This window comes from Phyllobates terribilis, unplaced genomic scaffold (genome assembly GCF_046119375.1).
Source record: "Phyllobates terribilis strain yellow unplaced genomic scaffold, ASM4611937v1 Scaffold_12__6_contigs__length_324123572, whole genome shotgun sequence".
Classification (NCBI taxonomy): Eukaryota; Metazoa; Chordata; class Amphibia; order Anura; family Dendrobatidae; genus Phyllobates; species Phyllobates terribilis.
The window spans coordinates 281,335,066-281,478,918 of NW_027362772.1; the positions used below are offsets into that span (position 1 = coordinate 281,335,066).

A 143,853-nucleotide genomic window follows, 5' to 3' on the forward strand; every position below is an offset into this window, starting at 1 on the left:
ATCCACGTCGGCTGCCCTGAGGCCATACCCCTCCCGTTGGGGGTGATACTATCACGCTGCACAATACTACCACCGGCCTCAGCGGTCTGCCCTGCAGCGGCAGCTCCTTCGCTGCATTCAACGGGTGGCGTAGTCGTACAACATCTACCACTAATACAGCGCCACTTAGTCTGACTCCCTGGGCACGGACCGGGTCACCGCCACGAGACTACAACCCTCAACAGATCCGGCTCCGGGTAAGCTCCCGCGTGCGCAACGCTGCGCGACACCGGCCCAGGGGTGCGTCAACTTTTGGCGTAGTCGGCAGGATTTCGTGCCCGCAACCACCGGGTACTGCGTGCCTGAAAAAGACTGTTCAAACTTACCAGTGGTGAAGATTCCCGCCATCCGGCGCCATCTTCAGCCTTCTTCCCGCCATCGGTGAAGATTCCCGCCATCCGGCGCCATTTTCAGCCTTCTTCCCACCTTCCGTGGAGTTTTCCCGCCGTTGGACGCCATCTTGAAGACGCCGCGCGGGAAGAAGAGGGGCGTGGACTCCAAAAGCGCGCGAGAACTGAAGCCCCGCCTCACGTCCAGACGTCGCGCAAGGTCCTGGAAGGAGCCCAGCAGACGCTGACGTCACAGGAGCGCGACGGAAGGTCCTCAACCCTGACGATCCACTGCGGAGCCGCGGCCTACGGAAGAGGATCATCGCAAGGTAGGCCACGGTCCACTAGGGGGGAGAAGGATGTCGGATACGGAGGAGAGCTTCACCGCTTCAACCCCCGCCAGCGCCACCGCCGTTGCGGTCATGCCTTTCACCATGCCCTATATCCCGGGGGCAGCCTGGCTACCCCAGTACTCAGGGGAGTCACATACCCTGCATGACTTTAGAGAAAAGCTGGATAGCCTCTTCCAGGTGTATCCCCTCACAGAGGAGCAAAAAGTGAGCATCCTGGTGGCCCAATTAACCGGGGCAGCCCAAAGGGAGGTAAAGTCCTGGCCACCTGGGAGGAGGACTGTCGCAGAGATACTAACCCGGCTGAGGGACACCTTTGATACCCGCACCTCAGCCGAGATCAAGCTTAGATTCTACGGGTGCAAACAGCGGGCACATGAGAGTATAAGGGACTATGCCCTGAACCTACAAGAGGCCCTGAGAGCCATTAAGCAGGCCGACCCTGACGGCGTGGGAGACGAGGACAGGCTGTTGACTGAACAATTTATAGAGGGGTTATATTGCAATGCCCACCGAACCCAGTTGCGGGCAATGGCCTTACAGGACCCTCATCTGGGATTTGCACAGTTCAAGGACAGAGCCATCCGGGTGCTCCGAGAACCAGCACCAGGTGGCGTTGTGACCCACAGACGCCCCACTACCACTTACCACCAGGAGGCGGCGCCCTTGTCGGCAGGGCCTGTGGGAGCTGATGCGCAGGCTTTGAACAATGACCCGGCTCCAGACCTGCACCATCAGGTCCAAGAGCTAGCTAAAAGCGTTGCTGCGCTAACCCGAACTGTGCAGTCTTTACAGGTTTCCACTCCAGGAAAGATCCAGCTGGCATCCGGACCGGAGGACATCCCGTGGCGTCGACCAAGGAGGACCCCACCGGCCAGAGGAAGACCCAGCGACCGATACAACGAGGACGGACAACCCATCTGCCGCCGCTGCAATCAACCCGGACATATGGCAAGGTACTGTCCTTTAAACTGGCACAACCTGGGGTAGAGGGCCAACCCCCAGGAAAAAGATCATCAGGTCCATCGAACTGGCGCGACAGATATGTGGGAGGACGTCCAGTCTTGCCTGTGGTACTGGATGGCATCCCTATGAGTGCCCTATTGGACACCGGGTCACAGGTCACCACTATCCCGTACGTGCTCTTCAAGCAGTACTGGAATGACTCGGATATCACCCGCTACCCTGACGACGACTTGAGTATCATCGCCAGCAATGGTCAGCCCGTGCCACAGATTGGATTTAAAGAGGTGACCATTAAAATCGGTAGAGTCGAACTGGCAGCACAGGGACTGATCATTGTAGACATTGATAAACACGAGAGTCACCCAAAGATAACTCTAGGAACTAATGTAATTGAAAATTGTCTTGCAGAGGTGATTTTCCTTTTACAACAGGTTGCCAAGAACGCCAGCTCCGGCCAGCAGCGAGTGCTCCAGAAAGAGATCCGGGCACTGATGCGACGGCAACAGATAGAACTCTCCGGTGGTGAGATTGGTAGCGTAAGAATGTGTGACCCTTTCCCTATTGCCATGCCCCCAAAAAGTGAAATGATGATTTGGTGCCGGGCAGCTATTGGTCTGAGAGGTAGAGATTACCAGGCAATGGTAGAACCAGTTTACTCAGACAGTAGGCCCACCATTTTGACAGCACGGGGGGTGGTCAATGTACGCCATGGGAGGGTGCCCGTTCGCATAATAAATATCGGGAAGAGGGAAGTGTACCTGCCCCGGTATGCCACGCTAGCCAAATTGTATACCATCAATCAAAATTCCATACAGTCCGTGGAGCCCTTGCCTCCATCTTCCCCGGAGGAAGGTAACGGCTCTAAGGAATCAATGGAGGACTGGTGTCAGCAACTACATTTGGGTACTGACTCCACTCCCTCACACCAGAAACAGGGAGTCTATCGGGTGGTTCAAGAGTACGAGAGAGTGTTTAGTAAACACCCGTTAGACTTCGGGCGAGTCAAAGGGGTAGAACACCACATCCCCACGGGAGACCATCTTCCCATAAAAGAGAGGTATCGACCCGTACCCCCTGCACACTACCAACACGCCAAGGGGATGCTTAGGGACATGAAGGAGGCTGGGGTGATCAGGGATAGCTGTAGCCCCTGGGCAGCTCCACTAGTCTTAGTCAAAAAGAAAGACAACACCATGAGGATGTGTGTAGATTACCGGAAAATTAACCGTATCACACACAAGGATGCGTACCCCTTACCAAGGATAGAGGAGTCTTTGGCTGCGTTAAGATCTGCTAACTTCTTCTCTACCTTGGATCTCACTAGCGGGTACTGGCAGGTTCCTGTAGCAGAGGCGGACCGGGAGAAGACCGCATTCACCACCCCGATGGGACTTAGCGAGTTTACCTGCATGCCGTTCGGACTCTGCAACGCACCGGGAACCTTCCAACGATTAATGGAGTGCTGTCTGGGCCACAGAAACTTCGAGACGGTCCTGTTGTACCTGGACGATGTCATCGTATATTCCAAGACTTATGAGGACCACCTGAAACACCTGGCGGAAGTGTTCGAAGCTCTGGCAAGCTACGGCTTAAAGGTAAAACCCTCCAAGTGTCACCTCTTGAAACCAAAGGTGCAGTACCTGGGACACGTGGTGAGCGCTGACGGAGTGGCTCCCGACCCTGATAAGATCACCGCAATTAAGGAATGGCCAAGTCCCTCCAGTGTAAAGGAAGTGCGGCAGTTCCTCGGGTTGGTAGGCTATTACCGCAGATTCATCCCCGGTTTCACTAAAAAGGCAGCTCCTATGCAGGACCTCCTGATAGGCCAGTCCCGGAAGGCCAAGAACCAGAAGCCGCCCTTCAAATGGGAGAGGTTAGAAGAAGAGTCCTTCCGCCAGCTGAAGATGGCCCTCACAGGGGATGAAATCCTGGCGTACCCTGATTACAGCCAGCCCTTTATCCTCTACACCGACGCAAGTAACATCGGGCTAGGAGCCGTACTGTCCCAGATCCAGCAGGGGAAAGAACGAGTAATCGCTTACGCTAGCCGAAAACTGCGACCCACCGAAAGAAACCCTGAGAATTACAGCTCATTTAAGCTAGAGTTCCTGGCAGTGGTGTGGGCAGTCACCGAACGCTTTAAGCACTACCTCGCTTCTTCCCGGTTCACCGTATACACGGATAACAACCCGTTGACACACCTGGACATGGCAAGACTCGGTGCCCTAGAGCAGAGATGGATGGCCCGTCTGTCCAACTACGAGTTCACAATCAAATACCGGGCAGGACGCTCCAATACCAACGCGGACGCCCTGTCCAGGATGCCAAACCTACCGGACGTAGGAGAAGATCCAGAGGGACTGGAAGAAGTCGAACTCCCCGCGTTCCACCGTCATGGGACTATCCAGTATTCCCATCGGGTAAGGAGTAAGCAAGCCGCTACGTTTAACCCCTTGCCTCACTACAACTGGGAGGAAACGCAAGACAGTGACCCTGCCGTCCGGCTGGTAAAAGAGATACTGACTCGGCCAGAGGCTCGCCTTGACCCAGACGCTCCTGAGGAAGCCAAGCAACTGTGGGCTGAGAAGAGTCGACTGTTCCTTTACCAGGGGAAGTTGTGCCGCAGAATGGTTAACTCCCGGACGCATGAACTAATCTGGCAAGTAGTGGTGCCACGGAGAGACGCAGCCATGGTGATGGAGGCATACCACGACGGGGCTGGACACTTCGGATGGAAGAAGCTGGAGTTCCTGCTGCGTGGGCGGTTCCACTGGGTAGGCATGAGGGGAACCATCGAGAGGTGGTGCAGAGACTGTGGCCCGTGCAACCTAAGAAGGAAGGACCGTGCCAGCCAGAAGACTCCCCTGCAGTCCATCGTCACCCGGCAGCCGTTGGAACTGGGAGCCTTGGATCATGTAAAACTGACCCCAAGCAGAAGTGGCTACGTCTACGCGTTAACCATTGTGGATCATTACTCCCGGTTCTTGGTTGTCGTCCCCGTTAAGGACTTAACGGCTCAAACAGCAGCTAGAGCCTTCCAGCAGCACTTCTGCCGTCCACACGGGTACCCGGACCAAGTGCTGACGGACCAGGGACCTGCCTTTGAAGCGGAGGTCTTCCAGGAATTCTACAATCTGTATGGCTGCCGGAAGATAAGGACGACACCCTATCATCCGCAAACTAATGGACTTTGTGAGAAAATGAACCAGGTGGTAATGGATCTCCTGAAAACGTTGCCCCTGGAAGAACGCAGTCTGTGGCCTGAGAAGCTGCCCGATCTAGTGGACCTATACAACCACATCCCGGTAGGTTCCACCAACTGTACCCCGGCTTACCTAATGAGGGCGAGACCTGGTAAGTTACCTGTTGACCTGGAAATGGGAGTCCTGACACCCGAGGACACTTCACCAGAAGCAGACTGGGACACAGAGAGGCAGCAGCAGTACCGGAAAGTACAGGAGAGCGTGGAGCGAAGTCTCTGTCAGGCTAGGGAAAGACAAGAGAAAACTTACAACCAGTATGCTCCCGCTGTTCCCCTGGTACCCGGAGAGCAGGTCTTGAAGAGGAAAAGACGGCTCCACAAGTTGGACGACCAGTGGGAGAAGGACCCGTACACCGTACTGCCCTCAAGCCACGAGAACCCGAAAGTCTGTACCATCAGTAAAGACGGAGGGGAGACCATAGCCATTGTATCCAGGGATCACCTGAAGAAGTGTCCTGAACAGCTACGGAACCCTGAAGAGGAACAAGAAGACCATCGACCCGTAGAGGAAAGGGAAGATATGGTTAGTACTGTGCTCGGAGACTTCCCTCGGTCCTGGACTCAAGTCAATGGTGCAGTTGTGGTACCCGTCCTCACGTTCCTCCAACCAGCATCCCAAGTGCCTACGGAGCAACAGGTAGAGCTGGAAGAGCAGCCGGTCCAGGAGGCAGAAGACTCCACACAAGCAGAACAGGAGGATCAACCCTCTGCTTATAGTGAGCCTGCCGTACCCCTAGTGAGCCAAAGAGCCGGTAGACAGCTGCCCAGTTTACCCTTGACAGCTCCTACACCCTGTAGTTCAGGGCTAGACAGTCAGCTCCGTAGGTCCACTAGGGCCACTAGAGGCCAGTTACCCGCACGTTGGAGGATTTGAAGTGTATAAATTGTTTTATTTGTGGTTACCTGTTTTTCTTGTTGCTTGTGTATAATTATGTGTTTCTAGTTATTTATAGGAGTCCTTGGTGGATTTACCGGGAATCCTTGTACATGGTTGGAGCGTAACCTAGGAATGGACTAAAGACTGTTAAGGACTCGGGGCAGGACAGACCCCTACCTGGTTACGTCTCCCTGTTTTGGTGAAATGGACACCTTGCTTTTCTTCAAAAACTGCACCCGGTTGCGGACACGCCGTGACCATCTTTATATGTTTTTCTTATTGTACTATTATTGTTTATACGTTGTTATGTCTAAAAATATGTTTAGTCCCGGAGTACTAAATTTCACTAGGGGAGAATGTGGCACCCCAGGGGTCTGGTTTCCACAGTAACGGCAATGTTATGTCTGAGAGCAGGTGGGAGGTCTCTTGGTCAGGGATCCTGTGCATGCCACACCTCCTGCCCAGTCCTGGGAGGGGAAGAACTTCCCCTATATAAACCTAGGGCTGAGGCAGGGTTAGTGAGTAGAGAAGAAGTAGAGACAGAGAAGAGAAGCAGCATAGGAAGAAACAACAGGAGCTCTGTGGGAGCAGTACTACAAAAGAGTCAGGGGCTGGCAGCTGCAGAGCTCGCCCTGACTGAGAAGCTATCACCGGACCCGGAGTCCGAGGCTGTGGGGACTAACTCCTATCCAGCAGCAGAAACCGACCGGCAGGGGATTTCAGGTCCTCTGGCCAAGAAACCCGAAGGCACGGTCACACGCGTGGGACCAGCACCGCCGTCGTGGAGCGGAAGCTACTAGAAGGCCCCGAGTCACCGGCCATACGGGTGAGCACCACACGGTACACTCAGGGACGTGGGCTACTTATACCCGCCTCTAGCAAGGTAACCAGAAGAGTACAGTTAGTTTGGGAGGCCTACAACTCCGCCTGGCTAGGGGAGATCCCATCTGCTCAAGGACTGACCAGGCCCCAATCGCTAGCCAGTACTCCGGGAGGGTCCATCTTTGTCACCAGTAAAGACCCTGAACTACACCGTACCGTCTCCGAGTGGTTCCTGCTACCCCCATCATCCACGTCGGCTGCCCTGAGGCCATACCCCTCCCGTTGGGGGTGATACTATCACGCTGCACAATACTACCACCGGCCTCAGCGGTCTGCCCTGCAGCGGCAGCTCCTTCGCTGCATTCAACGGGTGGCGTAGTCGTACAACATCTACCACTAATACAGCGCCACTTAGTCTGACTCCCTGGGCACGGACCGGGTCACCGCCACGAGACTACAACCCTCAACAGATCCGGCTCCGGGTAAGCTCCCGCGTGCGCAACGCTGCGCGACACCGGCCCAGGGGTGCGTCAGACACCATTTACCGGGTGACGAACCCTGAGACAACACAGCCCCAACCCCGACATTCAAAGCATCGACCTCCACAATAAAGGGTTGGGAAACACTGGGTTGAATGACCATAGGTGCAGTGGCAAAATGATTCTTTAAGGAAAAAAAAGCCAGGAGGGAAGCATCCGATCACTTGGAAAAATCAGACCCCTTCTTAGTCATGTCAGTAAGAGGTTTCACAATAACAGAGTAATTTTGGATGAATTTACGGTAAAAATTAGTAAAGCCCAGAAAACGTTGTAGAGCCTTCAGGTTCTCGGGACGTTCCCAATCAAGGACTGCACGGATCTTCTCCAGATCCATCCGAAAACCTGAAGACAACAATGACCCCAAAATCTGCACCTCCTGAACAGCGAAAACACATTTTTCCAGTTTGGCATAAATTTTGTTATCTCTTAATTTCTGGAGCACCTGTTTAACATTCCCCCAATATGTCTTAAAATCAGGTGAGTAAACCAAAATATCGTCCGGATAGACCACCACAAACCTCCCCACCAAATGATGGAAAATATCATTTATGAAATGCTGGAATACCGCAAGTGCATTGGTCAAACCAAAAGGCATAACCAGACTCTCAAAATGTCCTTCCGGGGTATTGAACGCTGTCTTCCATTCGTCCCCTTCTCTGATTCTAACCAGATTGTAGGCTCCCCTTAAATCCAACTTGGAGAATACCTTAGCTCCTACAACTTGGCTGAACAAATCTGGAATTAGAGGAAGAGGGTATGGATCACGGATGGTAATTTGATTTAATTCCCGCAAATCTAAACAGGGACGTAGACCGCCATCTTTTTTTCTTCACAAAGAAGAACCCTGCTGCCACGGGCGAAGATGAGGTTCTGATATATCCCTTCTTCCGGCTTTCCGCAATGAAATCCTTCATGGCTTGTCTCTCAGGGCCAGAAAGGTTATAGAGTCTGGACTTTGGTAGTTTTGCTCCAGGGTCAGGTTAATAGGGCAGTCATAAGAACGAAGAGGAGGCAAATCCTGACACCCCCTCTCAGAAAAAAACGTCCTCAAAACCAGACAGAAAAGCAGGTAATATTTCCGTAGAGACAGTAGCAAGGGAAATATCTAAACAGTTCTCATGGCAGTAATCTCCCCATTCAATAATCTCCCCGGCTTGCCAATCCACCAACGGAGTATGTTTAACAAGCCAAGGAATACCCAAAACAATAGGTGTGGGAAGATTGTCCAGGCCATAACAAGGGATTATTTCACAATGAACTGACCCCACCCTTATTTTTACATTACGTACAGTACAGACTAAAAGTTTGGACACACCTTCTCATTTAAAGATTTTTCTGTATTTTCATGACTATGAAAATTGTACATTCACACTGAAGGCATCAAAACTATGAATTAACACATGTGGAATTATATACTTAACAAAAAAGTGTGAAACAACTGAAAATATGTCTTATATTCTAGGTCCTTCAAAGTAGCCACCTTTTGCTTTGATGACTGTTTTGCACACTCTTGGCATTCTCTTGATGAGCTTCAAGAGGTAGTCTCAGAAATGGTTTTCACTTCACAGGTGTACCATGTCAGGTTTAATAAGTGGGATTTCTTGCCTTATAAATGGGGCTGGGACCATCAGTTGTGTTGTGCAGAAGTCTGATGGATACACAGCTGATAGTCCTACTGAATAGACGGTTAGAATTTGTATTATGGCAAGAAAAAAGCAGCTAAGTAAAGAAAAACGAGTGGCCATCATTACTTTAAGAAATGAAGGTCAGTCAGTACGAAAAATTGGGCAAACTTTGAAAGTGTCCCCAAGTGCAGTTGCAAAAACCATCAAGCGCTACAAAGAAACTGGCTCACATGAGGACCGCCCCAGAAAAGGAAGACCAAGAGTCACCTCTGCTTCTGAGGATAAGTTTATCCGAATCACCAGCCTCAGAAATCGCAGGTTAACAGCAGCTCAGATTAGAGACCAGGTCAATGCCACACAGAGTTCTAGCAGCAGACACATCTCTACAACAACTGTTAAGAGGAGACTTTGTGCAGCAGGCCTTCATGGTAAAATAGCTGCTAGGAAACCACTGCTAAGGACAGGCAACAAGCAGAAAAGACTTGTTTGGGCTAAAGAACACAAGGAATGGACATTAGACCAGTGGAAATCTGTGCTTTGGTCTGATGAGTCCAAATTTGAGATCTTTGGTTCCAACCACCGTGTCTTTGTGCGACGCAGAAAAGGTGAACGGATGGACTCTACATGCCTGGTTCCCACTGTGAAGCATGGAGGAGGAGGTGTGATGGTGTGGGGGTGCTTTGCTGGTAACACTGTTGGGGATTTATTCAAAATTGAAGGCATACTGAACCAGCATGGCTACCACAGCGTCTTGCAGCGGCATGCTATTCCATCCGGTTTCCGTTTAGTTGGACCATCATTTATTTTTCAACAGGACAATGACCCCAAACACACCTCCAGGCTGTGTAAGGGCTATTTGACCAAGAAGGAGAGTGATGGGGTGCTACGCCAGATGACCTGGCCTCCACAGTCACCAGACCTGAACCCAATCGAGATGGTTTGGGGTGAGCTGGACTGCAGAGTGAAGGCAAAAGGGCCAACAAGTGCTAAGCATCTCTGGGAACTCCTTCAAGATTGTTGGAAGACCATTTCCGGTGACTACCTCTTGAAGTTCATCAAGAGAATGCCAAGAGTGTGCAAAGCAGTCATCAAAGCAAAAGGTGGCTACTTTGAAGAACCTAAAATATAAGACATATTTTCAGTTGTTTCACACTTTTTTGTTAAGTATATAATTCCACATGTGTTAATTCATAGTTTTGATGCCTTCAGTGTGAATGTACAATTTTCATAGTCATGAAAATACAGAAAAATCTTTAAATGAGAAGGTGTGTCCAAACTTTTGGTCTGTACTGTACAATCTGAGTAAATGCTCAAGTGGTGCCGAGTCGATGGCAAAGATGGAAATAGGTTCAGCTAAAGTTCAGCAAGCAAGACCATGAGTTTTCACAAACTCAGCATCCACAATGCTGACTCTGGCTCCACTGTCAACAAACACAAAAATATTCTCGGTTTTGCTCTCTAGCATCACCTCTGCTGAGTGGACAAAGCGGGAACTGCAGGTTGGTAACAAATGAACTCCTTGTTTATCCAACTCCAGACTACCAAGAGTTAATCGAGTCTCCATTTGTTTAGGAATTGAAGGACAGGTCCCAATAAAGTATCCCTTTGCCCCACAAAAAAAACATACGCCTTTTTTCCTGTGAATCTCCAGGGAGATGTATGATGTAGAGACACCCCCTAACTGCATGGGTTCCTCCACCTACCCTAGTACTGGTTCACCTCCAGACGGCTCTCCTGGCAGAGGTGAACAACTCCGACAAGAAGGCCCTGAAGAAGGTGGTCTCACCCGTCTATCCCGTAGGAGTCTATCAAGACGTATGGCCAAAGACATGGCAGCCTCCAAGGACTGAGGGGTTTCATATACAGCCAAGGCATCTTTCAACCTTTCAGTAAGCCCCTCACAAAATTGACTTTTAAGGGCTGAGTCATTCCATTTGGAATCTGTTGCCCATCTACGGAATTCCGAACTGTACATCCCCACTGATCGAATCCCCTGCTGAAGGCGACGTAGCCTAGACTCAGCCAAGGCTACTCGGTCAGGGTCAGGGTCATCATAGATGAGGGCCAGAGATCCGAAAAACCCCACCACAGATTGGAGACAGAGTCTTGCGGTAAGGAAAACGCCCATGACTGAGGATCGCCCTGCAATAGAGAGATCACAATACGAACCCATTGCTCCTCATTTCCGGAGGAGTAGGGACGAAGTTTAAAATACAATTTGTATGCCTCCTTAAATACAAAAAACTTGTCCCTACCTCCTGAAAATCTGTCCCAGAGGGCAACCTTGGGTTCACGCTGGACAGGCCTACCTGCAGAGACCCCAACATTGGCAACCTGTAACCGCTGATGCTGCTGCTGAACCTCAAAGCGGAGGTCATTCACCTCCAAAGACAGACAGCGGAACTGCTCTGCGAGCTCTGCAACTGAACCCATACCAAAGGGAGAAAGGAAAAAAAAAGGTCCACGCCCAAAAACACACAGAGCAAAAAAACCCCAAAGTGTCAGTTTTTTTATTTCCTTTTCAAAATGTGCTTGGCTGGCGATAATGTCACGTAAGGTGTGGAAAAGAATTAGTGCCACACAAAGGGAAGAGGGAAAGGGAGCCCAGACTCTAAGGAAAGGGGGGAAAGTGGAGACCTCTTAGGTTGATCTAGCGTCACCCTGTCTCCCCTAATGTCCCTGTCTTGGCTCTTAACCAATCGCCGCACGCGTACCTCGCCCTGTCTTTCCCTAGCGTTTGGCTCAAGCTAGGAAGGGAGGAGATGAGCGCTAGTCGATCTCCACTAAACACTATAGAAAACAATGAAGGACAAACAGTGGAAAAGTGCTTAGCTTTAGATGACTCCAGACAAATGCACAAACACGTCCTCAAGCTCCAGAGAGGAAAAGGTACTGCTCTTGCTAAGCCTTCACAAGGAATAATGAATATCGCTGACACCTCCCTCTAGAACACACCAGGTATTTATACACCCAGGCCAGGGAGTTAATTAGCCAGAGGGAGCTAGCCGCTGGGTCCTGGAGACAGCCTCTAAGAAGATGTCTGTACTGCCAAATGTAGAGATATCCTGCAACCAACTGCTGGGCGACTGTCTGTCACCTCTGACACACCCATGACAGATACTCACCTATTCGGTCATGGGGTAAACTTTGGAGCCAAACGTATTTGCTCTCTGCTTCTTTAAAGCCTCTTGTTTTTGGGGGTCTGACAGACTCCCTTTAAGAACTGGAGAGGAAAGCATGCTGTCATGTTTCTGAGACCCCAGATGAATGGTTCCTCGTGTGGCTGAAATTCTACCAATGGGTAATGTCAAGCAAGGTGTGGGAAAGACTAAGTGCAACACGAAGGGAGGAGGGGAAGGGAGCCCAGACGCTAGGGTAAGGGGGAGTGGAGACCTCCTAGCTTTATCTGATATCACCCTGACTCCCTTATCGTCCCTATATTGGTTTCTCACCAATCGCCGCTCAGGAAACTAAGCCCTGTATTTCCCTAGCGCTAGGCCCTGGATAGGGAATGGGGGGTGAGCACTAGTCAGTCCCCACTAGTAACTAAAGACAACAAGGGAGACATAAATGGGGAAAAGTAACTTAGCTTGAGCAGACTTCAGAGAGATTACACCAAACATCCTCCTAGCACCAGGGAGGAAGTAAGCAGATTGCAGAAGCTCCAAGCCTTCACAAGGAAACATGTGAATATCACCGGCCCCTCCCTGCAGCAAGCTGAAAGCTTTTAATCACCCAGGCCTGGATGTCAATTAGCAGGAGGGAGGTAGCCGCTGGGTCCTAGAGTGAGACAGATTCAAGAAGGTGTCTGTAATGCCAAACGAACAGATATTCTGCAACCAACTGCAGGGCGACTGTTTGTCACATCTGACACACCAGTGACAGGTACATAGCTTCCATGAAGGAATGAAACTGGTCAGCTACAATGTTTAGGTAAGCCCTATGGGTCAACATCCATCCACAAATATCAGAGTAACCAAGGTGTGCCAAGAAAATATTCTCCACACCATAAGACCAGGCGGGTTCATTGCTTCATGCGTGCACCAAATTCTGATCCTCCTAACAGCGCGGTGCACCAGCAGTTTAGATTCATTTGACCAACATTTTCCACTGCTCGATGAACCAATGTTGAAGCTCTTTTGGAGTCTTCTTTTTCTGCTTCCAATAAAGAGCCATGGTCCTGGTGGTCTGCAGTTATGGCCTATCGGTGCTAAGAAATGAGGAGTTGTGCATTCGGCTCATTATTTAGAGCACCGGCGTCGTTTTCTGCAGTTTGATTGTGTGCCGCCTATTTGTCAGAATGAATCTTGACATTCTCCTCTCATCCCCTTTGCTGGTAGTTTTATATAGCCCCAGGATTACCTTTCTCAGGATGTTTTACTACTTTTGGTAAACTTTTGGAACTGTTGCTTGAGAAAACACCACAATGTTGGCAGCTTTTTAAATACCCTGACAAGTCTAGCCCCAATAAAGTCTAGCATTTAGTCTATCCTCATTCGAAGTGGTTGTATTTTCTTATTCTTATCTGGATTCACACTGAAACCGATCCATGGAAATCTTGGTCACTTAGAGGGGTTGTCCGAAATTAGGCTACAAGTCTGCAGTCACTCTACGAGACTGCAGACTTGTGAATCCTCACATTGCGTGCACTGCGCACTGTGAGGATTCTCTGGTGCTGGCACCGGGAGTGGGCAGTTATTGCAAACTTTTGGACCCTTCATCCAGAATAGTATTAGTGCGGTCAGACCCTGATGTTGGGGAGAGGCCGGGCTCACAGTCTCCATTCTAATTCTTCCCAAAGATGATGGTTGGGGTTGACGTCTTGGCTCCTCAGCACCAAAATCCCCCAGACATGTTTTTATGGAGCTTGTGCAGTGGGCACAGTCATGGGAAACAGAAAAGGGCCATCAGACGCCAGATAGAGAAGTGTGATCCGTCACTGCACAGAACACGTTTCCTCCAGAGTCCAGTGGTTGCGACTTTCATAGTTTCATAGTTTTAAGGTTGAAGGTAGACTTGACTTACAGTAAGTCCAACAAGATCAACCTATAGCCTAACATGTTGATTGTATAGAGGCAAAACTATGTTCTCATCATGAGCATGTATGCATTTTTAATGCATCCCATTATTTTACTAGCATTGGCAGCAGCTGCCTGGCACTGGTCACTAAAGTGGAGCTTGCCATCGACCCATTCACCCAAGTCTTTTTTACTGACAGTTTTACCCAGTGTTTTACAATTTAGTACTTAATTATACATGTTATTTCCTCTGCCTAAGTGCATGACCTTACATTTATCCCCATTAAAGCTTATTTGCCATTTATCAGCCCAAGCTTCTAGTTTACATAGATCCTCCTGCAATATAAAATTGTCCTCCTCTATGTTAATTACCCTGCAGAGTTTAGTATCATCTGCAAATATTGTAATTCTACTCTGTATGCCCCCTACAAGGTCATTAATAAATATGTTAAAAAGAAGAGGGCCCAATACTGACCCCTGTGATACTATTAATTGTGCCCCTGAGATTTCCATTGATAACCACCCTTTGTTTCCTATTACGAAGTAATTTCTTAACTCAGTTACACATATTATCCCCTAGTCCCATTTTTCTAATTTTATATTTCAACCTTTTGTGTGGCACCGTATCAAACGCCCTTGAAAAGTCCATATAGATAACATGTACCAGGGACAACGGGTCTAAATGAAAAACTTGGATTCATTGATTAAGACGCATGTCCCCATAACCGTAGTGTATGTTATACATTATATATAGTCACAACTATGTAAATACAGTTGGTATAAAAAGTCTACATGCCCTTGTTAAAATGCCAGGTTATTGTCCCGTAAAATAAAATCATAGCAAGAAGAATCATTTTAGAAGTTTTTCCACCTTTAAAGTCGCCCATAATCTGTACAACTTAAGTGAAAAATCCAATAATAAAGCACTAAATAATGTGGTTGCATAAATCTGCACACCCTTAAACTAACACTTTGAATTTCTGGCAGCATTCAGTCCTTTGGGTCAGAGTCTATGAACGCGTCACGTCTAGAATTGGCCATCTTTGTTCTCTCCACATCTGTCAGATTGCTCGGGGTGGGGATCTCCTGTGTACTGTGCCCTCTTCAGGTCACCCGCAGGTTGTCTCATGAATTCAGGTCAGGGATATTCTAAAACTTTGATTTTCTTCTGGCAAAGCCGGTAGCTTTGGGTCATTGTCATCCTGAAAGGTGAAAAAACTGACGGATATTTGGGATTTTTCATAATTCCCTCCATCTTGACTCTTAAAGCCTCAGTTGCATCTGCTGGAAAGCAGCCCCAAAGGAAAATGCTGCCTCCACCATGCCTCACTATGGGGATGGTGTTCTTTTAATGAAGGGCAGTGTTGGCTTTATACCTTTTGGAACAAGTTCCTCCTTGGTCTCATGAATCCATAACACGTTCCCACATGCTTTCAGCAGACATGATGGAGGTTTTGGTGAAGGGGCTTCCGTCTTACCCCCCGACCCCACATGAAATATATGGGAGGCAGTTGTCGCATGCAGGACACAACCAGAAATTCTTGCAGCTCCTCTAAAGTTGCCGTCGGCCTCTTAGCACCCTCCCGGACCAACTGTCTTCTTGTCTTTTCATCAGTTTTTGAGGGACGTCCAGTCCTGGGTAACATCACTTCTTGAAGACGTCTTCACAGTGTTCTTGGACATTGTTTTCTACCCTTCTCCTGACTGATAATTTTCCACTATGAGATCCCTTTGCTGTGTTGTCAGCTGATTACGGACCAGAAAAATGTCAGGAGAATCCTCCTAGAGCAGCGAAACTTTCTATGAGGTTAATCAGAGTCGATGTAAATGATGGCAGCCGTGCAGACTACCAGTAGGGAGAATACAGATGTTAGACCCCAATGCTCGGACTGGTTGCGTCTCTACCGATCCATGGAAATATACGCAGCTGTCGGGAGACCCCCAGCCAGTCCGAGCATTGGGGTCTGATCTGTACGGACGTCCTCTATGTGATTGGTTGATTCTGTACACAGCCACATCACTAATTAAGAGGGTGTCAACACTTATGCAACTACATTATTTTAATTTTATTATATTTTCATTTTCCCCACAGAATGATGTCACTAGGTTTCTCAGTGGATTTGTAGATTGTGGGCGACAAAAAGATTTATTTACATAATAACCACCTGACGTTTCACCAGGGGTGTGCAGACTTTTATAGTCACTATGTAGTGATACACTAGCCCCCCGGTGCACGAAGCCGCCGCGCTCTCCTCCAGTCAGCACTGAGGTGACTGACTCTGGCCGCGCGCCCGCACCGCTCTGGCTCCGCCCCTCCGCGCTCCCAGCCTCGTCAGCAGCCCCCGCCTCCCTCAGTGCTATCGTCAACAAGCCCCGCCCCGTGACGTCAGGCCGCGGTGTCCGCCGGTCAGACCGGGACTCGCTCGCACAAGATGGCGGCTACAGTGCCCGGGGGGACCGGGACCCAGCTCCCGCCGCACCGCTCAGCCCCGGCGAGGATCGGATACTACGAGATAGACAGGACAATCGGCAAGGGCAACTTCGCGGTGGTCAAGCTGGCCACGCACATCGTCACACGGGCAAAGGTAAGCGGGACTGAGCGGAGCCGGGGAGAAGCCTGCAGCCGGGGCGGGAGAGGGCGCTGTTATAGGCCGATTCATCAGGAGCCGGGGGTCCTGAGGGAGGGTGACAGCCTGCGATGAGCCCCCCCCCCCGAGACCGAGCCTGCGAGGAGTCCCCTCCCGAGAACGAGCCTGCGAGGAGTCCCCCCCGAGACCGAGCCTGCGAGGAGTCCCCCCCCCCCCCCGAGAACGAGCCTGCAAGGAGCCCCCCCCCCGAGAACGAGCCTGCGAGGAGTCCCCCCCCCGAGACCGAGCCTGCGAGGAGTCCCCCCCCCGAGACCGAGCCTGCGAGGAGTCCCCCCCCCCCGAGACCGAGCCTGCGAGGAGTCCCCCCCGAGACCGAGCCTGCGAGGAGTCCCCCCCCGAGACCGAGCCTGCGAGGAGTCCCCCCCCGAGACCGAGCCTGCGAGGAGTCCCCCCCCGAGACCGAGCCTGCGAGGAGTCCCCCCCCGAGACCGAGCCTGCGAGGAGTCCCCTCCCGAGACCGAGCCTGCGAGGAGTCCCCTCCCGAGAACGAGCCTGCGAGGAGTCCCCTCCCGAGAACGAGCCTGCGAGGAGTCCCCCCCGAGACCGAGCCTGCGAGGAGTCCCCCCCCCCCCCGAGAACGAGCCTGCAAGGAGCCCCCCCCCCGAGAACGAGCCTGCGAGGAGTCCCCCCCCCGAGACCGAGCCTGCGAGGAGTCCCCCCCCCGAGACCGAGCCTGCGAGGAGTCCCCCCCCCCCGAGACCGAGCCTGCGAGGAGTCCCCCCCGAGACCGAGCCTGCGAGGAGTCCCCCCCCGAGACCGAGCCTGCGAGGAGTCCCCCCCCGAGACCGAGCCTGCGAGGAGTCCCCCCCCGAGACCGAGCCTGCGAGGAGTCCCCCCCCGAGACCGAGCCTGCGAGGAGTCCCCTCCCGAGACCGAGCCTGCGAGGAGTCCCCTCCCGAGAACGAGCCTGCGAGGAGTCCCCTCCCGAGAACGAGCCTGCGAGGAGTCCCCTCCCGAGAACGAGCCTGCGAGGAGTCCCCCCCGAGACCGAGCCTGCGAGGAGTCCCCCCCCCCCCCGAGACCGAGCCTGCGAGGAGTCCCCCCCCCCCCCGAGAACGAGCCTGCAAGGAGCCCCCCCCCCCCCGAGAACGAGCCTGCGAGGAGTCCCCCCCCCCCGAGAACGAGCCTGCGAGGAGTCCCCCCCCCGAGACCGAGCCTGCGAGGAGTCCCCCCCCCCGAGACCGAGCCTGCGAGGAGTCCCCCCCCCGAGACCGAGCCTGCGAGGAGTCCCCCCCCGAGACCGAGCCTGCGAGGAGTCCCCCCCCCGAGACCGAGCCTGCGAGGAGTCCCCCCCCCGAGACCGAGCCTGCGAGGAGTCCCCCCCCCGAGACCGAGCCTGCGAGGAGTCCCCCCCCCGAGACCGAGCCTGCGAGGAGTCCCCCCCCCGAGACCGAGCCTGCGAGGAGTCCCCCCCCCGAGACCGAGCCTGCGAGGAGTCCCCCCCCCGAGACCGAGCCTGCGAGGAGTCCCCCCCCCGAGACCGAGCCTGCGAGGAGTCCCCCCCCCGAGACCGAGCCTGCGAGGAGTCCCCCCCCCGAGACCGAGCCTGCGAGGAGTCCCCCCCCCCGAGACCGAGCCTGCGAGGAGTCCCCCCCCCGAGACCGAGCCTGCGAGGAGTCCCCCCCCCGAGACCGAGCCTGCGAGGAGTCCCCCCCCCGAGACCGAGCCTGCGAGGAGTCCCCCCCCCGAGACCGAGCCTGCGAGGAGTCCCCCCCCCGAGACCGAGCCTGCGAGGAGTCCCCCCCCCGAGACCGAGCCTGCGAGGAGTCCCCCCCCCCGAGACCGAGCCTGCGAGGAGTCCCCCCCCCGAGACCGAGCCTGCGAGGAGTCCCCCCCCCCGAGACCGAGCCTGCGAGGAGTCCCCCCCCCCGAGACCGAGCCTGCGAGGAGTCCCCCCCCCCCCCGAGACCGAGCCTGCGAGGAGTCCCCCCCCCCCGAGACCGAGCCTGCGAGGAGTCCCCCCCCCGAGACCGAGCCTGCGAGGAGTCCCCCCCCCCCGAGACCGAGCCTGCGAGGAGTCCCCCCCCCCCGAGACCGAGCCTGCGAGGAGTCCCCCCCCCCCGAGACCGAGCCTGCGAGGAGTCCCCCCCCCGAGACCGAGCCTGCGAGGAGTCCCCCCCCCCCGAGACCGAGCCTGCGAGGAGTCCCCCCCCCCGAGACCGAGCCTGCGAGGAGTCCCCCCCCCCGAGACCGAGCCTGCGAGGAGTCCCCCCCCGAGACCGAGCCTGCGATGAGCCCCCCCCCCCGAGACCGAGCCTGCGATGAGGAGTCCCCCCCGAGACCGAGCCTGCGAGGAGCCCCCCCTCGAGACCGAGCCTGCGAGGAGCCCCCCCTCGAGACCGAGCCTGCGAGGAGCCCCCCCTCGAGACCGAGCCTGCGAGGAGCCCCCCCTCGAGACCGAGCCTGCGAGGAGCCCCCCCTCGAGACCGAGCCTGCGAGGAGCCCCCCCTCGAGACCGAGCCTGCGAGGAGCCCCCCCTCGAGACCGAGCCTGCGAGGAGCCCCCCCTCGAGACCGAGCCTGCGAGGAGCCCCCGCCCCGAGACCGAGCCTGCGAGGAGCCCCCGCCCCGAGACCGAGCCTGCGAGGAGCCCCCGCCCCGAGACCGAGCCTGCGAGGAGCCCCCGCCCCGAGACCGAGCCTGCGAGGAGCCCCCGCCCCGAGACCGAGCCTGCGAGGAGCCCCCCCCCCCGAGACCGAGCCTGCGAGGAGCCCCCCCCCCCCGAGACCGAGCCTGCGAGGAGGAGCCCCCCCCGAGAACGAGCCTGCGAGGAGGAGCCCCCCCCCCGAGAACGAGCCTGCGAGGAGGAGCCCCCCCCCCCGAGAACGAGCCTGCGAGGAGGAGCCCCCCCCCGAGACCGAGCCTGCGAGGAGGAGCCCCCCCCCCGAGACTGAAAGGAGCCCCCCCCGAGATCGAGCCTGCGAGGAGCAGCCCCCCCCTCCGAGACCGAGCCTGCGAAGCCCCGTGCCACGAAGAACCCCCCAGTCATCGAGGAGACCAACAGCTGGCGAGAAGGCCACCACACCGTCATATGTTCACAGGGAGCTTAGTGTGAGGGGCCCGGTGCTCCCCTGTTATCACCTGGTGGCCCTGCATTATCCACGCCATCACTCCTCTGCCTGGTGGCCCCACACCTGCTGGCTCTGCGTCATCACCCGCCTGATGGCCCTGCATTATCCACGCCATCACCACCATTTGGTGATCCTATGTCATTTGCATCATCACCTGCCTGGTGACCCCGTGTACTCGTGCCTAATCACCTGCCTCGTGGCCCCGAGTCATATGCATCCTCACCCGCCTTTTGGCTCCAGGTTATCCATGCTGTCGCCCTTGTCTGGTCCCCCTAATCTCCATAGTCACTCTCCATTTGATCCTGCACCTGATCTCCCTCCGGGTGGCCCCCGTGTTATCCATGCCTTCACCCCCACCTGGTGGCCCCGCATCATCTGCGTTGTTACTCTTATTTTAGGTAGGAGCAGCAGGTGATTGGCCCAGTGGTGTGATGGTGGGGCTGCTGCTCCCCCCTTTTTACATTTTTGCTGCGTTTTTTTTGTGGTCACCCTCTTCTTCTACATAGGACACTTGGTTACTTTCTAGTATTTGGTGATCAGACACAATGTACTTTATGGGGGGTATACTAGGGACCCTGCTGATTGCAGGGTGAAGGCACCACTTATCAGACCTGCTCCGTGCCCTCCGGTGAGAATTGTCAAGTCTTTGGATTATGAGATCCTTGCTCTTATTTCTTGGAGATGAGGGTACGTTTGGCATATGATGGTGACGCCGCTGTGTGCCCCACCGGGTCATTGCTTTGTGTCTGTGCCGTTTACCGTTGATGTTACCATTCACTTTTGCGGTATCGTGTGTCCCGATGTACAGGAAGCATCAGAGTATTTCTAATTTTGGCTTCTGGACACTTTCTGAGATGTTGGGAGGCGGTACAAGATGTATTTGGGATGAGTTTGGGCCCTTTGTGGAGTAAGTTGAGCTCTTCAGTGACTGTTTTGTGAGGTTCTAGAGTTTTCTGGGTGTAATGAATGGATGAGATTAGACGGTTTCTATTTTGAGGAGCCGTTCTCATTAATTTGTTGCTGCTCCGTTCCTCAAGTATATACAATTGTTCCTCCTCTCTTTTCACATGTAAATGTCCAATTCTGCATCATGTTTCATCTGTTCCAAATATAGGACTCCCAATAAGGGGATATCTGCACCCCTCGCCCAGAAGACCCCAGCAGCCCAACGGGGCTTTTGAGCAAAATGGTTCTCAGGACCTCAATCCCATTTGTCCATAGCCGGACCATGAAAACTTCCTCGGCCGGCATTCGAATGCTTGTTGTGATGTCTAGACTTGGGGCGCACATGGACGCCGGAACAGGGTCCCTGCAAATCTTTTTGATGAACTCTATCCACCACTAAACATTCAAAAAGCATCCGGCATCCTGTAAAATAAGTCACCCTAGCAATTCCCTGCTGGACCCCACGCTTCCTCCTCCGGGTGTCAGTCACTGGCCAGAGCCGTGGCCATGCTCATAGGAGACTGTGTGACTATGAAAATGGAGGCAGGAGTTAGAGTTGATGAATTTACCTTTAGTGTTAAAAAATAAAAAGCGAAAAATTGCAAATATGTTTTGCCCCGAGGTTCTGCCAGGCCCCATAGACCACACGGCATTGGCACATTTTAAGAGTTGTGTGGACGGCCTTTATCTTTTACGGGAACATATCAGTAATGTTTTTTGTTTGCAACTCTTTTAAGGAAACACCAATTGTCTATTTTGCTTCCTGGCGTCCGCCAGCACCGGTTTATCCGACCATGTACCGGTGGTTTATATATAGGAGCTTATTGTACATCCATAACATTTTCAGACGCCTACACTTGCAAATTGTGATTTTGAGACCTGAAACTATATGCGAGCAGTCGGTAGTCTATACATAATGCCGATGAGTGTGCACGGTAAGGCCAGGTTCACACCTCCATATAAAAAATCAGCAGAAAATTCAGGGTTGTTTTTTTTTTCTCACTTGTCATCCGTATACAGTCCATTTTTTTTTTCAGAAGCAGCTCTTAAAGAAGTTGTAGACTAATTTTTCATTGATGCCCTATCTATAGGATAGGGCATCAATGTTTGATTGGCCGGGGTCCCGCATCCTGCACCCCCGCCCAATAGCTGTTATCGGTGCTGGCGGCCGCAGCCGACGGCCGGAAGCACTTACTTGCGGTGCTTAGCCGGCCATCTGTAGTGGCTGCCACGGGGTACTGCACATCCACCTCCTGTTCAATTCAGTGGGAGGCGGATGTGTAGTACCCCGCTGCACCCACTACAGCTGGGCGGCTAAGCACCACAAATAAGTACTGCCGGCACCGATAACAGCTTATCGGCGGGGGCGCCAAGTGCGGGACCCCAGCCGATCAAACTTTGATGCCCCATCCTATGGATAGGACATCAATGAAAAAGGAAAAAGTAATGGACAAAGTTATTTAATCATTTACAGGACTATTAACAGTTTCCTGAATTGCAATGTATCTGTAAAAAATCAGAAGTTCTACTATGGCTCCGAACGGCGTCCATTTTATTTTTTTTTTTTTGGCGCACCCATAGACTTGAATGAAACTAGAACAGGTGACGATTTTTTTTTTCACATGCAAATTCGGTCAATAAAACAAAAAAAAGTGCATTGCCCAATTGAATAACATTGGTCCGAGTTTGATCCTTTTTTTTTTTACGTTCAAGCGGTCGCGTGAACGAGACCTAACTGTAAGGAAACAAAACGATCAACTAGCTTCATCATCGATCGGTGCTTGTCACAGGTCATATCCACAACCCTGGTCCAATATTCATTTACTTCCCATGGCTACGAATGGCGATGCTTGTCAGTACCGTCAGCTTTATGCTGAAATGACACTTTCCTGAATGCATCGCACAGATCTGTGATGATTTTACAAACGGAATGTCTGTGATGTCACCAGAGACAATGTTGCATAACTGCTTATGAAATCTTAAAGGGAATCTTTTAGCAGGTTTTTGCTATGTAATCTGAGAGCGGCATAATGTAGTGGCAGAGACACTGATTTCAGCGATGTGACTTATTACGCTGTGTTTTGCTGTTTCAATGCTATCAGTGTTTTATCAGCAGATTATCACTACAGGATTAGTGTGGGCGGGGTTATACAGGGCTCGGCATTCTGAGCTGTGCTACATCTGCAGCAGAGAAAACAGGGATTGTATCAAAATGACAGAAAGCAGGCCAGAAAGTGACACATCGCTGGAATCAGGGTCTCTGCCCCTACATCATGCTTCTCTTAGATTCCATAGCAAAACCTGCTGACAGATTCCCTTTAAAACCTGGACGCTTTTTCTTAAGTGAGTTAGTTACGTGTGAAAAATGCGAAATGTGTTACAGTAGTAGCATTGTGGCTTGGAGTTTGCCAAGCTTCATCCACACACAGCATAAAAAGTTTACAGCTCTGATATTCAATCCGCAGATTATCACAGCTGAATTTTTATAAAGCACAGGCTCAAATTGTGCCGCAAGCGCCCAGCATGTGCTCCAAAAAATCTGCAAAGAAGGCCGCACCTTTTAGGCTATGTTCAGATGCAGCTTTATTTCTTTTCTGCAGCCAAAACCTCCACTTTTGTCAGGGAAAGAGCTTTCCTGTTTTTCAGTATTTTCATTGCGATTTCGCTGCTTTTTTTTTTAAGCGTTTTTTTTTTTTGGTGCATTGTTTAGGTGCGAATTATATATGTGCTTGGTCTACAGTATATTTCTAGTAAAGTTAGCTATATTGATAGAAAAAACACTTTAAACAGTGAAAATGCAATTAAAAATGCTGTTGCGTTTTTTGCAGCATCTTTTCCCTTTCTCGTTGCGTTCTATGGGTGAAAAAAAGTGCTGCAGACGCGCTGCCGGGGCTGGAGCGCTGCCGGGGCTGGAGCGCTGCCGGGGCTGGAGCGCTGCCGGGGCTGGAGCGCTGCCGGGGCTGGAGCGCTGCCGGGGCTGGAGCGCTGCCGGGGCTGGCGCGCTGCCGGTGCCCCCCCTATTAGACTCATATGGACACAACCTTTAAGTTTGATCCCAGAAAACCCCTTTATTTTGTGCCTTTGAAGCTTCTGATCATTTTCATCACTGAGACCTGGAGTTCTTCCCACCACCTGTTTCTTTCCGGCCGGGTTTCTAGGATCACGTTCAGATCCTCTGCTTTTTAGGCAGCCGGCGACATAGATCCAGTAGCTCCATGATCAGGTTGCAGGACGGGATCCTGACATGTATATTTGTCATCTGATTCCTTCCCAAATATTTCCGAGTTGTAAACACTGTACCGCACCTCCGGCATTTTTCTGTCCTGGAGCTTGTAGCGCTCGGCGTTTGCTTTCTAAGTACACCCGGTGATGTGCCGCGTAGACTCTTATTCTCCTCGGCTTGAATAGCCTTTTTGGCTTGGAGCTGGACTTGTGGTTAATGTTCTTGTATCGTGTCCTCAGGTTTTTAGTGCCGGATCTTACAAGTCGCAGTACAGCAATGAAAATAGATGACAAACAATGACACTTATTTTTCTACAGCATTTTTTTTATTTTTTTTTATATACCCCACTTAATCTCCGGAGAACAATTAGGCCTTTGCTAGTGGAATTTTTGGGAAGTAAATGGAAAACAGTTTATTCCTAAGAGGAAGTGTCACTCAGCGAGCGTTTTGAAGAAGCAAAAGTCGCCCCGGTTTTAGATGTTGTTACTTGCAGAAATCGAGCTTTAATTTCAGCTCACTTCAGTCGATGTCGACTGGTCAGAATTTTAACAAGGTTGCACAACAGCTTTGGGGACTTGATAACTCAGGGCATCCATTTGGCATGGGACTGCAGCAAGTCACATATTGCATTGCTTTACTGCAGAGAGAAACTACAACTGCATCTAATGTGCTCCTATTGAATCTATAGACCCCCATACATGTTCGAGGGGTTATCCGGGCATCTAATATTGTATAGCTATCCTTTGGCTAGGTCATGAATATCTGATCGGTTGGGGTCCTATTTTTCTTGAATGTTAGCTGATGTTTTCAGAGCGAATAACTGCTGATTGGTGGGGTGTCAGGGGTCCACCGATCGGATACTGATGACCTATTCCAAGGACTCAACCATATTATCAGTCCGAGAGCGATCCAACAAAACATGGAATTACATTTGGACCAATGTTAATCTATGGGACCTTGCATATGTCCGATTTTTTTTTTTTTTTTTTCCCTTGGACCGTGTCTGTCCAAGAAAAAAAATCGCAGCATGCAGATTTACAACCAATATTTGTCCATGCAAGTCAATGAGTGCACCGAAAACATCGGACCACACTGGGATGACATCTGAGTGCTGTCCAATTCTCACGGACTGACAGAATGGAGAAATCTGTCCTCGCTCTGTCCTCGCTCTGTCCTCGCTCTGTCCTCGCTCTGTCCTCGCTCTGTCCTCGCTCTGTCCTCGCTCTGTCCTCGCTCTGTCCGTCTAGTCCTAGATTAAGAATAGGCCATGAATATTAAATATCTGGTCCCTGACCCTTTAAGTGCGCAGAAGCTCACACATATCCAGTGTGTATGTTGGCCTCGACTCTTTCCCAACATCATCTGTGAAGAGTTGCCTGTGCTATTGATATGGCCTTTTGATAGGTCGTTAATATCAGATCAGTGGGGTCCAACACCTGACACCCCCATCACTCAGCTGTCGAATGTGAACAGCGCAGGAATAGCACGTCGTGGCCGTTGGCGGAGATCTGCACTTCCGCTCCCATTCAGCTGAGGATAGGTCATCAGTAGAGGTGATCGGATGGATTCGCAGGACTCTGGTCCAGGTCAGTGCTACCTGCTGACTAGACGGGAGTCCTGCGAATCGTTTACCATCGACGTCACCAGCGCAGCACTTGATGTGTCAGGGCTGGCGAAACGTTGTGTGTGACATAACGCACAGAGGATGTCACCACTGATCTGGACTTTGGACCGGAGTCCCGCGTATCGTTTTGCTCATCTCTAGTCATGGGAATCCTAAGGCTGGAAAACCCTTTTTTAAAGGTTTTTTTTTCCATCACTGGGATAACCCCGCCTTGAATGCATTAATGCTGCAGAAAAAAAACAAAAAAACATTATGCTTGTCTCTTGCTCTGACACCGTTCCAGCGATGTAGGCATTAGGTTTTTCGGCACTCGCGTGACATTGTTATACCACGTGAGCACTGCAGCCGATCAGTGGCCGCTCATGTGCTCGCAATCTCCCCTGCAAGAAGCTCAAGAGTCCGGGAGAGGTGTGAGAGCTGCAGCCAGTTTGCATTATTGCTGTTTTTAAACTGGTGAACACAGTATTTAAGAAGGGGTTGTACAAGTAGTGGAGGACTTCTTTGAAGCATCTTGGCTCTGCAGGGCATTTTTGGAACGTCAGGGTTTCCGTGAATTGGATTCTCGCTTCTCATAAAGAGATGACAGAAGGAGGCTGGCTTAGCTGCTACAATGAGCTTGACAGCCAGCTCCACGCCACCGAGACAGAACAGGAAACGCTCCCCCTTGTAGAAAAGGAGCTGGAAGGTGGGATTATGGGAGGCTTGCTTTGGGTCTTCAAATGCTTTAAGGGGGGTGTTCCAGAGAATTAAAAATTTTGATTAAAAAAAAATGACTCGTCCTGCCCAATCCTCTGCAGGTCCTGCCCATCCTGCCCACTGCTTACTCCATGCTCATTAGTCTTTGATTCCTGGTCCCGTACCAGAAATGGTGGTAATGCCCCCTTAACCAGTCTCTGTCTGAGGTGGGTCACTGCTGCAGACAATCATTAACTTTGCAGGAATTTGTGGACATTTACACGTTGCAGTATTTTTTAAGCACTTTTTACAGTAAGTAAATGTTTTGTCCAATCTTTATGTACTTTTTAACCACTGTAATTGCCTGTAGATCGGTGGGGGTCCGAGTCCTGAGATCCCTGCCAATTGCTCAAAAAATTACCAGCAAATGCTCTTTCACATGTTACTTTTTTTCTCATACGAGTGCTATGTATTTTTCACGGTTGTCACTCGTACCCATTTTTTTTGTGCACAGAGTGGTTACCGCAATATTGCGGAAACATGTCCGATCTTCATCTTAGTGTTGGCTCAAAATTGACAATGCAAGTCTATAGGCCCGTGAAAAAAGTGGACAACTCTCAGATGCCATCCAAGTGCTGTCTGTTTATTGATGGACGCTAGACAGAAGATAAACCGATGAAACTTTGACTAAACTCTGATAGTAAAAACTGACACTGACCACTCTGATCAAAAAACACTGATAAAACGCCGACTGATTTTCTTGTGTGATAAAATCACTTGCGTCTAAATAAGGGCTCGTACACACTTTAGATTTTCTCATACGAATGCTATCTGCGGTTTTCATGGACAGCACTCATACCTATTATATTTTGTAGGGCTGTGCACATGTCCGATTTTTTTTATTTTTTTTTTCCTTTGGACCTGCGGAAAATATTGGTGACGTGACCGATTTTGGTTCGAGCGTCGGATCAAAATCTGCAATGGAAGGCTATTTGACCATGAAATAATCGGTCCGCACTCTGACTTTTATGGGCTGTCAGAATGGAGAAGGTGGAGAATTTTTTTTGTTCCCACTCTGTTCCCACTCTGTTCCCACTCTGTTCCCACTCTGTTCCCACTCTGTTCCCACTCTGTTCCCACTCTGTTCCCACTCTGATCCCACTCTGATCCCACTCTGATCCCACTCTGATCCCACTCTGATCCCACTCTGTTCCGACTTTCGTACGTGGAATAATTGGACTTCTGAGTGAGACACTCGGCTCAAACTCTAAAGCGATCGTGAGCCGAATGTCATGCTGCTGTGATCCGATCCTCCTGCATGCAAGAATTAGATAACAGGTGAGGAGGAGAGATTAATCTCTCCATCGCCGATCTCACTGTATATCGGACTGCACTCGGATGACATCCAAGTGCAGTCCGATGTTTTACGCACACTTTGACCTGTGCTGTGCGAGATTTGTTGGCAATCGCTGCATGCTATGATTTTTATTCTCATGAAAAGAAAAGTCGCAGATCTGCTCTGCCTCTGGTCACTCTGGTCAGAGTGCAGTGTGCGATTTTCTCGCATTGCACTCCTCCGTATTATACGCCAGTGTGAACGAGCCCTGAGATAGGAGTACGGATTAATAAGAAAGCTGAAGGCATCCGTACTCCTGAGCTGGACACTTCTTGTGATCTTCTCAGCACTGGATCAGGGCCTCAGACCTGCACCCCCACAAATCTACGGGTAATTAAAAAGTCTGAATAATACAAAATAAAGATAATGTAAAGGTTTCCTTTCTCTGTATCTCCTGGACTTCGGCTGCTCAGGCTTCTGTCTCTTCCCTGCGCCGCGGCGCTCTTTGCTCGTTCTGCCACTACTTGTCTGGTGTGACAGACAGGTTGTTGTGACTGTTGGCAGCGGTGAGGTGCCATGTTATCATGCACATGGTTAGCCATGCCTCAGGGTATTTTTTTTTATATCTTTTTGCACAAGTGCCTTTTGTTGGAGCAGAGCTCGGTGTAATGAGATGTGACCCCTCGGATCAGGTGGGAGCGCTGGCAGCACTGTGCCCGCTTTGTGCCCTGTTACGTGTCTGTTTTCCGCCTCTGGCCGCGGCGGTGGAAGCCATAAGCTTGTTTTCCTGTTTGCCAGGGGTTGACTTCAGCAGCGGTGCAGCGCGCTCGGATGAGAGCTTCCCAGTCATTGTCTTCACAGACCATGCCAGACTAAAGAAAACAAGGGAGGCATTGACTGGAATTCATCTCCTGGAGTGTGCACAAGGCCGGCCATTATGCCAGCTTCCTGCAGCACAGAAATATTAGGTGGAGATTTGTCTGCGAGACCCCCGTTCTCTTGGTCAGTCTCCCCTCTCACCTCTTCCACCTTCACGTTGTTATGAAAGCCGGGAATCGCTGACGTAAAGCTCTAGTGTTTGCAACTAAACCAATTTGCTGATTTTTGACATTGCTTTGTGAGTATTCACACTTGGCAGTGGTTCAACGAGCTTAAAGGGGTTGTCCATCCACCTTCCTTTAAAAACCTACTTTAAAATGATAGCAAGAAGTAATTCCCCACCTTTCCCGCCATCACTGCCCCTCTAACTCTTCCCTGGTCCCTCTTTTTCATGCTCCAGCAATGCTGTGTCCGTACGATCATGTGACCTCCCTCCAGCCAATCACTGCAGCGCTGATGTCATCACCACTGAGGTCAAATGTCGGCTGGAGCGAACCCAAATATCCATTTGTCAGTCATGTATGGATGTGAGGAAGGCATCCCACCGATCTGACCCAGGGTAATGAGGACGGAGCGGGCCTGACGCCGCAGCTGTTGCCTTTGGCTGTGTAGGAACCATGAGACGCTGTCAGCTGACGGCTCACATAGGCTCGGTTGTGGCCGGCCTTCTGTGGTTGTCTGTGAACTTGGAATATCATTGATGGGGAGAAATCTGAGGCATACCAATGATCTCATGGGTGGAAGACCTTGCATTCCTCTTAAATACAAAGCAGGGTTTCTTGCAGTGACTGCTGTCTTGTTTTTCTTGATAAGTGTGTTTAACCAGGCGATTGGTGCCGGCCCCTTCCTACAGAGCCCTTCCTAGTGTGACTAGACCTAGAGTGAAATGACGGGGGGCCGGTTTCCCCTGCCGGGGCGGCGTCTGGGGGGCCGGTTTCCCCTGCCGGGGGGCACTTGACTGTATTAATAAAGTTTTGTCAACGTCAAATACCAGGAACTATAAAAATAAAGCTTCATTTTAAGCATGACATACCAAGAAAAGACAACCGCAGCGATAATAACGTAATGGATAAAAAAAACCTGGATAAATTGCAGCAAGAAAATTCTCGGGTGTTTGCTAACTGCACCTTTTATGCAGCCTAAAAAGAGATCAGTTATTGTCCGGTCACCCCCTTGTGTAAGAGTGTCTGAGGACGGATCCATTGTAGGAACGATTGACGGTCCCGTACAGTTTGCATCGGCTCCTTGCGTTCAGTCTCAGTCTGGTGGCCGTGTTATATCGTGGGTCGGCGCTAGTTATTACCAGCAATCTGCCCTGGAATCGGCAGGAGGAGCCCGGCCTTCCTCGCTTCCTTCCACTCGATGTGGCTCAGAGCAGTGAATTTCTTAACAAATAGTCTTCTCGTTATAAATAACAGTTTCTGACACAGAAGGTGAAATCTCATGGATCGCGGTCTCTGGAGATGACATTAGGTGTCTCGGGGGATCACTATGGATCGGGCAGGTGCTGGAGTAATTATCCTTCTGCCGCAGTATAAATAAGCGTTACTTAGAAAGGAGCTTTAACCTTCAAGGAAATGTTTTCTACCTCTAGGTTTGGGGGCCACCAAACCACCAGCAACTGGAGATCTAGGGTCCCAAATGTGCCCGTGGTACAACCGGTTTGACTTATCTGGTAGAAAAAGGAGTCCATCAGCAGCGGGCCGAGGATAGGATACTTTAATGCATACAAAATAGTATTGATATTACAATATTTGGGACAACCATTATAAGTGCATTTACATCCATCCGTGTTTTTTTTTTTTTTTCCAGAGCACATTCGATAATCACATTGGAGGGATTTGCACGGCAAGTTCCTACTGTCCTACACTGTAGAGACCTATGGGTGATAGATTATTGTAGGTGCAGCATTACAGCTCCGTACAGATCTGAATAAAGCCGTAATACGGCAAGGCTGACTGTCATAGGCACATACATTGACAGCTATGCTTCTAAGGGGGGATGCTCTCAGAATATAGAAGGTGAACAAGCCTATAGGCCGACATTGTGCCTGTGTGCTGTCAGTAATATGAACCGAAAATACCTTAAGATCAACCAGCCTGTCGAGCCCGCCGTCGGCCGGGCCTGTCGAGCCCACCAAAATAGACGGGCTCGGCCAACGGTCTAATTTCTGATGGTCGGGTGGAGATGTTGATTGGGCATGTCTGATGTCAGACGGTCGCATTGTTCTCCCTGGCTTTCTCATAGAGAACACATGGGCGCTCGGCCGAGAGTTGGCCAAAATGGCTGTCAAACTAACGATCGGCCGAAGCGTTGTTCTATCGACAGTCATCTGTTGTGTTATGGATGGCCGTAGGTGTAAATAATCATCCTAAATAGCCAATTTCCACAGGACTAGCTGACCATCTAATGTGTATGGGGTCTTACCTCGATGACGAATGTTGTGGAGATTTAGATTGGGTAGTTTGTTTTCGACATGTCTGATCTTTTTGCTTTCGGAGATATAACATGCATGCTCCACCGAGCAGAGCATACACGTGAATGAGTGGACTCAGATGACACGTGGCTAGCCTTCACGTGGGTTTACATTTAGGCGGATCAACGATGTAGCAAGTTGATCTGTGTTCGCGTAATGCCCTTTATTCAGGGACTGTTGCTGCTCTATGGGGGACCGTTAAAGGGGTTGTCAGGTCAAATTGATATTGATGACGGTTACTTAGAGAACCCCCCCCCCCCCCAGGATCATTTGGTCCGTAAACAAGATCCCCTGTTTACACCCGGGCTGTCAACAACTTTGTCTTCAGGGCCTGTGGAAGTGATCAGATCGGCCGATCGGCAGCAGGTTTGCACCGTCGGACCCAGGATCAGGCCACTGTCTCCGTAAGAGGCCATGTGCTCATTTTCATAGCAAATAATTTTAGAAACCCGGGAATTCCCTATAAAGTTGTCTAATTCCTATAATTCTCCATTTGTCACGTCTACAGCTACTGTAGTTCTGTTATTTCTGTCCGGTCGGACTGCAGCGCTGACGAGAATTCATTATTAAGCAATATTCAGATTAACGACAAGTGCTGAGGCCGCGGCTTTCGGTCTTTCTTGCTCGCTCCACCTTGGTGCTGCGGCTGCACTGCAGGGTTCATATAGGACAGCGGCGCCCCCTGCAGCCACCACAGACCACCCGATCACTAGGTGCCCTCTGCTTAAGCGCTCAACCTGCAAATATTTCCTGACAAATCAAACATTTTACTTTCATGGGGGTCAACAAGGACTAAGACCCCCACCAATACCAGAGCAGTGAGGCTGCAGCAATCCACTAAGTAGCCAGTTATCCAAATGATTCAGTTCACCCAAAAGGAGCCAGAATATCCATCACTAAGACTTTCTGAGGTTTAAAGGTTCTTCAATGTGTAGACCCCTAAGCTGTTCAGACCGGGCAATGCTCTATGGGAAACAGATATGCAAATTAGCCATTCTCCAAGATGGAAGAAAGCCGCTTATAGGAGGCAGATACCCATGTCGCAAGATCCAATGGTTAGACATTGACTTGCGATGTCGTCACCTCCTATAAGTGGCGCTAGAGAGCCCTTTTTTCTTTTCTCTGAGAGCTAATTTGCATTTTTTTCCCCCCAGAGAGCATTAAAGGGGTTGTCCGGTGTTTTTAAATCGGTGGCTTTTCCTTAGGTAATCAGTACTAGATCAGTCGGGGTGCGACACCCGGCTCCTCTGCCGATCAGCTATTCACGGTGCGATGTCATCAGTTGCAGCTCAGCGCCATCTACTGCAAAGTGGCCGCTGCCGGTACTGCTTATTCGCCTCTAAGGGTGGATCGGCGGACGGAGCTGTGCTGACAATATCCAGCTGGCACCAGGATTAGCTGATCTGCAGGGTGCCGGGTATCGCACCCCCAATCATCTGGTATTGAAGACCTATGTAACGGGTATCGGTCGACCCTTTTATAGGCCTCTTGCTCAGTCACCAAGTACCTTGCTGGCTAATCCGGTGACCGAGGACATTTCTAGGTCCTTTTGGTTATCTCGCCCCCTCCCCTGTTAATAAATCCGGCGGCCAGCAATCTTCACGTCTCGGTTACCGCCCCTCCATCCCTTATACCTCGGATGCAGCGATTAAGAATAATTTACAGTGGCCCGGCTGCTGATATGCAGAGCGCGCTCCTTCTCCTGAAGTTAAATGAAAGCTGCAATATAAGGCCCCTGGGAGGCAACTAATGAATTTTTGGTATCTGGGAATGTAAGAAAAGCAAAGGAGGAGGAGGGGGTGTTCAATGACGCCTAATAAACAAGCAGCCGACATCAGGTCCGCGCTCCGTGTAGGACGATAGATAGTGTTGCCTGGAGACTCTTTCCACCGAGTTTCTGCAGATAGCATTAGATTGCAGCTTGCCACTTGGGCTACCGCTTCGGGTTTGTGTGCGGTCAGACAGTAGCAGCATTGTGACTGGGATTTTATCTAATCTCATCCTCATGCGGCGTACACAACAAATACAGCATAAATGGAGCAATCGGTGGGAAATCGATTTCCACTGCGGATTATCATTGCATGCGGTGAAGTTATCTGCACGATTTCAGCAGCAAAATTCTACCAACGTTTTCTAAATCAGTCGGAATAACTGCGGCATTGCGGCTGATTCACCTCCTGTTATTATACTGATGCAATTTCCAGGCTTTAAAGGGATTGGGAAAAGTTTGGGAAGTTATCACTTATCTGTGAGATGGGGGGATAACTTTCTGGACCCCTACTGATCTGTCAGTGCTATAGTTGGGGGATGATGTGTAATCTATAAGATATTAATGACCCATCAATATCGGAAATGTACGGGTCTGACAATCGGCACTGCAGATTTCACCCTTTGCAGCAAATAGGCCCCATGTGGGCGAGGACCTGACTTTGGCTCATGGACGGGGGTCTTACAGGCCATATGGACAGAGGTTGTCTTTAGGAGTTGACCCCTTTTGATACAAGGTGAAGTGTTCCCAAAATCTGTTGATTTTGCTGCAGTAAAATGGGCTCGCAGGTGGAGGAGCCCCTGATTCTGGCTCCTAGAGGGGGGGTTCCCTAGGCCATATAGACAGGAATTGTCTTTAGACCAGATGAGGTATAAGATACCCCGAAAAAAATGTAGCGGGGGGGGGGGGGGGAGCAAAACTGTTTAGCGATGCCACCATGCTACCTCCCGCCACATCAGAGAGCTGCACCTGCGGTACGAACATCTGCTCGCAATTGAGGGGGAGCGATGCGGCCGCGCTGCGCTGTCTGCACACCAACAGATGGAATTCAGAGGACGATCTGTGGTTCATTTCGACAAGCTGTGATTGCCGCTGCGAACATTACGCAGGTGGGCTTGGTTTCGGTGTAACGCGTCTTTGTGAATTTTGATAAATGCAGCTGCATTTTTTCCTTTTCCCAGCGTGAATGTGCGGTGCGTGTACAGTCAGTGTGTGATGCACTGCGCCAGCCACTCGCTGCATTTATTGTGTATCCTGTATCCAAGCAACACATGGATCAGATGCTCTGACGCTTCCTGGAAACGGCATTCCTGGTGCGAGACTGACACCGTGAACGGCTGCTTTCCTTTTTCCAGCAAGCCTCTCTACCCACTCTACCCACGCCGTCCAACCAGCTGCTGCCCCCGCTCCCACCCACACCTCTAATTAGCCTGTTTACCTGTTTCCTGTCCTTTTCACTACCTATGTCATCAGCCTCGCTCCCGTACAACTCGCATTGTTCACCCTGTGCTTTATCGTCTCGTTCCCTACGGACAGTCTGAAATATTTTGTAAATTCGCATTCACCTTCCCCCTCCAAAAAAAAAATTGAATCTATATATTGCAAAATGACCTAATCCTCAATGACATGGGAGGATTTAAAGGGGAACCTTTTTGCGTATGAACGTAGTGCTATAGCTGTGCAGCTGCTTGTCCCCCCTAAAAAAAAAACCCCAAAAAAATGTTTGTGTTTTTTTTGCAGAGATCTGATGTACCAATCCGGAGAAACTTAGCTTAGAAGCCATATGCAAATGAGGCTGTGAGTGCATTGTGGGCGTACCAACTTCTAAGTGCATAGACACACCCCTTCCCCCAGTATGATTTGCATATGACTTCTATACTAGATTGGAACATCAGATCTTTGCAAAAAAAAAAAGTATCTGCCCCTATCCAGGCGTAATGTTACTTTTAATGTTTTAAGTTGTAAAAATAAGCTGATAGGTTCTCTCTGACAATCAACCAGTTAATTATTATTTCTGCCCCCCCCTCATGTCGAAGCCATAAATACAGTACTACTGTAACTAAATGAGAGCTCCCTTTAATTTGGATTTAAAAGGAATCTGTTAGTATGTTTTTGCTATGTAATCTGAGAGCAGCATGAAGTAGGGGCTAAGACGCTGAATCCGGTGATATATCGCTTACTGGGCTGCTTGCTGCAGTTTTGACAAAATCACAGTTTTCTCTGCTGTATATGTAGCAGAGCTCAGAAGGCTGAGACATGTATAACCCCGCCCACAGCACTGGAAGGCTGCCTATCAGCAGTAGAGGCAGGGTTACACAGATTAGCTGGGCTGGCTTGCTGGTGACACCTAGTCCTGCAGTGATAATCTCCTGCTGATAAAACACTGATTATATTGAAACTACAGGAAGATGCATATGGTTGGAATCAGGCTCTCTGCCCCTTCATTATGCTGCTCTCAGATTCGATATAAAAAACCTGCTGCTGGATTCCTTTAAAGCATCTTTAAGTATTTTTTTTTTTCTGCTGTAAAGTTTTCTAAACTGCAGCAAAAAGCTGCTGTATGTACCCGCCGGCCCTACACATCGGCATGTTTCTGGTTAATAATGTGCTGCCAATAATGATATTTTTCTGGCCGGCACAAACCATCTGATCATCTGATGAATGAGCGGTTTTGCTTGTTCTTTGTGATCGCTGGTTTACAAAAGGCCGAGAATTGGGAAGGAGCGATGTTACACGCTCATTTATAGGGATGGGCGGATCGATTCGGAGGACTCCAGTCCAGCCGCCAGGTCGGTAGTCTGCCGGTAGTCTTTCTGCGAGACTTCGGGATCCCCGGTGCCGGCTTTTGATTAGCCCGGCTGGCTCGTTCACACCCTGGACTTAGAGACCCCTCACAGTAGGTGGATCTGGTGATTGATCTCAGACCCAACCAATCCTCATCTCCTCTGATATCATCAAGAGACCCCCATTCACATTAGACGGTTGAAAATGGTGACTTCGTCCAGCTTTTGTCTGGTGTCTCCGGGCGCCTTATTTTCCTGATCATGGTGTCCTTCACCCATTTCCTCTGCTGATCGCAGCTTCTATAGGATCCTAAATTGAATGCAAACCATTAGGGGTCTGAATGATCGTAGTGATAATTCTGTGCCCCCCATACAGGCTGCATGACACGGTGATAGAGCATCGATCAATGTGCTGTCATTTTGATCGGCGCCCGATACCCTCTGACCCCAGTGATTCCTGGTATCTTTTTGCAACAGATGGATGACTGGGACCTTCATCCTTTCTGTTACTGCTGCAAAATCAGCTGATAACAGGGACTGGGTCCAATCTTCCAGTGTGCATGAGGTCAGCCCCGTGCCCGCTCAGAATCGGAGGTATTAATATCAGGCGTGAGTGGAAAGTACAGTGACACCATGACTCTGGGCAGCTACGTGTCCCGTCCTCTTCGGGGCTTACCGACAGATCTTCTATCTTTCCAGATGGAGACTTCAGGCCATGTGCACACGGTGCTGATTTGCCAGCAAAGTGAATGAGAAACCTGAAGTGTCATGCACACGTTGCAGATTTGGTGCAGAAAATAATTTGCAGCATGTCTGTTCTCTGTGCGTTTTTGCCCTGCATTTTTCACCATTGACTTCACTCAAAAACACACCAAAAACACGTTTTTATAGCTGCATTATTCCTGCATCCATTTACTCAATGTGTGCACATAGCCTTATGCAAACGTAGAAGCACATGTTCACACACAAGCTTTTCTGGCTGAAAAATCCACATATAAAAAAACTGCTTCTAAAATAAGGGGGATTTTATGCGTTTTAATGCAAGGTTTTTTAATGTCTGTGTCTTTTCTGGCATGTTACCAAAACTGTAAAAAAAATAATACTAATAAAAATAAAATAAATAAATAATAATCCTCTACAAAAAAAGTGTGATTTGCGCCAAAGAATCGACAGGACACTTTTTTTTCTAACAAAGTGATGGAGGCGATATCGGCACATTGAATGGGGCAGCTTGTTTCAATTGTTTCAAGCAGAATGATAGTGTGTTATGGCGGATCCCCCCCCAAAAAAAAAAAAAGTGTATGTGAACATGCTCCAAGAATTCTGAAGGTGTCAAAGACGTTCCTAAAGATCTAATAAAGGATCTTTTCTACTGTTCCCATCCCTTTTAGATGGGCTGATCAGGGAACGAGCGTTTGTAGGAACGCAGGATTTCTTGGTCCGGCAAACATCCGGTGAAGGAGCATGATGCTTGTTCGTCAGGTGAGAGGATTTGTAATCATTGTTCGTCCTGTTTAAACAGGTGAGATGCTGCCGATAATGCGATGCTCTGTGCGTACAGTAGGATTGTATCATTGGGGCAATAAGTGGGCGCCGATCGTCCGCGATCTTGCAGCGAAACCCATTATTAGTCTGTTTAGGTCGGCTTTCTTAGGATAGGTCTTCAATGTCGTAATCCCGGACAGCTCCTATGTGTGTGATCTTGTGATCGATGATGTGTTTTGCTCACAGAGCATTGTCTAGACTTGATACTGTTGTATCTACTTCTCAGGATCAGGAAGTCACTTTATGATTATTTTTTGTGTGTCTTTCTTGCTTTTTCCACCGTCTGTGTTCTTCTTGCCGGTCGTCCTTCCTCTTTTTCCATTTTTCCCTTTTGAATCCTCCAGGCAGAACTATTCTCCAATGACTCGGAGACGTCTCAGGTCTATATTAAGCTTCCTTCTGGTCATTTGTGCGTCAAGTGGGAGAATAGACTTGTTTAGTCAAGGAGCCACTTGTTTGTTTTCCTTGCCATTCACGGCATGAACGCCAAAGTTCATTTTTTCCCCTGTCTTTGATCTACTTAAAGGGAAAGTGACTATAAAAATCTATTAATTTGGGTGTAAACGTCTACAAGCTTGTTTTATATTTATTACTTTGTAGCAATAACTTGATAGGATTCTAATTCTGCTTCCCCACTTATCTTATAGCAGTTTCCTGCGCTCAAAACCTAAATTTTTTTGTATAGTGAACATGTTTGGTGCCTATTGTGATGTCTATCCCTCTTTTTCGGCTCCTGATTTTTTTTTTTACCTTCCTTCTCCCAAACAGCTCTTGATATTAACAGGCATTGCCATTGCGAGCAGACCCGACCACAAGGATGCTTTTTTCAAACGTACAGTCACATGCCGACTAGTCGTGCTCGACCTCCACCTCAATTCACTTGTATTGAGAGAAACCAGACACGGCTAGTCTGTATGTGACCGTATGTATACAAACGCATCCTTGTGACCAGTGAATCCTAACAGCGTGCATACAACACGCTGTCAGTATTTGGAAGTTTATCAGAAGACCGAGCAACCCCTTTAAAAGGGTCGGTTACTCCTAGACAACCCCCATCTGAGTAGTCCCAAGATGCATCAAAAAAACCCCAAAACCTGCTTATAATACGTACGTCTTGGATCAGCGCTGTTCCACTGATGATTTCGCTGTTGTTACCTTATATTGTTAAATCACGTGAACGCTGCAACCATTCAGCGGTACCTGATCAGCTACAGCGGTCACATGCAGTACTATAATGTCACACGACCTCAGGGAGGTCCGGGAAGTGATTATGCAGTTTTCTTATTTTATATACCCTGGAGCAATGCAGAAGGGGCTGAGGACCCCTTTATTGGGGAGAGGGAAAGCATCCGCTGCCGGACTAAAGTCGTTCACCTCCACGAGAAATTCTTCACTCTGCGGTTAGCCCCATACACTATGGACGGTCGCCGGCTCCTGCCAAAATAGGTGGGTTTAGCCGACGTTCGTCCAATCCGTGCGCTTACTGAACTTTCCAGTTCAATTGATGGAACCTGAGATGAACGGTGACATGGCCGTCTATGGCAGATCGCTCCGGCCCCTCATTGCCTTCTCTGTCAGGTTCTGTCATCGATCTTCTGCCTTCTAGTGGTCGTCAGCTGATGTTCAGTTTCACTGTAAGCTGTAAAATGAGACGTTTCCTCTGTGCCGCAGACCCTGTCCGGCCCCTTCAAGTCAGCGCCTTTGGCATGGCCCAGTCGCCAGTACACTGGCTGTCCTTCCTTCCTCTTCTGGTAGGTACTAGAGATGGTGCAAATGCTTTCCCAGGAACCGGATCAGTGGCCACGTTTGTAATCTGTGGCTGCAGGACAGGAGCCCAGTGAACGGCCTCCTACCTGCCAGCATCCGTGGGCTTCTGTTGATTAGTCAGCCTGTCGTGATTCCCATGTATGTCACGCTGTAACGATGCTACCCCGTGCCGGCTAATCAAGAGGAGCCACCGATGCTGGCAGGTAGGAGGCGGTTCACTGGAACACCATGCAAGGACGCGTTGCACGCAGGGGTGCGCCGTGCAAGATCTGCATTATGGAGATGTTCTGACCAGTCGTCTAGCCACGCTTGCCCTCGTCATTACTTATTTTCCCTTCTTTTTTGCCACACATCTTTACTTGCTGCCCAGTATATTGCTCCGCTGACCAGCGCCATCCAGCTGTCGGTGCCTGTAATGTGCCCGGCGTTGCCATTACTCATACAGTCATGGCAGATAATCATTGGATCATCTTTCTTGCGCTGATGAATGGTGTGAGCAGCACACTCTACAAGATGGTCAGTGAATTAATATCCGGGCATTACAGCTGGTGCGCCCGCTCCCAGCGCAGGAGGCTGCAGCCTCTTATTTATGATCATGGTTTTGAATTATTTAATTAAACAGCCTTATAATTAAGTGTCTGTTTTCACACTGTCCTTCTGGGATTTCGTTAGCATTGCTGTGCACGCTCTTTCCTAGACAGAATTAACTCCTGGCGCGGCAGAAGTGCAGCCGCCGCAAAGGCTCCGACATCGGCGTCCTGTTCTTCGCTCTATCAGGATGATATGTCGACATTGTGCAGTTAACTCTTTAATGGCCACAAAGACCAGACTAGGCTGACACAGTATTTTTTTCACATTTTTTTTTTCACTTTGGTCTCTTTAAAGATCCGTCTGTTAAACCAGCGCTTTAGAGGGAGGGTCTGATCATTCGAAGCTTACTGATCACTTATTGTTGATTTCTGGGGGCCTTACTGTGGGTCCAACCGTTGTGATTGTCAGGTGTCCGATCCTTCTGACCTTATTGGTCGCCCAGGGGTGCGACCGTTCTCACTTTATTCATCGCCGGGGGTCCGACCATTCTGACTTTATTGATCGCAGGGGTCCGACCGTTCTGACTTTATTGATCGCTGGGGGTCCGACCGTTCTGACTTTATTGATCGCCGGGGGTCCGACCATTCTGACTTTATTGATCGCCGGGGGGCTGACCATTTGTGGAGGGTGCCAGAAGTGACCATGCTCGACCTCCACTCCGTTCATTATCTATGGGACTCGTACGGTCCAGCTATCGGTTTTCTTCCCCAGTTCCATAGACCATGAATGAAGCGGAGGCTGAGCATACGCATATCTGCCCCACCAAGGAGGCAATCTTGGGATCTCTGGGAGTCTGAGGGCTTGGACCCCCAGCAGTCCTACATTCATCTATCTCATTGAGGATTGTGATAATGATGGACCCTCTGCAGAATTGGCTGCAGTAATGTATTTGTTACCCAGCTTTCCTAGAGACTGATTGGTTACTGCCACCATGACTGTCGTGCCGGTTGATGGGACTTGCAGGCTTTTGCTACTTTCTCAGGGACTGACGACACGACAGACAATTCATTATTTCTATTTGTTGCGGTGGAACGGTCAGAAGCCTTAAACGGCCGGGAATGTATTCGTAATCAGTATTTTTGTGGCTTCTCATGTCTTCCCACATAGTGTCTGTCATTTCTGTCTTCTCCGGTGGAGGTGTCTGACAGATTTTACTGTTTCATGATACACTGTGTGGCATTTGCATGTGTAGAGCTGCAATCTGTCGTCGTGCTGGCCCCGGCATGTGAGCTGTACGGTAAATAAGTCCTCCTCCTCCTCTTCCCCTGTGATGCGGTGAGGAGACTGTGGGAGGAATACCTTCTTTGCATTCATAGAAGAAGGCGTTACATGGGAAAAAAGAACTGTACTGCTCTGTAAACTGATGAGATGTTATGTAAAGGATGAGCAGAGCCTCTCTTCCTCGCCCGCCCGCCTCTCTTCCTCGCCCGCCCGCCTCTCTTCCTCGCCCGCCCGCCTCTCTTCCTCGCCCGCCCGCCTCTCTTCCTCGCCCGCCCGCCTCTCTTCCTCGCCCGCCCGCCTCTCTTCCTCGCCCGCCCGCCTCTCTTCCTCGCCCGCCCGCCTCTCTTCCTCGCCCGCCCGCCTCTCTTCCTCGCCCGCCCGCCTCTCTTCCACGCCCGCCCGCCTCTCTTCCACGCCCGCCCGCCTCTCTTCCACGCCCGCCCGCCTCTCTTCCACGCCCGCCCGCCTCTCTTCCACGCCCGCCCGCCTCTCTTCCACGCCCGCCCGCCTCTCTTCCACGCCCGCCTCTCTTCCACGCCCGCCCGCCCGCCTCTCTTCCTCGCCCGCCCGCCTCTCTTCCTCGCCCGCCCGCCTCTCTTCCTCGCCCGCCCGCCTCTCTTCCTCGCCCGCCCGCCTCTCTTCCTCGCCCGCCCGCCTCTCTTCCTCGCCCGCCCGCCTCTCTTCCTCGCCCGCCCGCCTCTCTTCCTCGCCCGCCCGCCTCTCTTCCTCGCCCGCCCGCCTCTCTTCCTCGCCCGCCCGCCTCTCTTCCTCGCCCGCCCGCCTCTCTTCCTCGCCCGCCCGCCTCTCTTCCTCGCCCGCCCGCCTCTCTTCCTCGCCCGCCCGCCTCTCTTCCTCGCCCGCCCGCCTCTCTTCCTCGCCCGCCCGCCTCTCTTCCTCGCCCGCCCGCCTCTCTTCCTCGCCCGCCCGCCTCTCTTCCTCGCCCGCCCGCCTCTCTTCCTCGCCCGCCCGCCTCTCTTCCTCGCCCGCCCGCCTCTCTTCCTCGCCCGCCCGCCTCTCTTCCTCGCCCGCCCGCCTCTCTTCCTCGCCCGCCCGCCTCTCTTCCTCGCCCGCCCGCCTCTCTTCCTCGCCCGCCCGCCTCTCTTCCTCGCCCGCCCGCCTCTCTTCCTCGCCCGCCCGCCTCTCTTCCTCGCCCGCCCGCCTCTCTTCCTCGCCCGCCCGCCTCTCTTCCTCGCCCGCCCGCCTCTCTTCCTTCCTCTGTTCCTCTCTCTTCCTTCCTCTGTTCCTCTCTCTTCCTTCCTCTGTTCCTCTCTCTTCCTTCCTCTGTTCCTCTCTCTTCCTTCCTCTGTTCCTCTCTCTTCCTTCCTCTGTTCCTCTCTCTTCCTTCCTCTGTTCCTCTCTCTTCCTTCCTCTGTTCCTCTCCCTTCCTTCCTCTGTTCCTCTCCCTTCCTTCCTCTGTTCCTCTCCCTTCCTTCCTCTGTTCCTCTCCCTTCCTTCCTCTGTTCCTCTCCCTTCCTTCCTCTGTTCCTCTCCCTTCCTTCCTCTGTTCCTCTCCCTTCCTTCCTCTGTTCCTCTCCCTTCCTTCCTCTGTTCCTCTCCCTTAATTCCTCTGTTCCTCTCCCTTCCTTCCTCTCCCTTCCTTCCTCTGTTCCTCTCCCTTCCTTCCTCTGTTCCTCTCCCTTCCTTCCTCTGTTCCTCTCCCTTCCTTCCTCTGTTCCTCTCCCTTCCTTCCTCTGTTCCTCTCCCTTCCTTCCTCTGTTCCTCTCCCTTCCTTCCTCTGTTCCTCTCCCTTCCTTCCTCTCCCTTCCTTCCTCTGTTCCTCTCCCTTCCTTCCTCTCCCTTCCTTCCTCTCCTCCTCTCCCTTCCTTCCTCTCCCTTCCTTCCTCTGTTCCTCTCCCTTCCTTCCTCTCCGTTCCTCTCCCTTCCTTCCTCTCCCTTCCTTCCTCTGTTCCTCTCCCTTCCTTCCTCTGTTCCTCTCCCTTCCTTCCTCTGTTCCTCTCCCTTCCTTCCTCGCCCGCCCGCCTCCCTTCCTCCCACTGTTCCTCGCCCGCCTTGTTCTTACATGTTCGATATTATGTTATACAACGATTGTCATAGCTTTGTAACCATAGGGTTCCGATCCCTGAGATCTCTCCCTCTCTTCCTCGCCCGCCTCCCTTCCTCCCTCTCTTAATCGCCCGCCCTCCTCCTTTCCTCTCTTCCTCGCCCGCCTCCCTTCCTCCCTCTCTTCCTCGCCCGCACGCCTTCCTCCCTCCCTCTCTTCCTCGCCCGCCTCCCTTCCTCCGTCTCTTCCTCGCCCGCCTCCCTTCCTCCCTCTCTTCCTCGCTCGCCCGCCTTCCTTCCTCCCTCTCTTCCTCGCTCGCCCGCCTCCCTCTCTTCCTCGCTCGCCCGCCTCCCTTCCTCCCTCTCTTCCTCGCTCGCCCGCCTCCCTTCCTCCCTCTCTTCCTCGCCCGCCCGCCTCCCTTCCTCCCTCTCTTCCTCGCCCGCCCGCCTCCCTTCCTCCCTCTCTTCCTCGCTCGCCCGCCTCCCTTCCTCCCTCTCTTCCTCGCTCGCCCGCCTCCCTTCCTCCCTCTCTTCCTCGCTCGCCCGCCTCCCTTCCTCCCTCTCTTCCTCGCTCGCCCGCCTCCCTTCCTCCCTCTCTTCCTCGCTCGCCCGCCTCCCTCCCTCCCTTCCTCCCTCTCTTCCTCGCCCGCACGCCTCCCTTCCTCCCTCGCCCGCCTTTTTTCCTCTCTTCCTAGCCCGCCTCCCTTCCTCTCCCGTCGCCTTGTTCTTACATGTTCGATATTATGTTATACAACGATTGTCATAGCTTTGTAACCATAGGGTTCCGATCCCTGAGATCTCCTCCTCCTGATCATCAGATTGGGTACACCCATCCCCCTTTGAGACTTTAGACCTTCATACACTATGGGCAGGAGAGACTGGCAGAGGCTCTTTCTTAGAGAACATGGGAGCAAAGCTGAGGTCTCCTGCACGGGGAAGTTGTGCGAGAGAGCCATGGGCTAAATGATCTTTTGGCCAAAGCTGTATGGGACCTTTAAAGGAGTCTGTCAGCAGGTTTTTACTGTGATGATGCAGGGGCCGAGACCCTGATTCTGGCGATGTATCACTTGCTGGGCTGTTTTCTTTCATTTTGATACAATCACCGTTTTCCCTGCTATAGGGGTGGGGTTACACAGAGCAGGAGGACTACATGGCACCAGCCTCCTAGTCCTGCAGTGATAATCTGCTGATAAAACACTGATTTTATTAAAACAACATACAGACTAGTAAGTGCCACCTCACTGGAATCAGGGTCTCTGTCCCAATATCATGCTGCTCTCAGATTACATAAAAAAAAAAAAAAAAACAGATTCCCTTCCCATATGCTTACTTGCTCATCTGTATGGGGAGAGGAGAGTAAGCAGGTGTCAGGTGTGAAGTATAGTGCAATGTCTTTGGCAATGCTTGCACATGCTCACTAGCGCTCCATTACTCCACATACTCACGATTAGTGGGGGTCCTAGCAATTAAGGACCCCTAGAGACCATACTTGTATCACCATTCTTGTGACTGGTTATGGGACAAGCCCTTTAAGTTCCTAAACCGTCCGTGGTCCAGTCCTGGTTCAGGTTTATGTGTAGAAGGAAAGATGAAAACTTGTAGAGTGAGGCCTGGGAGCAGCGGTCCTGGGAGCAGCGGTGTGATTACTGCTCTGCAGGAAAGTTACTGCATGTTTGGAATAGTTTCCCAGCAGAAGTGGCAGAGTAATACAGTAAAAGAATCTTAAAATGTTTAAAAAAAACCTAGACCCTCTCCAAACAATTAATAAACCTCCAAATAACCGTGGGACTTTACTGTACAGTGGAAACTGACCGACCGCTGCTCCTCATCTGCCAGAACTTGGGAATACGGCCTCTTCTGTTGACATGGCTGTATCTGGAAATAACTTCTGACGTGATATTTCTTATCTTTTGACGACTAGCAGATTTGTTTTTCGTGTCCTCTGTTGTGTACTTTTGGCCACTAGGGGGCACACTGTGCGTAAGTCGATCAGACATTGCCTGCTCTGGAGTCGCCAAACACTCGGTGCTCTCCAAATTACCTCCGTAATGTTTTTTTCCCACCTAATCTGAGAGCAGCATGATGTAGAGACAGAGACCCTGATTCGAGTGTTGTCACTTACTGGGCTGCTTACTAAAATCAGTTTTATCAGCAGGAGATTATCACTAGATCTAGTAAACCTGCTGCCAGGTAGTCCAACCCCATTCCTACCACTCATTGGCAGTTTTCTGCCTCTGCAGAGTATATAGAGATCTGTCAATCAGTGATGTGGGCAGAGTTATACAGAGCTCCGCATTCAGAGCACAACCAGATCTGTAACAGAGAAAACTCTGATTTTATCAAAACTGCAGCAAGCAGTAAAGTAAGTGATATATTGCTGGAATCAGGGTCTCTTCCCCTACATCAGATGCGGTAGCAAAAGCCTGATGACAGATTCCCTTCAACACGTTAGTCCTTTAACTCCTAATGACCGAGGGTCTCTTTTTCTTAATGAATCCTTGACTAAGTAATCTTTCAGTTTTTCATAGCCACACATTAATTTTTCGACTTGTGAAGTCCTGGCTTATTTTGGATGTAAAACCTATTTTGTAATTGGGTTCCATAAAAAATTATTTTTGTTTCTTTTCCAGGTTCTCTGCAGAATAAGCTGAGAATCCTCCTGACTTTGTCACAGATACATCATGGTTCTTTCTCCAGTTTTCTGGAGTAATTTGCTCCTTTTTTTATTTTTATTTTTTAGATACTTTGGTATTTGCACCTTTCTCTACACGTCTTGCGCTACTTTTTATGTTGTCTTTCTTTTTTAAGCCTTTGTTTTTATTTTTTTCTCGACAACTTTGCTTATTCAGATGATAAACAGATCAATGAAATGTGACTTTTACCAAATGTTTCAACTTTTTTGGTGCTGAAAAGTTGCAAAAAAAAATCCGATTTTTGACTTTGTGACAAATTCATAAACTGCGTGGCTCCATTTTGAAGAACTTGTCTCCTAAAAACATCAGTGTATACCACAAGTGACTTCAGTATGTCACAAATGATGAATTGGGCCCTTTATCGGTTACTGAACTCTTGCGTGCCGATTTAAGAACAGAGACCACAACAAAGTGGCGTTGAACGTTAATGTGGTCATAAATCAACATAGAGGAATTCAGAAAAAGATAGATTAAAGGGTCACCAACTTCCTGCCAGAACGAGCTCACTGATGAATTCTCACTTAACTCATTTTGAAGCCAGCAATGTGCAGGGAAACTAAAAAGACTGTAAAAGTCAAGCACAAATAGATATAGATAGATCTTTAAAAAAATTGTCCTTTATCGTATAAACTTAAAGTGAAATCAAGAATCAAACAGGGAAAGTGGAATAGATTAAAATGAATCTGTCAGCAGGTTTTTGTTATGTAATGTGACAGCAGCATGATTTAGGGGCAGAGACCCTGATTGCAGCGATGTGTCACTTAGTTTTCTGAGTGCAGCAGTTCTGATACAATCACTGTTTTCTCTACTGCGGAGCTCAGAATGCGGAGCTGTTTATAACCCCGCCCACACCACTGATTGGCTGGCTGCTTTCAGTATACAATCAGTGGTGGGGGCGTGACATGAACCAAAAGCACATGGCACCTAGTCTTGTAGTGATAATCTCCTGCTGATAAAACACTGATGATATTGAAACAGCAAAACATAGAACAGTAAGTGACACATCTCTGGAATCAGGGTCTTTGCCCCTACATCGTGCTTCTCTAAGATTATGTATAGATTTCCAAAATTTGCTCTTAAAATCTGCTGTAAATCCGCCATGTGTCCTCGCAGTGAGCGACAACTACTTTTTGAGCATCTCTATTTAGGGCATATTGTTGAGTCTTCAGTATACTTTGGCTGTTGGACGGCTCCCCGTGCACTAAGCTTCCAGTCCCAGTGTTACCCTGCGATATTACTAATACATTCACTGTAATAATCCCTTTTTTTTTTCTTTTGTGACCTAATTTTTTTTTTCATTGTGGCTGCCATGTTTACGTGCCAGAGCCGCGGATACCCAGGGGTGATTCCCGAGTATCCTGGCAATGTTTCTCGTGCTTCCACAGTAAAGCCAGTTTAGGAGAAAGTTTAGCATTAATACCGCAGTGACTCAACGCGTTCTCCACTACCGCAGGCAACAAAATTAACACCGTAATGTCTGACACCAATGTCCGCGGTAAATCACATACATGGAACGTTTGGCAAGGCTCTGCTTGTGCTTTTGAAGCAGTGATATGTAAAAATTACCGGGGTGTGGTAATGAGTAATATGGAAAAGGAGCAATAAATTATTGTAAAACCTGACGTGCAAGTAGAAATCCAGTTTGGAATCATTTAAAGGGGATGTGATGCCATTTGAAACCGGTTTAAATCTGATTTGTGGTAAAAAACCATATGTGGTGGCGACGCATTATTGGCCACTGTGTGTCATCTTCCCAGTATAATGGTTATCCAGGCATCGGATCGAACACCATCACAGATGGGTGGCACAGTATACAAAACACAGCCATCTAGCACCCTGAAAACTTTGCCAGTTCGCAGGATAAACCAAACGGTGGTGAGGTTTTTGCCAGCACTGTTGTATGGTTTCTTACTTAAAGGGGACTTTTCACTGGATTTTTTAATTTGAACTGAGTACCTCCTACAATTGTTACTTTTCCACTGATTCTGGAACAGTTTTTCATTTTCTTCTGTGCCCCTCCGTTCCTAAGTTATTCCCCCCGGTAATAAAAGTATAAATTTTCCTGCCAACCAGCTGGGCGTGTACCACAGAACTTCTCTGTGGGCGTTTGCTTTTTCTCCTCTGACACTACTGGCCAATCAAAATGCAGCCACGCCCACAAAGTTCTGTGATACACGCCCAGCTGGTTCTAGGGAAAATTTACTCTATTACCAGGGGGCATAACTTTGGAATGGAGGGGCACAGAAGAAAAAGAAAAACTGTTCCAGAATCAGTGGAGGAGCAGCAAATAGTGGAGCAGCACAAAAATGCCATTCCTGAAAAATAAAAAATGACTGCAAGTAATAAGAGTATATCCACACTGGACTGAAACTGCCGCTGGCCCCCCGTCTGCCGCAGTGGGTAAAATCGCCAATTCTTTCAATGTTTGTGCATCATTTTTCATCCATTAAAATAAAACCCACTGATTTCTAACAGCGTTTTTCCTTCCAATTTTTTGGGGGCGCAGAAACGTCTGCTTCGAACACTAGTGCTGGTAGGAAAAATGTTGCCTAAATACGTAAGATTTTTATGCATTTTTTTTCATGCGTTTTTTTCCACATTCATTTTGGTGAAAATCGCTGGAAGAATTGAAACTGCCATGAAATTGCCTAATTTCAGGTTCTGTAAAACCTTGTGTTTTCTTTTTTTTTTAACATGGTAAAAATGCAATGTGTGAACAAACCCTATTTGCAGGTACTGCTTTGGATTTTGGCTTTTCTGATTTTTTTTTTTTTTGGGCTCTTTAAATACTTGGGTTAGTTGTTTTCTGACATGACGTTGTGATCGCAGGGTTTACAAACAGCAGGCAATGGTCCTGAACAAGTTTTCTTTGTAGAAACTTTATATAAGGGACCTATTCATTGGCCATAAAGGAGCGCTGTACACGGACTCCTATCACTTGTTCAATCTCTGCTTGCACTCGGTGACGCTGTTATGGTGACTTTACCAGGTGAGGCTTTGCTGACGGGTTCAGATAAGCGGCGCCTTGTTCTGTGATAAGCGGACACCTGCTTTTTAGAAGAAGCATAGCCAGAGAAATAATGGCGGTAATAACAGGCAGTGAGCGTGGCCTTTTGACCCTGCTTGTGCAGCGACGTGTGTCCTTTTTGGATGGAGATGTACATTGTGCATTATCTGAGATTGATTGCTGCAAGGTGAAAGCACTTTAGTGTGCGGCCGCCCAACGCGCGCTCGCTCAAGGGGGTCTTCTGACTTGAAAAATGACTTGAAAGTGGATTGTAATAGAAAGCTGATCCTGTTTGGGTCCTATTGCATATGAATGACAATAAAAGCCCCCCCAAAATGGTCCAAAGTAGGATTGTTCATCTACGGCCCCTAAACACATCGGCCAATTTTGGATTTTGACGCAGCCGGTCATGATCATTGACTGATGAAATCCAGAATTTTGTGTCTGTTGGGATGAAATTGTACAAGGAATGGACTGCTCTTCATGTACATAGTCTGCTAAGAAAAAAGCCATTTCATACACCAGTAAATAAAGTGGGAGAATATTAGTATCACGGGGCTTTATTTTACATTCTCACCATGTCCTCAGAATATGCTGGAGGAGACTTAAAAGACTGATATTTTTTTGTTGGCTTCACTGTGTAGACTAGGTCAGAGTTAAGAGTGTGGGCGATTTTAAAAGGTTCTAATATTGAAAGTTATTTCCTATACATAGAGTAAGTGATAACTTTCTAACCCCAGCGGTGAGACAATCGCCGTCCCCACGAGCAGGTCTCTGAGCTGTGATCACACATAGGCCAGCGCTCCGTTCATTCTCTATGGGACTGTTAGAGATGACTGAGCGGCAGTCTCATAGAGAATAAATGGGACATTACAGATCCCTATTCGCAGGATTGGGTAGGGTCCCGCTAGCTGACGCCTGCTGCTGTGTATAGGTGATAATGTTGAGTTTGGGAACGACCTTGTATGCAGCTCCTCTCCCCTATATTGCTGCCCTTCTTCAGTGCAGGAAGGCCATTTTCAGAGATACTTCCTGGCGTCAAGTAGACATTTATGGCATAAAATACAAGCTTACTATTTCTCTTATGTAGACATCAAATAAGAATGAAATAAAATCCTGACCTCATTTGGCAGACACTCACTGAGACACTTTGCGAGACGGCTGTGACAATAGGCAGGAGTTTGTTCTAGCAGTTTGGAGATTCCCCTCGAGAACCTCTGAGATACTTTATTTCTTTGTGCCAAGATCTGACTTTTACAGTTGTGGTATCAGTTGGAAAAATCAGGGTGTTTGGCTAGACTTGCACTTATTTTTTGATCGTCTTCCAGAATATTTAGACGTCATTCGCTTCTCTTCTAGACTTTCCCATGAAGTTTCCCGAATGTTTACCTGGCCATAGACATTGCACAGACTTTTGGTGAACCGGCTGCTCTTCCTCAGGCTTCTTTGACCACCTATGGGGCAATAATGCTTCCTCCATCTACAGTCATTAGTATTGATCTTGTATCCATCCGATAACGTTCGTTCTCCAGTCATTGGTCAAATACTCGGGCTTGAAGGCCGCACATCTTCTCTTGATAACCTCAAGAAAGGTGATCGGTGGGGGTCCAACACCAGGCCAACTGACTGGTCAGATGTTGTCTCCTAAGACCCAATACTTGGATTACTTCTGGCCGCCACGGGAGCTGCAAACAGCTAATTGGTGCAACGGCCAAGGGTTGGACCCCCACTGATCTGATATTGATAAACTATCCTAAATATGCTTAAGCACTTTCTCAATTATCGACCCCTGTAAAGATACCGGGAGTGAGGAAAACACTTGTTCGTTGGGTGGTCGTCCCACATAATTGTCAGAAGTCCTCGATCTCGGTTATTGTCCAGAGTAAACATGCCGGCGATCACCCAATAAACAAGCAAGTCAAGTGATCAGGTCGAAAAAAAAATCATTATCGGCAGCACATCGACAAACGGGATGTGCTGCCAGTGATGACTGTATGGGGGCTGAGCCATCGTGTCGCCCATCGTTTTCTCCCAATCCTTGTTCTTCGGCTTGTGAAAACAGGACAGTAAACGAGCGGCGAACGTCCGTGTATTCACCTAAAAGGGTCTTTAAATGACGGTCGGATTTTTGTATTGTTGATCGTTGCTCATTACATGCAAAAATCTTCCTGTGTAGTCCTGCCGTTAGTCCCACAATATTTGGGATTTTCTCCCTTCTCGTCCTCTCTCTCTCCCTACGCCTAGGCCTCTGTACTACAGCTTGTTTTTTTGTTTTTTTTTCTGGCATATTCCGACCAAATATTAGCCACATTGTATTTCCAAAACCAGCCTTTAGTTCCTATTACCCATGGAGGTTGGAAAAGTCCTGATTGTGTGTGATGATGTGCGTGCAGCAATGCCTGACCGTATGGGTTGCTTTGTGTATTTAACTTCCCAGGCCACGTGTAGACGGGGTGCGTGTCGGGAACGGCGTCTCCTGCTTCATGATGTTAGGATAGATAGACGTGGCGCAGGTTTACTAACCGGCCCATGGAGAAGTCAGGATAAGGGATAAAGGGGCTGGAGGGCTGCAGTGTGTGTCTACATGCCTGCATGATACAGAGGTATCAGTCTACATTGCCCCATGTTATTCAGTGCAGGGAAGAGATCAGCAGCAGCAGATCTGTATTCAGTTTGACATGAGACCAGAAAAAGAGAGACATGCCCTCCGCTGGCGGCCGTTAGACCCAAGACGTGCCCTCCGCTGGCGGCCGGGGGGGAGGGACCCCAGGCTTGCCCTCCGCTGGCGGCCGGGGGGGGGCAGGCTTGCCCTCCTCTGGCGGCCAAGGGGGGGGCCCAAGGCTTGCCCTCCGCCGGGTGGGACGACCCCAGGCTTGCCCTCCGCCGGCTGCCGGGTGGGACGACCCCAGGCTTGCCCTCCGCCGGCTGCCGGGTGGGACGACCCCAGGCTTGCCCTCCGCCGGAGGGGGGGACCCCAGGCTTGCCCTCCGCCGGCGGCCGGAGGGGGGGACCCCAGGCTTGCCCTCCGCCGGCGGCCGGAGGGGGGGACCCCAGGCTTGCCCTCCGCCGGCGGCCGGAGGGGGGGACCCCAGGCTTGCCCTCCGCTGACGGCCAAAGGGGGGGACCCCAGGCTTGCCCTCCGCTGACGGCCAAAGCGGGTGACCCCAGGCTTGCCCTCCGCTGGCGGCCGGAGCGGGGGACCCCAGGCTTGCCCTCCGCTGGCGGCCGGAGCGGGGGACCCCAGGCTTGCCCTCCGCTGGTGGCCGGAGCGGGGGACCCCAGGCTTGCCCTCCGCTGGCGGCCGGAGCGGGGGACCCCAGGCGGCCGGAGCGGGGGGGACCCCAGGCGGCCGGAGCGGGGGACCCCAGGCTTGCCCTCCGCTGGCGGCCGGAGCGGGGGACCCCAGGCTTGCCCTCCGCTGGCGGCCGGAGCGGGGGACCCCAGGCTTGCCCTCCGCTGGCGGCCGGAGCGGGGGACCCCAGGCTTGCCCTCCGCTGGCGGCCGGAGCGGGGGACCCCAGGCTTGCCCTCCGCTGGCGGCCGAAGCGGGGGACCCCAGGCTTGCCCTCCGCTGGCGGCAAAGGTGGGGGGGGACCCCAGGCTTGCCCTCCGCTGGCGGCAAAGGGGGGGGGACCCCAGGCTTGCCCTCCGCTGGCAGCAAAGGGGGGGGGACCCCAGGCTTGCCCTCTGCTGGCGGTCAAGGGGGGGGGGGGCAGGCTTGCCCTCTGCTGGCGGCCAAGGGGGGGGGGCCAGGCTTGCCCTCTGCTGGCGGCCAAGGGGGGGGGGGGCAGGCTTGCCCTCTGCTGGCGGCCAAGGGGGGGGGGGGGCAGGCTTGCCCTCTGCTGGCGGCCAAGGGGGGGGGGGGGGCCAGGCTTGCCCTCTGCTGGCGGCCAAGGGGGGGGGGGGGCCAGGCTTGCCCTCTGCTGGCGGCCAAGGGGGGGGGGGGGGCCAGGCTTGCCCTCTGCTGGCGGCCAAGGGGGGGGGGGGGCCAGGCTTGCCCTCTGCTGGCGGCCAAGGGGGGGGGGGGGGGCCAGGCTTGCCCTCTGCTGGCGGCCAAGGGGGGGGGGGGGGGCCAGGCTTGCCCTCTGCTGGCGGCCAAGGGGGGGGGGGGGGCCAGGCTTGCCCTCTGCTGGCGGCCAAGGGGGGGGGGGGGGGCCAGGCTTGCCCTCCGCTGGCGGCCAAGGGGGGGGGGGGGGCCAGGCTTGCCCTCCGCTGGCGGCCAAGGGGGGGGGGGGGGGCCAGGCTTGCCCTCCGCTGGCGGCCAAGGGGGGGGGGCCCCAAGGCTTGCCCTCCGCTGGCAGTCGGAGGGGCTCCAGGCCCGATAGCAGGGTGAAGGGAGAAGCCTAGTGGTGGTCACTTTTCAGCTTTCTTTCTAGGGTTTATGACAACATATTGTCTATTTATCACATTGTCTGACAGATCACAGCGTGGGGCAGCGGGGCTGAGTGCAGTTTGTGGAGACGCTCCCTAATATTACCATTACTTTCTATGTCTTCACTTATGGTCTAAGCTGCGTTATTGAGCCCTGATAGGAGATGCCCCATCAGTAAGCGGGGTGGGGGGTGGTGATTACGTGAAGCAGACGCCTGCTCTACCCGCTCGCCCCCCAGCTCTCAGGGTCATGGAGGGGCTGTTCCCTACAAAACAAGCACTCGATTCATTACGCTTGTAAACATGTGCTGACGGAGGGGGGATTGTGGGGAGAGAGGCCTATCGGGCACCAGAGGGGGGCGCTCACTTATCAGAACCTCAGCTGATTTCATGTTCACGTTACAGCCCGGGCTGGCGATGACACCCGGCATTGCTGCCATTAATGGCTGACTGTCGTGCCGTTACTACTTGTGAGTGTCTCGGGGCACACGTTTCGCTGTATATATCTTTACATTGAGAGGTGGATAAGGCACATAGTTACAGGGCAGCGGTCGGGGTGAGTGCACTGCTGAAGCTGGTGCAACAGGTCCTAGTACAACAATGATATGGTATCTGCTTTGTAGTCATTTGATGGGAAATCAAGCCTTGAAGCCACATGCAAAATAGCCTGGAAGTGCAATCAATTGGGGGCGTACTGATGTATTCGGGGTGCGACACCCTACTCCAATGCACTTCAAGACTAATTTGTAAAACTTAAAGGGATTTTCAGATAATAAACCCTGTTCCCAGGTTCAATTTTGTTTAAAAGGAAAACACAAAACAGCTTTCTCACCTTCCTCGGGTCCAGTGCCGAGTCTCCGCTGTGCTTTCGGTATCTGGCTACAGCGCTGCAGACAGTACCAATCAGTGAGCTCAGGTCAGTAGACAGCACAAGCTGCTCAGAGCTGCTGATTGGCTACAGCCAGTACCAATCAGCTTCTCTGAGCAGCTGGTACCGCCTACTGACCTGAGCTCACTGATTGGCTGCAGCACTTACCATGTGACATCTGGAGCACAGACGGAGTACCGGACCCTGGGAGGGTGTGAAAAGCACAGTGTTTATTTTTACATAAGCTGCTCTTGGGAACAGGGGTTTTCTGAGACCGAAAAACCCCTTTAAAAAAAATTATTACTTTCCTACTGCCAAATGTAAAAATGTGCAGAGTTACCTGTCGTTATCCTGTCTTTGAAGATAATGAGCCTGCTGAAAACTACATGTAACACAAAAACCTGATTTAAACAGTAATTTTCTGATGAAAGCTTCCCTCCTAAGTAGAAGTTGTAAGTTTCAGCTTGAAGGTGCCTTTGTTTTACTTTATCAGGACTAGGAGGGACACACATTTAGGATAAGAGGGTCCCCAAAGAATCCGGAGGTAAACCCCAGGCCATTTTCTGGTGACACATTGCCTTTAAATGCAGTATCTTCATGTTTCTCAGCCGTCAGTTCAGGGAATTCCATGAAGTTTTCGGTGACTCTCGCCTCGTTATACCCCCCGCTGAATCATGTGTTTTTTTACTTTGCACCCACAGACTCGTATGTGTGGAATAAGATGTAACGTGCGCTTTCCTCTCTGATAATGACGACTGTCAGCTTGTTGTCTCGGCTCATGTGATTACTTTGTAGCTAAACATTGTCTTTATTTCTTTATTGTCTTTTTTAATCAATCCCAGGTTGCAATCAAGATCATTGATAAGACCAAGTTGGATGATGAAAACCTGAAGAAAATTTTCCGAGAAGTTCAGATCATGAAGATGCTAATCCACCCCCATATTATTCGTCTGTATCAGGTATGTCCTTAAACATCAGCCGGAATGGAAAGAAAACGCAAAAACGTGCTCCTTCCTCTGGCCGGTCATTGCTTTATGTTCTTATGGGTGCTCTGATGCCCTTTCCTTTCCTCTGTCGTGTGATTGTGGGGTCCTGATGGGTTTCTTGATAGCTGGAGGTCTGCTGAAAGCCCCCCATGCCTGCCTTGATTTAGTAGTAAACTGCCATTGAGACACACAGGAGTGTTTTTTTTTTTTTATTTTGGGAAATGAAGAATGAAATATATATATGTGTGTGTGTGTGTGTGTATATATATATATATGTATATATATATATATATATATATATATATATATATATATATATATATATATATATATATATATATATATATATATATATATATATATATATATATATATATACAGTGCCTACAAGTAGTATTCAACCCCCTGCAGATTTAGCTGGTTGACACATGCGGAATTAACTTGGCATTGTGACATTTGTACTGTAGATCAGCCTGGAAGTGGAAAATGCACTGCAGCAATTTTTTTTTTTTTTTTTTAAAACGATAAAAGTTAATTCAGAGTGTCATTTATTATTCAACCCCTCAAACCACAAGAATTCTGTTTGGTCCCCCTAAAGTATTAAGAAGTTGTTCAGGCACCAAGAATAATGAGCTTCACATGTGTGGATTAAAGATCTCTTTTGCCAGCCTTTTCTGACTATTTAAGACCCTCCCCAAACTTGTGAACAGCACTCAGACTTGGTCAACATGGGAAAGACAAAGGAGCATTCCAAGGCCATCAGAGACAAGATCGTGGAGGGTCACAAGGCTGGCAAGGGGTACAAAAACCTTTCCAAGGAGTTGGGCCTACCTGTCTCCACTGTTGGGAGCATCATCCGTAAGTGGAAGGCTTATGGAACTACTGTTAGCCTTCCACGGCCAGGACAGCCTTTGAAAGTGTCCTCCCGTGCCGAGGCCAGGCTTGTCCGAAGAGTCAAGGCTAACCCAAGGACAACAAGGAAGGAGCTCCGGGAAGATCTCATGGCAGTGGGGACATTGGTTTCAGTCAATACCATAAGTAACGTACTCCACCGCAATGGTCTCCGTTCGGTACCTTTACTTTCAAAGCGTCATGTCAAGGCTCGTCTACAGTTTGCTCATGATCACTTGGAGGACTCTGAGACAGACTGGTTCAAGGTTCTATGGTCTGATGAGACCAAGATCGAGATCTTTGGTGCCAACCACACACGTGATTTTTGGAGACTGGATGGCACTGCATACGACCCCAAGAATACCATCCCTACAGTCAAGCATGGTGGTGGCAGCATCATGCTGTGGGGCTGTTTCTCTGCCAAGGGGCCTGGCAATCTGGTCCGCATCCATGGGAAGATGGATTGCACTGCCTACCTGGAGATTTTGGCCAAGAACCTCCGCTCTTCCATCAAGGATCTTAAGATGGGTCGTAATTTCATCTTCCAACAAGACAACGACCCAAAGCACACAGCCAAGAAAACCAAGGCCTGGTTCAAGAGGGAAAAAGTCAAGGTGTTGGAGTGGCCTAGTCAGTCTCCTGACCTTAACCCAATTGAAAACTTGTGGAAGGAGCTCAAGAATAAAGTCCACATGAGACACCCAAAGAACCTAGATAACTTGGAGAAGATCTGCATGGAGGAGTGGGCCAAGATAACTCCACAGACCTGTGCCGGCCTGATCAGGTCTTATAAAAGACGATTATTAGCTGTAATTGCAAACAAGGGTTATTCCACAAAATATTAAACATAGGGGTTGTATAATAATTGACCCACACTTTTATGTTTAAAATTTACTAAAATTCAACTGAGCAACATAACTTTTTGGTTTGTAAGATTTATGCTTCTGTTCATAAAACCTACTCTCGTTTGCAGTTTGAAGGCTCTAACTTATTTGCATCTTATCAAACCAGCTAAATCTGCAGGGGGTTGAATACTACTTGTAGGCACTGTATATATATATATATATATATATATATATATATATATATATATATATATATATATATATATATATATATATATATATATATATATATATATATATTTTATAATATATATATATATATATATTTTATAATATATATATATATATATAGATTTTATAATATATATATATATTTTATAATATATATATATATATATATATAGATTTTATAATATATATATATATTTTATAATATATATATATATTTTATAATATATATATATATTTTATAATATATATATATATATATATATATATATATTTTATAATATATATATATATTTTATAATATATATATATATTTTATAATATATATATATATTTTATAATATATATATATATATATTTTATAATATATATATATATATTTTATAATATATATATATATTTTATAATATATATATATATATTTTATAATATATATATATATTTTATAATATATATATATATTTTATAATATATATATATATATATATATATATATATATATATATATATTTTATAATAATTATTTAACATAACCAGAATTTTATTTAAAGATAACACATTTGGTTCCATCCTCCTCCTGAGAGTCTTGTGTTTATAGAGTAGCCAATAAAAGGAGGAAGAGCTGCAATGGTAGGGGGGGACAGCCAATCACGAGGCAGGGGGTGTGGCTCAGACTACCATAGACTACCTGTAGGCAACGTGGCTGAGCTGTAGTCATGGATCCCAGCTCAGCCCTAATGGAGCTGAGCAACAAGAGCCGGTGGGAATCGCTGAGTGGTTATTTACTATATATACTATACTTTTTATTTATTATATACATATATATATACATTTATATATAAATATATATGTATATATATAACAGCCTGAGCAGTTCAGTTTTTTTTTTCTTCCTTTGTTGTAAATTCATTATTAATGCCATACAGAAGGCCGGGTCCAGAGTCAATTGTCCCCCATATTCAGTATCGGACTGGGGTGGCAAGGGCCCACCAGTAACATTGACTCTGGGGGGCCACTTTTCAGCTACATGCAAATATGACATTCTCCAAATTTACCTCTGCTTCTATATATTAATAAACTGGATAGTTTGATGAATGAAGAAATGCTGCTTTTGTCTGACATAGAAAATCAAATGTATTGGGCTTCTGCACAGGGGCCCACCGGGGGATTCACGTGCTCACCTGTGGGCCAGTCTGAGCCTGCTTATATCTACCCAGTGTACACTGTAAAACATCCTGCCTGTATTTTTTCTTTAAGCCTTTACATTGCCAAAAAATTGTAAACCTCCTTCCATTTTATTCTCGCGCTGGAAGTGACAACAGGAAAGGGAGGAAACAGCCGGGAAGGCGCAAAACAGGGTGTTTTTTTTTTTTGTTTTTTTTTTTAAAGAATCGATGAATCAGGAAGTGTTTCTGGCGACAGGTGCAAAAGAGCGAAAACTAGTTTGTGTTTTCTCCCGCATCCTGTCCTGCCTGCGATGGCGCCCCCAGCAGAGGATAAAGGAACATTACAGGTTCAGAGGGAAAGTATTGTGAATTTCACCCTATGCATTGCAATAGTAAATCTGCACAAAGAAACAACATTTTGCAGATTTTAACATCCGCAGCAGGTCAATTTATGTGCAGAATATTTCTGCAACGTGTATTACGCTGGGACCTTCATCAGTCCTGAACCTTGAATCTTCAGCGCCTCATACCCTTTAATTTTCCCATACATGGCACAGCTCCCGGCCCCCCGGGTGTGCCACAGCCAGCCTTATTGACTTAGGCTACAATGCAACTGGTGGCTGGAAATTCAATACCGCAGAGAAAAGTCTGTAAAGCAGCGCTGCGAACCCCCTATTCTTAGAATCACGGGGGTTCAAAAGGTGAGACCCCAACGAGCTGTAAGTGATATTGGAGAGCTGTATGGGCAGCCTTTATTTACCACTTCTGTAGGCCACTTGTGGGTTGAAGCCATAAAGGTTCTCCTTTTGGAGAGTTCCAAGTCAGTGTAAGGAGACTTGTAGGCCATGCAATGCTCCTCTTGGAATTTAAATATGCAAATAGCTTCTTAAGAGAAGAAAAGGACTGGACCTCCAATGCCACCTGTTGGGGCAGTAGTCCTTAACTTCAATAGTGACTTTTTAAAGGGAATCAGTCACCCGATTTTTGCAATTTCATTTGAGCGCAACATGATGTACGTACAGAGATCCTGATTCCAGTGATGTCACTTACTGGGCAGTTTGCTACAGTTTTAATACAATCACAGTTTTCTCTGCTGCAGATCTAGCTGAGCTCTGTATAACCCCGTCCACATCACTGATTGGTTGCTTTCTGTGTACACATTTCTTAGGCAGAAAGCTGCCAGTCAGCGATGTGGGCGGGGTTACACAGAGCTCAGCATTCACAGCACTGCTACATCTGCAGCAGAGAAAACTGGTATATTATCAAAACTACAACAAGCTGCCCAGTAAGTGACACATCACTGGAATCAGGGTCTTTGCCCCTATATTATGCTGCTCTCAGATTAGGTGGCAGAAACCTGGTGACAGATTCCCTTTAAAGGGCCTTACCACATGACTTGGGACAAGGAGCCAAACCAGAAACCCACACCCCCGTTCCGGCACCCCTTCCCCCCGCTCTCCCCTCTGGGTCAGCGTATCCTCTTCCCCTATTCTCACTCCCCTCTGGGTTGTCGTCTACCCCCATCCACACCACTCTGGGCCGGCATTCCCCCCCCTCCTCCTTCTGGGCTGGCATCTCCCCCAACCACCCCCACTGGGCTGTCATCAACTCCCCCTGGGCCGGCGTCTCTCCCCCTTCCCCACCCCTCCCCCCATCCTCTGGAAGAGTTTCGCTACCCCCCCCCCCACCATCTGCCCCCCACTCCTCTGGGTAGGTATCTCCCTTCCCCCTACCCATATCTCGGGGCCGGCGTCTCCCACCCCCGGCCATATACTGTCAGATGGGAACACCTCTTTTGGTATTATTGCTGTCCTACGGCCCTCAGACCGCAGCATGGCGTGTACTTTTGTGTTAAGGTACCCCGTGGTGATAGTTGGGAATTCCTGATACTGGTCCCAGTCTGATCTGTAGATGCTCCGGTGATGGTGGCCCCATTTCCTGTCTATTGACCCTTGTACGTCTCCTTTACCGTCTGCTTCTCTATCTGCTGCAGGTGATGGAGACTGAGCGGATGATCTACCTGGTGACGGAGTATGCCAGCGGAGGGGAGATATTCGGTAAGTCTTGCTGCTGAGCCGATGAGCAGGTAATTGCTTTTTGCCGCTTCCCTGCCGTCCGGCGTCCAGTCGGTGCCTACAAGTAGTGACTTAGAGGAATGCACCCGAGCGGCCGCCTCTTATCTGAGCCTTATGGCTCCAGGGATTTTCATATTCGCACCCAAATCTAAGCGGTAAATGACTCTGGCCAGCGGCAGCAGCGTGCCTACGAGCGTGCGTAGCCCTCCCCACCAGAAGGGGAAGGGTTAACGAGGCCGCGTGACTGGGAATGAGATACGGGTTGTCCGCCGTGCATGCAGCAGCCTGACTCTGTAAACAGGATGTATCATGCGTGTGGGAGTCATAACATTTAACCCATCCTTTTCCATCAGGGGATGAATAATATTGGGGTTTGTCGTCGTCGTGCGTTCGCACCCCCTTCCCTTTATCGCATTGTCGCCCCTAATCGCCAGAACGAATTTCAGCTATGGCATTAAGCTATCACTCGTCACCGCAGGGGATTAAAAAATCAAGGGGATTAAAAGGGAAAACATTGAACCTCTTGCAGAATGTCCTAATTTCTGGAGGTGTTAGGGGGGATCCCGTTGCCCCCTTTCCTTGGCTGAACATCCTGTTCTAAGCCCTTTTTTTGTTAGCACAGCTCCCCTGCCTCCGTTGCACCCTCCTCCTTTCTGTCCAAATAGTCTTACAGCAGAGAAACACTTTGGTTTTCTTGCATTCCTCCAGCGGCCGCCCCTATAAATAGGTCTCCTCTCCTCCATCAAATTCCTTCCCGAAGCGCAGGACGCTTCTTGCTCGGACCCTGCAGTTGATCAGAGGAAAAGGCACCTTCATTCTCTTAAGTGCAAGGTCGGCCTCCAGGACCGATACGACATTTATAGCACATAGGACTCAGATGATAATACCACTTTCACAATTCCCTCCGCATACATTATTAACTACGTTTCGTAGACCTGTTGAGGCTGGTGTGCTTACTTTACTTATTCATGTCAGAACAGCTGTGTAATCCTTTTTTTTTTTTTTTTTTTTTTTTTTTTACATTTTTCCTTTGTCTCCTCCCACCTAGTCTGATTGGCAGCTCCTCAGTGTCCCTCCTCCCTGCTGAGATCTCACACTGCTCAGTATAAGCTGCAGCTGTAAGTCAGGCTGGTTGGGCAGAGTCTAAATGTAGTTGGACTTAATTCTTTAGCTGGACTCATAAAATGCAATGGATTATACAGCCGTTCTAATATGGACACAAAGTGCATGCTCCTTCCTCATCAGGTCTAATAGATCTGTTTAATAATGTATACAGTGAATGTGCATTGTGGAATCAGGTGACAGATTATTGCCTTTAAATTAAGTAGAGCAACACTTAATATAGAGGAAGAAAGGTGCGGCCGGTGTCTTGGTCAGTGTCGTCGGCTTGCATGGAGTGGGAGGGTGTATGCGTGATCTCCCGGCCACCAGGGCAGACCAGCGGACATGAGTCCTGGTTATCGGTGTGGGACCTGATCTAACCGTTTTGGTCATCCTGTTTCGCTTGTTTCCAACTCCTCAATCGATGGAAATTCTTGTTTTTCCTGGGTGTGGCGGTGATCATGCCAATCTGCTACCGGCACGCGGAGTCTCTTTTTGGTAACGTTGGAAGTCCCAGATATCAGGCCCACCCAGTTCTGTGCCCTGAAGCAACGTGCATTATTCAGTGCCGTGACCTAATGACAGATCTCCCATGTGTTCAGGAAATGTACTTTTTCATTTTTTTTTTTTTTACTGACTTGTACTGAATTTTTTACCTTTTTTTGCAGTAAGGGACTGGTTGAGCGAGACGTATAATCCAATCGTATGCAGTACATAGGATGTGGGAATGTGAAATACAGGAAAGTGCTGAATACAAGTGTTCAAATGTGAGGCCAGAAATGTGCTGGGCGGAGGCCTCCATACACAAGTGGGGCATCCGTATATCTCTATGCACAAGATTTACCCTGACGCTGTCCTGTAGTTTGAAGGCATGAAAATTTCTGCAACTTACATTTTTGCGACTTGTGTGTGGTTGAGCCCGATTGAAAGTCACGACACAACCCCATTCACTGTCATTGTGTGTAACAGAGGTATAATGAGTACTTCACGCGATGTGTGTTGAGGAAGTAATGCCTGTGTAGCCCCAGACTCAAAGGGGTTGTTCACTACAGAACTACCCCGTATGAATGTCCCTAATGTGCTGTATAAGATAAAAAAAAGAATACAAACTTGTCTTCAGCTCCGCTCTGAGCCCTTTGTCCTGTGTCCCTGGTGATCTTGTGGCTGCAGCACTTACATCACAAGACTTCTGAAGGATCCAGGGATCAGAGCGGTGGAGCGACGTCAGTCCGGGTAAAGTATGTTTTTTAGTTTATACAGTTCATTGAGAACATTCATAAAGAATCATCCTCTGCATTATTATTGGCATTCCTCTCTCAACTGTATAGAAGAGTGTAGTATACCTTGGAATATACTTCTTTTTCCCTTTTGCTGGGTTTTCCCCCTTTTGCTGGGTTTTCCCCCCTTTTGCTGGGTTTTCCCCCCTTTTGCTGGGTTTTCCCCCCTTTTGCTGGTGTTTTCCCCCCTTTTGCTGGTGTTTTCCCCCCTTTTGCTGGTGTTTTCCCCCCTTTTGCTGGGTTTTCCCCCCTTTTGCTGGGTTTTCCCCCCTTTTGCTGGGTTTTCCCCCCTTTTGCTGGGTTTTCCCCCCTTTTGCTGGTTTTCTCATTTGTTTTGCCCCCCTTTCTTGTTTGTTTTGTCCCCCTTTCTCGTTTGTTTTGCCCCCCCCTTTCTCGTTTGTTTTGCCCCCCCTTTCTCGTTTGTTTTGCCCCCCCTTTCTCGTTTGTTTTGCCTCCCCTTTCTCGTTTGTTTTGCCTCCCCTTTCTCGTTTGTTTTGCCTCCCCTTTCTCGTTTGTTTTGCCTCCCCTTTCTCGTTTGTTTTGCCTCCCCTTTCTCGTTTGTTTTGCCTCCCCTTTCTCGTTTGTTTTGCCTCCCCTTTCTCGTTTGTTTTGCCTCCCCTTTCTCGTTTGTTTTGCCTCCCCTTTCTCGTTTGTTTGCCTCCCCTTTCTCGTTTGTTTTGCCTCCCCTTTCTCGTTTGTTTTGCCTCCCCTTTCTCGTTTGTTTTGCCTCCCCTTTCTCGTTTGTTTTGCCTCCCCTTTCTCGTTTGTTTTGCCTCCCCTTTCTCGTTTGTTTTGCCTCCCCTTTCTCGTTTCCTTTGCCTCCCCTTTCTCGTTTGCTTTGCCTCCCCTTTCTCGTTTGTTTTGCCTCCCCTTTCTCGTTTGTTTTGCCTCCCCTTTCTCGTTTGTTTTGCCTCCCCTTTCTCGTTTGTTTTGCCTCCCCTTTCTCGTTTGTTTTGCCTCCCCTTTCTCGTTTGTTTTGCCTCCCCTTTCTCGTTTGTTTTGCCTCCCCTTTCTCGTTTGTTTTGCCTCCCCTTTCTCGTTTGTTTTGCCTCCCCTTTCTCGTTTGTTTTGCCTCCCCTTTCTCGTTTGTTTTGCCTCCCCTTTCTCGTTTGTTTTGCCTCCCCTTTCTCGTTTGTTTTGCCTCCCCTTTCTCGTTTGTTTTGCCTCCCCTTTCTCGTTTGTTTTGCCTCCCCTTTCTCGTTTGTTTTGCCTCCCCTTTCTCGTTTGTTTTGCCTCCCCTTTCTCGTTTGTTTTGCCTCCCCTTTCTCGTTTGTTTTGCCTCCCCTTTCTCGTTTGTTTTGCCTCCCCTTTCTCGTTTGTTTTGCCTCCCCTTTCTCGTTTGTTTTGCCTCCCCTTTCTCGTTTGTTTTGCCTCCCCTTTCTCGTTTGTTTTGCCTCCCCTTTCTCGTTTGTTTTGCCTCCCCTTTCTCGTTTGTTTTGCCTCCCCTTTCTCGTTTGTTTGGCCTCCCCTTTCTCGTTTGTTTGGCCTCCCCTTTCTCGTTTGTTTTGCCTCCCCTTTCTCGTTTGTTTGACCTCCCCTTTCTCGTTTGTTTTGCCTCCCCTTTCTCGTTTGTTTGGCCTCCCCTTTCTCGTTTGTTTGGCCCCCCCTTTCTCGTTTGTTTGGCCCCCCCTTTCTCGTTTGTTTTGCCCTCCCCCTTTCTCGTTTGTTTTGCCCTCCCCCTTTCTCGTTTGTTTTGCCTCCCCTTTCTCGTTTGTTTTGCCTCCCCTTTCTCGTTTGTTTTGCCTCCCCTTTCTCGTTTGTTTTGCCTCCCCTTTCTCGTTTGTTTTGCCTCCCCTTTCTCGTTTGTTTGGCCCCCCCTTTCTCGTTTGTTTGGCCCCCCCTTCTCGTTTGTTTTGCCCCCCCTTCTCTTTTGTTTTGCCCCCCCTTTCTCGTTTGTTTTGCCCTCCCCCTTTCTCGTTTGTTTTGCCCCCCCTTCTCTTTTGTTTTGCCCCCCCCTTTCTCGTTTGTTTTCCCTTCCTTTCTCGTTTGTTCCTTTAATACAGTGGAAGTCACTAGTGTGTATACAGTTTGCCTATACCCTGGGATGTCGGCAGATCCGCACAACGTAGACTTTTTTGGCAATGTAGCCCATTTATAATGACGCTCACTTCTGATCTTTGACCCTTGTAACCATGGCAGCAATTTGTGCACAAACTATCAATCGTTGTTTCGACCACTGATTCTGCTGTAAAATCATTGTTGTCGGCAGCTCAATTCCTCATCTAAACAGAGGATGTGCTGCTGACAATATCCCACCTGTATGGGGACGGTCACATGCACTTTAAGGCTGCAATCTCATTAATTACTTTTCAATCATTTCTATAGCACTTTTCTTACAGTGTAGCGCGCTCTTTTGGCCCCTAGGGGTCAGCATTGCAGTTACCTGCAACTGAAAATCCCAACATTGAGACGGTCACATTTCGGCATGTCGCAGGTGGCATCACAGCCCCATTGGTGCCGGTGATGTGCGGTGCACGTGTCCTGATCTATAGAATAAGACGTGCACGATGCCTGCTGATCGTGCGGGGTCCTAAGTGTCTCTGGCTCGCCATCACCTGACCGTCCTTTCTTGCATTACAGATCACCTTGTGGCTCACGGACGGATGGCAGAGAAAGAAGCGCGTAAGAAGTTTAAGCAGATTGTCGCCGCTGTCCACTTCTGTCACTGTAGGAACATCGTGCACCGAGACCTGAAGGCTGAGAACTTATTGCTTGATGCAAACCTCAATATCAAGATTGCCGGTGAGTGGCCAAAAATCACTATGAAATGTCGCTGCCATCCTCACTGCTGCATTTATAGACCTCAGTTTTCACAAAGGGCGACGGTCAGAACCACGGTGAGCCTGTCTCCATCGCTCTTCATTTGGCTCCCACTAGTGACCGTTGTGAGCCGCAGGAATTAATATCTTTTAATGGGGTTTGCCTGTCCGAACATTCAATCATCAGGAGCGCGCCTCTCCTCTGCCTCCCGACTCCCTGCTTGCCTTGGGGGGCAGAGAGCTCCTGATGATTGACAGGTCAGACCAGCGGCATCAGCTTTGCCACATCGGAGGAATAAAGTGGCACTGAAGCCGCAGATCCGTTTTTTTTTTTTTTTTACGGTGTTCCTGACAGTCATGTGCTGAGGAAGAGGGTGGTGGGGTGTGTTGTCCCTTTAGGAAGGGGAAGCCTGAGCGATGGCCTTCAACCCTCTTACCCCGTGGCCACATTTTATTATGTACACGAGTGCACAGGTGGGGGGGGACCTGTCGGTCAAGCAGAAGTGGGTGTGGAGAAGGTGGAGGGTCACTTGTTATGTGGGAACCTGATTTTTTTTTTTTCTATGCCGCCCCCGGTGGTTCCGATATCGGCGTGGTATACTGCAGGCTGTTCCGGTTTTAGTCTGAGCTGTACAGATATAGGGCTCAATATTTTCACTATTTGCTTAAATGGATTAGCAAAAATAATTAGCTTTTTTTTTTTCTTGAGAAGCCACGCCACCCTTTCTTATGGGTTGTGTTTGGTATTGCAGTTTAGTCCATTCAAGTGAATAAGGCTGAGCTGCAGAATCGCTCAGCTGTTTCTCTGCACAAAAGTAGACCCCCTTTTTTTTGCTTCTAGCTAAGACCACAAGGCGTTAGAGCGGCCCATACTGACAGTCCGGGCCTGGAGACGTCGTCTGTATGATGCAGTGGATTATGAGGGAAGTGACTGTTCCTGGGAATCCTGCGGCCGAGCGCTGCTCTGGAGGTGCTGCCGGTCCTCCCATCTGCTGTTTGCTTTGGCAGCGGCTGAGCGCAGTCATCTGATGAGTAGGATGGAAATGCTGATGTCCTGTCAGCACCGCTCCACCGAGCCGCTTGTTTTTCTGCTTCAGACCTCGGATGTGAACGTTAAACACTTTTTTCTGATCCTTGTTTGTTTTAGACAAATCCCTCGCATCACTGCACCCTCAGTCCTATCTGCCTTTAGTGGCAGGCGTCCCAGTCCGAATAGTGCTGGAAAGTTTCCGTTTGTTTCACCCGGATATTTTTTTTTTAACAAGGTGTGAATGTGTAGATTTTTAGGCACTGAAGAGTAGGGCGATGTATGATTTTAGGAAGCTTGGTGGATTAAGCTCATTGCATGCTTTGGTTGCAGTTGAGACCACCGTACACACGCTGGTTCGGCCGTCAGTGATCTCCCCTGAGCCCCATTTTTGCGCGGGAGTGAGCGCTCTTTCATTCTGTCATTCTGGTGGCGGCTTAACTCCACGCAGAACACAATGGTCGACCTGCGGGATCTTTCACTCCCCCCTTCATGATCTGTCTTGATAGACTCTGGAGATAGTATAGTATAGTATACCCTGCAGAGCGCTGTATACCCTGCAGAGCGACGCCTGCTTCCATCCATAACTCTCTCTTTACTTTCCTCCTTCAGATTTTGGTTTCAGTAACCGGTTTACTCCAGGGCAATTATTGAAGACTTGGTGTGGGAGCCCCCCATATGCAGCACCAGAACTTTTTGAAGGAAAAGAGTATGAAGGGCCCAAGGTTGACATATGGGTGAGTAGTAAACTTCTGATTTTTCCTTGTGACTTAGGGAACCATAGCAGCTTGATTATAAGGGGACAAAGCCCCCCAGTCAAGAAGTTAGTCACTGGCAGAACTGATCTAGCTCTGCTATAACCCAGCAGCTCTGCTGTGCCAGGGGGCACCGAGTGATCCTGTCATGGCCGGGTCCAATGCAAGCACTCAGCCGTGACAGGGGCCATTTACTGATCCTGTCATGGCGGCTTCCAATGCAAGCACTCAGCCGTGCCAGGGGGCATTTACTGATCCCGTCATAGCCGCGTCCAGTTCAAGCACTGAGCTGTGCCAGGGGGCATTTACTGATCCCGTCATAGCCGCGTCCAGTGCAAGCACTCTGCCGTGCCAGGGGGCATTTACTGATCCCGTCATAACCGCGTCCAGTGCAAGCACTCAGCTGTGCCAGGGGGTATTTACTGATCCTGTCATGGCCATGTCCAGTGCAAGCACTCAGCCGTGCCAGGGGGCATTTACTGATCCTGTCATGGCCGGGTCCAGTGCAAGCACTCAGCCGTGCCAGGGGGCATTTACTGATCCCGTCATGGCCGGGTCCAGTGCAGGCACTCACCATCCCGTCATGGCCGGGTCCAGTGCAAGCACTCACTTTGCCAGAGGGCATTTACTGATCCTGTTATGGCCGCGTCCAGTGCAAGCACTCAGCCGTGCCAGGGGGCATTTACTGATCCTGTCATGGCGGCTTCCAATGCCAGTACTCAGCCGTGCCAGAGGGCATTTACTGATCCCGTCATAGCCGTGTCCAGTGCATGTACTCAGCCGTGCCTGGGGCCATTTACTGATCCCGTCATAGCCGCGTCCAGTGCAAGCACTCAGCTGTGCTATAGGGGGCATTTATTGATCCCGTCATGGCCGGGTCCAGTGCAAGCACTCAGCCGTGCCAGGGGGCATTTACTGATCCTGTCATGGCCGCGTCCAGTGCAAGCACTCAGCTGTGCCAGGGGTTATTTACTGATCCTGTCATGGCCGGGTCCAGTACAAGCACTCAGCCGTGCCAGGGGGCATTTACTAATCCTGTCATGGCGGCTTCCAATGCAAGCACTCAGCCGTGCCAGGGGGCATTTACTGATCCTGTCATGGCGGCTTCTAATGCAGGTACTCAGCCGTGCCAGGGGGCATTTACTGATCCAGTCATAGCCGCGTCCAGTGCAAGCACACTGCCGTGCTATAGAGGGCATTTACTGATCCTGTCATGGCCGGGTCCAGTGCAAGCACTCAGCTGTGCCAGGGGGCATTTACTGATTCTGTCATGGCTGCGTCCAGTGCAAGCACTCAGCCGTGCCAGGGGGCATTTACTGATCCCGTCATAGCCGCGTCCAGTGCAAGCACTCTGCCGTGCCAGGGGGCATTTACTGATCCTGTTATGGCCGGGTCCAGTGCAAGCACTCAGCCGTGCTACAGGGGGCATTTACTGATCCTTTCATGGCTGCGTCCAATGCAAGCACTCAGCCGTGCCAGGGGGCATTTACTGATCCTGTTATGGCCGGGTCCAGTGCAAGCACTCAGCCTTGCCAGGAGGCATTTACTGATCCTGTCATGGCGGCTTCCAATGCAAGCACTCAGCCGTGCCAGAGGGCATTTACTGATCCTGTTATGGCCGGGTCCAGTGCAAGCACTCAGCCATGCCAGGGGGCATTTACTGATCCTGTTATGGCCGGGTCCAGTGCAAGCACTCAGCCGTGCCAGGGGGCATTTACTGATCCTGTTATGGCCGGGTCCAGTGCAAGCACTCAACTGTGCCAAGGGGCATTTACTGATCCTTTCATGGCTGCGTCCAATGCAAGCACTCAGCCGTGCCACGGGGCATTTACTGATCCTGTTATGGCCGGGTCCAGTGCAAGCACTCAGCCGTGCCAGGGGGCATTTACTGATCCTGTCATGGCAGCTTCCAGTGCAAGCACTCAGCCGTGCCAGAGGGCATTTACTGATCCTGTTATGGCCGGGTCCAGTGCAAGCACTCCGCTTTGCCAGGGGGCATTTACTGATTATGTCATGGCTGCGTCCAATGCAAGCACTCAGCCGTGCCAGGGGGCATTTACTGATCCTGTTATGGCCGGGTCCAGTGCAAGCACTCAGCCGTGCCAGGGGGCATTTACTGATCCTGTTATGGCCGGGTCCAGTGCAAGCACTCAGCTTTGCCAGGGGGCATTTACTGATCCTGTTATGGCCGGGTCCAGTGCAAGCACTCAGCTTTGCCAGGGGGCATTTACTGATCATGTCATGGCTGCGTCCAATGCAAGCACTTGCTAAGCACAATGTTCAGAGCAGACAGAAACTTTTACATGCTCCATCTGTCTTCTTCTTGGAGTCGACAGCAGTCTCTTACACATCTTACACCTCCCTTCTTCATGAATGGATATTGTCGGACAGTGCTCGTAAGTACAAGAAATTTTGCAATTTACTGCTCATTACAATTTTAATCCGTTCTTGAGATAGACACTTTTCTTTCGTTTACATCTCGTTGCCCTGGAAACCGACCACCCCTGCTGGACAACAGACCGTGCTCAACGCTTACTGCCTCCTTTCAATGTTGCGAAGCCGAGCAGGATTGCTGGAGCGCACTGTTACCTCCTATTCCTAGGCAGTACTTACAAACTGGACAGCAGCAGTGGTCGGTCTCCTAGGCAACAAGCTGTAAACAAAGGAAAAATGTTAATATCTCAAGAACGGCTGCAAATTTTAATACGCAGCAAATTGCAAAATTGCTTGTTATAACGATCTCTAACCTGACAGTATCCATCTATAAAGATGGGATTAAGCCTTTAATGGTTGCTGGCAGTATACTGCTACTAATTTTCTGTGTCTTTTTTTCTTTCTGCGCAGAGTTTGGGAGTCGTCTTGTACGTGTTGGTGTGCGGCGCTCTTCCGTTTGATGGAAGCACGTTACAAAACCTGCGGGCCAGGGTCTTGAGCGGAAAGTTCCGGATCCCTTTTTTCATGTCCACAGGTAAAGTTTCCTTACTTTAAAGACTTAGATAAGTCCCATGGAAGGAGCCTCAGAAGTGCGTCAGTGATATCACCTGTCATCTATAGAGCTAGCAAAAACAAGAGTCCCCTTCCTCAGCCATCTAATATTGATGGCCTTTTCCGAGCATAACCCATTCACTGTTGAGAGGAGCTGCTTCAAAATAGTTTTCCTCCAAAAGGAAGGCAACCGTCCCTTTAATTGCCACCCTTCGATGGCATATTTGGCACCAGAGAGGCAGTCTCCTTCTGGAGGGGAGCTATTTTGCACTAAAAGCAGAAAGTGGCAATAATAAAATATAACTTAATATATATTCTTTAAAAATACTTCAGTATAAAACACATACGTGCTAACATAGAAAATATAAAAAGAGCGTCGCTCTGAAAATCAGACTAATGGCCCGATAGATCCAAATGGCCTTTGATCTTGGCTATATTATTGAAGGTATTGTCCTCTGTGCACATGATCATTACCTATAATGTATATTGGGGCTTGTTGTCACGTAGTCACAGGCGTGTGATTTGGTATGTGAACCTTACAGTGTGAATGCAGGCAGGACACATTGGTTTAGTGTGGATCCTTGGTCTGCAGAACGGCTGTCTCTGCTTTTTCCATGGATCTTAACCTCTAAGTACAACACAACTGTGTGTCTTGGCTATTAGGCCCTTTGGCCATTTGGATCTATTGGGCCATTAGTCAGGTTTTTTTTTACATTTTCTATGTTAGCACGTATCTGTTTTATAATGATGTATTTTTAAAAAATCTATATTAAAAGTTTATATTTTATTATTGCCAATTTCTGCTTCTCTTGGTCTAAACTAACAGTGGTTTTCATATTGCCCCAATTGCTTGAGCTATTTTGTATTAATGATCTGAAGGTATGGAGAATGTCGGGCAGGGTATAATGTACGGTCCTGTGGAGACACGTGCACAGCGCGTGCTGTATAATGTCCTGTCCCTTGGAGACACGTGCACGGCGCTTGCTGTATAATGTCCGGTCCCGTGGAGACGCGTGCACGGCGCGTGCTGTATAATGTCCGGTCCCGTGGAGACGCGTGCACGGCGCGTGCTGTATAATGTCCGGTCCCGTGGAGACGCGTGCACGGCGCGTGCTGTATAATGTCCGGTCCCGTGGAGATGCGTGCACGGCGCGTGCTGTATAATGTCCGGTCCCGTGGAGACGCGTGCACGGCGCGTGCTGTATAATGTCCGGTCCCGTGGAGACGCGTGCACGGCGCGTGCTGTATAATGTCCGGTCCCGTGGAGACGCGTGCACGGCGCGTGCTGTATAATGTCCGGTCCCGTGGAGACGCGTGCACGGCGCGTGCTGTATAATGTCCGGTCCCGTGGAGACGCGTGCACGGCGCGTGCTGTATAATGTCCGGTCCCGTGGAGACGCGTGCACGGCGCGTGCTGTATAATGTCCGGTCCCGTGGAGACGCGTGCACGGCGCGTGCTGTATAATGTCCGGTCCCGTGGAGACGCGTGCACGGCGCGTGCTGTATAATGTCCGGTCCCGTGGAGACGCGTGCACGGCGCGTGCTGTATAATGTCCGGTCCCGTGGAGACGCGTGCACGGCGCGTGCTGTATAATGTCCGGTCCCGTGGAGACGCGTGCACGGCGCGTGCTGTATAATGTCCGGTCCCGTGGAGATGCGTGCACGGCGCGTGCTGTATAATGTCCGGTCCCGTGGAGACGCGTGCACGGCGCGTGCTGTATAATGTCCGGTCCCGTGGTGACACGTGCACGGCGCGTGCTGTATAATGTTTGGTCCCGTGGAGACACGTGCACGGTGGGTGCTGTATAATGTCCGATCCCGTGGAGACACGTGCACGGCGTGTGCTGACGCGTGCTCCCTCCTTACAGAATGTGAACATCTCATCAGACATATGCTGATTTTGGAGCCCAGTAAGCGCCTGTCGATGGAGCAGATCTGCAAACACAAGTGGATGTGCCAGGGAGAGCAAGATCTCGACTTTGAAAGGGTGAGCCAATATGAGATTATTTTTGTGTTTTTTGGTGTCTCTTTGAACTTTTGACCCAAATGGAAAATGCTCATGACTGGCCATCGGCTCTACCTACCCAAGCGTAATAGCTGTATAGGAATACGTGCTGTCAGGCTCAGGTGAGCTGAGCCGACAGCCAGTCCGAGCATTGCTTTGCATTCCAAATTATACGGCCTTGTGACTGCACCCTAAGAATCCGATCCTGAGCAAGCCCTTTAAATGGGTTAAAGGAAGATTTATTATCTATCTCTAGAATAGGTGATTACTTGGTCTGTGCTCCAATCATTCTCTATGGGGAAGCTGAGTGCATTGCTTGGCAGCCCCATAGGTGATGAATGGAGCTGTGGTCGAGCATGTGCTCTATTGTAAATGGGGATCAAAGTGCCGCGATCAGTGCTGGTTCCAGCAATCAGACCCTTTCCAATCAATACATTATCACTTATTTTGCAGATACCACTTTTAAGTTGAGGTGACGTGATTTTAGAGCGGTGCCTGTATGTTAAAATGGCTAAAAAGCAGAGCGCTATCAGTTGTGTGGCTAATGAAGGTTTGCATTGTGTTGTAGTTAATAGCCGAATGCCAGCACATCAAGATGGAGAGGCAGAGGGAGCCGCTGAATGAGCAAGTCCTGCACACCATGGTGGAGATGGGCCTGGACAAAGACCGCACTTTACAGGTGAGACTTCTGCCCTAATGAGGACCCTCTGACAAGATGATTGGCATAAAGGTGAGCGGGCCAGTACAATCACTAAGGAGATGGCTGATGATATGATCATATGGCCTCCATGCAGATTGTCAGCTGCACATCCCCATTTTTTCACATTTTTGGCAATGATTATGTATGTGTATGTAAACAAAGAAATCCATAAAATCCCATTTTATTAGCCATTTTCTTTCTTTTTCTAGTTTATACTTCCCCCTTTATACCTTCTATGTTTGTGTTTTCTACCCAGTCTCTAAGAACGGACGCCTACGATAACTACAGTGCTATCTACAGTTTGCTGTGCGAACGGCTGAGAAGACACAAAACTTTACGCCTCCCGACTCCCCCCAGCGCCCCTCGTCCTCTGTCATACACGGCTTCACCAATACAGGTTAGTCTTTTTGCTTTTTCAGGATGCTCTTTTTTTTTTCCTTAGAAAGTTTTATCATTTTTGAGAGCGTTTTGGATATGACCCGTGGTTTGTGCCTCATTGCGTATAAAAGGGAAAACAATCTACTAAAGATGTGACCTAGTGATTGGCTGCAGCGTTGAAGTAGTTGACCTTGCATAATAAGAAGGGACCTTCTGCTGTGGTCTCCAGAGGTCGTCCAGTCATGGGAGCCATCTATAGACTTTATAGCCACAGCAGCCTGAGCTGGAGATCATATGAAGATGGAGGGACCAGCATATTTTCAGCAGAGTGAATGTTTTCTTGCGCTTACAGTCGGAGTAAACTTTTTTCTCATGTGTATAAGGTTTTTGTGACTTCTGTGTTTTTCCTACAGGCTGATGCCACTGGCAGTGCCGTCAGTATGAACGTGCCCCAAGTCCAACTCATCAACCCTGAAAATCAAATAGTTGAGGTGAGAATCAGCCCACAGTAGATATTAACGTGATGAACAATCGGATTCACGGTCTCTGTCTTTGGGCTATGTTCACATGTGTTTTTGCTGCGTTTTTTTTTTGTAAATTTTAAGCTGCATTTTACAGCACCGGCAAAAGGTATGAGATTTCAGAAATCTCATGCGCACCCATTGTTTTGTTTCTTTTCCTGACTGAACTTGAAAACTGCTGCCAGTATGTCACTTCTTTCAGCATTTTTTCACCCATAGAAAGCAATGTGTAAGCACAAAAACGCAGCAAAAAAATGCAGGTATCAAGTTTTGCTGCGTTTTCGGCGCAGAAAACTCAGGAAGTTGCATCATGTTTTTTATTGGGGGCACTGTAAAATTTGTCAGCATGCACAAAAGACAAATGAACCTGAAAAAAAAGGCAGCACATGCGCAGCGAAAAGGCAGCACATGCGCAGCGAAAAGGCAGCACATGCTCAGCGAAAAGGCAGCACATGCTCAGCGAAAAGGCAGCACATGCGCAGCGAAAAGGCAGCACATGCTCAGCGAAAAGGCAGCACATGCTCAGCGAAAAGGCAGCACATGCTCAGCGAAAAGGCAGCACATGCGCAGCGAAAAGGCAGCACATGCTCAGCGAAAAGGCAGCACATGCTCAGCGAAAAGGCAGCACATGCGCAGCGAAAAGGCAGCACATGCTCAGCGAAAAGGCAGCACATGCGCAGCGAAAAGGCAGCAAATGTGCAGCAAAAGCTGCTTTTTGTAAGCAGCTTCTTTAGTGCCAAGACAGCGGGTTTTGCCTGTGGAAAAAAAAGGCAGCCAAAACGCAAAGTGTGAACTTAACCTTACACCATTTATATTGCCCTTTAGACTAACGGCACCATGAACCTGGACAGCGATGAAGGAGAAGAACCTTCCCCGGAAGCTTTGGCCCGATACCTGTCAATGAGGAGACACACGGTGGGAGTGCCGGACACACAGTAAGTCACAGCTCGCTGCTTTACTTGTAACTATGGCGGAATAGTCACAGGACATAAGCGTATAGACCTAGGGCCAGCAACCTTCAGTACTACAACTCCCAGCATCCCCTTACACACACACAGGCTGTTGTGGCATTTTGGAGGAGAACAACGGGGTCACTGACATTATTTTAGAAGTCTATACGTTGTATTTGCTTCTTTCCCCTTGTTTGTACTGATCAGCGATATTCTGCTTTTTTTTTATCAGTAACGAAGGAGGTGCGGAGGAGCTGCAGAAGATCATTCCTGGATTCCCAAGGGTCTCTCCACAGACCCCATTCCTTCCAGTGGCACAAAACACAAACACCCTTCACCCGTTGCTGCCAATGCAAAACATGCCCCCTAGTGGCCACCTCGAGTACAAGGTATAGTCCAAATGCACCATCGTGTGTAAAGTCACGCGTTCTGCAGCAATGGGAGCAAGATTTGCGCCCGGTTGCGGAGTATGCACCGGGTGACCTAAAGGGAAACATTAAAAAAATTTGTAAAAAAAAATTTCAACCCAAAATTAAGCATTGCTTTGAGCAAAAGTAAGGAATTTTCTTCATATTTTGCAGTGCAAGCATGTATGGGCCGGTGCACAAATGTACTCACACGATTGATGGAGGTCTCCGGTCGGACCCCCTCATTGATTAATGCCACTTGCCGGCCTATAATGCATATAAAAAAAATACAAAACCGCTGCGCCATGTTTTTTGGTAGAAAGCCGCCACGTTTTCCCTGAGCTCATACAACCCCCTTTAAAGGGATAGTCCCATGGCATATTCATATGATGTGACAAAGTATAATTGATGTGGATCTCACCAAAGTGAAGTATGGGGTCCCGTCACGTGCTGCCGTTAATAAAAGGTGGTCGGAAGTCCTATATAAATGAATGGGAAGTCCGACCACCTCCCCACCGACATCAGGGCCCCGTCCTTGAGATAGATGCGGATTTCATCAGTGGGACCTGCATCTACTATGTCCCGTAGAGATGCCATAAATGTAAGTGATGAATACCCCTATAACTCCACAAGTATCCCACACTGAGGTGTCAGACATCTTGTGGCTTTTGCTGACGTTTCCGTCAATGGCTCCTTCATCCCATAAATGTGAATGTGTTTCTCGCAGATTCATTCACTTTCATTGGTAAAAGCTCAATCTCCACTAGCTGCATTGATTCGGACTTATTCTTGTGTGGAAGCTGCAGATCTAAGGGTCACCATCCGACATCTGCAGAGGAAAATGCACAGAAACGACGTGAACATAAATGGTGGACTTGGATTCTCACAAGGAATTTTTCAGTTTTGTGTCACTTGCTATATTAGATTTGACCAGTAGGTGGCACTGTGCGTTGGCAATATGTGTCTGACCTGAGAATGACCGATCACTCGATCTGAACTTTGATGCCTTATTTTAAGGTACATTCTTTGTATACTATAATGGGATTTCCTAAAGGCTGTGAACACCTTTGACATGGAAAAAAAGGATTTTTACTTGTCAGTGGTTACCATTAGCTAATAAATTTTCACTGCATTTCCGACGCAATCTTCATTCCTTAATTTGCAGACCTCTCGCTATGATATTCTGTTTGCTGCCTGATCTAAGTTTCAGATTTTTCTCTTGTGGTATTGTCTCTGCTTGTAGTACAGGCTGGATATGAGATTTGTGTTTTTCTCCCAGTAATATAGGCTGGATGTGAGCTCTGTGTGTCTCTCTCAGTAATATAGTCTGGATGTAAGGTCTGTGTGTCTCTCCCAGTAATATAGGCAGGATGTGAGGTCTGTGTCTCTCTCAGTAATATAGGCTGGATGTGAGCTCTCTGTGTCTCTCTCCCAGTAATATAGGCTGGATGTGAGCTGTGTGTGTCTCTCCCAGTAATATAGACTGGATGTGAGCTCTGTGTCTCTCTCAGTAATATAGGCTGGATGTGAGCTCTGTGTCTCTCTCCCAATAATATAGGCTGGATGTGAGCGGTGTGTGTCTCTCCCAGTAATATAGGCTGGATGTGAGGTCTGTGTGTCTCTCCCAGTAATATAGGCTGAATGTGAGCTGTGTGTGTCTCTCCCAGTAATATAGGCTGGATGTGAGGTGTGTGTCTCTCCCAGTAATATAGGCTGTATATGAGGTCTGTGTGTCTCTCCCAATAATATAGGCTGGATGTGAGCTGTGTGTGTCTCTCCCAGTAATATAGGCTGGATGTGAGGTGTGTGTCTCTCCCAGTAATATAGGCTGGATGTGAGCTCTGTGTCTCTCTCCCAATAATATAGGCTGGATGTGAGCGGTGTGTGTCTCTCTCATTAATATAGGCTGGATGTGAGCTGTGTGTCTCTCCCAGTAATATAGGCTGGATGTAAGGTCTGTGTGTCTCTCTCAGTAATATAGGCTGGATGTGAGCTCTGGGTGTATCCAGGTTGCTTCTGTCTTCATTACCTCATATATCAGCACAGCTTCCATCCTGCTCTTATTTCCACTTGTAGTGTTCTTTTCCTTGTCTATAGCCTGTTTACTCTGTCCTCCCTCATATTGTAGCGGTTTTCTACTTTGTCTATATTCTGGGGATCCCTCCCTTCTGCTATCTCTCACTCGGAGAGAAGGGAGGTGGGAACAGAAAGAAGTGGGGAGCAGCAGATCTGATGGATTCGTATCATGTTTGCAAAACCCCTAGATAAAGGACTTGCAGTCATCTGCAGCAACAAATGTGAAATATTTATAATAAAGGTTATTTAAAAAGCTTTATATTGAGTGAACAATGAAAAGAATTCTGTATAAAGTGCAGTGTTGATATAATATAGTTTGCTGGGGGTTAGATGGTCTTTTTCATTAAAATATCGTGGGTTGATTGGTCTTTCGTCGACTTCCTTTTGTATTGTGTGGGACGTTGATAGAAATCTCATTGTAAAGTGTCCAAAACCTAATAATTTCCATTGGTTTTATAGGAGCAGTCCCTCTTGCAGCCTCCCACGCTTCAGCTCCTAAATGGCATGGGACCTCTTGGACGAAGGGCATCTGATGGAGGGGCGAATATTCAGCTACACGCACAACAGTTCCTGAAGAGGCCACGAGGTCCTTCACCGCTGGTCACAATGACAACAGTGAGTGTGCGATTACTACCGTGTTTGACACGTATGTATTCATTAGTGAGGTCACTCACACCGGCCCATCTCGGCCCTCTAACGAGCTCCGTTCCCCTATGTACAAGGCGGTCGGCGCTCGTTTACACAGGCCAACGAGTACTGATGGAAACAGAAGGATCATTAATACAAACATGGTGTCCCCACCCGATAACAGGATCCTCTATCGGTAGCACATCCCTTCTTTACATAGGGGACGTGCTGTGTAAACTATCAAATCACCCAACAAACGAGCGTTTTGCTTCTCCGTTATGTGATCACCAGCATTTTTATGCAGGGTTTAGCAATCAGCCGGGGTCTCAAAGTCTTGATCCCTCACCAATCAAAACTTCTGACACGTCAAATTGAAATAATATATACTCTTTACCCTATTTTCTAGTAAACCTAGTGATGTGGCTCAATAGGTCCTAGAACAATAATAATGATATCCTGTAGTAATCCAATGTGTGATCTGAGAAATCAAGCTGCATGGAAGAGCAAGGAGCGCGCTCTGTCCTCGGCCCGCCAACATAGCGGAGGAAGGAGCTGTCAATCAAAGCGGCACTGGGCGGGGAGGGAGTAATGAAGAAGGCGGATGTACTGAGTGCATAGACACGCCCCCAGTGCTCTTCTAAAGTAATTTGCATTTGGCTTTATTTCCCAACGCTGGCACATCAGATTACTACAAGATGGGAATCATTTTGTATTTGTAGTAAAATCAAATTAATAGTTTATTATTATTATTTTATTATTTAGTTGTTGAATTATTATTATTATTATTATTATTATTATTTTATTTTTATTATTTGTATTTTATATTATTTTATTTTCATTATTTTATATTTGTATTTTATTTGTATTATTAATATCCTTATTTTACTATTATAATCTATTAATAATAATAATAATAATAAAATACAAATAATAAAATATATATTGCCAATAATACAATACTATTTTACTATTATAATATTTTATTTCTAATTTTTATTATCCTTATTATTTTACTAGTATCTTTTATTGTTATTATATATATATTTTTTTTCTGACTTGAAACAGGAGACTGTAATTTCTTAACATTTTTGTTTCTATCCCTCAGGCCGTACCTGCAGTGACCCCGGTAGATGAGGAGAGCTCGGATGGGGAGCCCGATCAAGAGGCCGTGCAGAGGTAAAAGTTTCACGGAAAAATCCTTGATCCAGTGATTTAAGCGAAGCAGCGTTGTCCTGCACAGCCCTGCGGTGTCAGCGTCACCCCGATCTGCAGACTTTTTTATCAGTGACGTGTCTGAAGATCAGTTTTGTATTCTTTCTCTGTATCTGATCACCATGGACGATCGCTACCATCCAGCACAAAACATACAAAGAAGGCAAACGCTAGCATGTCACAGATGCTCCAACAAAAATAACGTGAACGCTACAAAGTACAGAGGCGTCTGTATTATACCATCATTAGATAAAATGATGCTTCACAATGAAAGTTTTTTTTTTCCAAGGGCCTATACTTAAAACTGAGTCATACAAGGAACATAATATCCGTCTCTATAACTACCTGAGCAATGGTGCAATAGCTAAAGGGAACCCGCCACCCCAAAAAAAACTACCTGCAGACATAGCAAAAATATGTAGGTAAATACTGTTTTCAACATGTGCAGCAATGTAACTGGAAGTGCAGCTCAAGGGAGAAAATAAAGTTATGTGCTCCGTTGTGGCCGCCCTGGCTGCTTTGTTGCGGCCGCCCTGGCTTGCACTTGTCCGTTGACAACATTGAATCAACTGAAAATACATCGGTGAGCTCATTTTTATGGCCCCACAGGAGAGTTTGTGACTTTTATCTTTTTTCTTTTCCCTGACCGGCTGTTAGTGATTTATAAACACATCAGTGTTAAATGAAACGTAGACCCTGCATTGGCATCTTATAGAAAATGATACATTGTATTTAAAGGGTTATTCCCAACATTGCGTCTTATCACTTATTCACAGTATAAGTGATAATTTGCCCATTTTTGATCTGACCCTCACTCATCCCAAGAACCAGGCTGCGGTCAGTAAGTTCAATGGTGATAAGTTGCCATGTTGTGAAGACCCCTTTAACAGATCCTAGATGGGTCACAAGACACGTTATAACGCTATATATAGAGAGTGGAGTGCGTCTCCTCCGAGCACAGTGGACTCCTAATGTATCATTGTAATTTCAGGTATCTTGCAAACCGCTCCAAGAGACACACACTGGCAATGACGAGTCCTTCAGCTGAAATCCCCCCAGACTTACAGCGCCAGTTGGGGCAGCAGGCTTTCCGAAACAGAGTGTGGCCCCCGCACCTGATCCCCGACCAGCATCGGTGAGTACGGGGTGCACCGACAAATTCCTAAGCCGGCCATTACACATCTGATGGCTATCGGCCGAACGCCTGTTAGCCCTTCTTTCTTTCTTTTGTACGGAGACCACCATACACACAAGTCATACATCCGACCCCTCAGAAATCAACGGATAAAACATAGAAGCTTGTTCTCCTTTGCTGACATGCATTTCCAATAAATAATCTTTATGACTAGCGAATAATGGTATCTCTGGAACAACAGTGCACTTCTGTGTTTTCTTGGGAACTATGTCCAAAGGTGTCCTCACAACCTTTGACCAGGCGATGCATACGTGAGCATGCAAACTTTGCCCAACACACACTGATTGCCACGCTGGAGCAAATAGTCCTGGGATTCTTTGTTTTCTTAAGGAAGTCGGCTGCACTTGCATAACTGGTTGAGCGGGAATGATGCGCCTTTCAGTTTGTGTTTATCCACGCTGCATAGGCTATATATAAACTGCTCAAAAAAATAAAGGGAACACTCAAATAACACATCCTAGATCTGAATGAATGAAATATTCTCATTGAATACTTTGTTCTGTACAAAGTTGAATGTGCTGACAACAAAATCACACAAAAATCATCAATGGAAATCAAATTTATTAACCAATGGAGGCCTGGATTTGGAGCCACCCCCAAAATTAAAGTGGAAAAACACACTACAGGCTGATCCAACTTTGATGTAATGTCCTTAAATCAAGTCAAAATGAGGCTCAGTATTGTGTGTGGCCTCCACGTGCCTGTATGACCTCCCTACAATGCCTGGGCATGCTCCTGATGAGGTTGCGGATGGCCTCCTGTGGGATCTCCTCCCAGACCTGGACTAAAGCATCCGCCAACTCCTGGACAGTCTGTGGTGCAACGTGACGTTGGTGGATGGAGCGAGACATGATGTCCCAGATGTGCTCAATCGGATTCAGGTCTCGGGAACGGGCGGGCCAGTCCATAGCTTCAATGCCTTCATCCTGCAGGAACTGCTGACACACTCCAGCCACATGAGGTCTGGCATTGTCCTGCATTAGGAGGAACCCAGGGCCAACCGCACCAGCATATGGTCTCACAAGGGGTCTGAGGATCTCATCTCGGTACCTAATGGCAGTCAGGCTACCTCTGGCAAGCACATGGAGGGCTGTGCGGCCCTCCAAAGAAATGCCACCCCACACCATTACTGACCCACTGCCAAACCGGTCATGCTGAAAGATGTTGCAGGCAGCAGATCCCTCTCCACGGCGTCTCCAGACTCTGTCACGTCTGTCACATGTGCTCAGTGTGAACCTGCTTTCATCTGTGAAGAGCACAGGGCGCCAGTGGCGACTTTGCCAATCCTGGTGTTCTGTGGCAAATGCAAAGCGTCCTGCACGGTGTTGGGCTGTGAGCACAACCCCCATCTGTGGACGTCGGACCTTCATACCACCCTCATGGAGTCGGTTTTTAACTGTTTGTGCAGACACATGCACATTTGTGGCCTGCTGGAGGTCATTTTGCAGGGCTCTGGCAGTGCTCCTCCTGTTCCTCCTTGCACAAATGCGGAGGTAGCGATCCTGCTGCTGGGTTGTTGCCCTCCTACGGCCCCCTCCACGTCTCCTGGTGTACTGGCCTGTCTCCTGGTAGCGCCTCCAGCCTCAGGACACTACGCTGACAGACACAGCAAACCTTCTTGCCACAGCTTGCATTGATGTGCCATCCTGGATGAGCTGCACAACCTGAGCAACTTCTGTGGGTTGTAGATTCCTTCTCATCCTACCACGAGTGTGGAAGCACAACCAACATTCAAAAGTGACCAAAACATCAGCCAGAAAGCATTGGTACTGAGATGTGGTCTGTGGTCCCCACCTGCAGAACCACTCCTTTACTGAGTGTGTCTTGATAATTGCCAATAATTTCCATCTATTGTCTATTCCATTTGCACAACAGCATGTGAAATTGATTGTCAATCAGTGTTGCTTCCTAAGTGGACAGTTTGATTTCACAGAAGTTTGATTTACTTGGAGTTATATTCTGTTTAAGTGTTTCCTTTATTTTTTTGAGCAGTGTGTATATAATAGGTGTATATTAGACACTGAAGTGCAACAGGCCACATCTTGGTGAAATCTAGCCAAGCGCTCTGTCCCTAAAAACGTAATGTCACAGATACACTTTTTATACGACCAGCAAAGTGGATGAAACTGCGGTATCCGGGGCGGCCGGTCTCCTAGGCATGGTTCACCTGCTCCAAAGCTGGCCGGATCCAATCAGTTTGTGTCCCTGAGCTCCTGCGATGCTGCGGAGGCCGATCTACCTCTGCTCGCAGAATTGGAGAGCGCACAGTTCAGACCACACAGGAGCAGTTAATTTTCCACTGCAGATTTTCATTGCCATATGGTAATAAACGCCCATGTCTCTGCATTATGTGGCATCTTTTTTGTCTTTCCAGCTCCATGTACAAAGATTCAAACACTCTCCATCTTCCCGCTGAGCGCTTTTCCCCGGTGCGCCGGTTCTCAGATGGAGCCGCCACTATTCAAGCGTTTAAAGCTCATCTGGAAAAAACTGGGCACCAGAACAGCAGCATAAAACAACTACAACAGGTAATGGATAGGGAGCAGCCAAAGCATTCACAGCAGCTCAGTGATTAATACCATTTTGAATTGGGGGCCTGGCTCGAGGCAGCTTGGCTCAGGCTTGGCTCAGGCTTGGCTCAGGCCTGGCTCAGGCCTGGCTCAGGTCTGGCTCGGGGCGGCTCGGCTCACGCCTGGCTCGTGGCGGCTCTGCTCGGCTCACGCCTGGCTCGTGGCGGCTCTGCTCGGCTCACGCCTGGCTCGTGGCGGCTCTGCTCGGCTCACGCCTGGCTCGTGGCGGCTCTGCTCGGCTCACGCCTGGCTCGTGGCGGCTCTGCTCGGCTCACGCCTGGCTCGGGGCGGCTCTGCTCGGCTCACGCCTGGCTCGGGGCGGCTCTGCTCGGCTCACGCCTGGCTCGGGGCGGCTCTGCTCGGCTCACGCCTGGCTCGGGGCGGCTCTGCTCGGCTCACGCCTGGCTCGGGGCGGCTCTGCTCGGCGCTCGCCTGGCTCGGGGCGGCGCTGCTCGGCGCTCGCCTGGCTCGGGGCGGCGCTGCTCGGCGCTCGCCTGGCTCGGGGCGGCGCTGCTCGGCGCTCGCCTGGCTCGGGGCGGCGCTGCTCGGCGCTCGCCTGGCTCGGGGCGGCGCTGCTCGGCGCTCGCCTGGCTCGGGGCGGCGCTGCTCGGCGCTCGCCTGGCTCGGGGCGGCGCTGCTCGGCGCTCGCCTGGCTCGGGGCGGCGCTGCTCTCCGGCTTGGCTGACTCTTTGCTGATTTCTAGGAGTGTGAGCACCTGCAGAAGCTGTATGGTATACACATGGATGAGCGGATGCTGGAGCACACACAGCAGCAGCACGTGATGTACCAGCAGGAGCATCAGCAGCACATCCTGCAGCATCAGATCCAGGTACGTGACTTGCATGAAGCATCCACTCTCTATCTGGCTTTACTGTAGCAGAGTTCTCCAGATTCGCAGTCCCGAGGCGGTGGACGTACTGCACCTTACTGTTCTTTCTGTTTACGGACAGTTAAAATAAATATGAATTTAGCTTTCTCTGACTACAGCGTGCGGCTTGATAAAAGCTTTTAGTTCTGTACTTGCACTTTACTGTGATAGCAGAATATATGGTATTTCCATGTGGGATATATCCGCTCCTTCTTTTTCTTCCTCTTCAGGATTGTATCCGTCCTGCACAGCCGTCTCCTCCCCTGCAGTCGTCATCCATGGTGCCGGCTTGTGAGAATCAGCCCGCGCTCCTTACACACCAGCTTCAGAGGTATCGGTCATTAACACCTAAGTGCATCATTGTTCTGATCCTTTTCATGTCAGATGTCATCAGAAAAAAACCCTATTGTGTAAATTAGGTTTTTATGTTAATGTGTTTTTTTTAATCACTATATTAAAAATAATATATACTTAAATCTTGCAATTCACTAGATCTAATATTACTCCTTTCTGTTCTGTACAGACACTTCAACAATCTGTTTATCATCACATACAAGATTACAGTGATTCATAATTTCTCCATATACAGTAGATAACACAGGATCGTGCATTCACAATATGTGATGTCACAGCTCACCTCTTCCTCCTGAACTATGACTGATAACACCTCTATATACAGTAGATAACACAGGATCCACCATTCACAATAGGTGATGTCACAGCTCACCTCCTCCTGTACAATGACTGATAACACCTCTATATACAGTAGATAACACAGGATCCATCATTCACAATGGGTGATGTCGCAGCTCACCTCCTCCTCCTCTCTTCACAATGACCTTTGCCCGAATTGCAGCATGTTCAGACACTTCTGTTCACACTAATAGGGGCTGAGTCAGTCTTTGGCTACTAATGTGCATGTAAGTAGCCGTACAGGCGTCTATATATTACACTTAATGGCCAGTTGAAAATTGAAAGATTTATTTTTGTTTTTACTTAGACAGTGATATAGAAAAGTACATACTCAAAAAAAGATATTAAATACTTAAAAAATGAAAACTTGAATGATACAATAGGTAATTTTCTGATGACACGTTCCCTTTAAAGGGCTGTGTTATAGCAGAAAGAGCGTGCAGACAGCTCCGATCTCCCTTTCTTTTTATTGGTCTCTCACGTCACTGACCGATCCTGTTGTCTCATTTCAGATTGCGAATCCAGCCTTCTAGCCCCCCTCCTAATCCAGCCAGCAATCACCTCTTCAGACAGCCAAACAGCAGCCCCCCGCCATCTTCCAGTGCCATGCTCCAGACACATGGTACAGCTCCTTTTAATGTTCTAATTTGTTGTGTGTTTTTTTTTCTTGTTCTCACAGATTTTTATTTATTTATTTTTCTACCTTTTTCAGGGGCCCAACCTTCCACTCAGTATCAGGGGGTGCCCGCTCACACCGCTCTTTACCAGCCTTCTAACAGCGGCTCCCCACCACCTAGCATTACACTGCCACGCATGGGCATACAGCAGCAGCAAAACCAGCAGCAGTCAGCGCAGCAAGTCACCATCCAGGTGCAGGAGCCCCCCGACATGTCTGGAGCCGCCCGGGGTATTCCTATAAATCCTTGTGCCAACCACATACAGATGCAACAACGGGCATCACTTATGGCTTCATTGGGAAATTACACCCACCGACCTCTATCCAAGCAGCTGAGTGCGGACAGTGCTGAAGTGCACAGGTACAGCGTCCAAGACATGAACTACTTATCTTTGTATTTTTTTTTATTTCAATACTTTTTCATTAAAAAAAAATATATATAAATGAATGAAATAATTTTAAAAAATAAATATATATATATATATAGATATATATAAATCTATTTAATATATATATATATTGAATAGATTAAAAAATATATATATATGAATTAAGTAAAAAAAAATATATAAATGAATTAAATCAAAATATATATATATAAATTAAATAATTAAAAAAAAAAAATATATATATATATAATATTTATAAAATAAGCAGTGTAGTATAATGCAGTGAGTTGTTCAAAATGAAAAATGTCTTAGACCAAATGGGGCTGATGTAATTACTATGAAAATCTGTCAGAATGGCTGTGTAATCCTGATCAGAGGTGAACAGCATCCCTTTCTTTCTTCTGTGGCAAACGGTCTTCACTTTTGTGCCTGTGATCGTTGGCACCTCTGGTTGCTCATTATTCATCACGCTAGGCCCGAAACGACGTCATGAAGTCGCACAGCCTGTTAAAGGGGTATCCCCATTTCCAAGATCCTATCCCTATATGTAGTAGGTGTAATATTAGCAAATACCTCCAATTATAAATGTAGTATAGTTCTTCTGATAAGCGATGTCACTTACCCCATGTGCAGGGCATTGCAGTAGCTTAGGTATCCTTGGTTACGACCACTCATATAGTGACAGTTAGCTAGTTGCTAGTGGTCGTAACCATGGATACCTAAGCTACTGCAATGCCTGCACATGAGGAAAGAGACATAGCGGATCAGAAGAACTGTACTACATTTTTAACTGGACGGATTTGCTAATGTTATTACACCTACTACGTATTTGGATGGAATCTTAGGGATGGGGATGCCCCTTTAGGTGTTATAGGTGCCCCAGGATGATGGATGCAGAAGTGCAGACCACCTGCCACGGAAAACCAAACTGAGCACTGGACCAGGGCAGCGCAAGCAATCAAATTCCTCATCTCTAATTAATCAAATTTAAAATGACCATTTGAATATCAGGTGGGGAAAAGAAAAACTTTTAAAAAAAGAATTATGTGATGTTTTTTTTTTTTTCATTTAAGTACACCAGCCTCATCAGTTCTAAGAGATCTAATTAAATATATATATATATATATATATATATATATATATATGTCTGTAGTCAGAATACTGCTTGTAAAGAAACTTTTACTTCTATGAAGAAGCATGTCATAGCAGCGGCTGCCTGCAGAACCCTTCCCTGCCGAGATGAACAGGTCGGTCGGGCCCTCCGGAGCGGCAGCTCTGATATATAAAGGGGGTGACTGCTGCCGTCCACAGGGGTCCTTTAGACTGCAGTCTATCGGTTGTGCGTTTAATGGTTTTCGTGTTGTCCCCTTACTGTCTCGCTGCAGACAACCCCTTTAATACAAGAACTCCCGAAATGGTGCAAAAAATCTGTAAGCTCATGGGGGGGGGGGACGTAGGCTAACTTTTCTGGGGGCTGCTGTGGTTGATGCTCTTGTGCTTTCCATTTTATTATAACATTTCTCCCTGCCGTAATTTTTTTCCAGCTTGAACATGGGCCGCTTCTCTCCCTCCACAAATTACGACCAGACCCATCTACACCCTCACGTGTTTTCTGACCAGCCGAGGCCTCCCCCATCGGGATACACAAGCCAAGGAAGCGCAGGATACAACCCTTCTGGTGCCGCCGGGTTTTCTCAAGCCTTGAAAGTCCCTCAGCTAGAACAGTACCCCGCTTTCAGTGCGACGCCCCAACAGAACTACCCCACGTCTGCTCTGCAGCAAGCTCTGCTCTCTCCTACCCCCAGCACCTACAGCCGACATCACCAGCAACTGCCGCACATGCTGCAGGGCCTGCTTTCCCCGCGCCACTCCCTGACGGGTCACGCAGACGCACGCTTGCCCCCGGCCGATTTCATGCAGCTCATAAAACAGCACCAGCAACAGCAGCAGGAGCTGAACGAACTGTTCAACCAGCACCTGAATCAAGTGGATGCAGGCAACATATCGTACCCGTCGCCCGCTGAGCCCTACCACCACCTCCTGCAGATCCGAGCACAAGAATGTATGCAGCAGGCCACGCACGCACCGCCGCCGCCCCGCTATCATCCCGCCATGCTGCATTCAGAGAGCATGGAGGAGGACTGCTCCGGGGAGGGACACAGGATGAGCGAGGCAGAGACAATCAGAGGTTTGAGCAAACCCCTGCAGGAGAGCGGACATGATGACGCCGAGTCTCTTCTGGGGTCCATGCGAGAGCCGGAGCGGAGTACAGCGCAGTATCAGCCTCAGACCTCGTACAGCAGGACCAAGCTGGCCAGCAGAGGTAAGGCCGAGCCGGAGGCAGAGACCACACAGCGCGCTGGCTATCACTGCCCATCAATGCTTTTACTGCACCTCCTGCTTGTCTTTATGGCCTGTTATCCATCTGCCTCTTGGACTTTCATCAAGAAGCCGGTCATAGCCTTTATGCACACTGCACTATCACGGTTAACCCCAGATTTACTGCGCAATCCCGAGCCAGGGGGTAGAATAGAAGCAGTCCTACATTGTATTAACCTCCATACGTAAAAAATAATCACGAATGGATAGTCTGCGCGCCGTCTTTACACCTACAGATCTGCCACTGCCGGGTTTCTGAAAGCTTCCCGTGCCGTTCACAATATCTGGGACGGCCGGGGGCGCCATTCATGAACGCTGGGGCGGCCGGGAGCGCCATTCACAAGCACTGGGACCGTCAGGCACCATGATACTAGAAAGTTTAGACAGTTTTTACCAGCCACTTATTCCCCAATTATCCGGCGTTCTTCATAGGCTTGCATGTAATTCGGCTGCATTTCCAAAAATTTCAAAACTAAAGAATCCCTTTTTACTTTTCTCCATTGCTGGATATTGAAAGGAAACCGAGTAACGGAAGAGGAGAAATGAATGATAGGAGTATACCGGAGAGCACGTTGTCTGCTAAGCAGGATTTTTTGCTTGTTCCTGAAATAATTTGGCTTGTAGAAATCCTGCAGAGAACACAGGGTTAATCTCTTCCATTTTTTGCTTGGTAGCCGGGGCTTACCAGCTGTGTACTTTTGTCCTGCTGCAGACAGTTGTGTTACAACCATGTACAGGATAGTGAGGACGAGGGGAGAAATGACTGAATGCCTTGCACTCATGAAGACTTAATGCACTAGAAAGCTGTCAGCCAAACGCTCCTGCGTTCTCTATGAGAAAGCCGCCGACTTATATCTCTGCCGGTGATCGGCATGTCCCTTGACAATCAGATGGCCAATGCCCCCATACACATTACAGTGTCGGCCTAACCTATAGATTAATATCAGATTGGGGTAAGACAAACCGAGCTGATTGCAGCCCCCGCTGTGACTGGATGTACAGTGTGTACAGAGCCAGAACAGCACAGCGTCGTACACTGTATAGGGGCCTTTCTCAGGTCAATGGGAGCCGAGCTGCAGTACCAGAGTACGGCCACTACACTGTGTGTGGTGCTGTGCTGTCTCTGCTTCATACACTGTGTACATCCGGGAGCTGCGGACAGTAGCGGTGCCGAATGTCTGACCCCTAAAGGAAAGATCATTAAAATAAAAGTCCTGGATAACACCTTTAAGCAAAGACGTGCCTTAATAAAAAAAAAAAATATATATATATATATGTATATACACATATATATATATATATATATATATATATATGTATATACATATATAATGTGCATCTCACTAAATTAGAATATCATCAAAAAGATAATTTTATTTCAGTTCTTCAATTTCAAGCTGTTATAGAGTATTCTAATTTACTGAGATAATGACTTTTGTGTCTTCATTGGCTGTAAGCCATAATCATCAACATTAACAGAAATAAACACGTGAAATAGATCACTCTGTGTGTAATGACTCTATATAATATAGGAGTTTCACTTTTTGTATTGAACTGAAATCAATTAACTTTTTGATGATATTCTAATTTAGTGAGATGCACGTGTATATATACTGTATATATAATTATTTTTTTAATCAATATTTAGTCTTTTATTAATATATTTCATGTTTTTACTCCAGCGAAACAGGAGACAATCAGCATACAGTGAGATGTTTAAAGTTTCCCTATATTGGTGCTTTCCTCCTTGTGCTGCTTTTTGGCAGGAGACAATTTTTGGCTTGCAGAACTAGAGATTGTGTTAGTGTTACCCCACCTCCTACAAGCGAAAAAAAAAATCATCATATTTTACAATTCTTTTTATTGTTTTTCATCCAGGGGGGATTTTTGATGTTTCCTATTCTGTAGAATTGTAGGATCTCCCTCCATACTAACGTCTTATGGCAGCAATAAGCTGCCCGAGTTCATTAGGTGAATGCTGACGGATCCTGCTGATGGTCCTGGGTCTAACAGACAAGGAAAGCCAGACGGCTCCTGCGTGACGCCTGCTCGGCCCTTTATTTTGCCTTTACTTCCCTATGGTATAAACGTGTTTATTTGAGCTAAACATCAACTTTTTTTCTTCCCCCTTCACCCCCCAGAACCAGGACCTTCGGTAAACTGCATGGACAGAGTGTCTCCTCCTCACGTCATGGAAGTCCCAGACCTTAACGGTGTCCCCTACCCTCCACGGTCCTCCCCCAGCGAGAACCCCCGGACCAGGATGCTGCAGCGGCACCACACCATCCAAACCAGTGATGATGCCTATGTATGTATATGGGACTATGGGGGGCCAAGCACGTCAGTAAGGGGGCCGCCCTTATAGCCCGGTGTGCTCTCTTGTAGGTGCAGCTGGACAATTTGGCCGGTATGAGTCTGATGGCAGGTAAAGCGCTAAGCTCGGCTCGCATGTCTGATGCCGTTCAGAGCCGCTCCTCGCTCATGGGGAGTCAGCAGCTCCAGGATCAAGAGGGTGAAGGTGAGAGTCTCCTCGTCCATACTTTCCTATTTTCACCACGACGCAACGTTCCTTCATCTTTTTTCTTTTTGTCCCATATCGTGTAGGTTTTTTCTTATGTGCATATTCACACTAGTTTCTATCTCAAGCAGATTGTGAGCGATCTCCCGAAGAGACGGAGCTGTCGGTGATCGGAGACGGAGGACAGCACCTTGCCACCTCTTGTTACCCCGCCACCATGCTGTTGGGATACAAACACACCGATCTGAATTTCAGCATGGAGCAGGCAGGAGTGTGAAGGGAGGTACGAAATCCCAAGTTCTTCATTTCTGTAGTTTTCTGGACCTAGTTTGCATCGTGGGGTTGGTCTCTTCTGGGCAGGAGTTTTTTGTTTTTTTTTTCCCTTTTTTTCCATTTGTGGGGTCCTATCTCATATGTTACACTCGTCCGGTCCCTTTTTAATAAGAAAAACTTTGGACAGGTTCGTTCCCTCTAATCCTTTGTAGCTAGTGACGTGATCGTCTGGGGTATGGAAAGCGGCAATGCCAACATCCCTGGTGGGCTAGAACCATTCTCAATGATTAGGCAAAGCACCCTGTGCTGGCGCAGAGTTTTAGGTATTAATACAAAGGGGGTGTCCATCCACCAAAAACCTCAGAATGATGTAAGATAATAAAATAAAAAGTCATACTCTCCTTAGCAGTCACTTACCCCTGTTCCAAAACTTCCCAGGTCTCCTTCTGTTCTCTGTCCTTCCTTCTGGGTCTAAACCGACAACTGACCATGAGCAGCCAATCACTGGCTATAGTGGTGTAGCTTGTTCACTACGATCGCCAGTGATTGGCTGCAGCTGTCACATTACAAAGAGCGGAGGGGAACCAATGAGGTATTACAATTTTTAGTATTTTATACCGTTCTAAGCATTTTTTTCATAAACTTTTAAAGATTAAGTAAACTTTTTATTTTTTTTTTTAAATAATATTGTTCAGTGTTTATTATACTTTGCAAATCACTTAATTACAGTAAAAAAATAAAAACTGCATTTAAGAGGCTTCCAAGCTTTCGTTGTTGTCGCCCCCCCCCCCCCCTCCCGATCCCCATTCTATTTTCCTGCATTTTTATGAGAACATTCTCATGTGGAGTACAGATGATGGCAGTGATGGGTGCCATCTCCAGCAGTTTCTTAGTGACACAGGTGCTGAGCTGACCCATCACTGCCATCAGCTGTACTCCACATGAGTCTGAAATCAATGCAGCTGAAAGCAGTATAGGTTTGGAAGCCACAAACATGCAATTTATAATTATTATTATTTATTTTTTTGTCGGAATGAAAACAAATCACTTAATAAAGAGTGATTTGCAAAGTTTCACAACTTTCCATGCAGAACAAAAAAATAAAGATTCCAAGTTGTTCGTCTACGTAGCTGGTCACACTCCTTGCTTTGATGCTGGCAGTAATTTTCCTTTTGTTTTTTTATTTGCAGGCTCTCGTCAAGAAACAAGAAGGTCCCATCTTTTGACACCAACAGTATCTGCAGCTTTAGCGCCAAATTTCATCTGTATTCCTTCCCTGAACTGACTCGCCATGCCCCATCACATCACAGACTTGTTCTTAAGGAAGAGCCCCTCATACTACGTCCTTGTGTTTTTATTTCCAGTCCTTCTCCATTGGAGGAGCTTGAGTCATCACACACAGAAGGGCCGGGATTTTTTTTTTCGTTAAGATAGGTCTGTGATCTACCGCCTCTACAGGCAGCAGCAAGAAATGGAGAAATCTTGCTCCAAGGCGCTGGGGGATAAAATAAGTAATATTGGCGGGGGTGGGAAATATTTGGTGGCTGAAATACAGAAACACCAGCAAAGAATTCACCATAAAAGTACGGCACCTACTGTGTCGAGAGAGACTGCAGCCTCACAAGGGTCGGGGCTTGTATCCGAGCATGGATGCAGGAGATGCCGGCACCCGTGGGTGACCAGTGCACGTAAGACTGATGTCCAAGGGTGGCCTGGCAGGAGCAGATAGTACCTAGGGTGGAGTGCTGTAGTAGGAGAGGTTGGCACCTTGGCCGAGAGCCTATACTTCTCCATACACACTAAATGGATACATTCGTTCTCCATCTTGGCTTACAGGGTTATGTTTACCCGATTGGACACAGGTCTGGAATTATGACCTCTCACAAGTTCCAAATTTTTCACAAATTGCACTATTTAATTTTACTGAGCAGGTAGTTTTGATTATTTTTCTTTGTTATTCCAAGCCAAAGAGAGAGAAAAAAAATTCCTTTCATCCCACTTGCTAAAATAATATAGGGTAGGAAGTATGTGCCATTTTTATAAGTTGTTTTTTTTAAATTACTTTTTCTAAAGTTTTTGGCCCGAGTTTAGGAAGCTTTGGGTTAGCACTAGATGTGGTCAACACACTAAGGCAAGGGCAGAGTGGACTGGAGAGATTCGATAGGGAGTATTTCTGTATGACCTATGGATGAGCATTTCAATTTGTTTGGCATCCATTCTGGTAATCTGTTGCAGCCGCGTGTCTTTACATCTAGCGCGTCTGGCTTTTTTCTACCCCTCACACAAAGTCATGATTCTATGGGGGCCTAGTAAGCACAAGAGACATCTTGGATGCTGGGAGCAGAAGCGATGCCTGGAGCCGAAGAGGAGCCCGGATGCCTGGAGCAGAAGAGGAGCCCGGCTGCCACAAAAAAACAGGCAAAACGAATTGCTCATGTCTAATACAAACCCATAGAAATGGCACTAAAGAATTCTGAATAGACCTACGTAAGATGTTATTTCCAAGTGGGATGGAGGCAACACAAGCGATATTTGTACTTGTAAGGGTCCTAGGTGACCCTTGAGAACAGCGATGTTGGCACCATGTTTTGCACATGATAAAGCTGCTGCCTTTCGGAGGGTGTTCTGGTGATACGACGTGCCATACCAAGTGATTCCTCATCGCTGAATCCAGTGTAATAAGATAACATACAACTCTAATTTTATTTATGTAGATGACGAGCAGCCATAGACTCCTTTATGGTTGTGCATCGACGTAGGATTAACCTTACGCCCTGGGTGCCAACTCCTCCTGCCCATCCACTTTTCATAGACACGGAGCCCATGCCGGTGCCCGTGAGGCCCTTGGGAGATTAGGCCTGGTGCAATATGCTACTTATTTTACATATGATTATTATTTTTGTTTTGTTTTTTGTGTGTGTGTGTGCGCGCGCGTTGCGTTTCGTCAAGTCATCGATCATGATCGGAATTAACCCGCTCATTGCACACTTGGGAATGTCGTCATCTCCATGCAGCAGCGAGAGGGTCTGAGACCAGATCATAAAGTGTTTCCTCGTGGAGTATGTGTGGGGACTGTGTATATATGTACGTGTATATAAGTGTCTGTAAGGATGTATATATCATGGGGGGATGCGTGTGTGTATATAAAGACATGTGCTTCTACAGATCTACAGCTTTTACTGGTTGTGTCATACGTAGCCTTTTATGTCCGCTGTTACAGGACCTTAAGGGATGAGTCCAGGACAACCGTGCAGATATTTGCAGCCGGATATGGGTGTTTTTTTATCCCCCCTTCCTGAGAGGTCCGGCCATAAAACCAGCTCACATTTTTATTGATGTAAACAAGACCTTGTCCTGTGCTATCTCCTTGCAATGTCTATATCTCTACTTATTCATCACACGCACAAAGGTTTCTCGTCCTCCTCTCTGTTGGCTTTCTGTTAACCAGTGTTGAATTTTGCTGCGTCTGATCAGGGTTGTAATCCCAGGTCAGCATTTATCCACCCTCCCCTAAAACGAGACCTAGAGCTCATTTTACGAGCAACCGGTCACTTATCCTCCATGCTTTGCCGCCTCTCGCACTACCCGTTCCTCGCCCTTTCGCCACCTTTCACGTAACTTTTTTGCTCTAGTTCCCGCGCCGCCATAATACCAGAAGTTGACGATACAACCGGCTGGCTTTAAATTTGGAAGTGTATGTTGGATACAGTCTATATTTTGCATCATAGGAAGCCGTCATATATGGGGGGTGACTATGGTAGGGGCAATATGTCTTTACATACCGGTGTGTGTGTGTGTGTGTGTGTGTGTGTGTGTGTGTGTCGTCCCTGCACTCCTCACCAATTCATTTCAATTTTTTGGCCCAAAGAGCCTCTCTTTTCTCTTACAAACACAAATATATATGGAAAAAAAAAATTATATAAAAAATATAAATATATATATATTTGAGAAAGAAGAAAAAAAAATAATGCACCTGCTATCCCGAGCAGGCTCTCACCGCATATCTCTCGTCTGACATAAGAAATGTTTCGTCCCCCTTTCCCTTTTATCTCCGTTTTTAATTTCATCGTTCTTTTTTTTTTTATTATTTTGTCTCCCTAAATGTTATGAAAAATGTTGTTTATTGGTAATAAAAAAAAAAACAAACAAAAAAATAAATAAAACGAAACAAAAGTTTGTGTTTTAAGAGGGCAGAAAACGCAGGTTTGCATGTGGGTCTCCACTCACGGTGTTCATTTTCTCGTTTGTTCTACATGTTTTCTTATCACCTATTTTGTTATTTTTTTTATTTTAGTCCTTATGACACCAAAATAGATCTATATAAAGAGAAAGATATATATAAATATAAGTATATAGCGATTCGCGCCTTTTAGTTTTGAGTGGGGGGGGATTAAATTGGCAACGGCTGAAGACGAGCTACGGGAGGGACATCGGAGGGCGGATCCCGTGCTGATGTACTATAGACGTTTCCATACCCCGGAGATCATTCCATACTTGTGTCACACACACACCGCTGTCAAGCTCGATTTGTAAAACTTTCCCATACACTTTTGACAAGACCTTTTTTGATACGATCTGGGCAGTCCGCGCGACTTGCTGTCGACAGGACAAAGTTTAGTGGTCATTGGTTTTTTGGTTTTTTTGCTAGCCCTTTCCCGAGACTTGCCTATCGTGTGTTCCTATTACGATCGCCGTCACTTTGATCCTTTTTTTTTTCTTTCAATGCTGCCGTACCTTCTCATAATTTAAAAAATGTTATTTTTTGCCTCTCCCCCCTTTCCCCTCGGCCAATTCCCTCCCGGCATGTGCACGAAATAATTCCATTTTGCTGCCTCGGAAAAGAGTTTGCAGTAAAAGATGGGAAGCGGTGGACTTCGTTTCAGTGTTGTAACATTCGGGTGTAGGTACCTCGAGGCCGCGGTAGCCCCCCGGGTTACGAACTCCCTGAGTTCTTTACAGCCTGAGTAATTATTGGCTATCTTCTTGGAGTAATGGTGGATGTTCTGTATCTTTGAGTTGCATGCGTTTTATATGCATCTTTTCTCTTTTACTCTTTCTTTTTTATTCTTTTTTTTTTTCTCCAGCTCCTTTCCGGTTTATTGCCTGCTATTCACACATTGCAGGGTTACCCTTCTAAAAAAAAAAAAAAACACTTTATGGGAAGTGATATCAATTGTACTGGCTCCTTGGACATTGCCGTTTAGATCTGCAGGTTTATCAGTCAATGTGCATGGGGGGAAATCTGGCCTTTGCCCCCTCCATGGTTTGTGTGGACACAGAACGTTGTGTATTCTAAAATTTTTGGCCGATGAGTAATTTCTTAGAAAGCGGGGGTGTACCTCAACGGGAACCTGTGTTCTAGGAAACGACAGGTATTGACAAACCTGCAGAAAAGGTTGGGTAATGGCACTGATACTCGGGGCATGTGCACTTTGCTTTACGTGAAGCTGGCTTGGAGACAGTTTTCGATAAGGAATTATGCATCTGCCTTATAGGTAAAGTTATTTTTTGGCCTTTGGGAAGATATCATCATAACCCTGCAGGAATGGAAGGAATTTTTGGCCATTGCAAACTTTTAAAATAAACTTTATTCTGAGCTTTTAGCCATCTAATCTGTATGTCCGGCTTTACCATATAGAATTGGTCCTGATCCTACACAGTAAAGCCAGACATGCAGACCCGCCACACATACACCCGCACACTCTGCTTTGGCTGAGCATGCATGTATTCTCAACGGGGAGGCGTAAAGGTTCCATACACACTTTCCAGCCTCCTTTTGTATCGGGGGGTGGGTGGGGGCTTTCCAGCTTGATGAGATTGGGCATGTTGTATTTAAAGTCCAATCCAGAGGTGTCTGGCAACGATATGTTCCACCGACGAGAAGACATGCACACTCTGCCAAAACTTGAGCATGCTTGTGTACGGGGAGAGTTCAGAAGGAATAGCCGATCTTATCCTACCAGTTTGGAGAAAATAAATGGGATACAGTCAACAAGGAGGGTAGATCAGCTAAACATGGCTACCAACTCTACCCTCGAAAATATCTTGTGGGTTGTTCTGAAATAAAGAATAAAATCCTTTAGCCGCTGCCCTTACTTGCTGATAAAATCCGAATCCGAGATATTTATTTTTTTAAAGATCTGCACGGTGGGAGATAAAACCCAACAGAAGTCAAAGCAATATGCAGGAACGTGCTACTAACACTGCGTCCGGATGGTCTGATGACTGACGATCACCATTCTCCAGTACCTTGTTTTGGGTCTTAGATTTCAGCAGTGATCGATGTTTTATAGATCAAAGTATCCGCAGGTTCAAATTGGCGTCAGAATGGTAGTAAAGCAATTTTGCAACGAAGACAACAAGTGCAACGTTAGGGTAAGGCCAGACGGAGCGACTGTGGCGCTGCTGGTGGAAGCTTTTTACAGTAGAACTTGCAAACCTGAGCGACCATTACAATCCAGTGTGCGGTTTTTGCGGGTAAAACAGATGTTCTACTCAATCAGTATGCTGTCGTATTGTTCAGCCATAGGACAATTTCACACGCAACCTTCTGTGTGATTAAAGATTGACTACGAAGGCTGGAAGGGCTGCGGGTCTTCTGACCCAAACTCAACGCCCTCATATGGGCTCAGGAGATCCGCGGGCAGTGCGGTCATCGCATGCTGCTCGGCCAGTCAGTCATAGGTGTGAAACTGTCCTTACCTTGCTAAAAGCATACAGACGTCTTCCCAGGTCACAAGTATGCAGCCTGACAAATCTTTTGAAATTCGAGTTTGCCGGCTTCGTCAAATTTTCCCCACCAAGGTTCGATTTGCAGTGAATTTCATGTACTCCAAAGCCTCCAATTGTCTTGAAATGGCGCATGTACCGCTCCTAGGACAATACTGAACACTTTACAATCAGTTTAAAGCCAGCACAGCCTTAGTAAAGTCCAAGCGACTCAACATATATTGGTAATTGGATGGGAGCTGTTTTTCACTGCTGTCCTGTCACACACTATTTATAATGTTTCTTCAGTGTTTTATGCTTTTCTCTCCCTATGTCTGTTGATGAGCTGTGACGTCCTCTCACTATCCAGATTCGCCACAAAACTGGCTGTTACATTCCTTGCCTCTGCTTTTATACAGGCTATGTATGATATGATAGTCCCAGGTCATGTGAGCCTTCTCTGGCCGATGCAATCTTCTCCTTTGTGTAAAGAGGCCAGCAAATTTTCTAAAATTCTACCCGAATCGGATTCACTTTGAATAGATTCGCTCATTTCTATTTATCTCCCGAACATAACACTATTGTATGAATTTTATTATGCTGGTAGTTCGGAAGAGCAGACTTGCAATGAGGCCGGAACCTGTGGCTGTAATACGAGCGCTAAAAAGCAATTTTATTTTTTTCTGATTTCCCTCATGTGTTAAAAAGTAAATTAACATCAATTATAAAATTATATGGAAAGATGCTGGGTGGCAAACGACAGTCTGAACAAAATGACTGTTCAAACCAAGCCCAGGAGCACGGGACACCCTTGGCGTGACTGGGGCAATTCGGCACAACTCTTTACCTGCTTGTTTTTCCATCCATTTTGCTCTTCCTTGATTTACAGGATCCAGAGAACGGAGGATATAGATTAAAAAAAGCAGTAAATGGGAGTGAACACTGAACAGCTTGGCCATGGCAAGGGTACACCGAGCGTCTGTGCTTGGAATGAAGAAATATATATTATTATACACTACCGTTCAAAAGTTTGGGGTCACCCAGACAATTTTGTGTTTTCCATGAAAACCCATACTTTTATTCATCAAATGAGTTGCAAAATGATTAGAAAATATAGTCCAGACATTGATGGAAATAATGATTTTTATTTGAAAGAATAATTTTCTCCTTCAAACTTTGCTTTCGTCACAGAATGCTCCCTTTGCACCAATTCCAGCATTGCAGACCTTTGGCATTCTAGCTATTAATTTGCTGAGGTAATCTTGAGAAATTTCCCCCCATGCTTGCTGAAGCCCCTGACACAAGTTGGATTGACTTGATGGGCACTTTTTGCGTACCATACAGTCAAGATGCTCCCACAACAGCTCAATGGGGTTGAGATCTGGTGACAGCGCTGGCCACTCCATTACAGATAGGATACCAGCTGCCTGCTTCTTCCCTAAATAGTCCATGCATAATTTGGAGGTGTGCTTTGGGTCATCTTTCTGTTGTAGGATGAAATTGGCTCCAATCAAGCGCTGTCCACGGGGTATGGCATGGCGTTGCAAAATGGAGTGATAACCTTCCTTATTCAAAATCCCATTTACCTTGTACCAATCTCCCACTTTACCAGCACCAAAGCAACCCCAGACCATCACATTACCTCCACCATGCTTGACAGATGGCATCAGGCACTCTTCCAGCATCTTTTCAGTTGTTCTGCATCTCACAAATGTTGTTCTGTGTGATCCAAACACCTCAAACTTTGATTCGTCTGTCCATAAAACTTTTTTTCAATCTTCCTCTGTCCAGGGCCTGTGTTCTTTTGCCCATATTAATCTTTTCCTTTTATTAGCCAGTCTCAGATATGGCTTTTTCTTAGCCACTTTGCCCTGAAGGCCAGCATCCCGGAGTCGCCTCTTCTCTGTAGACGTTGACACTGGTGTTTTGCCTGTACTATTTAATGAAGCTGCCAGTTGAGCTGTGAGGCATTGATTTCTCAAACTAGAGACTCTAATGTCCTTGTCTTGTTGCTCAGTTGTGCAGCGGGGCCTCCCACTTCTCTTTCTACTCTGGTTAGAGCCTGTTTGTGCTCTCCTCTGAAGGGAGTAGTACACACCATTGTAGGAAATCTTCAGTTTCTTGGCAATTTCTCACATGGAATAGCCTTCATTTCTAAGAACAAGAATAGACTGTAGAGTTTCACATGAAAGTTCTCTTTTTCTGGCCATTTTGAGAGTTTCTTAGAACAAACAAATGTAATGCTCCAGATTCTCAACTAGCTCAAAGGAAGGTCAATTTTATAGCTTCTCAAATCAGCCAAACTGTTTTCAGCTGGGCTAACATACTTGTGTAAGGGTTTTCTAGGGTTTTCTAAACATCCATTAGCCTTCTTACACAGTTAGCAAACACAATGTACCATAAAAACACTGGAGTGGTGGTTGTTGGAAATGGGCCTCTATACACCTATGTAGATATTGCAATAAAAACAAGACGTTTGCAGCTAGAAAAGTCATTTACCACATACACTATATACATTGTTAATTTCTGATTCATTTAATGTTGGCTTCATTGAAAAAAAATTTTCTTTTCTTTAAAAAATAATGACATTTCTAAATGACTCCAAACTTTTGAATGGTAGTGTATATAATATAATTTTTTTTTCCAAAACATTATTTCTTCCGCTGCACACAAGAACATGCACCAAGAATGACTTGTCTGTAGACTCACCCATACAAATGCTCGCTCGGTAGTGTGCTCGTGTGCTGTATGAAGAGGGGAGAAAGCCCTTGCCAGACACCTCTGGTTGCAATTTAAGCATTGAACTTCAGCAAGTCCTCCCCCTGTTCACGTCAGATGATCCCACAAAAATTTTGCATATGGGCCCTTGGACACTTTGGCCCCAATTTATCATTGCCTTTGCACCTGTTATTTGTCAATTTTTAAGCATTTTGCACCTTTTTTTTCGTTGCACCTAACTGAATATTCTCTTTAAGGTTTTGCTTCGTGGATGGAGTTTGCGATTCCATTTTTGCCTGATGCTTTTTATTTTTTTTTTTTAAAAAAGTTGTGATTGGTGTATCAAAATTTTGCACAATTTCACTCCAGTCCCCACTTTGGTCTATTTTTAGGTCTGCAAATTTTTGCACTTAAAAGTTGCAAAAACCGTTCAGGACTTGACAAAAAAAAATATTTTTTTTTGGGCATTGCAACAAATTCATGAATTGTGTGCACTATTTTGATGAATTTGGTGCTAAAAATGGCAACAAGTAAGACAAAAAAGGAAAGTAAAATGCAAATGATGGATTGGGGTCTTCAATTTGATATTTATTGGTCTCTTTTTGCACTGTACATTCATTCTTGACAAGGTACTGGAGAATGTGACGTTGCACAGCCCTGTATTAAAGGCCAGGATTAACCTTTGACCGTACGACTTCTACTTGCCACGTCCATGACTTAGACCGCGCATTATTTTTTAAACTAGAAAAAAAAAAAAAAAAAAAAAAGCAGGCGATAAATGCCGTTATCCTGTATTTTTTGTAAAAACGTTTGCTGCAAGTGATTGAAGGAATGGTAAGCTTCTATCACTGGAGCCCATTACAGCTACTTGGTCCCTTTTTATTTTGTCCTTCCTACAAAGATCCTGTATAGTATATTGGGATTTTTTTCGGTCAGTATTTTCTTTGCATCCAATACACGCAGGAATCCGCTGAATGTAACAAAAACAGCTCTCGATTTTTGTCCGAAGTAATGATTTCGTTATGTTTTACTGGTTGATATTTTTCATTTTATTTATGTTGGACTAGACAAAAAAAAAAAACTACAAAAGATGTATTAAAATGGCTGTTTCAGTGATATATATTTTTTTTCTTTTTGAGACGTCAGACAATGATTTTTTTTTCTTTTTGGGAGTGAATTCCTGGAAATAAACTTGTGATATGCAGATCAATCACTCTCTGGTTTCATATTGATTTTATAGACCTGGGCTTAATTACGAAGGGGCAGTCCAGGGTTAGAGACGAGGGGGCTGCAATTTTTATTTTTCTTGTTTTTAAACTAAAACAATGCTGTTATTTATGAGTGATAGCTGGTACCGGATATTATACAATTCCTATGAACAGAAAGGACCGGCAATACCAGGATCCTGTTGTGTAGCCATTGGTGGAACTAGAGTCCGTTGGGTCTCGGTGTAAAATTTGGACTTGAACCCCCACCTGCATTTTGGTCAGATATGTGCCCTTGCAGTGTTCTGGATCCTATTAATACAGACGTGTTCACCCCCCATGTAGAGATGTCTACCGTCCCGGGGGCCCCTTCCGGGGATAGTGCCCGCCGTCCCGGGGGGCCCCTTCCGGGGATAGTGCCCGCCGTCCCGGGGGGCCCCTTCCGGGGATAGTGCCCGCCGTCCCGGGGGGCCCCTTTCGGGGATAGTGCCTGCCGTCCCCACCAATACATTTCAGCTATATGTGTCTGAAGGTGTACATCCAGGGGAAATTGGTGCTGGTGTTGGTGGGCCACCCTCCTCCTCTGTAACCATGATCATTAGGCCTCTTTCTGCAGCATTTTAAAGTTTTCATCATCCACTTTGGGGCTCATGTCATAAATTGTTGGCCAAAGGGTGATGTCACTAATGTTACACTGCAAAACTTGTATTTTTATTGTGGGAGGACATGAGAGGAAACCCCTACAACTCATGGCAGATGTTTGCCTTTGTGGGATTTGAACCCAGGACAATGACAAAGCAACAATGCTAACCACTGAGCCACTATGCTGCCCACACCTCGAGGTGCTGATCATGTTTCTTATGTCGGCATTAATGATCCAGCCACCTAAAAAAACACTAATTTTGCTGTGATTGAAGAGAGAACACCAGCAACGTTTACTGCACCATCCAATACACCAAGCAGGAGCATGAACCACAAGAAAGAAACATGGTCCCCAGAATGGGGTATGATCTAGTAGTGCGGGATGCACAGGAAAGAAATGCCATAGTCCACAGGAACAATACACTTAGTGACCTCAAAGGTCAGCAAAACTGGAAATCCTCTTCCTGATAAGGGATCCTCAGGGTTATTGGCCTCAGTGTCATCACCCTCTGGGCAACTTGCAAATCAATGCAATGGATCTCCTTCCCGGGAACCTCTGTGCTGGCCCTAGCGTTAACTCCCATTATATTATACGTTGAGGTCTTCCAAAAGTCTAGATCTTCCAGTAACCATCAGAGGTACTGGCCATAAGATCCGCTACTGTTTTGAATAAGGATCCTCCTGGAACCCTCTTTAAAACAATGTACTGCATGCGAACATCTTAACCATTGAATTCAAGTTTTCCATTCAGTCCCATTGCCCCCTGGTGTATAACCTCCGGCACCTCACCCCCCAGTGTATGACCTCCGGCCCCCCACCATGCCGTCTGCCTTTACTACCATGTGACAGAACAGCTGTGGTGCGGAGCTCACTGATACCAGCGTGGTCCTGTAATAGGAGCCACTGGGGTAACAAGTCCGTCCATGACATTTCTTCCTCCTGAATCTTCCCCATCACCTGTGAGTGATATTACTGAGAAGTGGAAGGAACCACAGTGACTCAGCCATGAAGTGGAGACCCCGTAACATTACAGAGCGGGGGGCCGAGTGCTGAGGAGCAGAGGTCAGAAAAGTCACCACCGCTCTGCTGACCCCATAACTGCAGAGTCCAGACCTCTGGTATCGGCACAAACACTGCGCCCCCGCCGGGATCTTCATGGCCGAGCAGCTGCATGCAGCCGTACATCACCAAGCACAATGCCGAGCGTCGGATGGAGCGGTATAAAGCCTCCACCACTGGACTCTGGAGGAGACGTGTTCTGTGCAGGGACGGATCGCACTTCTCTATCTGCGCCTGATGGAGGAGTCTGGGTTTGGTGATTCCAGGAGGACGTTACCCCCTGGACTGCATTATACAGATGGTGGAGGAGGATAATGCTAGGGGCTTATATTTCATAGTTTGCCCTTAGTTTCAGGGACGAGAAATCTTACTACTTCAGCACAAGACATTGTGGACAATTGTAGTGACGCGCCCCCTGGGCCAGTGCTGTAGGGGATAACCGGAGCCGGATCTCGATGGGGGTAGTAGTCCTTGTGGCGGTGACCCGGTCCGTGTCCAGGGTGTCAAACTAAGTGGCAGTCTATGGCAGTAGATGTTAACTTGATTGTCGACTACGCCACCCGTTGAGTGCGGCTTTGAAGCCGCCGCTGCAGAGCAGTCCACTGAGGCCGGTGGTATATGTGCAGCAGTGATGGTATAACCCCCAACGGGAGGGGTATGGCCTCAGGGCAGAAGGTGTAGATGATGGGGGTTGTGAAGATGCAGAAGGAAGACTCAGAGTCAGGAGATGCAGTTCAGGGCTTTTACTTACTGGTGTTCTTTTGGTCACTCTGGCCTTGAGTGACCACCCGAGCCGTGCTGCGTCCACCAGGTCCTGGACTCGGCCAACCCCCAGGCAATTCCGGAGCGTGGTCCTGAGCTCCTTTCTGACTCTCCCTTCCTCTGGCCGTTCCCACCAGGGATCCACTTTTGGCCGGCTCCCTCGAGTCTCTTGGTGGTCAAGCCTCCTCTGGGCTCCCTGACCCTATACTCGGTGTGCCTTTCTAGTGGATTTGGTGAGGGTCGTGGCAGATCCTGACCACGACCTCCGGTTCCTGGCTAAGGTTCGTTTTGGCCTCTGCCAGCTTGGGTTCGGTACCCTTGTTCACCAACCCTTCACCCTTCTGTCCTTATTCTGGGATCTTGGGGTTCCTTCTTGTTTCCTCTCTGGGTCCTTCTGACTCCTCTCTCTCTCTCTCAGCAGGCTCTGCTCTGGAGCTGGGCCAAGCCGGAGCCACAGCTCCCTGTCAGCCCTCCTGGCTGAGCTCCTCTGCTCTGCTCCTCAGGCTAAACTCTCTGACCCTGTTCTAAGATGGTGCCCACCTTATATACTCCCTCTATGTGTGAGCTCAGGTGACCAGCACCCAATGAGCTCCTATCTTTACCCAGACTACTCCCCCTATCTGCCCCTACACTACTGGGATGTTCCACCCCCCTCCCACTCCAGCCAGGGACAGACGCTGTCGTACCTGCACATAAACTGGTGGGAGTACCGTTGATCTGTCCCCCGGAAATGGGATGTATGTAGTGCATGCAGCCTACTGAGCTCAGTTCCACACTCCATCCTTACCCGGGAGTGGAATACCACACCTCTGGAGTGAGGTGCAATACCCCTGTAGCAGCCGAATCCTCAGGGTGCTACATTCCCCCCTGGTAAATCACAGCACGTCCTCGGGCTGTAAAAGAATAAAAACATCCACAAACATACAAATTTTTTTTAAACATCATAAACATATAAAACATTATATATATCATCAGCATAAAACTTTTCATATAAAACTTTTCATAGAAAACATTCTTGTTCCTCCGGCCACGATGCAACTTGTGACCGGGTAAAGTGCAACAGTCTCTTGTAGTAAAAACAACAGTTTCCTATAAAACCGGTAGGGGGCGCTTTAGGAAGCGCAACTATATACAAGGGAAGGTATGGCCGCTCTCAGTCCTCGGCCAGAGGGGAAAAGGGATGGCTGTTCACAGTCCTCAGCCTGTTAAGGGATATGGGACACACTAGAACAGTTCACTGGTCCCAACGGGGACTACACTTTTGTAGCAACAGTCTCTGTACCCACACGGGTAATTATTTACATGTTCTATTTACAGTTCATCAGTGGCGGTGTGCTCTTGGCTGAGGGTAATCTTTAGACCCGTCCGGGTCCTCTTGATCCTCCTCACCCCGTAGCTCCTTCTCAGTAAGTCTATGCACGTGCAGGGCATACGGACCCTTGGCGCACTGATGCCGGGTGAAGGTGACCTCATCACCCAGGTATAGGTCACGACCTCTGTGTCCCTCCGGCAGATGACTTTCAACGTCTCTGCAGGTGACAAAGACGTCGCCGGGGGTCTTGTGGTCCCGGATGAAACCCCACCCGTGCTCCAACTGGAATTTTATTACAGTCCCGGTGGCACGGGGACCGTGGGCTGCACGGGGGTTCCTCCTGGTCCGGCTCTTCTGCTCTGCGCTCTGTATCTGCAGCCGCTGCTCACGGACCCGCCTCTCTCTCCGTTCCCGGTCGAAGACCTCTAACTGCTGCCGGCAGCACTCCGCACGCTCAGCTGCGGCCGCCCGAGTTTCTTGGGTGAACCCCATGAGATCTCCTCCAGTGGGGTCCCACTCAAATTGTGTCTCCTCCAACGAGAGCGGGGTCCTCTTGACGGGCTTCGGAGCCGGAATCAGGGGCTCGCACAGGGGCCTTTCCTTTTGGAGCTCAAGTTGGTAATACTCCGGTGGCCATATAAAGGGCTGCCCATCCGGGCATGTGTGCTGGGCAAATAGATCTTCACCCAGGTGTGGCGCTGTGGACGTTGAGGGCGCTGTTTTGGTGGCGGCGCCCGGGTTCACCAGGCCTTGCGAGCAGGCCTGGGGCGCCCTGAATGTAAAGGGCACCGTGAAGACGGCGGCGCCCGGGGTTACTTGGCCCAGTGACCAGGCCGGTGGCTCAGTGGAGGTAGAGGGCGCTGTTGGCACTGCGGCGCCCGGGGGCACTCGGCCTTGCGACCAGGCCGGTGGCGTCTCCTGCTTGGCCGTGCTCTGGATCGAGGCGCGTGACGTCACAGGGGGCGTGGCCGCGGCTCCGGCCGCTTGAGGCCTAGCTTGGAGCGATGACGCAGCGGCTACGGGAACGGTGAGTGGGGCTTCGGGCTCTGCGACGGGGAGCTGGGGCAGGTTTACGGCTTCTGGGCACGGGATATTGTCGTCCCCATTACCTGCCTTCATCTCTTCGGCTCCCTCCGCGGCGTCGTCTCCGGCCGTCGTCCCTCCTTCGCCGTCCTCAGAGGTGGACTTGCTCCTCGCTGCGGGTGACATGCTTCGCTGGCAGGCTCCAGCCTGCAGGGCCATCTCTCGGGTCCACTCCGCCAGCGTTTCCTGCTGCACCCGGGCCATCCTTCGTGCGAGGCCCCCCAGCGCGGTCTGTGCACGCTCCCGGTCTCGGGGGAGCTGTGCCAGTATCTCCACCAGGCCTTCTGGGGTTGTCGCTTGCAACAGGCTCCTGACCACTGGGTCGGTGCTGCCTGCCTCTCCCTCCATCTCCGGGTACGGCTCCTCCAGACTCCTCCAGGCTGCTCCCATCTTCTCTCTTTTGTTCTGTCTCCGCCCACATTGGGGGTGGTCCTGGGGCAACTTTGTGATTGCCAGTTCCAGGGGCAGTTCCTTCACGCTGATGGACATATCAATCATCACAGTCTCTGTTGGTGGGGGCGGTTTCCGCTTTTGGCGCCATTCTTCGACCTGGCCCACGATGGGAGGTGGCCTCTTGCCACCCTCTGGCACGCCCATAATGGCGTCCGCTCTTCCAAGGCGGGAAATCTTTGGAAATGGCGGGAATCGTCTCCCAGTGGCGGGAAACTCCATGGATGGCGGGAAAAAGCTGCAAATGGCGGACAACCGGCGGGAATCGACCTGTGATGGGGTCCGTTGGCGGGGACCCTCCGGAACCGGCGGGAGACTTCTTTTTGAGGTAACAGTGAACTTTTCTTCAGGCACGCAGTACCCGGTTGTTGCGGGCACGTAATCCTGCCGACTACGCCAAAGGTTGACGCGCCCCCTGGGCCAGTGCTGTAGGGGATACCCGGAGCCGGATCTCGATGGGGGTAGTAGTCCTTGTGGCGGTGACCCGGTCCGTGTCCAGGGTGTCAAACTAAGTGGCAGTCTATGGCAGTAGATGTTAACTTGATTGTCGACTACGCCACCCGTTGAGTGCGGCTTTGAAGCCGCCGCTGCAGAGCAGTCCACTGAGGCCGGTGGTATATGTGCAGCAGTGATGGTATAACCCCCAACGGGAGGGGTATGGCCTCAGGGCAGAAGGTGTAGATGATGGGGGTTGTGAAGATGCAGAAGGAAGACTCAGAGTCAGGAGATGCAGTTCAGGGCTTTTACTTACTGGTGTTCTTTTGGTCACTCTGGCCTTGAGTGACCACCCGAGCCGTGCTGCGTCCACCAGGTCCTGGACTCTTGCCAACCCCCAGGCAATTCCGGAGCGTGGTCCTGAGCTCCTTTCTGACTCTCCCTTCCTCTGGCCGTTCCCACCAGGGATCCACTTTTGGCCGGCTCCCTCGGGTCTCTTGGTGGTCAAGCCTCCTCTGGGCTCCCTGACCCTATACTCGGTGTGCCTTTCTAGTGGATTTGGTGAGGGTCGTGGCAGATCCTGACCACGACCTCCGGTTCCTGGCTAAGGTTCGTTTTGGCCTCTGCCAGCTTGGGTTCCGGTACCCTTGTTCACCAACCCTTCACCCTTCTGTCCTTATTCTGGGATCTTGGGGTTCCTTCTTGTTTCCTCTCTGGGTCCTTCTGACTCCTCTCTCTCTCAGCAGGCTCTGCTCTGGAGCTGGGCCCAGCCGGAGCCACAGCTCCCTGTCAGCCCTCCTGGCTGAGCTCCTCTGCTCTGCTCCTCAGGCTAAACTCTCTGACCCTGTTCTAAGATGGTGCCCACCTTATATACTCCCTCTATGTGTGAGCTCAGGTGACCAGCACCCAATGAGCTCCTATCTTTACCCAGACTACTCCCCCTATCTGCCCCTACACTACTGGGATGTTCCACCCCCCTCCCACTCCAGCCAGGGACAGACGCTGTCGTACCTGCACATAAACTGGTGGGAGTACCGTTGATCTGTCCCCCGGAAATGGGATGTATGTAGTGCATGCAGCCTACTGAGCTCAGTTCCACACTCCATCCTTACCCGGGAGTGGAATACCACACCTCTGGAGTGAGGTGCAATACCCCTGTAGCAGCCGAATCCTCAGGGTGCTACATTCCCCCCTGGTAAATCACAGCACGTCCTCGGGCTGTAAAAGAATAAAAACATCCACAAACATACAAATTTTTTTTAAACATCATAAACATATAAAACATTATATATATCATCAGCATAAAACTTTTCATATAAAACTTTTCATAGAAAACATTCTTGTTCCTCCGGCCACGATGCAACTTGTGACCGGGTAAAGTGCAACAGTCTCTTGTAGTAAAAACAACAGTTTCCTATAAAACCGGTAGGGGGCGCTTTAGGAAGCGCAACTATATACAAGGGAAGGTATGGCCGCTCTCAGTCCTCGGCCAGAGGGGAAAAGGGATGGCTGTTCACAGTCCTCAGCCTGTTAAGGGATATGGGACACACTAGAACAGTTCACTGGTCCCAACGGGGACTACACTTTTGTAGCAACAGTCTCTGTACCCACACGGGTAATTATTTACATGTTCTATTTACAGTTCATCAGTGGCGGTGTGCTCTTGGCTGAGGGTAATCTTTAGACCCGTCCGGGTCCTCTTGATCCTCCTCACCCCGTAGCTCCTTCTCAGTAAGTCTATGCACGTGCAGGGCATACGGACCCTTGGCGCACTGATGCCGGGTGAAGGTGACCTCATCACCCAGGTATAGGTCACGACCTCTGTGTCCCTCCGGCAGATGACTTTCAACGTCTCTGCGGGTGACAAAGACGTCGCCGGGGGTCTTGTGGTCCCGGATGAAACCCCACCCGTGCTCCAACTGGAATTTTATTACAGTCCCGGTGGCACGGGGACCGTGGGCTGCACGGGGGTTCCTCCTGGTCCGGCTCTTCTGCTCTGCGCTCTGTATCTGCAGCCGCAGCTCACGGACCCGCCTCTCTCTCCGTTCCCGGTCGAAGACCTCTAACTGCTGCCGGCAGCACTCCGCACGCTCAGCTGCGGCCGCCCGAGTTTCTTGGGTGAACCCCATGAGATCTCCTCCAGTGGGGTCCCACTCAAATTGTGTCTCCTCCAACGAGAGCGGGGTCCTCTTGACGGGCTTCGGAGCCGGAATCAGGGGCTCGCACAGGGGCCTTTCCTTTTGGAGCTCAAGTTGGTAATACTCCGGTGGCCATATAAAGGGCTGCCCATCCGGGCATGTGTGCTGGGCAAATAGATCTTCACCCAGGTGTGGCGCTGTGGACGTTGAGGGCGCTGTTTTGGTGGCGGCGCCCGGGTTCACCAGGCCTTGCGACCAGGCCTGGGGCGCCCTGAATGTAAAGGGCACCGTGAAGACGGCGGCGCCTGGGGTTACTTGGCCCAGTGACCAGGCCGGTGGCTCAGTGGAGGTAGAGGGCGCTGTTGGCACTGCGGCGCCCGGGGGCACTCGGCCTTGCGACCAGGCCGGTGGCGTCTCCTGCTTGGCCGTGCTCTGGATCGAGGCGCGTGACGTCACAGGGGGCGTGGCCGCGGCTCCGGCCGCTTGAGGCCTAGCTTGGAGCGATGACGCAGCGGCTACGGGAACGGTGAGTGGGGCTTCGGGCTCTGCGACGGGGAGCTGGGGCAGGTTTACGGCTTCTGGGCACGGGATATTGTCGTCCCCATTACCTGCCTTCATCTCTTCGGCTCCCTCCGCGGCGTCGTCTCCGGCCGTCGTCCCTCCTTCGCCGTCCTCAGAGGTGGACTTGCTCCTCGCTGCGGGTGACATGCTTCGCTGGCAGGCTCCAGCCTGCAGGGCCATCTCTCGGGTCCACTCCGCCAGCGTTTCCTGCTGCACCCGGGCCATCCTTCGTGCGAGGCCCCCCAGCGCGGTCTGTGCACGCTCCCGGTCTCGGGGGAGCTGTGCCAGTATCTCCACCAGGCCTTCTGGGGTTGTCGCTTGCAACAGGCTCCTGACCACTGGGTCGGTGCTGCCTGCCTCTCCCTCCATCTCCGGGTACGGCTCCTCCAGACTCCTCCAGGCTGCTCCCATCTTCTCTCTTTTGTTCTGTCTCCGCCCACATTGGGGGTGGTCCTGGGGCAACTTTGTGATTGCCAGTTCCAGGGGCAGTTCCTTCACGCTGATGGACATATCAATCATCACAGTCTCTGTTGGTGGGGGCGGTTTCCGCTTTTGGCGCCATTCTTCGACCTGGCCCACGATGGGAGGTGGCCTCTTGCCACCCTCTGGCACGCCCATAATGGCGTCCGCTCTTCCAAGGCGGGAAATCTTTGGAAATGGCGGGAATCGTCTCCCAGTGGCGGGAAACTCCATGGATGGCGGGAAAAAGCTGCAAATGGCGGACAACCGGCGGGAATCGACCTGTGATGGGGTCCGTTGGCGGGGACCCTCCGGAACCGGCGGGAGACTTCTTTTTGAGGTAACAGTGAACTTTTCTTCAGGCACGCAGTACCCGGTTGTTGCGGGCACGTAATCCTGCCGACTACGCCAAAGGTTGACGCGCCCCCTGGGCCAGTGCTGTAGGGGATACCCGGAGCCGGATCTCGATGGGGGTAGTAGTCCTTGTGGCGGTGACCCGGTCCGTGTCCAGGGTGTCAAACTAAGTGGCAGTCTATGGCAGTAGATGTTAACATGATTGTCGACTACGCCACCCGTTGAGTGCGGCTTTGAAGCCGCCGCTGCAGAGCAGTCCACTGAGGCCGGTGGTATATGTGCAGCAGTGATGGTATAACCCCCAACGGGAGGGGTATGGCCTCAGGGCAGAAGGTGTAGATGATGGGGGTTGTGAAGATGCAGAAGGAAGACTCAGAGTCAGGAGATGCAGTTCAGGGCTTTTACTTACTGGTGTTCTTTTGGTCACTCTGGCCTTGAGTGACCACCCGAGCCGTGCTGCGTCCACCAGGTCCTGGACTCGGCCAACCCCCAGGCAATTCCGGAGCGTGGTCCTGAGCTCCTTTCTGACTCTCCCTTCCTCTGGCCGTTCCCACCAGGGATCCACTTTTGGCCGGCTCCCTCGGGTCTCTTGGTGGTCAAGCCTCCTCTGGGCTCCCTGACCCTATACTCGGTGTGCCTTTCTAGTGGATTTGGTGAGGGTCGTGGCAGATCCTGACCACGACCTCCGGTTCCTGGCTAAGGTTTGTTTTGGCCTCTGCCAGCTTGGGTTCCGGTACCCTTGTTCGCCAACCCTTCACCCTTCTGTCCTTATTCTGGGATGTTGGGGTTCCTTCTTGTTTCCTCTCTGGGTCCTTCTGACTCCTCTCTCTCTCTCTCAGCAGGCTCTGCTCTGGAGCTGGGCCCAGCCGGATCCACAGCTCCCTGTCAGCCCTCCTGGCTGAGCTCCTCTGCTCTGCTCCTCAGGCTAAACTCTCTGACCCTGTTCTAAGATGGTGCCCACCTTATATACTCCCTCTATGTGTGAGCTCAGGTGACCAGCACCCAATGAGCTCCTATCTTTACCCAGACTACTCCCCCTATCTGCCCCTACACTACTGGGATGTTCCACCCCCCTCCCACTCCAGCCAGGGACAGACGCTGTCGTACCTGCACATAAACTGGTGGGAGTACCGTTGATCTGTCCCCCGGAAATGGGATGTATGTAGTGCATGCAGCCTACTGAGCTCAGTTCCACACTCCATCCTTACCCGGGAGTGGAATACCACACCTCTGGCGTGAGGTGCAATACCCCTGTAGCAGCCGAATCCTCAGGGTGCTACAGTAACTTCCAGCTTTGTGGGAACAGTTTGAGATTTGCCCTTTTTCTGTTCCCCATGACTGCGCCCAGTGCACAAGGTCCGTACAGACATGGAGGAGGGGTGGACAGGAGCGGCCGCACAGAACCCGGACCTCAGCCCCATCCAACACCTTTGGGATGAACCAGATCAGAGATTGTGATCCCGGCTTCTCCCTAACATCAGGGTCCAACCCCACAAATGCTCTTCTAGATAAATCCACAAAAATGTTGTGCTCCTTTAGGTCTAATGTGTGCCCCAATACTTTTGTCCATATGGTGTACATCGGCATGTTCCCCCTTAGGGTGTTAGCATAAGTTCCCTCTCAAATAAGATTCACAGCACAGTCTCTCTCTGGCTCTGGTCCATAAATACGTTATTGGGGTGGCAACTTGGGTATTTTTTAGCTGCCCCTCAGCAGGGAGACAATCCATGGAGGCTGCCTAAATGTTAGCAGATGGTCCCACAAAATTTGATTAAAATGTTCAGTAAGAACCTCCCATTTGTACGTACAGTGTACACAGCATTAACGCAATTCCTACATCCAATGCTTCCATAAACCTTTGCACGCTCAGAGCTCGTTGGGTATTTTTGCTTGTATGCTGAAATCTGATGAGTTGCAGACTTATAACCCAACACGTGAGGCTTTTATATAATTATATATCCTCTTAGTGCAAGTTAAATTGCCACAGATTTTTTTTTCCCTTCTCATGAATATTGTCACAAATTGTATTTATTTTTCCCTTTCCAAATCTGTGACATAATATGCATTTAATTCATGGGGCTTCTTGACTGGCCCAGCCAGAGCCCTGACCTAAACCCAATTGAGCATCTCTGGAGAGACCTGAAAATGGCTGTCCACCAACGTTCACCATCCAACCTGACGGAACTGGAGAGGATCTGCAAGGAAGAATGGCAGAGGATCCCCAAATCCAGGTGTGAAAAACTTGTAGCATCATTTCCAAGAAGATTCATGGCTGTACTAGCTCAAAAGGGTGCTTCTACTCAATACTGAGCAAAGGGTCTGAATACTTATGACCATGTGATATTTCAGTTTTTCTTTTTTAATACATTTGCAGAAATTTCTACATTTCTGTTTTTTTTCAGTCAAGATGGGGTGCAGAGTGTACTTTAATGAGAAAAAAAATGAGCTGTTTAGAATTTACCAAATGGCTGCAATGAAGCAAAGAGTGAAAAATTTAAAGGGGTCTGAATACTTTCCGTACCCACTGTATAACCTCGTCTGTATAGAGGTTGTCATCCGTCACATCAGTGCCCGTCTCCCGTGGAGCTCACAATCTGTAACGCCCATTAGGGACATCTTCATAGAAAGGCCAGTGAACCTGTAAGGGTGTTTTTGGCATCTGGAAGGAATCCATAAAAAATGGATGGAAATCAAACATTTATTACATGTAAATGAGGGTCTGAAAAATCCTTTTACATCTTGTGGCCTTATCTTCTTGGCCGAGGATGCGGACTCTGAAATCTGCAGGTCTGTCCTTCCTTACTTCATCCTGGGCAATAAATCCTATATAGCAGTGACTGATGGGCAGGAACATGGAGTGGAACTGAGGTCTACGATTCCCTGTAGAGTACTACTGTCAATGCTCCTTTACCAGTAATTGGACATTCTAGGGGTCCCATTATTTGGTTCCTTAAAGGGGTTCCCTAACAAGAAGAGATCTTCAATGAAACGCTTGTAGAGGAGAACATGCCCAGCTTCAGAGGGGGACCGCGCGATGAAGACGGACTCAAACACCCCCATAAACAAGTTGGCGTAACTGGGGGCGAATCTCGTCCCCATCGCGCAGCCCCTGTACCAATGATTCTGATTTTGCCCTGGAGGCCAAAATCCTCAACAAATGGTTCAGGCAAAAAGGATATCCACAGAAACTACTGAGTGATGCCTTTCAGAAATGTAGAGCATTATCTCAAGAGTCCTGTATCAAAAAACTCCAGCTCCTTTCCCAAGACAGTATGGTTAAGAGTAGTGTTGAGCCACCCCCGTAGTGTTCGGGTTCGGTTCGGTTCGTCGAACACCGGGATGTTCGAGGAACTGTTCGTCGAACACCTTAGAACACCGTCGAACACCGTTAAAACCAATGGCAGGCAAACAAAAACACATAGAAACACATAGAAAACACCTGCAAAGGTGTCCAAAAGCTGACAAACTGCTCAGAAGACACTCTCTTTAAAAAAGCCGGCCGGCAAATTCAGCAGCGGCATACACCGGTACCCGACAATTTAGACAAGAAGGAATAGAGCATCACACATAGATTAGATAGATAGAAACATGTCAGTCACACATATAAGAAGCACAGTGACAGTGTTGGTTACTGCACTTGTCATTTAGTGTAAAGGATTTATTAAAAAAAATATTAGTGTTTTCATGCACCGTCTCTTTAAAAAAGCCGGCCGGCAATTCAGCATCTGTACCCGACAATTTAGAACAGAAAGAATAGAGCTTCACACATAGATTAGATAGATAGAAACATGTCAGTCACATATATAATAAGTACAGTGATAGTGTTGCTTACTGTACTTGTCATTTAGTGTAAAGGATTTATTTAAAAAAATAATAGTGTTTTCATGCACTGTCTCTTTAAAAAAGCCGGCCGGCAATTCAGCAGCGGTACCCGACAATTTAGAACAGAAAGATAGAGCATCACACATAGATTAGATAGATAGAAACATGTCAGTCACATATATATGAAGTACAGTGATAGTGTTGGTTACTGTACTTGTCATTTAGTATTAAAATAAAGGATTTATTATTAAAAAAATTGGCGTGGGGTTCCCCTTAATTTTAGGCTCTAGCGGAGGTTAAGCAGACGGCTGGGGCAGATGTTTGAAGCCTGGGAAGGGGGTAATACCCACGGAGCTTCCCAGGCTACTAATATCAGCCCCCAGCTGAATACATAGCCTTTACTAGCTATTAAAATGGGGGACCCCCCAAAAAAAATGACGTGGGGTCCCCCCTAATTTAATAGCTAGCAAAGGCTAGGCAGACAGCTGGGGGCTGATATTAATAGCCCAGGAAGGGAGCCATGAATATTGGCCCCCTCCCAGGCTAGAAACACCAGCCGTCAGCCGCCCCAGAAATGGCGCATTCATAGGATGCGCCAATTCTGGCACTTAGCCTCGCTCTTCCACGCTGCCCTGGTGCGGTGGCAGGGGGTAATAGGGTTGGGGTTGATGTCAGCTTATAATGCCAGCTGACATCAAGCCCAGGTTAGTAATGGAGAGGCGTCTATAAGACACCCCCATTACTAACCCCATAGTCAAAGTTAAAAAAAACACAAACACCCAGAATAAAGTCCTTTAATTGAAATAAAGACACAATCCTTTATTGTTCTAAATTAAACCATACTTACCATCACGCCCATTCCAGCTGAAGCCAACGATCTCCTGCAATAAAAGAAAAATAATAAAGCAACCTCATCCTTACCTTTCCATGGTTCCCACGACAGCTTCAGCTCTGCTACATCGAGATGACAGGCTGGACCGCAGCAGAACGCTGCCATCCAGCCTGTCATCCCGCAGACACTGAGAAGCGCAGGCTTGCTTGCGCTGCTCAGCGTCTCTCTGTGACGACATCCAGATGAGCCGAGTTCATGTCCAATGAACTCGGCTCACCTCATGCACGTCACTGACAGCGTGGGAAAATTCTCACGCTGAAGCGCTGATTGCAGGAGAATTTTCCCACGCTGTCAGTGACGTGCAGGAGGTGAGCTGAGTTCATTGGACATGAGCTCACCTCATGCACATCACTGACAGCGTGGGAGAATTCTCCTGCACTCAGCACTTCAGCATGAGAATTTTCCCACGCTGTCAGTGACGTGCATGAGGTGAGCCGAGTTCATTGGACATGACCTCGGCTCATCTGGATGCCGTCACAGCGAGACAGTGAGGAGCGCAAGCATGCCTGCGCTTCTCAGTGTCTGCGGGATGACAGACTGGATGGCAGCGTTCTGCTGCGGTCCAGCCTGTCATCTCGATGTAGCAGAGCTGAAGCTGTCGTGGGAACCATGGAAAGGTAAGGATGAGGTTGGTTTATTATTTTTCTTTTATTGCAGGAGATCGTTGGCTTCAGCTGGAATGGGCGTGACGGTAAGTATGGTTTAATTTAGAACAATAAAGGATTGTGTCTTTATTTCAATTAAAGGACTTTATTCTGGGTGTTTGTGTTTTTTTTAACTTTGACTATGGGGTTAGTAATGGGGGTGTCTTATAGACGCCTCTCCATTACTAACCTGGGCTTGATGTCAGCTGGCATTATAAGCTGACATCAACCCCAACCCTATTACCCCCTGCCACCGCACCAGGGCAGCGTGGAAGAGCGAGGCTAAGTGCCAGAATTGGCGCATCCTATGAATGCGCCATTTCTGGGGCGGCTGACGGCTGGTGTTTCTAGCCTGGGAGGGGGCCAATATTCATGGCTCCCTTCCTGGGCTATTAATATCAGCCCCCAGCTGTCTGCCTAGCCTTTGCTAGCTATTAAATTAGGGGGGACCCCACGTCATTTTTTTGGGGGGGTCCCCCATTTTAATAGCTAGTAAAGGCTATGTATTCAGCTGGGGGCTGATATTAGTAGCCTGGGAAGCTCCGTGGGTATTACCCCCTTCCCAGGCTTCAAACATCTGCCCCAGCCGTCTGCTTAACCTCCGCTAGAGCCTAAAATTAAGGGGAACCCCATGCCAATTTTTTTAATAATAAATCCTTTATTTTAATACTAAATGACAAGTACAGTAACCAACACTATTACTGTACTTCATATATATGTGACTGACATGTTTCTATCTATCTAATCTATGTGTGAAGCTCTATTCTGTCTGTTATAAATTGTCGGGTACCGCTGCTGAATTGCCGGCCGGCTTTTTTAAAGAGACGGTGCATGAAAACACTATTATTTTTTTTGATAAATCCTTTACGCTAAATGACAAGTACAGTAAGCAACACTGTCACTGTACTTCGTATATATGTGGCTGACATGTTTCTATCTATCTAATCTATGTGTGAAGCTCTATTCTGTCTGTTATAAATTGTCGGGTACCGCTGCTGAATTGCCGGCCGGCTTTTTTAAAGAGACGGTGCACGAAAACACTAATATTTTTTTTGATAAATCCTTTACGCTAAATGACAAGTACAGTAAGCAGCACTTTCACTGTACTTCGTATATATGTGGCTGACATGTTTATATCTATCTAATCTATGTGTGAAGCTCTATTCTTTCGGTTCTAAATTGTCGGGTACAGGTGTATGCCGCTGCTGAATTGCCGGCTTTTCATGTTTCACTGTTGGCACTGTTCCCATCGATTTGGGCAATCACTGTAATGCCACAACCACCATGGCTGTGGCATTACAGTGAGTGGCAGACAATCCCTGCATGATTGGTGCTCTAAATAGCGCCAGACATGCAGGACACGCTTTTGGTGCACGAACAGTTATCGAACATAACCTCGAACAGCCGAATTTTTTGCAAATCGTTCGGGTTCGTCGAACAACTCGAACACCGCCCATAACAGCTCGAATTTGAGATTGGCGAACAGTTCTAGTCGAACACCGCTCATCTGTAGTTAAGAGTAGAGATGAGCGGTGTTCGACTAGAACTGTTCGCCAATCTCAAATTCGAGCTGTTTTGGGCGGTGTTTGAGTTGTTCGACGAACCCGAACGATTTGCAAAAAATTCGGCTGTTCGAGGTTATGTTCGATAACTGTTCGTGCACCAAAAGCGTGTCCTGCATGTCTGGCGCTATTTAGAGCACCAATCATGCAGGGATTGTCTGCCACTCACTGTAATGCCACAGCCATGGTGGTTGTGGCATTACAGTGATTGCCCAAATCGATGGGAACAGTGCCAACAGTGAAACATGAAAAGCCGGCAATTCAGCAGCGGCATACACCTGTACCCGACAATTTAGAACCGAAAGAATAGAGCTTCACACATAGATTAGATAGATATAAACATGTCAGCCACATATATACGAAGTACAGTGAAAGTGCTGCTTACTGTACTTGTCATTTAGCGTAAAGGATTTATCAAAAAAAATATTAGTGTTTTCGTGCACCGTCTCTTTAAAAAAGCCGGCCGGCAATTCAGCAGCGGTACCCGACAATTTATAACAGACAGAATAGAGCTTCACACATAGATTAGATAGATAGAAACATGTCAGCCACATATATACGAAGTACAGTGACAGTGTTGCTTACTGTACTTGTCATTTAGCGTAAAGGATTTATCAAAAAAAATAATAGTGTTTTCATGCACCGTCTCTTTAAAAAAGCCAGCCGGCAATTCAGCAGCGGTACCCGACAATTTATAACAGACAGAATAGAGCTTCACACATAGATTAGATAGATAGAAACATGTCAGTCACATATATATGAAGTACAGTAATAGTGTTGGTTACTGTACTTGTCATTTAGTATTAAAATAAAGGATTTATTATTAAAAAAATTGGCGTGGGGTTCCCCTTAATTTTAGGCTCTAGCGGAGGTTAAGCAGACGGCTGGGGCAGATGTTTGAAGCCTGGGAAGGGGGTAATACCCACGGAGCTTCCCAGGCTACTAATATCAGCCCCCAGCTGAATACATAGCCTTTACTAGCTATTAAAATGGGGGACCCCCCCAAAAAAATGACGTGGGGTCCCCCCTAATTTAATAGCTAGCAAAGGCTAGGCAGACAGCTGGGGGCTGATATTAATAGCCCAGGAAGGGAGCCATGAATATTGGCCCCCTCCCAGGCTAGAAACACCAGCCGTCAGCCGCCCCAGAAATGGCGCATTCATAGGATGCGCCAATTCTGGCACTTAGCCTCGCTCTTCCACGCTGCCCTGGTGCGGTGGCAGGGGGTAATAGGGTTGGGGTTGATGTCAGCTTATAATGCCAGCTGACATCAAGCCCAGGTTAGTAATGGAGAGGCGTCTATAAGACACCCCCATTACTAACCCCATAGTCAAAGTTAAAAAAAACACAAACACCCAGAATAAAGTCCTTTAATTGAAATAAAGACACAATCCTTTGTTGTTCTAAATTAAACCATACTTACCGTCACGCCCATTCCAGCTGAAGCCAACGATCTCCTGCAATAAAAGAAAAATAATAAACCAACCTCATCCTTACCTTTCCATGGTTCCCACGACAGCTTCAGCTCTGCTACATCGAGATGACTGGCTGGACCGCAGCAGAACGCTGCCATCCAGTCTGTCATCCCGCAGACACTGAGAAGCGCAGGCATGCTTGCGCTCCTCACTGTCTCGCTGTGACGGCATCCAGATGAGCCGAGGTCATGTCCAATGAACTCGGCTCACCTCATGCACGTCACTGACAGCGTGGGAAAATTCTCACGCTGAAGTGCTGAGTGCAGGAGAATTCTCCCACGCTGTCAGTGATGTGCATGAGGTGAGCTCATGTCCAATGAACTCAGCTCACCTCCTGCATGTCACTGACAGCGTGGGAAAATTCTCCTGCAATCAGCGCTTCAGCGTGAGAATTTTCCCACGCTGTCAGTGACGTGCATGAGGTGAGCCGAGTTCATTGGACATGAACTCGGCTCATCTGGATGTCGTCACAGAGAGACGCTGAGCAGCGCAAGCAAGCCTGCGCTTCTCAGTGTCTGCGGGATGACAGGCTGGATGGCAGCGTTCTGCTGCGGTCCAGCCTGTCATCTCGATGTAGCAGAGCTGAAGCTGTCGTGGGAACCATGGAAAGGTAAGGATGAGGTTGCTTTATTATTTTTCTTTTATTGCAGGAGATCGTTGGCTTCAGCTGGAATGGGCGTGATGGTAAGTATGGTTTAATTTAGAACAATAAAGGATTGTGTCTTTATTTCAATTAAAGGACTTTATTCTGGGTGTTTGTGTTTTTTTTTAACTTTGACTATGGGGTTAGTAATGGGGGTGTCTTATAGACGCCTCTCCATTACTAACCTGGGCTTGATGTCAGCTGGCATTATAAGCTGACATCAACCCCAACCCTATTACCCCCTGCCACCGCACCAGGGCAGCGTGGAAGAGCGAGGCTAAGTGCCAGAATTGGCGCATCCTATGAATGCGCCATTTCTGGGGCGGCTGACGGCTGGTGTTTCTAGCCTGGGAGGGGGCCAATATTCATGGCTCCCTTCCTGGGCTATTAATATCAGCCCCCAGCTGTCTGCCTAGCCTTTGCTAGCTATTAAATTAGGGGGGACCCCACGTCATTTTTTTTGGGGGGTCCCCCATTTTAATAGCTAGTAAAGGCTATGTATTCAGCTGGGGGCTGATATTAGTAGCCTGGGAAGCTCCGTGGGTATTACCCCCTTCCCAGGCTTCAAACATCTGCCCCAGCCGTCTGCTTAACCTCCGCTAGAGCCTAAAATTAAGGGGAACCCCACGCCAATTTTTTTAATAATAAATCCTTTATTTTAATACTAAATGACAAGTACAGTAACCAACACTATCACTGTACTTCATATATATGTGACTGACATGTTTCTATCTATCTAATCTATGTGTGATGCTCTATCTTTCTGTTCTAAATTGTCGGGTACCGCTGCTGAATTGCCGGCCGGCTTTTTTAAAGAGACAGTGCATGAAAACACTATTATTTTTTTAAATAAATCCTTTACACTAAATGACAAGTACAGTAAGCAACACTATCACTGTACTTATTATATATGTGACTGACATGTTTCTATCTATCTAATCTATGTGTGAAGCTCTATTCTTTCTGTTCTAAATTGTCGGGTACAGATGCTGAATTGCCGGCCGGCTTTTTTAAAGAGACGGTGCATGAAAACACTAATATTTTTTTTAATAAATCCTTTACACTAAATGACAAGTGCAGTAACCAACACTGTCACTGTGCTTCTTATATGTGTGACTGACATGTTTCTATCTATCTAATCTATGTGTGATGCTCTATTCCTTCTTGTCTAAATTGTCGGGTACCGGTGTATGCCGCTGCTGAATTTGCCGGCCGGCTTTTTTAAAGAGAGTGTCTTCTGAGCAGTTTGTCAGCTTTTGGACACCTTTGCAGGTGTTTTCTATGTGTTTCTATTTGTTTTTGTTTGCCTGCCATTGGTTTTAACGGTGTTCGACGGTGTTCTAAGGTGTTCGACGAACAGTTCGACGAACAGTTCCTCGAACATCCCGGTGTTCGACGAACCGAACCGAACCCGAACACTACGGGGGTGGCTCAACACTAGTTAAGAGTACGACTTCGGCCAGTGATAATACCCCTGATGACGCCACTGAGTTGAGTAACTGGAGCTTGGTGACTACTTATAACTAGTGTTGAGCGAACACTAAAATGCTCGGGTGCTAGACCCGAGCAACGAGCCCAATGTTAGTCTATGGGAGACCCGAGCATTTTTGAGGCGGCACCCCCGGCAGTCTGTAGAAAGCCTAAAAAGTGTCCAAAACGATAGTGACAGTGCTCAAATGACATGGGGACATGGGGTTCGCCCCAGGAAGCATTTCTGACCCCCAGGTCACTGATGCCAACAACGTGGTCAGAGGTATTAAGCCACTTTTACGGGCTCACAATAAAACGTTCAAAAACTAAACTGAAACTGTTTTCCTGTATATGTTAAGGAAGTTCCTTTCCAGGGTAAAGACTTGTGTATAATGTAAAATAAATAATCAAAAACAAAAATACTCCTCCACACCTTAGGCTATGTTCACAAGTAGCATTTTTTATGCGTTTTTGCACTTTTGTATTGCTTTCAACCGTGACAAATGCATTCACCGGAAAATGTCATTTTAACATTTTACAATCTTATCTGGCCATGTGCTGTGTAACACATGCATACAGTGCTGAAAAGGCATGGGAACAGCATGGGGAAGACCCCTGGAAGCATCTCTGACACCCAGGTCACTGCCTAAAAGTGTGCCCATCAGAAGTGATCCTTGCCGCATCAGAAGATGCAGACTTGCAACTATCCCCGTGCAAGTCCTTGTCCCAGGGCAGTGTTCAATTGTACCTCCCCCATTCCTTGCAATCCAAGCGCAAGTATGCAGCCAACCACCCACCCACCCACAGGCTGCAATGCCATACTGCTTGCTTGCACTTGAAATTGGGCCTTTTAGGCATGTGGAGGCGGAATCTGGCCACCACTTCATGGCTGCGTCGGCGGCCTGGTATCCATACTCAGCTGCCCGGCGACCAGGTGTCCACACTTGGTCCTCAGCCGCCAGCGGGCGGCTGGCTGTCCATACTCGGTCCCCAGCAGCCCCGCGGCTGGGTGCCCACACAAGGTCCCCAGCCGCCTGGTGGCGGCCGGGTGTCCATAAAGGGTCCCCAGCCGCCCCTATTTCTCCCGGTGCGCCTTATACACAAGCGCGCATACCAAAACATTACCTGTGCCCTCCCCAGTGCATTTAGTGGGAAGGACAACCTAACCACAAACACGTGGACAAGTGAATGTGGCCAGGGATGGTCCATCTCACTGACGCCTTCACAATGGGTTAATATTGTGGAAGCCGGGACACTGTTGGACACTGGGATGCAACACGTCTTCCAGACATAGAGGATTGCGGATCCTGGGTCAATCAGGCTTCAACACAAAGTTCAGAAGGTAGACAGCAGCAGTGGTCGGCCTCCTACACAACGAGTAAATTATTCATGATCATGAGGCCATCCATCTCCTTAGCTTTCTGTTCCTTGGAATGCAAGCGCATGAGTGTAGTAGCGGCTAGGCCTGAGATGGTCAGCGTTTTGGCGCATATCCTACCTCCTCCGAGGATTGCTGGATATTTTCCTGCTACTATCCCAGTTCTATGACTCCCGTTAAAACAAAGCTTCAGGTGATGAATGATGGATGAGGTGGTGGCAAAGGAGAAAGAGAGCAGGGGGAACAGGGACCATTCACATCAATATCAGGCCAGTCAACCACACATGTCTTGTAGGATATGTTTCTGTACCAAAAGGAGCGGTTCGGCTACACAGTTATAGGGCATACAGTGAGTGCAATGCCTACCAAAAATTTCGAGGCACTCCAATGCTCCTTGGAAGTGACATGGAGGTCAGAGGGCTTTAACTAAACCATTTTTTCCATTTATAGCAACTGGGTCTTTTGTACACTGTTGGCCTAAGCAGTGAATGGAAGGCTTTCCAAAAATTATGAGGAACTGCAATGCCCCTTGAAACAGACGTGGATTACAGCGTACTAAAAACCTTCTACCCATTATTGGGAAGTGGGTCTCCCTTAGTGTTCGCCTATGCATTGAAAAGCAAAAGCTGACTAAAATTAGGAGGAAATGCAATGCCCGTTGGAAGATTAGTAGAGGTTACAGGTAATTAAAAACAACATTTCAATGCCCCTTGGAAGAGCTGTGGAGTTCAGAGTGGTTTAACAAGACGGTTTTAATGCCCCTTGGAAGAGACGTGGAGGTCACAGTAGCTTAACAAAACTGTTTTAATGCCCCTTGGAAGAGACGTGGAGTTCAGAGAGGTTTAACAAGATGGTTTTAATGCCCCTTGGAAGAGACGTGGAGGTCCCAGTGGAATAAAAAGACAATATCAATGCCCCTTGGAAGAGTGGTGGAGGTCGCAGTGGAATAAAAAGACAATATCAATGCCCCTTGGAAGAGTGGTGGAGGTCCCAGTGGAATAAAAAGACAATATCTATGACCCTTGGAAAAGACGTGGAGGTCACAGTAGCTTAACAAGACGGTTTTAATGCCCCTTGGAAGAGACGTGGAGTTCAGAGTGGTTTAACAAGACTGTTTTAATGCCCCTTGGAAGAGACGTGGAGGTCACAGTAGCTTAGCAAGATGGTTTTAATGCCCCTTGGAAGAGACGTGGAGGTCACAGTAGCTTAACAAGACGGTATTAATGCCCCTTGGAAGAGACGTGGAGTTCAGAGTGGTTTAACAAGACGGTTTTAATGCCCCTTGGAAGAGACGTGGAGGTCCCAGTGGAATAAAAAGACAATATCAATGCCCCTTGGAAGAGTGGTGGAGGTCGCAGTGGAATAAAAAGACAAAATCAATGCCCCTTGGAAAAGTGGTGGAGGTTACAGTGGAATAAAAAGACAAGATCAATGCCCCTTGGAAGAGACGTGGAGGTCACAGTAGCTTAACAAGACGATTTTAATTCCCCTTACAAGAGCCATGCAGTACAGCATATTAAAAACATTATTCCCATTATTGGGGAGTGGGTCTCCCATAGTCTTTGCCTATGCCTTCCAAGCAAAAGCTGCCAAAAATTAGGACTGAGGAACTTGCAATGCCCCTTACAAGAGCCATGCAGTACAGCATATTAAAAACATTATTCTCATTATTGGGGAGTGGGCCTCCCATAGTCTTTGCCTATTCCTTCCAAGCAAAAGCTGCCAAAAATTAGGACGGAGGAACTTGCAATGCTGGCAAACAAGAGCCATGCAGTACAGCATATTCAAAACATTATTCCCATTATTGGGGAGTGGGTCTCCCATAGTCTTTGTCTATGCCTTCCAAGCAAAAGCTGCCAACAATTAGGACGGAGGAACTTGCAATGCTGGCAACACGGACCACGGTCACCCTGGTGGTATAGTGGTGGTGGAGGCTGAGGATAAGGAGAAGAGCAAAAAACAGCCAAAATGAGGAAGCGTATACCCATGTATGGTTGTGAAACGGTGCATGGGAATATGACTCGCCCCCTGGGCCGTGGGGCACTCGGAACTGGGCAATGAGGAGACGATGGGGGTAGTAGGGGCGACCCGGTCCCGTGGCTCAGGGGGGTCAGACCAGTGGCAGTCCTTTATAAGTTTTAAGTGATGTCCGACTACGCCACCCGTGGATTGCGGCTATTATGAACCGCCGCTGCAAGGCAGACCGCTGAGGCTGATGGTGTATGCAGCTGAGGTAGTGTAACTCCCCACGGGAAGAGTGCAGCCCCAGGGCAGTGTAGTGGATGGTGAGGGTGATGGTGCAGGGCGACCTAGTACCGTTAGTGCTGGCGAAGTAAAAAGCACAAAGACAACGTGTTGCAGTCCAGGGTCTTTTACTCACAGTTCATATATTCCCAGTCACTTCTGTCAGCAATGACCGCCCGAGCCTTGCTGTGTCCACCAGGTGAGGGGCTTGGTCAACCCCCAGGCAGTTCAGGAATATGGCACAGGACCCCCTTCTATCCTTTCTCTGGCCTGCCCCACCAGTGACCAACTTCTGTCCAGCTGCCGCGGGTAAACGTGGGCCCCGTTCCCCGCTGTCCTATATGGTGCCTTCCTAGCAGGTTTGGTGAGGTGTCGCACCAATAAATGATCACGACCTCCGGTCTTTGGCTGAGGGTAGTTTCTCCTCCACCAACTTGGGATCCGGTACCCTTAATCTGCCTGACCCTTCACCCGGTATTCTCATGGGCTCTTAGGGTCCCTTCTGCCTTCTTGTCTCTGAGCCATTCTACACTTTGAGTACTTCTCTTTCTTTGCTGTTCCTTTCTGTTCCTTTCTGTTTCTGCTCCTTTCTTCTGGCTCTGGCCTTCACTCTAGGCCTGCCTCGTGGAGCTGGGCCCGGACTGAGCCACAGCTCCCTGTCAGCCCTCTCTGGCTGAGCTCATTCTCTCACTCCACTGACTGAACTTCTCCCAGAACTAAGATGGTGCCCACCTTATATACCCTCCCCTAGTGTGTGAGCTCAGGTGACCAGCAACCAATGAGCTCCTACCTATGCTCAGAAACCGTGCCCTTCTGCTCCTACATCACTGGGTATTCCTCCCCACTCCAGCCAGGGACATGGTCTGTCGTGCCTGCATTACTGTACTAATGGGAGCACCGTTGAGCTGTCCCCCGGAAATGGGGTGTGTGTGATGCATGCAGCTAACTGGGCCCTGGTCCATACTCCATCCTTACCCGGGAGTGGAATATCACACCTCTGGCAGAGGTGCAATACCCCTGTAGCGGCCGAACCCTCAGAGCGCTACATTCCCCCCTGGTAAACCACAGCACGTCCTCGGGCTGGAAAAGAGTAAAGACATTTGATTACAAGACATGCACAACTTTTTCAATAACTTTTCACATTAGAAAACAGACGACATTGTTCAATTCCCTTTATGGGAGACATTTTCCTCTTTTTCAACGTTTTTCTTTCACTATATATTGTCAATAAAACTGGAACTCTTTTGTCATATGAAACATCATATAAAACATTGGCATTATCACCTAGCAGCATATAAATCTCTTCATATAAAACATTTTTGAGTAAAACATATTCTTGGGTACTGGCCGCGGTGCAACTTGCGACCAGGTGTTCATTCTTCTTAAAGGTGCAACAGTCCAGCAAACTTGTCTTGAGGTAGACGTTGCAGTTCTTTTATAAAACCAGTAGGGGGCGCTTTAGGAAGTGTAACTATGTACAAGGATGGCCGCTCTCAGTCCTCGGCCAGTTAGGGGAGAGGGATGGCTGCTCTCAGTCCTCAGCCAGGTTAGGGAAAAGGGGCGGCCGCTCTCAGTCCTCAGCTAGGTAACTTAGGGGGTGGGGCAACTTTTTATCAGTTCTATATCATTCCCAATGGGGACCACACTCTCAGTGGAAACAGTCCCACAACAGTTCTCTGTACCCTAACAGGTAACTATATACAGTCACACTCTACCGTTTACTGGTAACGGTGTCCTCCTGATGCTCCTTGCTCCTCCTGGTCGTCTTCAGGCCCGTCCGGGTCCTCTTGGTACTCTGGATCTGAGTAGTGCTGTTCCTCCTCCTCTACTACTCTATGGACGTGGAGGGCGTACCACCCCTTCACGCCCTGGTGTCAGGTGTAGGACACCACGTCGCCAGGATACAGATCCCGTCCTTGATGACCTTCTGGCAGGTGGCTCTCGACGTCCCTCCGGGTCACAAAGACGTCGCTGATGGTCCCAGGATCCTTGATGAAGCCCCAGCCGTGCTCCATTTGGAATTTCACCACGGTCCCGGTGACTCTGGGACCGCTGGCGGCTCGGGGTTTCTGTCGGGCTCTCCTTTTCTGCTCCGCACTTTGCACCTGGAGCCGCTCTTGCCGGACACTCCTTTCCCGCCGCTCTCTCTCAAACATCTCCAACTGTTGACGGCAGGACTCTTGTCGACGGGCTGCGTCCGCCCGGGTTTCTTGGGTGAACTATATCAGATTTTCTCCGGTGGGGTCCCATTCGAGCTGGGTATCCTCGAGCGGGGGTTGGGCAACGTCCCTGAGTTCAGGTGCGGCTCCGGCCTCCGCAGACAGGCTCCTTTGGAGGCGGGGGTTGACATACTCGGGCGGCCAGATGAAGGGCTGCCCGTCCGGCCCGGTGTGCTGGGTGAATAAGTTCGTGCCCAGGGGCTGTATGGAAGGGGGCACCGGTGGGGGAGCGGCGCCCGGGGGCACTCGGCCTTGCGACCAGGCCGGTGGTCGTCTTCCAGTCATGCCCGGGAGTGGCACAGCCGAGGCAAGGGGCGCTGGCGGGGAAGGGGCACCCAGAAGTCCTAGGCCTTGTGACCCAGCCTGTGGCGCCTGTTTATTAATCGCGCCCGGGGTTAAAGGGCATGGCGCGGGGCGGGGCGTGACAGCAGCGCTTGCAGCCTGAGGCCTAGCTGGTAGCGGAGGAGGCGTGGTGACAGGTACGGTCCCCGGGGCTTCGGGCCTCGCAACGGGGGGCTGAGGTAGGCTCGTGGCTTCAGGGCTGGGGGTGGTGACGTCCCCGTTAACTGCCTCGGTCGTTGCGGTCTCCTCTGCGGCGTCCTCCCCGGACTCCGGTCCACCTTCACCGCCCTCGGAGGCAGGCGTGTGGCTGGGCAGTGGTAGCGCCTCCTGCGGTCGGGTCAAAGCTTGCCGGGCCAACTCCTCCTTCCACCCGGCGATCACATCCCGCTGCGCCCGGACCATCCTCTGGTCCAGATCTTCTAGCGCGGCTTGCACACGCTCTGGGTCCCTGGGGAGCTGTGCTAGCAGCTCCGCGAAGGTGCAGGGTGGCTTGGCCTGCAGCAGGCCACGTGCCAGGGTACTGGTGCTGCTCTCTCCCTCCATTCCTGGGTGCGGTCCGTACAGACTGATCCAGACTGCACCCTGCCCCACAGTTTTCTTCTCTTTCCGCCCCCATGGGGGGTGGTCTTGGGGCAATCTGCTGACAATCACTTTCAGGGGCAGCCCCCCCACCTTGATGGACATCTCCACAGCCGCACTCATGGCTGTTGGGGGTGGGCTCCTTCTTTGGCGCCATTCTGGGACCTGGCCCATGTTGGGAGGCGGCCTCCTGTTGTCTTTTGGCGTGCACATTATGGCGCTCGTTCTTCTGGGGCGGGCGCAATCTTTAATACAATGAAACAGTCTATTTTCAGGCAAGCAATACCCGTTTGTTGCGAGTTGGTCACGATCCTGCCGACTACGCCAAAGCTGACTTGCCCCCTGGGCTGTGGGGCACTTGAAACCGGGCAATGGGGAGATGATGGGGGTAGTAGTGGCGACCCGGTCCCATGGCTCAGGGGGGTCAGACCAGTGGCAGTCCTTTATAAGTCTTAAGTGATGTCCGACTACGCCACCCGTGGATTGCAGCTATTATGAACCGCCGCTGCAAGGCAGACCGCTGAGGCTGATGGTGTATGCAGCTGAGGTAGTGTAACTCCCCACGGGAAGAGTGCAGCCCCAGGGCAGTGTAGTGGATGGTGAGGGTGATGGTGCAGGGCGACCCAGTACCGTTAGTGCTGGCGAAGTAAAAAGCACAAAGACAACGTGTTGCAGTCCAGGGTCTTTTACTCACAGTTCGTATATTCCCAGTCACTTCTGTCAGCAATGACCGCCCGAGCTGTGCTGTGTCCACCAGGTGAGGGGCTCGGTCAACCCCCAGGCAGTTCAGGAATATGGCACAGGACCCCCTTCTATCCTTTCTCTGGCCTGCCCCACCAGTGACCAACTTCTGTCCAGCTGCCGCGGATCTGCGCCGGTAAACGTGGGCCCCGTTCCCCGCTGTCCTATATGGTGCCTTCCTAGCAGGTTTGGTGAGGTGTCGCACCAATAAATGATCACGACCTCCGGTCTTTGGCTGAGGGTAGTTTCTCCTCCACCAACTTGGGATCCGGTACCCTTAATCTGCCTGACCCTTCACCCGGTATTCTCATGGGCTCTTAGGGTCCCTTCTGCCTTCTTGTCTCTGAGCCCTTCTACACTTTGGGTACTTCTCTTTCTTTGCTGTTCCTTTCTGTTCCTTTCTGTTTCTGTTCCTTTCTTCTGGCTCTGGCCTTCACTCTAGGCCTGCCTCGTGGAGCTGGGCCCAGACTGAGCCACAGCTCCCTGTCAGCCCTCTCTGGCTGAGCTCCTTCTCTCACTCCACTGACTGAACTTCCCCCAGAACTAAGATGGTGCCCACCTTATATACCCTCCCCTAGTGTGTGAGCTCAGGTGACCAGCAACCAATGAGCTCCTACCTATGCTCAGAAACCGTGCCCTTCTGCTCCTACATCACTGGGTATTCCTCCCCCCTCCCCACTCCAGCCAGGGACATGGTCTGTCGTGCCTGCATTACTGTACTAATGGGAGCACCGTTGAGCTGTCCCCCGGAAATGGGGTGTGTGTGATGCATGCAGCTAACTGGGCCCTGGTCCATACTCCATCCTTACCCGGGAGTGGAATATGACACCTCTGGCAGAGGTGCAATACCCCTGTAGCGTCCGAACCCTCGGGGCGCTACAAATACACCTCCCGAAATAACACAGTGGATTTGACTTTATGCTCTGCTGTCATTTGGTGGTGATGAGAAGTCTGGCCCAATCCAGCCCTTTTTCATTTTGATAAGGGTCAGCATTGTCAGTTGACAGGCGAGTGCACTTGTCAGTTATAATTCCCCCAGCGGCACTAAAAACACGCTCCAATAACACGCTAGCGGCAGGGCAGACCAGGACCTCCAAGGCATACAGAGCGAGTTCATTCCAAGTGTTCAGCTTGGATACCCAATAATTAAAAGGCACAGAGGAATCACAGAGGACGCTGGTACGGTCGGCAAGGTACTCCCTTACCATCTTTTGAAACTTTCCACTTCTTGTGAGAGTACCCTGCGCCTCAGGGCCTGTAAGCTGGGCGGGTCTCAGAAAATTGTCCCAGAACGTTGACAGTGTTCCCCTGCCTCTGCTGGATTGGAGTTGCGTCTCTCTCGCCTGTACTCCTTGGTTGGGCAATGAACTGTGACCTCTGCCACTAGTGTGTTCAGATGGGAATTTTTTTAACAGTTCTGCAGCAAGGGCCTTCTGGTACTGCCCAATTTTTGTAGACCTCTCCACCTCAGGAATAAGAGAGTGAAAGTTCTCCTTGTAGCGGGGGTCTAAAAGTGTCACCAACCAGTAATGACTGTCACCCAACATTTTGACAATGCGAGGGTCTCTTTTAAGGCAGCGTAACATAAAGTCAGCCATGCGTGCCAGACTGGTAACGGGCAAGACTTCCGTGTCGTCACCAAGATGGCGACTGACCATGCTCTCCTCCTCCTCCTCCCCCCTGTCCTCAGGCCACCCACGCTGAACCGATGGTATGACAGTTGTACAGGTACTACCGTCTACAGCGCATGATACCAGGTCCTGTTCTTCCTCCTCCTCCTCCTTCTCCTCCTCTCCCTCATTGTCCCCCCAATGCACATTGGGATGACATGAGGCTGGGCTGTGTGTAATCGCCCGCTACAGCTTCTTGATCCATCTCATCATACTCTGGCTGCAATGCCTCCTCTTTAATTCTCTGCAGAGAGCGTTGCAAAAGACAGACAAGTGGGATGCTGACACTAATGATGGCGTCATCGCCACTTACCATCTTGATGGACTCCTCAAAGTTTGTCAGGATGGTACATATGTCAGACATCCAGGTCCACTCCTGAGGTCTTATCTGTGGAGTCTTACCTGAATATCGACGGCCTTGTTGCAGCTGGTACTCCACAACTGCTCTTTACAGCTCACAAATCCTTTGCAACATGTGGAGGGTAGAGTTCCAACATGTGGGGACATCACACACCAGTCGGTGTGCCGGAAGCTGCAAACGCTGCTGCAACACAGCAAGGGCGGCAGAAGCTGTAGCTGACTTCCGAAAATGAGCTGACAGGCGGCGTACTTTGACAAGCAAATCTGGCAACTCGGGATATGATTTAAGAAACCGCTGAACCACGAGGTTAAGCACATGAGCCAGGCATGGTACGTGTGTGATCTCGCCTCAGAGCCGCCACCAGGTTACGGCCATTGTCACACATGACCATGCCTGGATGTAGGTTCAGCGGTCTCAGCCACAGATCTGCCTGCTCTTTCAAAGCTGTCCACAACTCACAAGCAGTGTGAGGTTTATCACCTAAGCTAAGCTTATGAGTTTCAGCACAGCCTGTTGCCACTTGGCTGAGGCAGTACTGCAGTGCTTCCAGCTTGTAACTGATGTGGTGATATCTGAGATGGAGGCTGAACATGAGGAGGAGGAGGATCATGTGCAGGAGCTATACATTGTGGGGGCAACTCTGACTGACATAGGGCCCCCAATCCTCGGTGTCGGGAGGATGTGTTCCGTCCCAAGGTCCGACTGGATCCCGGCTTCCACTATGTTTTTGACGCTCCCCCTGGGCCGTGGGGTACTCGGCAGCCGGGCCTCTAGTTGCCGGGGAATATCACGGTGGCTGGCCCGGTCCGTGACCCAGGGCCGTCAGTAAAGGGGGAGCTTTAAAGGGGATTTGGGAAAGTGTTTGTGACGCCACCTGTGGATTGCGACTAGAGCGAGACGCCGCTGCGGAGCAGTCCTCTGGAGCTGGTGTTACGGCAACAGGGATGGTGTGGCTCTCCACAGGTAGAGCTAGCTCCAGGGCAGCGTGGGTTGTAATGGATGGTGGTGTAGTGGAGAGACGGCAGGACGGTCCCGGAGGAAAGACGGACACTCACACGGGGGTAAGCTTCAGTACCTTTACTGGTGATGCTGCAGGCACGGTCCAGGGTACTCCAGGCGAAGGGCGCACTTTTGGACTCTCCCCATTGAGCGGGTATAGGGCCTCCTGATCCGTTGCTTTATTCTCTAAGCTTCTCACCTGCCTGGAGCTAGGCCTAGCTTGGTTTCTGTCTCTCTTTGCACCTGGTGACCTGGTGGTAGTGTTAGAACTCTCCTGTTAGGTTTTTTCTAGTTTACTGGTCACATGACCATTTTTGCCTATTTAATCCGGCTCCGCCCTCCTGGCCTTGCTGGACTTCATTGTAATTTCTACTCTTGAGCTAGCTTGGTACTCTGTTACCTTTCTCTGTCAGTTTTGCTAGGTCTTCGGACCTCTATGTTCTATATTGTTTGTTTGTCTTATTTCTGCTACAATTTCTGCTAGGAGGTGTCCATCTTTCTCCTAGTCCCTAGTTCTTGTAGGGATCCCTTCCCTCACATCTATAGGTCTTCGTTCAGACTAGCCGAGGACTTTAGCGGGTCTGATCGCAGGATCAGGTTCCCCGTTACATCGTAGGGATCCAGTTTAGTTCTATTGTAGGGACAGATCTCCTGTCTTTCCTTAGTGCTTGTAGCAGATCATAACAGTAAGTCCAGCCAAAAAATTTCTCTAAGGAAAGACCCCCAGTTTCCATCATGTTCTCGGTTCAGGATTTGGCTCAACGCTTGCAGGGACTCTTTCTGGAGGTGGTCAAGCTCCAAGAACACGTGAGTAGCTGTCCTGGAGCACTTTTTGTAGAGCCAAAGGTACGTCTGCCTGATCTATTTTTTGGTGAACAACAAGATTTTTTTTCCTTTAAAAATGCTTGTTTATTGTATTTTCATTTAAGACCCAGATCATCTGGTGATGAATCACAGCGCATAGGGTTCATAATGTCACTTTTGCGCAAAGAACCTCAGGGATGGGCCTTTTCTCTCCAACTTAGTGATCCGTGCTTTAGATCAGTGGATAGTTTTTTTTCTGCTTTGGGGTTGTTGTATGATGATCCTGATCGTGTCTCATCTGCTGAGTCTGAATTAAGACGTTTGAGGCAGGGATCAGGTAATGTGGAAAATTATTGTACTCACTTCCGTCGGTGGTCTGCTCAGGTGGAGTGGAACGATTCAGCTTTGAAAAGTTTGTTTCTTGCTGGGCTAGGTGAAAGGGTTAAAGATCTGCTGATTGCTTATCCTTCACCTGGAAACTTGCAGGAGGCAATGCAATTAGCTATACGGGTGGACAGGAGACTGCGTGCAAGGGTTAATGAGAGCAAATCCTCTGCTATGTCTGCTCCGAGTGCTGAGAGGGTCTGTGCTGGCAAAGGAGAGCCGATGGAGATTGGGGCGATGGCACCCCGCTCTCAGGAAAAAGACCGCAGGCTTTCTGAAGTTTTGTGCTTCTATTGCGGAAAATCTGACCATTTCATTAAGAACTGTGTGCTTCGTATGAACAAAGAAAAAAAAAAGGTCAGTTACGCTCGTATAACCTGTTTAAATACTAAGGGTGTACTTCTTTCTGCTACTACCGCTGCTCAGGAAGAATTAATTGAATTTCGGGTATTTGTGGCTTGTGGTTCTACTCTGAATGTGATTGATGGGGGATTCCTGGAAAAACTTAAATTAAAACCCAAACCTTTGTCATCCCCTATTGCCGTGGTTTCTGTTGATGGCTCTCCCTTAAAGAGTGTTACTCACAAGGTCTGTGAATTTCCCCTCACTATTAATTGTATTCACCAAGAGAATTTGGATTTGGTAGTATTAAATAATTTGCCTTCTCCTGTAGTGTTGGGGTTACCCTGGTTAAAACTGCACAATCCTGTACTGGATTGGTCTACCAATGAAATTAAGACCTGGAGCTCTAAGTGTTATGACAAGTGTTGTAACGGGCGAATTGCTGCTGTGGATAAAGGGGAATTACCTGTACCTATTCAGGATTTTTGGAAAGTTTTTTCTGAGAAGGAATCGCAAATTTTGCCTCCCCATAGAGACTATGATTGTACCATTGCATTTGTCCCTGGAGCGACTCTTCCTAAAAGTTGTTTATTTAATCTTACTATTCCTGAGAGAAAGGCTTTGGAGGAATACATTCAGACAAGCTTGGCCGCCGGTCACATTAGGCCTTCCAAGTCTCCTGTGGCTGTTGGATTTTTTTTTGTTAAAAAAAAGGACGGCGGTTTACGTCCTTGTCTGGACTTTCGTGAGATTAATAAAATTACTGTACGCAATCCTTACCCACTGCCATTGATTCCTGATTTGTTTAACCAGTTAGTGGGGGCCAAGTGGTTCTCTAAAATTGATCTCCGGGGGGCATACAATTTGTTGCGCATGAAGGAGGGTGATGAATGGAAGACTGCTTTTAACACTCCTGTGGGTCATTTTGAGAATCTGGTTATGCCTTTTGGTCTTACCAATGCTCCAGCATTTTTTCAGAATCTTATTAATGACATCCTTCGACCTTTGATCGGCAGAAGTGTGGTTGTGTATTTGGATGACATTTTGATTTATTCGCCGGATCTGGAGTCTCATTGGCGGAGCGTACGTGAGGTATTACAGTTATTAACTGACAATTCGCTTTTTGCTAAGCTGGAGAAATGTGAGTTCGCTGTACAGAGGATTAGTTTTTTGGGCTACATTATCTCCAGCGAGGGCTTTGAGATGGACCCGGTGAAGGTTCAGGCTGTACAGGAATGGCCTAGGCCTATTGGTTTGAAATCGATACAGAGATTTTTGGGTTTCGCCAATTATTACAGAAAATTCATAAAAAATTTTCTGAGACTGAACTTAATTACGATATTGGTAATCGGGAATTGCTGGCTATTAAACTCGCATTTGAACACTGGCGTCATCTCTTGGAAGGTGCTGCATTTTCCATTCAGGTTTTCACTGATCATAAAAATCTGATCTATATTGATGCTGCCAAGCGCTTGAATGCCCGTCAGCCTAGGTGGGCACTTTTTTTCTCGCGGTTTAATTTTTCTGTTACTTACATCCCGGGTACCAAGAATGTTAAAGCGGATGCTTTGTCTCGCAGCTTTTCTCCCATGGTCGGTGCTGAGGAGGATGAGAGCATTTTACAAGAAGGTGTTGTGATTGCTGCTTTGGACTCCGTTTTGGAGGATGAGATTCTTAAAGCTCAGGAGAATGCCCCATCTAACACTCCCCATGGGAGGTTGTTTGTGCCTAGGACCTTTAGGAGAGATTTGTTTATTGAGTGTCATGAGTCTCGGTTGGCAGGTCATCCAGGAATTTCTGAGACCAAGAGACTAGTGGGTCGCAGTTTTTGGTGGCCTGGATGGCAGAAGGAAGTCATTAAGTGGGTGCGTCAATGTACTGTGTGTGCTAGATCTAAGTCTTCGCATGCTCCTGCTGCGGGGTTGCTTTGCCCTCTGGAGATTCCTAGTGCACCTTGGACACATCTGGCTATGGACTTTATTACTGACCTTCCCCCTCTGAGGGTTTCACGGTCATCTGGGTGGTCGTGGACCGTTTTAGCAAGATGTGTCACTTGGTTTCCTTCATCAAACTGCCCTGCGCTAAGACACTCGCTAAGGCCTTTGTCAAGGAAATTGTCAGACTACATGGTGTTCCTACTGACATTGTTTCTGATAGAGGACCTCAGTTCGTGGCTCGTTTTTGGCGTGCCTTTTGTGAGAGGTTGGGAGTTCATTTGTCGTTTTCATCCGGATATCATCCTGAGTCTAATGGCCAGACAGAAAGAAAGAACCAGGATGTTGAGCAGTTCTTGCGTTGTTTTGTGCCAGACAATCAAGAGGGGTGGTCTGAGTTTCTGCCACTTGCTGAATTTGCTTTTAACAACCATACATCCTCTTCTGCTGGGTGTTCGCCTTTTTTTTGTTGTTCTCGGAGACATCCGTCTTTTGGGTCATTCTCCAAATTGGTATCGGCTGTGCCTGAGGAGGAGAGTTTTTCCGGTGATTTGGAGAGAGTTTGGACGGATGTGCGTGGTAATCTTCAGGAGGCTAACAAAAAATCTAAGAGGTACTTTGATAGGAAATGGCAAGAGGTTTTGTTTGCTGTTGGTGACATGGTTTGGTTGTCCTCTAAGAATCTGCGATTGAGGATTCCTTCTAAAAAATTGGGTCCCAAGTTCGTAGGGCCCTTTAAGGTGCTTCAGATAGTTAACCAATCTGCTGTTAGGTTGGAGGTTCCTACCTCCTGGAAGATTAACCCGGTATTTCATGTTTCTCTGTTGAAAAGAGCTGATGTGTCGGATGGTGACGCCTCTGCCACTGTTCCTCCGGTGGTGGAGGACGGGGAATATGAAATTTCCATCATCCTAAATTCTAGACGGTATAGAGGGAGTTTGCAGTATCTCGTCGCTTGGAAGGGTTTCGGACCCGAGGATAACTCATGGGTGAGGGCGGATGATGTTTCTGCTTTCAGACTTGTCAGAGCGTTTCACAGGAGGTTTCCTGATAAGCCCGGGCCTAGGGGATCCGGAGGATCCTCTTAGAAGAGAGGGTACTGTTAGAACTCTCCTGTTAGGTTTTTTCTAGTTTACTGGTCACATGACCATTTTTGCCTATTTAATCCGGCTCCGCCCTCCTGGCCTTGCTGGACTTCATTGTAATTTCTACTCTTGAGCTAGCTTGGTACTCTGTTACCTTTCTCTGTCAGTTTTGCTAGGTCTTCGGACCTCTATGTTCTATATTGTTTGTTTGTCTTATTTCTGCTACAATTTCTGCTAGGAGGTATCCATCTTTCTCCCAGTCCCTAGTTCTTGTAGGGATCCCTTCCCTCACATCTATAGGTCTTCGTTCAGACTAGCCGAGGACTTTAGCGGGTCTGATCGCAGGATCAGGTTCCCCGTTACATCACAGGGATCCAGTTTAGGTCTATTGTAGGGACAGATCTCCTGTCTTTCCTTAGTGCTTGTAGCAGATCATAACAGGTAGGGCCTTCTCTTTGGAGATCGCTCTCCCTGGACGCTGGGACCTCCGTGACTCCTAGCCCTGGTACTGTAATCAGCGTTTGGTGAACCTGGGGCCTGTAGTCCTCCAAGGTTTCTGTTGGTTCCTACTGGGTATAAAGGGTCCCTATAGGCGCGGACCCGGTGTCCGGTATATATATCGGGGTGAGCCTGGTATGCTCCTCTGCCCCTTTGCTACTTCTTCCTTCTCCTCTTGCCTTCGGCCCACTCAAGGGCCTCACTAGGCCTTCACACCTGCTGTAGGCCTTGGCTCACCTAAGCATTGCAGCCAGCTTCCTGCCTCTTCGCTGCTCTCTGAGCGTCAGCACACTCTCTGCTCAACTCTGAGATCTGTCCCTCTCTGTCTCTAAGCAGGAACTAATCTGAGCTGCCTGGCTCCACCCTCCCTATATATATCCCTAACGGCTCCCTCTGCTGGTCTGAGGTGGTAGGGTGGAGGTGTGTGAATGTGTGAGGGCCTCTTGTGGAGAAGTCCATCCATACACCCTTCTTGGTTCTGTGGCACCAGTGCACAGCAGGGCGCCACATTCCCCCCTAGTAAAACTCAGTACTCCTGGACTGAAGTATTTTTTTCAAAACAGGTTAAGCAATAACATTAACATTTCTTCCCTTTATGGGAGACACTTTCTTTGAACGTTGCAGGTAACATTATAATACAATAATTACAACTATAAATAACATTAATTCAGTTACAGTAAGTCCCATAACCTTGTGTCCATTTCACCGATGAAGGAACATGAGGGACCCGCCTGCAAACCCTCAACGTAGGCCCTGGGCGTGGCTACAGGGCATGGGTGATCCAGGTACTGGACCACATCTTCGGCCACGCCAAACGGATTTTTGTTCCGTGGTCACTTTAGGGGCACTCCAGGGAGTGAAACTATGTACATGACAGTTTTTGGGCTGCTCACAGTCCTCAGCCACCGAGTCCTTTATATATACCCTGACGGGTAATTAAATAAACACATATAGTTAATTTTAGTTTATACAATAAACATTATGCAATACCCTACTGGGTAACTATTTATACTACAGGTATTTTTAACTTGCTCCTTATATGTGACAGGGGTCTGGCCTTTTGTGTTACGCGATGACCTACGTAGTACTGGAATGCGTGTAGTGTGGATGCTTGCGCTATTTTCCGCTCTATGTGTTAGTGGACTGCAAGACTGCCTTGACCTCTCTACAGGACTGGCAAGTACACTGCTTACTGGGCCTACTGGCTCTGCTTCTACCGGTGATCCTTCTTCCGGGAATTCTTCCTGAGCAGGCTCTTCTGGGGCACTTACAGGTCTTACTTGCAGTGGAGAGTCTTCTGGCTGTTGGTAGAAGTGTAGCACAGGTATTATTACCGCTCCATCCAGTTGAGGCCAATCTGCCGGGAAATCTCCTAAGTCAGTATGGAGTACTACTCCTTTAGGCTCCTCCGGTATGGTGAGAGGCACTTCCTCCTGGGGCTTCAGCGGACTTGGGCACAGCTTCAGATGGTCTCTCGATACCGTTGCAGTTGTTCTTCCTCCACCTTTGCTTATTAGACAGGTTTTTCTATTGTCGAATCTGGAATTCAACACACTGTAAGGTTCCCTTTCCCACTGGTCGTCAAGCTTGTGGCTTCTTCTCTTTCGTTTCAGCACAACTTCTCCAGGTGTCAAGGGTTCAGCGGCTGCACTCTTGTTGAACTGTGCTTCCTGCTTATCTCTCACCCTACTTAGACTGTCTTCGACACAGGCCTGTACTCTCTTGTACTGTTCCTGTCGAGTCACATCCCAGTCTTCAGTGGACATATCTGCTTCTGGCTCTACCACTCCAAGCTCCAGGTCCATGGGCAACTTTCCGGGTCTTGCTCTCATGAGGTACACTGGAGTACAATTAGTGGAACTCACAGGTTTGTGATTGTACAGATCTACCAGGTCAGGTAACTTGTCTGGCCACTGGTTTCTTTCTTCTAGAGGTAAGGTCTTCAACAGGTCGATGACTGTTATTCATCTTTTCACATAACCCGTTGGTTTGGGGGTGGTACGGTGTAGTCCAGATCTTCTTACACCCGTACAGATGGCAAACTCTTTGAACAGCTCGGCTTCAAAGGCAGGGCCTTGATCCGTCAGCACTTGCTCCGGGTATGCAGAAGTAGGCTTGAAACGTCCTTGCTGCAGTTTCTGCTGTCAGATCCTTGACGGGGGCCTGACCTGCTGGGTGACAGCTTGACGTGGTCCAGGGCAACGATCTCCAGGGGCTGGGTTGTCTTGATGGACTGCAGGGGTGCCTTCTGGCTGCTGTAGTCTTTTCTTCTGAGGCTACAGGGTCCACAATCCCGGCACCACCTCTCTATGGAACTCCGCATTCCAACCCAATAAAACCAATTCTTCAGGAGAGTTTCCAGCTTCTTCTAGCCAAAGTGCCCTGCATGATCGTGGTAGGCCTCCAATACCATCTGGATGTCTGTCTTGGGCACTACGATCTGCCATACCATCTCATAGGTCCTTGGGTTGACGTACCTTCGGCACAGCTTCTCATGGTAGATAAACAACAGCTTCTCTCGGTCCATCGTTCCACAGCGGCTTTGCTTGAGGAGACGCGTCCTTCTCCAGGGAGGAACCTTCCTGGGTTATCAGTTCTTTGATACGGCTGACAACCGGGTCGCTGTCCTGGGTCTCCTTCCAACTGTGGTGAGGCAAAGGGTTTAGTGTCTTACCACGATACCTCCTGGTGGTGCGTTGCTCGTGGACCATCCCATTTCTATGGAAGGCAGGTAGCTCAATCTCTTCCAGGTCACCCATTTCTTCTTCAGTGTCCGACTGGTGAGGCATTCTGGATAGGGCATCGGCGTTGGCGTTCTTGTGGCCTGCCCGGTACTTGATGGTGAACTGATAGTTTGACAGCCGGGCCATCCAACGCTATTCCATGGCTCCCAACTTGGCTGTCTCTAGATGTGTCAAGGGGTTGTTGTCAGTGTAAGCCGTGAACATACTGGAGGCCAAGTAATGCTTGAATCGTTCAGTGATGGCCCAGACCAAGGCCAGGAGCTCCAACTTGAAGGAGCTATAGTTTTCCGGATTCTTCTCGGTCGGGTGAAGCTTCCTGCTAGCACTGGCAATCACCTTCTCCTTGCCATACTGCTTCTGACTCAACACAGCTCCTAGTCCCTCATTGCTGGCATCAGTGTACAGCAGGAATGGTTGGCTGTAGTCAGGGTAGGCCAGGATTTCTTTGCCAGTCAGGATCTCTTTCATCACTGCAAATGACTCAGCTTGCTCTTTACCCCACTGGAAGGCGGGTTTCTTGCCTCTGTTGGACTGTCCTACCAGGAGATCTTGCAAAGGTGCTGCCTTCTTGGTGTAGTCCTTCACAAATCTCCGGTAATACCCGACCAGTCCCAGGAACTGACGTACCTCCTTGAGATTCTTTGGTTTCGGCCATTTCTGGATGGCAGTGACCTTCTACGGGTCTGGTGCTACTCCTTGTGGACTGACGATGTGCCCCAGGTACTGAACTTTCCGTTTGAGCAGGTGGCACTTGGAAGGCTTCAATTTCATCCCATACCGGGACAACGACTCGAATACCTCCGCCAGGTGCTTCAAATGGTCCTCATACGTCTTGGAGTACACTATCACGTCATCCAGGTATAGCAGCATGATCTCGAAGATACGGTGTCCCAAACAGCACTCCATCAATCTCTGGAACGTTCCATGGGCGTTGCAGAGTCCGAACGGCATACTGTTGAACTCGCAGAGTCCCATCGGGGTGGTGAAGGCCGTCTTCTCTCCTCCTCAGCAACCGCTACTTGCCAGTACCCACTAGTGAGGTCAAGGGTAGAGAGGTAATTTGCAGACTTTAATGCAGCCAGGGATTCCTCTATATGGGGCAAAGGGTAGTTCGTCTATGGACCAGAACCTTTTGTAGAGGACATCTGGCATGATGGTTACCTGAGATCCAGTGTCCAGCAGGGCAGGTGTCGCGATGCCATCCAGCACAATGGACAGGAAAGGTCTTCCTCCCACGAAATGATGGTACCAGTTTGATGGGCCTGCTTGATTTACTCTTGGGTGTCGGCTCTCGGCCCCAGGGTTTGCTCGTTTAAAGGACAGTTCCGCGCTGTGTGGCCTGCCTTCTGGCAGTGATAGCAGATGAACTCTCCTGGAGGGCGACGTTGGTCGTTGGTCCTCCCACGGGGTGGCATTGTCCTCCTCCTTCTTCTCATCCAGGGGACATCCTCAGGGCTGTCGGCGAGTAGTATCCATCCTTCCGGCTCGGGCTCCTCCTGTAGCTGCAGGGTGCTCAGGACAGTGGCCAGGGTTTTACTTAACTGGCGCACTTCAAAGCGTAGGCTGTCCAGCTCGCTAGGAGGCACTGTTTGCATCTTTGTTTCAGCCGTTAATGAAGGAGCAGTGGGTGCTGCGGGCACTGGGGTGGCCCCACCCTGGTAATGCTGGATAGCAGTGTCTGTTGTTTCCAGAGGCTGCAGCCCCTTTATAGCCATGTCCTTAAGGGTGTCGAAGGTGGCATCTGGATGATGTGGGCCAACCACTGTACAGTTCTGCTCTCCTCCTGGGACCTCAACCCCCGGATGAACTGTGCCGTCAGCATTTTATTTTCATTTTGTATGCTGGCTGGACTAACCCGTTTCAGGGCCCGCAGGGCTTCCTGTACGCGCCAGGCGTACTCCCGGACACTGTCCTCAGGTTTCTGGACACAGTGGTAGAATCTCATCCGGAGATCTGTCTCAGTGTGGTTTTCAAACACAGTTTGCAGTTTCTTAAAGATGATGGATACTGATTCCTGGTCTGCGGCTGGCCAGGTTTCAACTTCCCGCTCTGCGGCACCAGTCAATTGTCCCAACACGACAGTGGCTCTCTGCTTACCAGTCATAGAATACATGTCTAGCACACCGCATATTTTTCTCTTGAATCCGGACAGGGTGTCTGGTTTGCCATTATACTGGGAAGTCATTTCGCTCCAGGGATATACAGCAGGGCCATGGGTATTAACGGAGTCACGACCCCTGCTGGTGGAGCGGCCGCCCCGGCCTGTGCAGCGCCGGGCGCAGGTTGGGCATCAGGAGCGTTAACCGGTGCTCCGGCGGCTTGCTGGTCGTCGGCCATGGTTGCGCCCCCTAGTGAACCGGAGCCTACCTTTTTCACTTTCTTTATCAGGTAGGCCGCAGCTCCGCGGGCGACGGAGTTCTTCCAAGACCTTGCATCGCTCGCGTCTGACGTCAGAGCGTCCTCTCAGCTCCTTCCAGGACCAGACACTTCCTGGTCCTGGTCAGGGGCGGGGCGTGTCCTGGGCTTCGCGCTCTTCCAGCGGTTACGCCTCTCTGATTCCCGCGGTTACGCCCCTCTTCTTCCTGCGCTGCGACAGGAAGATGGCAGACAATGGCAGGAAATCTCTAGAATGGCGGGAAAACTTCACCACGGTGAGTATTACAGTCTTTTAAGGCGCACAGTACCCGGTGGTGACGGGCACGGAATCCTGTTCGTGACGCCAAAGCTGACGCGCCCCCTGGGCCGTGGGGTACTCGGCAGCCGGGCCTCTAGTTGCCGGGGAATATCACGGTGGCTGGCCCGGTCCGTGACCCAGGGTGGTCAGTAAAAAAAGGGGGAGCTTTATAGGGGATTTGGGAAAGTGTTTGTGACGCCACCTGTGGATTACGGCTAGAGGGAGCAGCCGCTGTGGAGCAGTCCTCTGGAGCTGGTGTTATGGCAGCAGGGATGGTGTGGCTTTCCACAGGTAGAGCTAGCTCCAGGGCAGCGTGGGGTGTAATGGATGGTGGTGTAGGGGAGAGACGGCAGGACGGTCCCGGAGGAAAGACGGACACTCACACGGGGGTAAGCTTCAGTACCTTTACTGGTGATGCTGCAGGCACGATCCAGGGTACTCCAGGCGAAGGGCACACTTTTGGACTCTCCCCAGTGAGCGGGTATAGGGCCTCCTGATCCGTTGCTTTATTCTCTAAGTTTCTGACCTGCCTGGAGCTAGGCCTAGCTTGGTTACTGTCTCTCTTTGCACCTGCTGACCTGGTGGTAGGGCCTTCTCTTTGGAGATCGCTCTCCCTGGACGCTGGGACCTCCGTGACTCCTAGCCCTGACACTGTAATCAGCGTTTGGTGAACCTGGGGCCCTGTAGTCCTCCAGGGGTTCCGGTGGTTCCTACTGGGTATAAAGGGTCCCTGTAGGCGCGGACCCGGTGTCCGGTGTATATATCGGGGTGAGCCTGGTATGCTCCTCTGCCCCCTTGCTACTTCTTCCTTCTCCTCTCGCCTTCGGCCCACTCAAGGCCCTCACTAGGCCTTCACACGTGCTGTAGGCCTTGGCTCGCCTAAGCACTGCAGCCAGCTTGCTGCCTCTTCGCTGCTCTCTGAGCGTCAGCACTCTATCTGCTCAACTCTGAGCTCTGTCCCTCTCTGTCTCTAAGCAGGAACTAATCTGAGCTGCCTGACTCCACCCTCCCTATATATATCCCTAACGGGCTCCCTCTGCTGGTCTGAGGTGGTAGGGTGGAGCTGTGTGAATGTGTGAGGGCCTCTTGTGGAGAAGTCCATCTATGCACCCTTCTGGGTTCTGTGGCACCAGTGCACAGCAGGGCGCCACATTTACCCAGTGTGCCGTCAGGGTGATGTACCGTCCCTGGCCACAAGCACTTGTCCACGTGTCCGTTGTCAGGTGCACTCTCTCAGTAACTGCGTTGTTGAGGGCACGGCAGATGTTTTGGGACACGTGCTTGAGTAGCGCGGGGATGGCACACCGGGCAAAATAGTGTCGGCTGGGGACCGAGTACCGAGGGACGGCCACCACCATAAGGTTGCGGAAGGATTCCGTCTCCACAAGCCTAAAAGGCAGCATTTCCAACGCAAGCAGTCGTGAAATGTGCGAATTTAGGACTGTGGCCCGTGGGGCGTTGGCTGCGAATTTGCGCTTTCGTTCAAAGGTCTGGGATATGGACAATTGAATGCTGCGGTGGGACGTGGACATTGATGCTGTTTCTTGAGAAACTGCCATAACAAGTGAAGACTGAGAGGAGGGGACATCTTTTCATGCAGTATGGACAGGGGATGGCCTTGCACGCACAACAGGGGGTTCTCTTACACGCACATGTGACGCTCACAGCCCTCCCTGGGAAATGGGGTTACTCGGAGCCGGGTCAGTGTAGGTGTCTCAGGGTTGCAGTCGTGCCCAGGGCGGTCACATAAAAGATATAATGGGCTTTCAGGGTTGAGTGGTATTTTCCGACTACGCCATCTACGGTTTCCGGTGATAGACACCAGCGCTGCTTCAGTCCACTGAGGCCGGTGTTTAAAGGCAGCTTGGATGGGACGGCTCCCCGCAGGCGGAGCAGGCCTGAGGGCAGTGCGATGAGGAATGGTGGGTGCAGTGCCACGCAGGAAATAACAGGCTGAAGCGGGGTGTGAAGTCATCCAGGGTTTTTACTCACATTCAGATGAACTTTAGCCGCAAAGCTTCCCTCTGCTCCTCGCGGCGTACTGTGGCCACCGGGGAGGGGGTCCAGCACTTTCCAGGTAGATCAGGAGCCCCTGTCAAGACCCCTCTGGTGTGTGTTCTTCTCCTTGGTGAGTTCTCCCACTAAGTCTTCTCATAAGGCGAGATTTCCTTGTTAGCGAAGGGACTATCCTTTTGCCCAGATGCTGATTTGAATAGTTTTGATCTATATTTAGATCTGAACGAATTCTTTCGGAAACTGACCATCAAGCGGCATTTTTTGATAGAAGAACGTGGTAAGAAATTGCCAGCCCCCACCTCATCTACAGGATCCTCCAGGTCACCTGATGAGGAGGTAATCCTGTCTGACCATTATAAACATATGACAGTTAGAGGTGGTTCCAATAAGTTCTATCCGATGCACCATAAAGGTGCGTATATAGAATCATTCCAACAGCTGGTACTCAGAGATTTACGTTCAATTGAACGATGTGATAAGTCGGACAATCTTAGAAAAGGTGAAAGGGAAGCCATACAGTCCTTGAGAAGTAATAATAACATTATAATCAAAAGTGACGATAAAGGAGGTGGGGTTGTGGTCATGGACAGATCTTG

General features: G+C 49.2%; 2 protein-coding genes across 3 annotated transcripts; both read left to right on the forward strand.

Moving 5' to 3' along the window:
- Positions 1-16,184: 16,184 nt before the first annotated feature.
- SIK3 (SIK family kinase 3) lies at positions 16,185-100,046 on the forward strand. 2 transcript variants are annotated; one of them, XM_073657084.1, is made up of 25 exons: positions 16,185-16,412; positions 54,160-54,276; positions 59,427-59,490; positions 64,467-64,628; positions 66,285-66,409; positions 69,272-69,395; positions 71,281-71,399; positions 71,986-72,096; positions 72,374-72,514; positions 72,909-72,986; positions 73,842-73,951; positions 74,199-74,355; positions 76,909-77,064; positions 78,182-78,252; positions 79,280-79,423; positions 81,858-82,011; positions 82,757-82,882; positions 83,152-83,252; positions 84,127-84,236; positions 84,327-84,651; positions 86,224-87,002; positions 89,200-89,366; positions 89,444-89,576; positions 89,705-89,859; positions 91,040-100,046. In XM_073657084.1, exons 1-24 carry the CDS (start codon positions 16,260-16,262, stop codon positions 89,851-89,853), a joined length of 3,876 nt encoding a protein of 1,291 aa, XP_073513185.1. In that variant the 5' UTR covers positions 16,185-16,259; the 3' UTR covers positions 89,854-89,859; positions 91,040-100,046. The 2 variants fall into 2 exon arrangements, with proteins under 2 accessions (XP_073513185.1, XP_073513186.1); XM_073657085.1 differs by having other exon boundaries at positions 89,708-89,859.
- Positions 40,521-45,089, forward strand: LOC141172888 (uncharacterized). Its single transcript, XM_073657511.1, has 2 exons — positions 40,521-41,325; positions 45,010-45,089. Exons 1-2 carry the CDS (start codon positions 40,521-40,523, stop codon positions 45,087-45,089), a joined length of 885 nt encoding a protein of 294 aa, XP_073513612.1.
- Positions 100,047-143,853: the final 43,807 nt, after the last annotated feature.

Excerpts from the sequence above, each read along its gene's own strand:
- SIK3 (XM_073657084.1), top strand. The coding sequence starts at position 16,260 with ATGGCGGCTACAGTGCCCGGGGGGACCGGGACCCAGCTCCCGCCGCAC. Across the intron at positions 54,277-59,426 it reads ATATTATTCGTCTGTATCAG|GTGATGGAGACTGAGCGGAT; the intron begins GTATGTCCTTAA and ends TATCTGCTGCAG. Across the intron at positions 72,097-72,373 it reads ACAAAGACCGCACTTTACAG|TCTCTAAGAACGGACGCCTA; the intron begins GTGAGACTTCTG and ends TTTTCTACCCAG.
- LOC141172888 (XM_073657511.1), top strand. The coding sequence starts at position 40,521 with ATGAGATGTTATGTAAAGGATGAGCAGAGCCTCTCTTCCTCGCCCGCC. Across the intron at positions 41,326-45,009 it reads CCTCTCTTCCTCGCCCGCCC|GTTCTCTGCAGAATAAGCTG; the intron begins GCCTCTCTTCCT and ends TTTCTTTTCCAG.